This window comes from Eubalaena glacialis, chromosome 10 (assembly GCF_028564815.1).
Source record: "Eubalaena glacialis isolate mEubGla1 chromosome 10, mEubGla1.1.hap2.+ XY, whole genome shotgun sequence".
Classification (NCBI taxonomy): domain Eukaryota; kingdom Metazoa; phylum Chordata; class Mammalia; order Artiodactyla; family Balaenidae; genus Eubalaena; species Eubalaena glacialis.
In genome coordinates this window covers 14,427,720-14,540,029 of record NC_083725.1, presented here as the reverse complement: position 1 = coordinate 14,540,029, position 112,310 = coordinate 14,427,720, and the positions used below count along the sequence as shown (strand labels likewise).

Sequence of the window (112,310 nt, the reverse complement as noted above, 5' to 3'; positions counted from 1 at the left end):
GGGTTATAGAGGCTTAGGCATTTGCCAAGTTCTTTGAATGGTATATGCTTAAGTCTTGTGTGTTTCATTGTATGCAAATTTTATTTCAATGTATTCTTAAAAGGAATTATAAATGAATATTGAACTCTCATTAATGCTGAAGTATGTAGGAGGATGTGTCCTGATGTCTGAAACTGTAAAATGCATACAAAAAATAAGATATTAATGGATAGGTGGATAAAGGGATGAAAAGAGAAATGAATAGATATATGATATAAATCATGTATTAATATATAGTAAAATGTTAGCTGAAGAACCTAAGCAGGGAATATAGGTGTTCACTGTAAAATCCTTTCAATTTTTCTGCATGTTTGAAACTTTTCATAATAAAATGTTGACAAAAATCTGCTTCCTCATTTACCAAGTTTCCTTAGCATTAAGTAAATGACAACACCAAACTTAGAAATAAAATGTTTGAGAGTCATTATTTTACATCATTATAGTTTAGACATCATTCCTTAGAATATTGGTCAATTTTAACAAATAAAAATTACCATTAATTTTAAAATTACCATTTATCAAGGTGCCTACTATGTTCCCAGCACCACCACAGGCATGTCACAGATATTATGTCTGATCCTCATAATAGCAAGGTAAGCAGAGGTCTCCGTTTTATAGATGAGGAAATTGAGGCACAAAGAGACTCATTCATTCTAATACCTATCGAGCCCTTGTGGGTGGAGAGAAAAGGGGGAAAAGGAGAATGAATGACCAGAGATGAGGCTGAAAATCTAATCAGGGGCTAGACCCTAAAGGCCCTTGATAAGGGTTAAGGAGTTTGGACTTTATCTGGAGGGCAATGGGGAGACATTGAAAACTTTTCAGCAGAAAGTGATCTGATCAGATTTGTGTATTTAAAAGATCACGTGGGACTTCCCTGGTGGTCCAGTGGTTAAGAATCCACCTTCCAATGCAGGGGACACAGGTTCGATCCCTGGTCAGGAAACTAAGATCCCACATGCCACAGAGCAACTAAGCCCCCCACACCACAACAAAGAGCCTGTGCGCCGCAACAAAGACCCAGCACAGCCAAAATTTTTAAAATAAATCAATAAATAAAAAATAAAAAAATAAAAGATCATGCAACTACAATTTGGAGAGAGACAATGGAGAGGAACAAGACCGAAAGCAAGAAGCTGCCTCTGGGAACAGTAATCAACAGGCAGATGATTTGACAGGAACTGAAACAATTGCAGAGGGAATAGAGAGAAGTAGGGATTTGAGAGCTATGAAGGAGGCAGAGTGGATGGAGATTCGTACATGATTGGAAGTGGAAGTGAGGGAAAGTGTTGGAGGATAATTCTCAAATTTTTAGCATAGGTAACTTGGTGGACAGTGGCTGCCCTTCTCTGAAATGGAGAGGATGAGGAGCTGTCAAGTTTGATGTTCCTGTGGGACAGCCAAGCAGAGATGTTCAGTACAAAATGGGATAAATGGATCCGAGCTCCAAAGAGAGCTCTGGGCTAGAGATGCCAGTTTGAGGTCTCCAGCCCTTCCAGAAGGCAATTGTGGGGCCACTGTAGAGTGAGAAAGGATGCGGTCCTAGGACAGAATCTACAGGCTGAACATCACCTAAGGAACAAGAGACAAGGAGATCTCTGAAAAGAGTGGGTAAACGCAAGGGAGAGAGAAGAAAATAACTGGAGTGGTGTCCCAAAGCTAAAGGAAGAGGGGGGGTTCCAAACAAAAAAGGCATATATACAAAATATCAAATGCTGCTGAGAGTCAAGTAAAATAAGGACTGAAAGTATTCACTAGATCACCCAACTGGTGACCTTGGTGAAAGCACTTTCACCGGAAAAGTAGTAAAGGTGGAGGTCGTTTTGCAGTCGATGGAGGGGTAAATGGGAGTGAGGAAGGGGTTTACTTATGGTCAGAGCTTATGAAGGGGATCAGAAGAGGCGGTAGCTGGAAGGGAGTGTGGTAGAAAGAAGTTTTTTAGCTTTTGGCTCATTTGTTGGTTTTAAGAAAGGAAAGTATTAGCATGTTAAAATGCTTCCGGGAATGAGCCAGCAAACAGGAGGAAGTGTACCTCCCTCATTGTTAACAAGAGGTTAAGAATGTTCAGAGACCTCCCTGGTGGTTAAGAATCTGCCTGCCAATGCAGGGGACACGGGTTCAAGCCCTGGTCTGGGAAGATCCCACGTGCCTCGGAGCAACTAAGCCCGTGTGCCACAACTACTGAGCCTGCTCTCTAGGGCCCACGAGCCACAACTACTGAGCCCATGTGCCACAGCTACTGAAGCCCACGTGCCTAGAGCCCATGCTCTGCAACAAGAGAAGCCACCACAATGAGAAGCCCATGCATCACAACGAAGACTAGCCTCTGCTCGCTGCAACTAGAGAAAGCCTGCACACAACAATGGAGACCCAACGCAGCCAAAAAAAAGTAAAATTAAATAAATAAATAAATATTTTTTAAAAAAATGCTCAGGGGATGCTCAGGACAGTCCTGCTTTATACTTGTTGTCCTGCTGTAATGGTTAATAGTACCCCTTTCGGAGGACTTCCCTGGTGGTCCAGTGGTTAAGACTCCACACTTCCAATGCAGGGGACGCAGTTTCGATCCCTGGGTGGGAAACTAGGATCCCACATGCCGTGCAGGGTGGCCAAAAAATAAAAAATTAAAATTAAAAAATAGTACCCCTTTCACACTGTGACAGTGTGGAAGATAATTTATATGGTCAACCTAGATAAGGGGGAAGCCCAGGCTGCACACAGACTTGGCTAACTTTGAAAGTGAAAGTGTTGGGACCGAAAATTGAAGTTTTCATCCGTGTGTGTGAGTGTGTGTGTGTGTGTGTGTGTTTATAAAGATTTTTTCGCCTCCTGAGAGAATTCTCATCTAGTGGTTCCTACTTCATTTGTGTACTAGGGAAGAAAGGTCACTGTCCTAGGATGAGGCAAGGAGACGGAGGAGCAGAAGTCGGAAAGGGAGAGGAGGTCTGACACAGTTGGTGACAGGAATGAGAGGAGAAATTGGCCAAAGTCAAGCAGCATTCCCAAGGTCACCTACCTAGTGACATGGTCAGAATTCAAAACCAGGCCTGCCCAGCTCTCAAGTCAACTCCAGAGCCAATTTGAACTCTTCCTACAATACCAGTCTCCCCTTCTCATTACAATGTATCAAATGGGACTTCCCTGGCGGTCCAGAGGTTAGGACTCGGTGCTTCTACTGTCAAAACCCGGGTTCAATCCCTGGTTGGGGAACCAAGATCCTGCAAGCTGCACAGCAAGGCCAAAAAAAAAAAAAAGAATGTATCAAGCTTGTCTACAGTCAGCCCTCCATTGTATGTTCAGGCCACTCTCTGACCAGTGGTGCCTTCCTTCCCTCCCCATCACTACCACTGCCACCATTCTGGAAGACTTCTGAAGCACAAGTAAATGAAATAAACATTAGGCATCCTCTTCTCGGCATCTCTACTAAAAGAAAAGACTTGATGAGAGAATATTTAGAGATTTTGTCAAAAATGAGGTTTGGATTATGCCAAAATCTCACTATGTTGTTCCTTCTATGTCCCATTACTCATTTTTTGTGTGTGTTTTGTTTTTTGTTTTTTAATAGTTTTGAGCAACTACCAAGTATCAGGCACTGTCCTCAAGAATTCAAGGTATGGGACTTCCCTGGTGATCCAGTGGGTAAGACTCCACGCTCCCAATGCAGGGGGCCCAGGTTTGATCCCTGCTCGGGGAACTAGATCCCACATGCATGCCACAACTAAGAAGCCCGTATGCCGCAACTAAACAAGCCTCAATGAAGATCCCACGAGCCGCAACTAAGACCCGGCACAGCCAAAATAAATAAATAAATATTTTTTAAAAAATGAATTCAAGCGTAAAAAAAAAAGATAAGATCTTAGCCCTTAAGGCATGATCAGGCTAATAAAAACCAAAAAAGTAGTCACAATACAGGTTGATATGCAATATAAAAGTGCATACCAGTCACCAATGATAACACAAGAATACTGAAAGTCTTCCCGCTAAATTCAGGAACAAGACCAGGATGCCCACTCTCACCACTTCTATTCAACATAATATTGGAAGTCTTAACCACAGCAATCAGACAAGAAAAAGAAATTAAAGTTTTCCAAATTAGAAGGGAAGAGGTAAAACTGTCACTATCTGCAGATGACATGATACTCTATAAAGAGAACCCTAAAATCTCTACACAAAAACTATTAGAACTAATAAATGAATTCAGCAAGGTAGCAAGATACAAGATTAATATACAGAAATCTGTTGCATTTCTATACACTAGTAATGAAATATCAGAAAGAGAAAGTTTTAAAAATCCCATTTAAAATCACATTAAAAAAAAAAAAAAACTAGGAATAAACTTAACCAAGGAGGTGAAAGACTCATATGCTGAAAACTATAAAACATTGATAAAGGAAACTGAAGATGATTCAAAGAAATGAAAAGATACCCTGTGCTCCTGGACTGGAAGAATGAAAATTGTTAAAATGGCCATACTACCCAAAGTAACCTACAGATTTAATGATATCCCTATCAAATTACTCATGACATTTTTCACAGAATTAGAACAAATAATCCTAAAATTTATATGGAACCATAAAAGATCCAGAATTGCCAGAGCAATCCTGAGGAAAAAGAACAAAGTAGGAGGCATAACTCTCCCAGACTTCAGACAATACTACAAAGCTACAAAATACTATAGTATTGGCACAAAAACAGACAATACAGTTCAATGGAACAGAATAGAGAGCCCAGAAATAAACCTACACACCTACAGTCAATTAATCTTTGACAAAAGAGGCAAGAATATACAATGGAGAAGAGACAGTCTCTTCAGCAAATGGTTTTGGGAAAGCTGGACAGCCTCATGTAAACCAATGAAGTTAGAATACTCCCTTACACCATCCAGAAAAATAAACTCAGAATGGCTTAAAGACTTAAATGTAAGACATGACACCATAAAAATCCTCGAAGAGAGCATAAGCAAAACCTTCTCTAACATAAATTGTAGCAATCTTTTCTCAGATAAGTCTTCCAAGACAAAAGAAATAAAAGCAAAAATAGACAAATGGGACCTAATTAAACGTATAAGCTTTTGCACAGCAAAGGAAACCATCAACAAAACAAAAAGACAACCTATGGACTGGGAGAAAACATTTGCAAACAATGTGACCAACAGGGACTTAATTTCCAAAATATATTAACAGCTCATACAACTCAATATCAAATAAATAAATAAATAAATAAATAAATAAACAACCCACCCAATCAAAAAATGGGCAGAAGACTTAAATAGATAGTTCTCCAAAGACATACAGATGACCAACAGGCACATGAAAAGATGCTCAACATCACTAATTATTAGAGAAATGCAAAGCAAAAGCACAATGAGGTATCACCTCACACCAGACAGAACGGCCATCATCAAAAAGTCTACAAATAACAGGGCTTCCCTGGTGGCACAGTTGTTGGGAATCTGCCCGCCAATGCAGGGGACACGGGTTCGAGCCCTGGTCTGGGAGGATCCCACATGCCACGGAGCAGCTGGGCCCGTGAGCCACAACTGCTGAGTCTGCGCGTCTGGAGTCTGTTCTCCGCAACAAGAGAAGCCGCGGTGGTGGGAGGCCCGCGCACCACGATGAGGAGTGGCCCCCCGCTTGCCGCAACTGGAGAAAGCCCTCACACAGAAACAAAGACCCAACACAGCCAAAAATAAATAAATAAAAATAAAGAATTATTCTAAAAAAAAAGTCTACAAATAACAAATGCTGGAGAGGGTGTGGAGAAAAGGGAACCCTCTTGCACTGTTGGTGGGAATGTAAATTGGTGCAGCCACTATGGAGAAGAGTATAGAGGTTCCTTAAAAAACTACAAATAGAGTTATCAGATGATTCACCATCCCACTCCTGGGCATATATCTGGAAAAAACAAAAACTCTAATTCAAAAAGACACATGTACCCCAATGTTCATAGCAGCACTATTTACAATAGCCACTACTTCAAAGCAACCTAAGTGTCCGTCAATAGATGAATGGATAAAGATGTGGGGTACATATATATATATATATATATATATATATATATGAATATTACTCAACTATAAAAAAGTCAACTATTGCCATTTGCATCAACTTGGATGGACCTAGAGATTATCATACTAAGTGAAGTAACTCAGAGAAAGACAAGTATCATATGATATCACTTTTATGTGGAATCTAAAAGATAATACAAATGAATCTATATACAAAACAGAAACAGACTCACAGACATAGAAAACAAATTGATGGTTACCAAATGGGACACGGAGGTGGGGAGAGACAAATTAGGAGTATGGGATTAACAGATACAAACTACTATACATAAAATAGATAAGCAACAAGGATTTACTGTATAGAACAGGGAGTTATACCCAATATCTTAATAAGTTAATAATAACCTATAATGGAATATAATCTGCAAAAAACAAATCACTATGCTATACACCTAAAACTAAAACAATATTATAAATCAAATACACTACAACAAAAAAAAAAGTTTACCTGTTCCTTGGAAAAAATGCCCTGTCTCCAGATGTAGAGAACAGACATAGGGACACCAAGGGGGGAAAACTGCGGTGGGGTGGGGATGGTGGTGTGCTGAATTGGGCGATTGGGATTGACATGTATACACTGATGTGTATAAAATTGATGACTAATAAGAACCTGCAGTATAAACAAACAAACAAACAAAACAACTAATACTAAACTTTCATTGGGTTATTTGTATGGAAATATGTTAATATAAATGTTTCAGACATTACATGAAATTTCTAAAAATCTTATATGTTCTGGTATAATGTTATAAGTCATAATCCTAGTTATTACTTTAAAATGTATATCTCAGAAATAACTAATTTTCTTGTCAACTGCATTATTATGAACTTTCATCAAATCTTTAACCGTGGTCATTTTTAAGTCTTTTGTCATTTACAGACAGTTCTGGGTGTACTCTGCTGCTTTTGTAAATATGTTCCTATAAAAGGGTTTCATCTTCAGGAAATTCATGGAAAAGACTCTGACAAGTACAGGTTTCTGGTACCTGACTGTACTGCTGAACTGAATGAATAAGCATTTTCAAAACTCTAATGAAAAACTGATGAGCTCATAAAAGTGCTAACAAAAGATCAAGATGAAAAAAAAAAAATTAATTACGTGGGACTGAGTGAACTGATGAGGATGAGTATAATTTTTGTGACTTTCTTCTTGAATTTAAAAAAAGAAAAAATCCCACAAGGACTCAGAGGCAAAGAATATACAAATCAATTTTCACTGCAAAGTAAAGGAGCTGTTACAGTGGAGGATTACTGGACTGAATGTCAATATTATGACATAATATGAGTGTGTTTCATGTTTGGTAATTGCAATCATTGTTGCTTTTGTTGTGGTCATCCATGTACAATGCTTGGTGTCAGTCTATTTATCTCTTGTAAAAATAAAATACAGTGTGTGTGTGTGTGTGTGTGTGAAAAAACACACACACACACACACACACACAAAAAAGAATTAATGAATACAAGTATTTTCCTTGATAAACTTTGAAAAAAAAAAAAAAAAAAGAAAAAATGCCCTGTCTCATTGATCAGACACAGTACTTAGCACAGTGTAGGTGTTCAGTAAACAGTGGTGATTGAGTAAGCTGATCTCGGGTTAGCAGAAACAGTACTTTTTTTTTTTATTAAATTTATTGTTCATCTTAAAGCAAATCAAATACACAGTAACATGACAATTCCAACTTGTTCACAAAAAGTGATAACTGAGCTCTACTGAGAAATAAGTACTTTTAGGATAATGGGGAAAGCATAAGTTTTGACTAAAAATTCTTTCTTCTTCATAAAACCAAGGTCAACTCAAGGTGTTCTTTCACCAAAAAAAGTCTACCATTTTGAGTTTTTCCCCTAATCTAGTTTATTTCTTTGGTATTTTTATATGAATGATTTGTAGTAATTTGTTTGTAACAGCCAAACAGAATTTAACCATGGTACTGGTAATAAACGGCAGATTACCAAAACTTTAATATTTATTCCTCTCTATTTTATCTTGAGAAGCAAAACCTTTATGAAAGAAAATGTAATTTAGCAGAATCACTGAAAAAGAGTTCTGCCATAATAAGTTCATTCTTATTTTCATCTCTATACCTTTCTCAAACTGTTTCTTTCCTTTAACATTCTTTCTTTACTGCTCCCCACCTATTCACAGCCTTCCTTTTCTCTTAGGGTGGGGGTGGGTGACCATATAATTTACTGTCCAAACTGGAACAGTTGGTTTTTGTTTTTGTTTTTGTTTTTCATGGAAAGACATTTTATTTTAAATATAGCAGTATGTACAAGTCAATCCCAAACTCCCAATTTATCCCTCCCCCAGCCCTCCCCCCCATAACCATAAATTCATTCTCTAAGTCTGTGAGTCTGTTCCTGTTTTGTAAATTAAGTTCATTTGTATTTTTTTTTTTTAGATTCTGCATATAAGCAATAATATCATATGATATTTGTCTTTGTCTGACTTAGTTCACTGCAAACTGGAACTGTTTTGAGAGTGAAAGTGGCATTATTGATATTTACACTGGAAAAATAAAACAGGGCTTTCCCAGGGACACTGGGATGTAGGGTCACCCTACTTTAAACTCTCGGGTCCTCAGTTTCCACACTAATAAAGTGAGGGGGTTGGACAAACTGACTTCGAAGGACCCTTCTAGTCTTAACCATCGAAGATTTAACGTGCTTCATCCTCAAAATTCAGTCTTACTCAGAAAACCTCAGATGCCGCAAGGCCTCAGAACCACTCTTTTTCATCACAGGTCCATTGAATGCTGAGAAGCAGCAAAGGTGCTGAGTTAGCCAAGGCATTTCAGCCTCTCTGCGCTCCCCTCCATTTCCCATCGAGGCCTGTTGCCTGCAAGGGAACAAGCAGGTTGGACTTGTCGACTCAGAAGCATTTCTGGGTGGAAAGGGCAGCCCCGCTGCTTGTCCAGGCAAACAGGATGTGAGTCTTCCCTGGTGAGTCAGAGCCAGAGAGAGAAAGCACGCCTGCCCAGCCCCCTGGGGGGTTCCCCTCCCCCCTCCCCAGCTTCCAGCTTCTGAAAGGGGAAGACAGGGAAAAATTCTCGGCAACGTTGCTGTTTTCTTCCAGCCTGCCCCCGTGTTATACGCCCTCTGAGTGTCAGTGTCTGCTGGGCTACACTAGCAGTAAGCAGAGGAAATGAGGCTTTCAAAGACAGAGCAAAAAATGATCATTTAAAGCTGTCACCCTGAGTGCAAGCTCTTACTCTAATGATGCTGACATTATTCCAAACGTTTCTAGAATGACTCTTCTGGAACTGCCTTAGCAGCTTGAACCACAATTTTTTTTTTTTTGAGATCCTTAACAATGACAAATCTTCACGCTTTTGAGAGCTAGTTTGATTCTCCAACACATCTAAAAGTCACATAGATCAAATCTAAAAAGTGTGAGAAAGTGAGTAATCAAACGCCACTGATTATAAAATCAGGAGAATGAAGATCTTGTGTAGTGTGTACGCGCTCCCTGAGGAGCCTTTCAAAGACAAAAAACTAAAGAATTCTTTTGTGCGTAACTGTGTTGAGAGGATAATCCCTCCTAGAGCTTAAGATCGCTCCTGTGGTTACTGAGCTGGATATAGACACGAACAGGGGAGCTTCCCTGCAGGTCCAGTGGTTAAGGCTCCACCCTTTAAATGCAGGGGGTGTGGGTTTGATGCCTGATCTGGGAACTAGGATCCCACATGCCGAGTGGCACGGCCAAAAGAAAGAAGAAAACAAAAAACACTCAAGAGGCTCTTCTCTTTTCATGGAATAAGGCCCTTCATGATCCGGCCCCACCAACTATCCAGCCCCACTTCCACGTTTTCCAGACTCCTTGAAACTCACTCTTGGCCATGCCAAACTAACCACATGTGTGTTCTTACCTTCACGTATATATCTGTACACTCTATTCTGTCTACTTTGTCCATCTGATGAATTCTTATTTGCCTTTCAAAATTAAGCTCACATTCTATGAAGGCTTCCCTGAGCCCTGGAGCCAGAGTTAATAGTTCCTTACACCTTGTAACACCTTTATTATGGCCCTTGCTGCACTATGCCATCATTACTTGTTTACATGTCTGTCTCCACTCTAGATTGAGTCCTTTGGGGGCAGGGTCCAGGTCTTTTCGTCTCTGTATCCTCAGCACCTAAACGTGCTAGGCACATAGTAGAGGCTCAATGTACATTTGCTAAAGGAGTGACGGCATACCTACCAGATAAGCTCCTGTGGGCTCCATGCTGGGCTCCCACACCTCAGCGAAGCCATGAGGTATGGAGCGCCCTCTGGTGGAACCCAAAAAAGCTCCAAGGGTGAAGACCTAAAACCAAGTCCCAGCTTTAACTTTGCTTATTTTTATATCTCAGTAAAGATCCTCTCCATAATTGAAAAATCTACACTGAACAAGAGTTTTCCACCTTCCACTGTTTTCAGCCTAGTAGCCATCATGAAAGGAGGGGAGCAAATATAATCTATAATATATATAATAGATTCTATTTGAATATGTATAATGGAATGTATTAAATCATAATTGTCAGGATGTGTCTCCTACTTTTATTCATTTATTCTAGGTCTTAATTACTGAATGGATGATTCAACCTAGAGGTCTGAAACCTAGAATTTGGAATGTACTCATCCATTCATTTATTTAAAAAATAGTGATTTGATTGAATAAGAAAACTGAGGCTAAACACTTAAGGAGCAACTGATATATGCCCCACACTGTGCTGAAGAAATATTAGAAGATGCCATATTGGGCTTTAAGGAATTCACAGATACTTGATACTAGATGCTTCTATCTGCAAAGCTCTTTGCAAAGCATTTGAAGACATTATATCCTTTAATTATGACTATTCTTTTTTACAGATGAAGAAAATGAGGAGGAGGATGTGAAGCGATTTGCCCAGCTATCCAGCTCACTCTCACTACAAAATAAATGGAAGAACTAAGGCCCATTCTGCGGATTCTGTATTTAAAACCAAAGCTCTTCCCATGGGTTCTCACAAAGCCCCACAAAGTCAAAGGCAATTTTTTTTTACCATTTTACTATAGAGAATTTCAAACATATACAAAAGTATACAAAATGGTATAATGACCCCTAGGTACCTATCACTCAGCCCCGATTATCAGCAACTCACGGTCAACTTTTTTCCACTTATACCTTCACCTATCCATCCAATCTTATTTTGAACAAATGGAAAAAAATCATTTCGCCCATAAATATAACTTCAATGCCATTGTCACACCTAAAAAGAACTAACATTTCCTAAATATCAAATATCCAGTGTTAAAATTTCCACTTATCTCATACATGTTATGTTTTTTACAGTTTACATATTTGTGTTTTATTATTGTTTTATTTTTTTAATTGGAGTAAAGTTGCTTTACAATGTTGTGTTAGTTTCTGCTGTACAATGAAGTGAATCAGCTATATGTATACCTATATCCCCTCCCTCTTGGACCTCCCTCCCATCCCCCCATCCCACCCATCTAGGTCATCACAGAGCACTGAGCTGAGCTCCCTGTGCTAAACAGCAGGTTCCCACTAGCTATGTATTTTACACATGGTAGTGTATTTATGTCAAACCTAATCTCCCAATTCGTCCCACCCTCCTCTTCCCTCCCTGTGCCCACATGTCCGTTCTCTACGTCTACGTCTCTATTCCTGCCCTACAAATAGGTTCATCTGTACCATTTTCCTAGATTCCACATATATGTATTAATATACGATATTTGTTTTTCTCTTTCTGGCTTACTTCACTCTGTGTGACAGACTCTAGGCCCATCCACATCTCTACAAATTACCCAATTTCATTCCTTTTTTATGGCTGAGTAATATTCTGTTGTATATATGTACCACATCTTCTTTATCCATTCATCTATTGTTGGACATTTAGGTTGTTTCCATGTCTGGCTATTGTAAATAGTGCTGCAGTGCACATTGGGGTACATGTGTCCTGAGAAAACCATAATTCAAAAGGATACAGTTTACATATTTGAATTAGGGTCCAAATAAGGTGCAAAATTTGCAATTGGTTCATATGTTTCCTAAGTCTATTTTAATCTATAGCTTCCTCCTCATCACTTTTTCATTTCCTTGCAATTTACATTTAAAGAAACTGAGTCATTTGTCTCTGGATTTTTCCACAGTCTGGAATTTTTGCCTACATTATTATGTCGTGTAATATGTTCCTCTGTATTTCCTATAAATTGGATTTAGAACAATGGTTCTCAATCTTTAGCGGGCATCAGAGTCTCTTCTGAATGGTTTATTGAAACAGATTGCGGGGCCCCACCTTCAGAGTTTCTGTTTCTGGTCCGAGGCAAGTCCTGAAATTTTGTATTTCTAACAAGTTGTCAGGTGATGATTGACCACACCTGAAAGTCATGCTGTAGACTTGACTGAGCCTCAGTCAGAATCAGAGTTGATTTTTTGTGAGACTACCTCACATGTGGTATCGTATTCTTCCTTCAAGAGGTACATAATGTCATCTTTTTTGGTTCTGTTAGCAGTCTTCAATGCTCAGTGCCTAGAACCATTCATTCATTCATTAGGCATTATAAAACTATGATGTTCTAATTCTATCATTCCTGCTTCATTTACTAGCTAGGCTACTTCTAGGAAGAGAAACTCCCTGATCTGCTAAATGTTTACCCAGTGGGATAGTTCATACAGGAGAGACTAGTTTTGAACACAACAACCTGGTTCACTAGTATCGTCCAATTGTTACCATTTAAAGATTTTTCTGTACGTTTGTTTATTTGTAGTGTCGTTATAAACTCATGGCATTAAACATATTTGATGCATTGCAAACATTACAGATATTATACTTATTGATTCTCAAATTATCCCATCATTAGCTGGCGGGAGCCTTTTCAGATTGGCTCTTGAATCCTTGTAAGGTGTGTTTGCTATGTTATTTAGGAATATTCAGGTCTGGGAATTCCCTGGTGGCCCAGTGGTTAGGACTCGGTGCTTTCACTGTCTCACTGCCGGGGCCCAGCCCGGGTTCAATCCCTGATCGGAGAACTAGGCTTCCACAAGCTGCACGGTGCGGCCAAAAAAAAGAAAAAAGAATAGTCAGGTCTGCTATGGAAAATAAGAGAAGGAAACAAATAAGGAGGATAGAAGAAATTAAGTGTAGAAGTGAGTAGCTTGTGAGGTAGAGCAGGCCTTAATGAATAAAGCAGGTATCTGTTGATATAGGAAGCAATGGACAGACTAAGTAGGTGAATACTAATCTACAAGAGGCACATGAAACACCAGATACTTCTGAGACACTCAATATTTGTAAAATCTTAAATCAGTCATTTGCTGTGACACCTATTGTGGCACTCTGTGTACGCTGCCTGACACACGCAGGTAAAACCCATAACTGCCTAATCACAGTAATTGACAAGCTACAGCTGTAGCCTGGAATTGTTGCCCTTGTGTTCCTACAACAAGAGTATAGGAGAGGGGAAAGTTTTCCTTGACCCTCTTAGGGTCCCTGGCTGGGTCTGAAAATTAAACTGACAAAGATTAACAGGAGGAAAACCTACACATTGATTTAATGTAATTTTGCAGGACATGGGAGACTTCATAAGGAAATGAAGACTCAAAGAAACACACCTGAGTATTTTATGCTGGGTTTGCTGAAGAGTGGACCATTGTGGTGGAATAATAGTTTGAGGAGTATAAGGTCATTGTACTACACTGGGGGAAATTTAACAAGGACAGATTCTTCTCCGAGTTCCTCTGTCTTTGGAGATAAGAATGTTCCTTTCCTCCAGGCATAGGTAGGGCACCTATCACATGAGGATTTATGACCTACATGTTTCAGGGTAGAAGGGCAAGGGGGGAAGGAGAGAGTGAGCTTCCTGCTGCTGCTGTTTTCTCAAAGTCCTTCAGCTTAAAATATTCAATATGCCAAGGTGCCATCTTTTGGGGTAGTATGTCCTGAGCCCCTTGATGGGAGCAAGAGTGTTTGCAATCCAGCCACCATCATCTGCAGAGCCTCCCTGTTCATCCACAATCCCAGTCCTTGCAGCAGAGAGAAAGGTAGGGCTGATGAACATTATGTAGACAGGATTCACACCCAGTGGGTCTTCCACCGGTTTATACCCTACCCCAGAGGGATTAACCTTCCACATCTCTTTCCCATTGCTACTCACTAAATGTTTTTAATTGATTTAATAAACCAAATGAATCAAGGGTGTTAATTTTGTCTGTGAACCATTCTGCTCTGTGATCTCTGGGATTGTTTGTTATGTAGTATATTAAGAGGCCATCATAACATCAAGGTAATTTCTCACATGACAGTCTTTTTGACACATGTGACAAGATGTTGCAGCCTCATCTTGTCTACTTCTTGCCCCAGGTCTGAAATCATCCACAATTCTTCAGGTATCCATGATTACTTTTTTTTTAATAAATTTATTTATTTTTTATTTTTATTTTGGGCTGTGTTGGGTCTTTGTTGATGTGCGCGGGCTTTCTCTGGTTGCGGCGAGCGGGGGCTACTCTTCGTTGCAGTGTACGGACTTCTCATTGCGGTGGCTTCTCTTGTTGCGGAGCACAGGCTCTAGGCATGCGGGTTTCAGCAGTTGTGGCACACGGGCCCAGTAGTTGTGGCACGCAAGCTCTAGAGCGCAGGCTCAGTAGTTGTGGCACACGGGCTTAGTTGCTCCACGTCATGTGGGATCTTCCTGGGCCAGGACTCGAACCCATATCCCCTGCATTGGCAAGTGGATTCTTAACCACTGAGCCACCAGGGAAGCCCTCCTTGATTACTGTTAATGGGAAATAGTATTTGAGGCCTACTTATCTGGGCTTTGGGGGTGCTCATTGCTACTGAATTGGTAAATTATTTTTTCAACTATGTACTCTTTTATGTTATATAGGCTTCTTAGTTCTTCCATTAAAATGAATAATTTAAAGTTAAATATGCAAGCTCAGATCTGAATCTACTCTTTATACAATCAACTCTCAATTAGTCCAACTTTACAGATAAATGCATAAGTGGGAAAAGAAATAGAGATACCAGATTTGGTATGACAAACTGAACACACACATGTTATTTATCCCCTTTCACTCCTGAAACCCTACTAAAATGGCATATACCCATAAAAGACAAGGAGAATGTGAAGATAACAGCAGATAGGAAATAGAACAAAAGTTTAGAAGCTGAAAAACCAGTGAATGAGTGGCAAATGAAATGAAAAAAAAAGTTAAATTCTTCCAGAGTATTGAAGAAATAAAATACTACTTAACTCATTCATTGAGGTCAGCATAACACCAATGCAAAAATCAAAGCTACTGTAACAAAGAAATTTCAAGCCTATTTCACTAATGAAAATAGAGGGAAAAATCAGAAAGAAAGAAAGGAAGGAAGGAAGCAAGGAAAGAAGGAAGGAAGGAAGGAAGGGAGGAAGGAAAGAAAGGAGGGAGAAAGGAAGGAAGGAAGAAAGAAAATACGGAGGGAGGGAGGATGGAAGCGACCACTACCAAACAGGATTTATCCAGTTGTATGGTCAGGCCATTCAAGATGGTTGTTCTCTTGCTCTCTGTACATCTCCTGCTCAACCAGTCGCTGCTTCACTCACATTACTATCCAATTAATCATAGGGCTTAATTAGTCCCTGATAACTGAGCCCAACTGACATCAATTCCCACCACCACGCCCCCCAGAGCAAAAGCCGCTATGTCCTTCCAGGCCATCTGCCACACACAGTGGGGTGTCACTCCAGGACACTTTGTGGAAGATCCCCTGTCCGATAAACCATTGATGTCTCTGTCCCTGTCTCCAGGCTCTTTCTTCGGTCACTAACTGGGCAACTACAAAGTGTGCAGGCCTGCAGGGTGCAGCCCAACACCAGTTATACAACAATGGTTTAATATTAGAAAATCTACAAATGTAATTTACCACATAAACAGATTCAGAGAAAAACTACGTGAGCAACTCAATAGAAGCAGAAGAAGCATTGAATAAAATCCCATGCTTATTCAGGATAAAAATTCTTTGTAAATTGGAACTAGAAGGGAATTCTTTAACCTGATAAACAATAACTATTAAAATCCTTCAGCAAATATTATCCTAAATGGGGAAATAGCAGATTCATTTCCAAATTAAGAATTGAGAAGAGCGCCCAATGTCCCCACTTCTATTCCATGTTGTATCAGACAGAGCCCTGTCCAGTGCAGTACAATAAGGAAAACAGATTAGAGGATTACAGAACAAAAAAAGAGGAACTAAAACTGTAATTGTTGGCAGATGACATGATTTTTCACAATACCATAACAAAAGAATATAAACAAATGATTAGGAATAATAGGAGAATTTAACAATGAAACATATAAGATTAATATACATAATATTAATAAACATTTGTATCCCCAACAATTAACTAAAAACATAGCTTAAAAAAGACTTTAAATAGAGTATAATCTATAAAAATGTTGAATTACTATGTTGTACACCTGAAGCTAACATATTATTGAAAATCAAGTATACCTCAATTTAAAAAAAGATACCACCTAACATAGTATCAGAGTATATTCAACAAAAATCTAACCCCAATAAAATGTGACCTATATAGAGGAAATTATAAAACGCTGAGACATTTAAAAATAGATAAATGGAGAGCTGGGACTTCCCTGGTGGTCCAGTGGGTAAGAGTCCATGTTCCCAATGCAGGGGGCCTGGGTTGGATCCCTGATCGGGGAACTAGATCCCACATGCACGCCGCAACTAAGAGTCCAGATGCCACAACTAAAGATCCCGCATGCCACAACTAAGACCTGGCGCAGCCAAAATAAATAAATATTTTTTTAAAAAATGAATTCAAGAGACTATAGCCAATATTTTATTTTTTCTTTGTAAATTTATTTATTTATTTATTTATTTATTTATTTATTTATTTTTGGCTGAGTTGGGTCTTTGTTGCACGTGGGCTTTCTCTAGTTGCAGCAAACGGGGGCTACTCTTTGTTGCGGTGTGCAGGTTTCTCACTGTGGTGGCTTCTCTTGTTGCGGAGCACAGGCTCTAGGTGCGTGGGCTTCAGTAGTTGTGGCATGCAGGCTTCAGTAGTTGTGGAATATGGGCTTAGTTGCTCCGCACCATATGAGATCTTCCCAGACCAGGGCTCGAACCCGTTTCCCCTGCATTGGCAGGTGGATTCTTAACCACTGCGCCACCAGGGAAGCCCTAGCCAATATTTTATAATAACTATAAATGGAGTATAATCTTTAAAAATTGTGAATCACTATGTTGCACACCTGAAATTTATATAATATTGTAAATCAACTATACTTCAATTTTTACAAAGAGAGAAAAAAATAAAGATGATGTGGCATTGATGTAGGGATGGAAAAATTAACTGGTGAAACAATCATACCCCATTAGTTAGACCTTTACACATATGAAACTTTGGTATATAATACAGGGGGCGTGTCAGAAGAGTGAGGAAAGGAAAGACTATTAAAAATGTGGAGCTTGGAAAAAATGTCATATAGAAAAGTGAAATTGAATCTCTTGTTTACATCATACACAAAACCTCAAAAGAAGAGGGGGAGAAAGCCAGAGGAGAGGACCTAGGAACTGGCAGTTTACTGGGGAATCGATCCTATCAAGCCAAAATGAGGGAGCTGGGGGAGTAAGAGAGGGAAGGAGAGAGCCAGTGAAGAGTGCAGTGTTAGGTGAGTAACTGCTCTGGGCACCTGGGTCAATCTCTTTGGAGGCCCTCTGAGGAACCATGTAGAATGCATTTCAGAAATGAATCCTCTGACTGAAAGGCTGGGCCATGATCCACTAACTCCTCTCCCACTAGTAGAGGGCTGCCTCTGGGAGCATTCACTCCCTACCCTCTCCTACCTATTCAAAATTGTTCCCACCTGCAAACTGAGGCAGAAAAGGCTGCAGGTGTCATAGCAGCAGGCTTTTGATGTGGGATGTCATCAATGTGCATCAGAAGTGACCACACAGCTGCAGCTGAAGCCATAGATGGACCAAGGGGATGTGACATAAGATGACAACAGCATCTCCACAAAGGTTTCGTGCAGGAGAGTGGAAACATAACAGGCTGGAAAAGGCAGTGAGGAACAAGGAAAATATTCAAACTGTCTCTCTCTCTCTTTTTTAAAAATTATTTATTTATTTATTTGGCTGTGCCGGCTCTTAGTTGCAGCACACGGGATATTTAGTTGCGGCATGCAGGGTCTTTATTTGCAGCATGTGCAATCTAGTTCCCTGACCAGCGGTTGAACCGGGCCCCCTGCACTGGGAGCGTGGAGTCTTAGCCAATGGACCACAGGGAAGTCCCTCAAATTTTTTCTCTTGATTCTTATCCTATAAGGGGGTAGGGGTATTTGAAGAAAGAGCAAGAAAAACAGTGTCTTGAGAAGGGAGGGAGAAGAGGAGCCAAGCTTCCTGTGTGAGGAGGTAGAGGATTTCAAGCAATCTCTTTACTTTGGAATTTCAAATGGCACAGGGGAAAGGGCGAGAGAGGAACCATGGGGTAGGGCAGAAGGTAGAGCAGTTATGGGATAAGAGCATGAGGCCAGCTAAGTGGCCTAAGGAAAACTATAGAGCTAAGACTCTCGGACAGAATTGACAGGTCTCAAGGTTCCCAGTTTAGGCGTAAACTTACTTTGGGGCCAGAAATGTGTGATAAGCCCAGTCCCCTACAAGTGGTACTTTGTCATGAGTGGAATAAAATCTTCACCTCGGGGTGTGTCCAATGGTGAGAAGAAAGCAGCATCCAGCCTCCAGTTTGACTAATGTAACCAAGCAGGACCCAGGGGGGCCCTCCCAGGACAGAGTCTCCCATGTCCTCCACCCGCTTCTTGTTTGTAGAAAAACTTTAACCTCCCAGGCCTTCCCCAAGTTCCAAAGAATAAAATTAACTGGAGAAGTCAGAATATTTAGAAATAAAGGAAAATAGGAGATTGGTTCAAGATGTCAGAGTAGAAGGACGTGCGCTCACTCCCTCTTGTGAGAGCACCAGAATCACAACTAACTGCTGAACAATCATCGACAGGAAGACACTGGAACTCACCAAAAAAGATACCCCACATCCAAAGACAAAGGAGAAGCCGCAGTGAGACGGTAGGAGGGGCACAATCACAATAAAATCAAATCCCATAACTGCTGGGTGGGTGACTCACAAACTGGAGAACACTTATACCACAGAAGTCCACCCACTGGAGTGAAGGTTCTGAGCCCCACGTTAGGCTTCCCAACCTGGGGGTCTGGCAACGGAAGGAGGAATTCCCAGAGAATCAGACTTTGAAGGCTAGAAGGATGTGATTGCAGGACTTCAGCAGGACCTGGGGAAACAGAAACTCCACTTTTTTTTTTTTGAATACATTTTTTTTAATTTTATTTTATTTTTTATATATCAGGCTCTTATTAGTTATCTATTTTATACATATGAGTGTATATATGTCAATCCCAATTTCCCAATTCATCCCACCACCACCCTCCCCCCCACCACTTTCCCCCCTTGGTGTCCATACGTTTGTTCTCTACATCTGTGTCTCTATTTCTGCCCTGCAAACCTGTTCATCTGTACCATTTTTCTAGGTTCCACATATATGCATTAATATACGATATTTGTTTTTCTCTTTCTGACTTACTTCACTCTGTATGACAGTCTCTAGATCCATCCACACAGAGACTCCACTCTTGGAGAGCACACACAAAGTAGTGTGCACATCGGGACCCAGGGGAAGGAGCAGTGACCCCATAGGAGACTGAACCAGACCTACGTGCTAGTATTGGACGGTCTCCTGCAGAGGCGGGGGGTGGCTGTGCCTCACTGTGGGGACAAGGACACTGACAGCAGAAGTTCTGGGAAGTACTCCTTGGCGTGCGCCCTCCCAGAGTCTGCTATTAGCCCCACCAAAGAGCTGGGTAGGCTCCAGTGCTGGGTCGCCTCAGGCCAAACAACCAACAGGGAGGGAACCCAGCCCCACCCATCAGCAGACAAGTGGATTAAAGTTTTACTGAGCTCTGCCCACCAGAGCAACAGCCAGCTCTACCCACCACCAGTCCCTCCCATCAGGAAGCATGCACAAGCCTCTTAGATAGCCTCATCCATCAGAAGGCAGACAGCAGAAGCAAGAAGAACTACAATCCTGCAGCCTGTGGAAGGAAAACCACATTCACAGAAAGACAGAGAAAATGAAAAGGCAGAGGACTTTGCACCAGATGAAGGAACAAGATAAAGCCCCAGAAAAACAACTAAATGAAGTGGAGATAGGCAATCTTCCAGAAAAAGAATTCAGAATAATGATAGTGAAGATGATCCAGGACCTCAGAAAAAGAATGAAGGCAAAGATCAAGAAGATGCAAGAAATGTTTAACAAAGACCTAGAAGAATTAAAGAACAAACACCTAGAAGAATTAAAGCACAAACAAAGAGAGGTGAACAATACAATAACTGAAATGAAAAATACTCTAGAAGGAATCAATAGCAGAATAACTGGGGCAGAAGAATGGATAAGTGACCTGGAAGACAGAAGGGTGGGATTCACTGCCATGGAACAGAATAAAGAAAAAAGAATGAAAAGAAATGAAGACAGCCTAAGAGACCTCTGGGACAACATTAAACGCAACAACATTCGCATTATAGGGGTCCCAGAAGGAGAAGAGAGAGAGAAAGGACCAGAGAAAATATTTGAAGAGATTATAGTCGAAAACTTCCCCAACATGGGAAAGGAAATAGCCACCCAAGTCCAGGAAGCACAGAGAGTCCCAGGCAGGATAAACCCAAGGAGAAACATGCCGAGACTCATAGTAATCAAATTGACAAAAATTAAAGACAAAGAAAAATTATTGAAAGCAACAAGGGAAAAATGACAAATAACATACAAGGGAACTCCCATAAGGTTAACAGCTGATTTCTCAGCAGAAACTCTACAAGCCAGAAGGGAGTGGCATGATATATTTAAAGTGATGAAAGGGAAGAACCTACAACCAAGATTACTCTACCCAGCAAGGATCTCATTCAGATTTGATGGAGAAATCAAAAGCTTTACAGACAAGCAAAAGCTAAGAGAATTCAGCACCACCAAACCAGCTCTACAACAAATGCTAAAGGAAATTCTCTAACTGGGAAACACAAGAGAAGAAAAGGATCTACAAAAACAAACCCATAACAATTAAGAAAATGGTAATAGGAACATACATATCGATAATTACCTTAAACATGAATGGATTAAATGCTCCAACCAAAAGCCACAGGCTCGCTGAATGGACACAAGAACAAGATCCATGTATATGCTGTCTACAAGAGACCCACTTCAGACCTAGGGACACATACAGTCTGAAAGTGAGGGGAATGGAATAAGATATTCCATGCAAATGGAAATCAAAAGAAAGCTGGAGTAGCAGTACTCATATCAGATAAAATAGACTTTAAAATAAAGAATGTTACAAGAAACAAGGAAGGACACTACATAATGATCAAGAGATCAACCCAAGAAGAAGATATAACAATTATAAATATATATGCACCCAACATAGGAGCACTTCAATACATAAGGCAACTGCTAACAGCTATAAAAGAGGAAATCAACAGTAACACAATAATAGTGGGGGACTTTAACACCTCACTTACACCAATGGACAGATCATCCAGACAGAAAATTAATAAGGAAACACAAGCTTTAAATGACACAATAGACCAGACAGATTTAATTGATATTTATAGGACATTCCATCCAAAAACAGCAGATTACACTTTCTTCTCAAGTGCACATGGAACTTTCTCCAGGATAGATCACATCTTGGGTCACAAATCAAGCCTCAGGAAATTTAAGAAAATTGAAATCATATCAAGCATCTTTTCCTACCACAGTGTTATGAGATTAGAAATCAATTACAGGGGGAAAAACGTAAAAAACACAAACACATGGAGGCTAAACAATACGTTACTAAATAACCAAGAGATCACTGAAGAAACCAAAGAGGAATTCAAAAACTACCTAGAGACAAATTACAACAAAAACACGATGACCCAAAACCTATGGGATGCAGCAAAAACAGTTCTAAGATGGAAGTTTAGAGCAATACAAGCCTACCTCAAGAAACAAGAAAAATCTCAAATAAACGTTTTGGTGTAAGGTTAGATTACACCTAAAGGAACTAGAGAAAGAAAAACAAAACCCAAAGTTAGTAGAAGGAAAGAAATCATAAAGATCAGAGCAGAAATAAATGAAATAGAAACAAAGAAAACAATAGCAAAGATCAATAAAACTAAAAGCTGGTTCTTTGAGAAGATAAACAAAATTTATAAACCTTTAGCCAGACTCATCAAGAAAAAGAAGGAGAGGACTCAAATCAATAAAATTAGAAATGAAAAAAGAGAAGTTACAATGGACACTGCAGAAATACAAAGCATCATAAGAGACTACTACAAGCAACTCTATGTCAATAAAATGGACAACCTGGAAGAAATGGACAAATTCTTAGCAACGTATAACCTTCCAAGACTGAACCAGGAAGAAATAGAAAATATGAACAGACCAATCACAAGTAATGAAATTGAAACTGTGCTTAAAAATCTTCCAACAAACAAAAGTCCAGGACCAGATGGCTTCCCAGGTGAATTCTATCAAACATTTAGAGAAGAGCTAACACCCATCCTTCTCAAACTCTTCCAAAAAATGGCAGAGGAAGGAACACTCCCAAACTCATTCTATGAGGCCACCATCACCCTGATACCAAAACCAGACAAAGATACTACAAAAAAAGAAAATTACAGACCAATATCACTGATGAATATAGATGCAAAAATCCTCAACAAAATACTAGCAAACAGAATCCAGCAACACATTAAAAGGATCATACACCATGATCAAGTGGGATTTATCCCAGGGATGCAAGGATTCTTAAATATACACAAATCAATCAATGTGATACACCATATTAAAAAATTGAAGAATAAAAACCATATGATCATCTCAATAGATGCAGAAAAAGCTTTTGACAAAATTCAACACCAATTTATGATAAAAACTCTCCAGAACGTGGGCATAGAGGGAACCTACCTCAACATAATAAAGGCCATATACGACAAACCCACAGCAAATATCATTCTCAATGGTGAAAACCTGAAAGCATTTCCTCTAAGATCAGGAAGAAGACAAGGATGTCCAATCTCGCCACTATCATTCAACATAGTTTTGGAAGTCCTAGCCACAGCAATCAGAGAAGAAAAAGAAATAAGAGGAATACAAATTGGAAAAGAAGAAGTAACACTGTCACTGTTTGCAGATGACATGATACTATACATAGAGAATCCTAAAGATGCCACCAGAAAACTACTAGAGCTAATCAATGAATTTGGTAAAGTTGCAGGATACAAAATTAATGCACAGAAATCTCTTGCATTCCTATACACTAACAACAAAAGATCAGAAAGAGAAATTAAGGAAACAATCCCATTCGCCACTGCAACAAAAAGAATAAAATACCTAGGAATAAACCTACCTAAGGAGGTAAAAGACCTGTACTCAGAAAACTATAAGATGCTGATGAAAGAAATCAAAGATGACACAAACAGATGGAGAGATATACCACGTTCTTGGATTGGAAGAATCAGTATTGTGAAAATGACTATACTACCCAAAGCAATCTACAGATTCAATGCAATCCCTATCAAATTACCAATGGCATTTTTCACAGAACTAGAACAAAAAATCTTAAAATTTCTATGGAGACACAAAAAACTCTGAATAGCAAAAGCAGGCTTGAGGGAAAAAAACGGAGCTGGAGGAATCAAACTCCCTGACTTCAGACTATACTACAAAGCTACAGTAATCAAGACAATATGATACTGGCACAAAAACAGAAATATAGATCAATGAAACAGGATAGAAAACCCAGAGATAAACCCACACACCTATGGTCAACTAATCTATGACAAAGGAGGCAAGGATATACAATGGAGAAAAGACAGTCTCTTCAATAAGTGGTGCTGGGGAAACTGGACAGCTACATGTAAAAGAATGAAATTAGAACACTCCCTAACACCATACACAAAAATAAACTCAAAATGGATTAGAGACCTAAATGTAAGACCAGACAGTATAAAACTCTTAGAGGAAAACATAGGAAGAACAGTCTTTGACATAAATCACGGCAAGATTTTTTTTGATCCACCTCCTAGAGAAATGGAAATAAAATAAATAAATAAACAAATGGGACCTAATGAAACTTAAAAGCTTTTGCAAAGCAAAGGAAACTACAAAGAAGACGAAAAGACAACTCTCAGAGTGGGAGAAAATATTTGCAAATGAATCAACAGACAAAGGATTAATCTCCAAAATATATAAACAGCTCATGCAGCTCAATATTAAAAAAACAAACAACCGAATCAAAAAATGGGCAGAAGACCTAAATAGACGTTTCTCCAAAGAGGACATACAGATGGCCAAGAAGCACATGAAAAGCTGCTCAACATCACTAATTATTAGAGAAATGCAAATCAAAACTACAATGAGGTATCACCTCACACCAGTTAGAATGGACATCATCAGAAAATCTACAATCAACAAATGCTGGAGAGGGTGTGGAGAAAAGGGAACCCTCTTGCACTGTTGGTGGGAATGTAAATTGATACAGCCACTATGGAGAACAGTATGGAGGTTCCTTAAAAAACTAAAAATAGAATTACCATATGACCCAGCAATCCCACTACTGGGCATATACCCAGAGAAAACCATAATTCAAAAAGACACATGCACCCCAATGTTCAGTGCAGCACTATTTACAATAGCCAGGTCATGGAAGCAACCTAAATGTCCATCGACAGATGAATAGATAAAGAAGATGTGGTACATATATACAGCGGAATATTACTCAGCCATAAAAATGAATGAAACTGGGTCATTTGTAGAGACGTGGATGGATCTAGAAACTGTCATACAGAGTGAAGTAAGTCAGAAAGAGAAAAACAAATATTGTATATTAACGCATACATGTGGAACCTAGAAAAATTGTAGAGATGAACCAGTTTGCAGGGCAGAAATAGAGACACAGATGTAGAGAACAAACGTATAGACACCAAGGGGGGAAAGTGGGGGGGGGGGGCGTGGTGGTGGTGTGATGAATTGGGAGATTGGAATTGACATATATACACTAATACATATAAAATGGATAACTAATAAGAACCTGCTGTTTAAAAAAATAAATAAAATAAAATTCAAAATAAATAAAATAAAATTCAAAAATTCAAAAAAAAGGAAATAAAGGAAAGTAGTCAAGCAAGACAAAATAGTAATAATTTAGCCATTAAACCATGTCAAGGGCTTTTAGTTCCTCCTCAAGGGCTATAGATAATATTCTGAGCCATGTCCTTTGAGCTGTTTTGCAGATACTGAAACCCCCACCAGGTGGAAGAAGTTAACCGTATGCCACCCACAGCACGTAGACCATAGACTGGTTGTAACCAAAAGGTTGATGATGTTAACTCCTGCTTACCTCACCACAGCTAACCAGAAGAATATCCACGAGCTTATCACATACCCCACAATCTCCCTCCCTCACCCTGTCTTTTAAAACCTTTCCGTGAAAGTCATCAGGGAGTTCAGGTCTTTTAAGCACTAGCTGCCTGGATTCCTTGCTTGGTTCCGTGCAATGAACACTGCACTTTCTTGCACCACAACCCAGTGTCAGTAGATTGGCTTTACTGTGCATGGGCGAGTAGACCCATTTTGGTTCAGTAACACTAAGACCTTTGTTATACACAGCCACCTATGTATTCCTTCAGCAAAGTGTTGGTTGGAGAAACAATATTTTACAGGACACAGTGGTCTAGATGGGGGAAGACAAGTAAATGGCAGTTATAACAAGTTCTGTGTGGAGGAGTGTTGCCTAACCTAACTTTTTGTTTGGGGTTTAGGGCAGGCTTCCCAGAGGCTGATACATCTAGTTAAAACCTGAAGCCTTAGTATGAGTTGACTAGATGAGGGTGAATCTTCTAGGCAAAAAAACCAAGTGTTTCTTAGAAGTAAGAAAAAGAAAAAGCATGAAGTGGTTAGCCATCTACTAATAATTTAGTATAGCAGAAGCATGGGAGAGGGGGAGGAAGGAATATAAAGCTAGATAAATCTGGAAAGAGAATCAGGGACAAGACTCCTTCCCCACCCCCACCACCATCCCTGGGCTTTATAATCATCCTGAGGATGATGCGTGAGTGTTTTAAGCTTCAAGCAGTAGAGTGACAAAATCACATTTTTGGTGTGCTTTAAGTTCACTCTCACTGTCTTATGGAGAATGGATTGGTGGGACCAAGCATGGAGGTGAAAAGACCACCATTGCAATAGCTAAGTGTGACTCAAAGGATTAATCCAATCCTCCTCCTCCTCCTCCTCCTTCTCCTCCTCCTCCTCCTCCTCCTCCTCCTCCTCCTCCTCTTCCACAGCCTAAAGGGTTCTCTAGGCTGGCAATAAAATGGGACCACTGCATGACACCAAAAGTATAGGTAATAAAAGTAAAAAATAGATAAACTGGACTACATCAAAATTTAAAGCTGTGCATCAAGTTTCACAATCAACAGCATGAAAAGGCAACCTATGAAATGGGAGAAAATATTTGCAAATCATATATCTGATAAGGGGTTAATACCTGGAATATATAAAGTATGACAGCTTTAAAAAAAAAAAAGCCCAATTAAAAAATGAGCAAAGGACTTGAATGGACATTTCTCCCAATAAGATATAAAAGGGCCAACAAGCACATGAAAAGATACTTAACATCACTAATTATCAGGGAAATGTAAATCAAAACTACAATGAGATACCACATCACACCCATTAGGATGACTATTATCAAAAGACAGAAAAGTGTTGATAAAGATGTGGAGAAATCGGAAACTTGTGCACCGTTCGTGGGAATGTAAAATGGTGCGGCTGCTGTGGAAAATAGTGCACGAGTTCTTCAAAAAATTAAACACAGAATTACCATATGATCCAGCAATTCTACTTCCAGGTATATACACAAAGGAATTGAAGTGTATTGAAGAGATATGTGTACACCCATGTTCATAGCAGCATTATTCATAATACGCAAAAGGTGAAAGCAACCCAAGAGTCCATCAGCAGATGAATAGATAAACAAAATATGCTATATACATAGGATAAAATATTATTCAGTCTTAATCTTGAGGACACTATGCTAACGAAATAAGCTAGTTCCAAAAAGACAAATACCATATGATTCCACTTAAATGAGAGAGTCAAATTCATAGAGACAGAAAATAGAATGGTGGTTGCCAGGGGCTGAAGGGAGGGGGAAATGGGGAGTTGTTTTTCAATGAATATAGAGTTTCTGTTTTGCAAGATGACAAGACTTCTGGGGATTGGCTACACAATACAAATGTATTTAACACTACTCAACTGTATACTTAAAAATGGTTAAGATGGTAAATTTTGTTATGTGTATTTTACCACAATTTTTTTTTTTTAAATCGATCTTCAAAAAAAAAAAAATGACTCCACTGCTTGGGGACTGTAAGCTTGCTAGGAGCTGAGAGATGGGGACCATTTGGGAAGCCAGAGAGGAGAACATACCTAATAGACTCCCAGTGAACAGAGTGGGCTTCTGGGCTGGTCTAGTGGCTGTGGTGCAGGTTGAGTGAGGGCAAAGTTCAGAGGAGTAGAGACATTTCATACCAAGCATTTATGTGCCCATATTGCTGATTTCCTAGTCAGTTGTTGCTTCCTTCTGTTCATTTTGAGAGGGAAATGGAGGCTGGGTTCTATAAACCCAGGATGGAGGAAAGCTCTTGAATAGTAATTCTCAACTAAGATGGCACTGTTCTCTAGAGGGGTGTGGGGTTGTTTGTGTGGGATGCTAAAGGCCTATAGTCAACCAACTGCTGGCATCTTGCCGTGCACAGAATAGGTCAGCAACACAAAAAATTATCCTACACCCCATATGACTTTCAAATGGCCCAAGGGACATTTATGGACATAGCAGGTGGCAGAACCCTCCCTTCGCTTCCTCAACCTGTAAGAGCTGTTGTGTTAGGAAAAGCCAACAGAAGCCCTTGAAACTGTCCATGACTGCCAGCCAAGGTTATAAATAAAAAATAATATGGCACCGTAAAGGGAATGGTAGAGATTAGTGTCACTTTGAAAGACTTAAAGGATGCAGGAACAATGATTCTATCATATCCCCATTTAATTCACTAATTTGGCTTTTGCAAAAAATGAGGAATCATTGTACATGAGAGTGAATTACTGAAAACCAAATAGTAACCCCAATTGCAGCAGCTGTGCCAAATGTAATACCTTTGTTAGAGCATTCACACACAGGAAACAGACATAACAGACATATACTTTCCTGGTCTTGCCTGGGGCTACGTTAATTTGTCCAGTCTCTGTCATAACATAGTCTGAAGGGACTTGGATGATCTGGACATTCTTGGAGAACATTATAGCAGTCTACTATATCAATAAGATCAATGCTAGCCAAATCGAATAAGCAAGAAATGGCAAGTACTTTGAGGCTTTGGGTAATGGGAGATAAACCTTATGAAGATTCAGGGGACTGCCACCTAAGTGGTCTTTTTAGGAGTCCAGGGTCTTGGGCCAGCCAGGCCATGCCTTCCAATGTAGAAGACATGTTATTGCACCTTGCACTGATCCTAACTTTAAGAAGGAAACACAGCACCTCATGCTTTGGAGGAGCATACTCCACACTTGATTATTTACCATGTGACCTGGAACTCTTCCAGGTTTGAGTCGAGCCCAGAGCAGTAAAGGGCTCTGCAGCAAGTCCAGGGTACAGTGCAAGCAGTTCTGCAACCTGGGCCATATTTTGGCACACCTGATGGTAATTAGAAATATCTGCGGTGAGAAAAGTTGCCTTTTGAAGTTCATGGCAAGTTCTTTTTTTTTTTAATCTATTTATTTATTTTTGGCCACATTGCATGGCATGTGGGATCTTAGTTCCCTGACCAGGGATCAAACCCACACCCACTGCAGTGGAAGCCCGGAGTCTTAACCACTGAACCGCCAGGGAAGCCCTTAGGGCAAGTTCTAGTAGGAGGATCACAATGTTGACACATAGGGCTCTGGAGCAAGGCCATTCCATCTTCAGCAGAGAATTGTATACCATTGGAAAAAGAGCTCCAGGCAAGCTACTAGAACAGACACACTGGTAGAGTTGAGTGACTGACTATGGGACATCAATTGGCCATTAAATCAGAACTGCCCATTTTAAGTTAGGCACTTGTCAGATCCACCAAGTTGTAAAGTTGGGTGGATGTAGCAACAATCCATCATAATATGTAAGGAATAGAGTCTGGTTCAGGCATGAGTAGCTACAGAGGATACAAGCTGCAGGAGTACCTAGCCCATACTCCTATGTCCTCCACCACTGATAGTGGAGAATAAAGCCTGATCTTTGTTGACAGATGTCAGCTCAGTATGTGGATACAAGCCAAAATGGACTGCTGTAGCCCTGCAGGCCACTCAGAAGTGGACTTGAGGACTTCCCTGGTGGCGCAGTGGTTAAGAATCTGCCTGCCAATGCAGGGGACACGGGTTCAATCCCTGGTCAGGGAAGATACCACATGCTGCGGAGCAACTAAGTCCGTGCGCCACAACTACTGAGCCCGCACGCTGCAATTACTGAAGCCCGCAAGCCTAGAGCCTGTGCTCTGTAGCAAGAGAAGCCACCGCAATGAGAAGCCCGTGCATCTCAATGAAGAGTAGCCCCCACTCACTGCAACTAGAGAAAAGCCCATGCACAGCAACGAAGACCCAACGCAGCCAAAAAAATTAAAATAAAAAAAAAGAAGTAGCCTTGAAATCCAGTAGTGAGGGGACATCCTCCCAAAGGGCAGAGCTTCTGGCATCGTACCTGGTCATCCACTTTATGGATGTTTGAATATATAGAGATTCATGCACAGTAGTGGATGGCTTAATTTATTGATCAGGGGTTTTAAATAAGATTAGAAGATTGGGAGCAAGAAAGTATGGAGAAGAGGCATGTGTATGGACCAATGGGCATCATTATAAAGTGAGTAGGTCTTTGTGTCATGAGTTAACACCCACCAGAGAACATCCATCATGGAAGAGGCACTACAACACAAAGTAGAAGAAAATGACTTGGCCAGCTAATGTCAACCAGCCTCTGTCCTCAGCCATCCCAACACAGGGACAACGGGGTTATGAATGCAGTAACTATTGGTGGCAGTGATGGAGGCTATACCTGGGTACAATAGTGTGCACTTCCACTCACCAAGGCTGATCTAGCTACTGCTGCTCCCGAAACAGAGTCCAGTGCTGAGGCTGCAATTTGGGACCATCCTTGGGGGAAACCAACCAGCCACTTCCTGGCAAGATAATTACATTGGACCCTTCCAAACCAAACCTGGAAAGGACTCAATTCGTTTGATAGGAATTGATAGATATTCTGGGTACGGGTTTGACTTTCTCGCCTGTAATGCTTCAGCTAGTCCTATTATCCAAGAGTTCACATGCTGTCTGATCCATAAGCACTGGATCTTACATAGCATCACAACAGACCATGGGACCCACTTTATAACAAAGGTATATAGACGTATGACAATGGGATCCACTGGGCCTATCATATACCACACCGTCCTAAAGCTGCCAGCCAATGGACCAATGGAATAGCCTTTTGAAGACATAGCTAAGGTATCAACTTAAAGATGACACCCTGCAGCCTGGGGCACTATCCTTCAGGATGTGACATACATCTTAAATCAGTGACTATAGGGGCTTCCCTGGTGGCGCAGTGGTTGAGAATCTGCCTGCCAATGCAGGGGACACGGGTTCGAGCCCTGGTCTGGGAAGATCCCACAAGCCGCGGAGCAACTGGGTCCATGAGCCACAACTGCTGAGCCTGCGCGTCTGGAGCCTGTGCCCCACAACAAGAGAGGCCGCGATGGTGAGAGGCCCGCACACCGCGATGAAGAGTGGTCCCCGCTTGCCACAACTAGAGAAAGCCCTCGCACAGAAACGAAGACCCAACACAGCCAAAAATAAATAAATAAATTTATATTTTAAAAAATCAGTGACTATAATATGATACTGCATCCCCAAGACGTAGAATATATGCATCCAGGAAGCAAGGGTTGGAAGTAGGCGCATCCATATTTACCATCACTCCCAGTGAAGCATTTAGGAAATTTGTGTTTCCTGTCCCTGTAACTCTAGACTCTGAGTTTCTAGAGGCCATGGTTTCCAGAGGCAGAATGCTTCCACCATAATACACACCAAGAGTCCTATTAAACTAAGCTACACCTGCTGCCTCCCCTGCCAAGAGACCAGTAAGCAAAAAAATAATTCACTGTCCCAGCAGGGGACTTCCTTCCTGCAGTCATTCACAGGTGGGCCTGGTCAGGATGCTCCCTGTGAGCCAAACAAAGGTATTTTAGCTTAACGCTCATTACCTCGGAGGCAGGGTTCCCAGAGATGGGCCATTATGTATAATTTAAGCTTATAGGTAACATCACTTCAGTGATTAACTTGTAATAGAATACAAGGTTCTTCCCTATTATAATCCTAGCCTGGGAACTCCCCGCGGGATTGGCTGAGCTCTCGTTGTAATTCCCCTTCTCCCTCTGCCAATCCCGCTTCCTTCCCTGACAGGTGCTGTTCCTGTGCTTCCCTCCAAGAGCCACCTGCACACAAATCTCCATGGCAAAATTTGTTTCCCAGAGAACCCGAATGATGACAACGCACATTTAGAGATAAGAAGGTAACCACCAGAAAAAAAACAGTTTACAAAGTTGAAAGTGGTTTTCTCTAGGGAGAGGAATAGGGCTGAGTCGAGGTGGGTGAGAGACTGTTGTATGTACCCTTCTGTGCTCTTCTTTGTTTGTAACGTGCATGTATTACTTCCATAATTAATCTTTTCATTTAAAAATTTTAAAATGTTTAAAGAATTTGATGCTGTCATCCTCCTGTTTTAAACCCTTCCATCACTTCCCATTGCCCTTAAAATAATCCTTAGGAATCTTTAACAAGGCTTGCAAATCCCTCCCCATCTGGAACCTGCTGAGTTTCTGGTCCCATTTCTTACCTTCCTTCTCACTCTGTTACCTGCCTTTCTGAACTTCCAGTTTCTTGAATGCCTCTCTTCCTCATCTCCAGGCTCCAAACATGATGCTCCCTTTGTCTGGAATACTTTACCTGCTCTCCCGCCCCGCCCCGCACGTGGTTCACTCCTATTCCTCCATCAGGTTTCAGCTTAGATGTCACCCTGAGAAGGGTGAATTTCTCTACCCCCAGACTGTATTAGGCCCCCCTCTATCACTCCCACAGCCCCTGTATTTCCTCTTTCTCAGCATCAATCTCCTGAAATAATCAGTTTAATGATTATGATTTAATAATCACATTTCCTTTCATCCTCCACAAGGACTATCTTGTGCCTGCTCTATTACTAGCACCCAGCATAGTATACTATGTATACATAGTATACTACAGCATAGTAGATATCAAATATTTACTAAATCAATGAATTTCGCCAAAAGGTTTTCCAGGGTCCCAGCTCTGTAATCTGTGACAACTTAAATAACCTGTCTGAACCTCAGTTTACTCAAGTATAAAATGGGGATGAAAATAATACCTACCTTAGAGTGTTGTTTTGAGGATTAAGTGAGATCTGTTGGTAAAGCCCTTAGCACGGTGCCTGGCACCCGGTAAGCATTTGATTGATGCATGCTCAAAAATTAAGAAAGGCTGTATCCGTTTGCACTCACGTCAGCAGATTCTGAGACTGTCACTCTTTACTCTTTCCAACATTGAATATTGTGTTTTTAAATATTTTTGCAAATATTATAGGCAAAAAAGAATGGCATCTCATGGTTTTAAGTCAACATGTCCTTTCAAGCCAACAGTTTTGCTAGTAAAATGGCTGTGCCTTGCTGCCCCATGCCACATACGCCAGAAAGAAAGCAGCTCTTTGGTGCTCCTCTCTCTTCCTGTCACAGCTTGTTTGGCGGGCAGGGGTTTCTGAGGAGGGAGCCCCCGACATGGGGGTTACATTGTGCAAGGCCCAGACAACTAAACTGCAGGTATTTTTCACAGCACCTTCAGGTCTCGCTCGTCCAATGGGAGGACGTGGGGCCCAACTCTCCCCAGCCAACCCAGGTGGCTGCCTCTGCCTCGAACGTTTCCCAGTGACGTAGAACCCTGCAGGCCCAGAGGCCCCTCCACACTTCCTGTGTAGGGTTCAGAAACCCGCCTCCCCTCCCAGCCTTAGGTGCCTGCTTTGGAAAATGGTGAGTCTCCCTCTTACAAAGCCCCCTTCTTCATCCCAGCATTGGGAGCAATGGCCCCAGGGTCCTCATCTCCATCAGGGGTTTTGAAAAAGTCCTCTGGCTTCTTTTTCAGAAGTTATAAGCCAACTGGCCTCCGCCATCTTAGGTAGAGTGAGTGTCCGGTGAGGGAAGGATGCAGTCGGGGAATCTCTGGAGAGTTCTGGGACTCTGCCTCTTATCAGGTGAGTAGGATGGAATGAAAAGGGGGGTGTTTCTCCAGACCATAGAAGGCTCACAGCCTAACCTGGTGCTGCCCAGTGGTACCAAGGAACCTCATTTACTAGAAAATATAAAGTGTTTGTGCAATGTTAGCATAGGGAACCAGGGCTGGAGGCTAGTGTGTGCCCAGGAGACCTTTCAGAGAACAGCCAAAGGAAAGCAGTTGGGATGATCATATCTACTGAAAGCAAGGCAGTCTTTGTGCCTCTGAGAACAAGCTCATTCTGTCAATGAACAACCGAGCCCTTAAGAACTAACACAGAAGAGATTAGAAGAGTTAACCTTCACTTTTTGTTGTGAGGAGACTAGACAGTTGAACCCAAACTCTGCACAGGGTATACAGCAAGCTTAGTATCTGAGACAATGAAACACCTCATAATTTTCAGTCTTCTTCAGTTGATCAAGAGCTTTCAATTACTTTAGTCCTTTTTGAAGCAAGGTGGAATATAAATTGATAAATAACCAAGAGCATTTCCATATCTCATAACAGACAAAGAAGATTCTTTTAAAGGTTTCCGTTTATTGAGTGTCAGATACCGTGTTAAAAAAATCTTTACACGTGTTAACTAATTTAATCCTTACCTCCACCTTGGAAGGTAAACGTTATATGTATCCCCTATTTTACAGATGAAGAAACTAATACTCAAAGAAGCTCAATAACTTGTTTAGAACCACAGAGTTAGTAAGTGCTGAAGCTGATCTGGGAACTCAGGACTGCCTACAGGCCTGTGCTCTTAAAGATAGCATGACATGAGGCCAGACAGCTCACCAGGGTTTTATTTCAGAGACCTAGAAACTGCTATCACAGCTGGGGCTCCCATCTCAGAGCTACAGCCATGGCTTCTCTACTTCCTGCTTCATCTTGGGTTTCTCAAGCTTGAATGTGCACACAAATCACGGGGGGATCTTGTTAAATTGCAACTTCTGCTTCAGTGGGTCTGGAGTGGGACTGCGATTCTGCCTTTCTAATAAGCTCTCTGGCTTATTCGTCTGCTACTGGTCCAGGAAACACATTTGGAGTGTCAAGGGGCAGAGTGTGACTCCTTCAAGGAATTGGCTTAGAGGCCTATAGTATAAACTATGCTCTGCAGAGTGAGAGAGAGAGAGAGAGAGAATACCAAAGACCCAAGCACCTCTAGAGATTTGGCATCATGACAATATGCCCAGTCTGCTCTGGTTAGGCAGGTGCGGGCAGCAGGCAGTTGGGAGGGGTGTCTCACCCAGTATAGAGGCTGTTAATAAAAGAGGTACACATGAAACTTTAAGGCAGGACTTCCCTGGTGGTGCAGTGGTTAAGAATCCTCCTGCCAATGCAGGGGACATGGGTTCGATCCCTGGTCCGGGAGGATCCCACATTCAGCAGAGCAACTAAGTCCGTGTGCCACAGCTACTGAGTCTACGTGCCACAACTACTGAAGCCCGTGTACCTAGAGCCCGTGCTCCGCAACAAGAGAAGGCACCACAATGAGAAGCCCGCCCACCGCAACGAAGGGTAGCCCCCACTCGCCACAACTAGAGAACTCCCACGCGCAGCAACGAAGACCCAACGAAGCCAAAAATAAAATGAATTAATTTTTTTAAAAAAACAAAAACTTTAAGGCAATGTCAGGGAAACTGGTTTTTATAAAGAATCCAAATTACTGCTAAGTGCGGGGACTCTGGAGGGCCCAGTGGAAATATGATGGGACTCTTCAATGCACAGGCTCTAGTTGATGAATAATTGGTTTCAAATATTTCCATCTCTTTCTCAAGTAGGAAACAAATGGACAAACCGAACCATCAGACAAGCAGGAGTCAGAGATGGAACAAGAATCTCAGTCTTTGTACCTAACCCAGAGCTTGTTTTTCTTCCACAGTCAGAGATTTCTTTTCAAAATTGTGGCTGGGCTGCAAACTTCTTTTGCTGTTTCTCCAGTCTCCCCAGATGTACCCTCAACATTTCCTAACTTCTGTTTGCCAAGTGTTGTGTGTTCATGTTTAATGCTGGATGCTTTCTTCTTCTGTTTCATCCTGAATTGACCAGGAACCCGTGGTCAGTACGCAGCAGTCTTTGTCACTTATCTGGGTTATAGGAATAACTGTGATCCAGCAGTGAGTGGAAAGGACCTTAGATCTTCAGAAATGGGCAGACTAGGCCGTAGAACTTTTTCTGCTTGGAATCTCAGGCACTCACAACATTTACTAACTCTTTTTTTCTTATTTATTTTCTAGTTGGCGCTTGGGCAGAAGAAGGTGAGATATGCTTTCTTTCCTCGTTATGAAATCAGCCCAGTGTGTTTTGTATTTATGAGTGGAGTTTTCACTAGACCTCCCACAGAGCTCCCACAGATACCAATAAAAGAGGTTTCTATCATCTTCTCCTTTGCCTTTTCTTCATAAGTCTAGAGATAGTTCTAGCCAAGAAGAGGAATGCAAAAGAGATCATAGGAAATAATGAGTCTTAACTATTCAAAAGAAAAAAATTGAGACAACTAAAAAAGTGCAAACAGTTTTCATTTGTTTGCATTTCATATTTGATGGGAGATTTTTGTAGAGGGTTTGTGGCTTGAATGCCTGCATGGAGATGCACTGAATAAGCCTCTGGGGCGGCATTTGAGTGCACATTCAGAATTACATGTCCAAATACTTTGAATGTATGTGCATATGTGTTCATGTGTGCACATACATATAAGTGTGCCTGCCCTGGACTTACTTTCTCAGTCATTGCAGAGAGTCAAGAATGTCCCAATATTGGAAGGCTTTCTAGTCAGTCAGCTCCTCCAAATTGAGTGAACCAATTTTGTGTTTAAAGGCAGCCACTGGGCCAGTCTCCATTCCATTACACTGCCTAATTTGTAGTGTCCTTTGGATACTCTTTTTAATATATCATGGAGAATGTGTTAATGTTACATTATTGACAGATGGGATATGTCAAAAGCACTGATATGCTTCAGAATAACTCACCTCTTCCACATGTTATTGGCCATTTAGGGTTGATTTTGTTTATCATTTAATTTATGCCCAATACAGATCTTCTTCTTTCCCCAGCTTTATTGGAAGATAGTTGACATATAACATGGGGTGAGTTTAAGGCATACAATGTAATGATTTCATAAATATATTTTTTATATTTATATACCAAATATATATATTATATTCAAAATGATTACTTAGAACACTGTTTTATAAATAATTAGCTACCAGTTGTTTAATGTAGGATCCTAAACAGCTTTTCGTATACAGCCATGGGGAATTTGAATATCCATTGTTTTCTAAAGGTTGAGGGAAGAGTCCTAACCCATGGCAGCAGGGTCTGATCTTAGAAGCTGATAGGAGTATTGCTAATAGTTTCTTATCATTTCCTTTTCAGATTTTGAAGAAACTGGTAAGAGGATTTTCACTCTGTACAACTTCCTTTCAAATGTGGAACAAAATGGTCATAGAAGACAATCATAGTAATAAATACTAAGAACCAGAACTATTAGAGGGAAAATACAATTATCTTTCAATGAGATGTGCCTAGGTTTGTTGCTAACTGTCAAGTCTGATTATAGCTGAGAGTGATGTGTATCCCTGAGCATCCATTCAGGAAAGAATACACATGTGGGTGTTGGAGCCACCATAAGTTTTTGTGTAAATCATGAATTCATTGAAAGCAGAGATGGCGTCTTATTTACCTGGCCCAGTTCCTGGCACATAGTAGGTGCTCAATGAATATTTTTTGAATGAATAAATGATCATACACGTGAATGCATCACTAGTTCCTTCCCCTCAAGAAGCTGATGATCTTGGGAATTCCCTGGCAGTCCAGTGGTTAGGACTCCATGCTTTCACTGCGGAGGGCCCAGTTTCAATCCCTGGTTGGGGAACTAAGATCCCTCAAGACAGGTGGTATGGTCGTAAAAAAAAGCTGATGGTCTTATTTGAACGACAAATAATTGATAATATAGTCTATTGCATGTTATGGGTAGATACAGAATAAAATATAAAGAGAAGAGTGGTCAACTCTACAGAGGATGGTTGGGGAAAGCTCCCCAGAGGAGGTGATTCTTGAGCTGAGTTTTAAAGGGTGTGCTTATATTTTAAGGAAGAATATCTCAGGCAGAGGAGAAGGCCATGTAGTGTGAGGTTAAGAGTCTAACTCTGAATCTAGACAGTCATATCTGAATCCTGGCTCAACTTCTTATTTGCTGAGTGTCTTTGAATAATTTACTTAACTTCTCTGTGCCATAGCATCATTACATGGGAAATGGAGATAATAATGATACCTAGCTTGTAGGGTTGTTATGAGGACTGAATGAGTAATTTACTTAGAACATTATCTGACGTATAGAAAGCAGGGGGTGGATTTTATCATTATATGGGAAGTATGCAGACTAATTAATATGCATTAAAGTTTATTGAGCATGTGTGTTCTATGTACTGCCCTTAATATTTTACCTGAATTTCCTCATATAGTTCTCCTAACATCCCTATTCTACAGGTAAGAAAACCAAGGCTTAGAAAATAAATATATAGTCCAATCAGAGAGAGAAATATAAATGCAGATTTAGCTGATGCTGAAGCTCATCTTTTTAATCATTATGAATGTGTATAAAATTTTTGTGAGCATAGACATCTAGGCCCTTGTATGAGAATGTGTTGGTCTGATCTCTACTACTGCATTTGTGCCAAAAGGAGTTGTGAGCAATTTCCTTTACATTGCTTTTCCAAACAAACACACCAATCAGAGTGAAACTTCTATTTACTTCTAAATTATTTTATTTATGATTTCTAGTTTAATATTTCTAAGAAATATCAGGGCTGAAAAATTATTCCCAAATCAAAATATTATAGACCATCTATTGTCATTATACTCAACTCCTAATTATTAGCAGATAGATACACCTGGAGAATGACTTGTTTACATTCCGTATGATCTCAGCTGGAGGGCTGACTGAGCAACTGGGGCAGAACTCTGTTCTGTTCTCCATTAGCAGGACCCCCAGAAGGAAAGGAAGAAAGTAACTAACACTTTTCTTGAGCATCTGCTATGCACCATCCATTTTCACCTTCATAATCCATTTAATTCTCACGAATACCCTGTGAAGTGGATGTTTTATCTCCGTTTCCCAGATGAAGAAACTGAAGCTCAGAGAAGTTAAATGATTTTCCCTTGGTCACACAGCCTAAAGCAAATCTGGGATTCAAACACAGCGCTACTGACTCAGCCCAGTGCTCTGTCCCCAACAGCACACTGTAGCAAAACACCCCCAACAGAGAGAGGGCTGTCTCTGAGCACCACTCTCCACTCTTCCAGCTGTCATATACAGGCTCAAGCATAGCCTAGTGCCACCCAGTGTCCCAGCCACAAGTTTTCCAAGAAATGAAGGTGCTCCCCAGCCCACTTCCCAGGGCAAAATTGCCTACTGTGGGGAATTTGGCTGGATCCCCAAATTATACTAGTGGATTTCAGTTGTCCACACCAATAGTTCTAACAAAAATAATTGAGAGTTGATTGCACTCAGATATAATTTAAAATAAAGTCACATTTTATTAGAATAACTATTTCCTTAAAATGTGCATAGTGCTTCACATAATTTAAGGGCAATAACAGAAAAGTGGGATGGAATAAGAAGAAAGATATTTGATCTCTGCTACGAGAGTTTCTGTTAGTTATAAGTAAGAACTTCTGAATAACGAAAAACAGGTAAGCCCAAGAATCAGTGATTCAAACATATGAAGGTCTTTAGCTCTGAGAAGACCCTTTCATATCTATCTGGAATATGGTTCTTGCTAATGCAAGAGAATAAGCTTGAAGACGACTGGAATTTTTCAGCTTTAGGCTTTTAAGGCTTTCTGAGCTTTAGTGGATCTAAATCTAGAAGCACATGCTGGTATATTCTCAGTTTGATGTATCTGAGTTGTGTCTATGAGCATATCTCATAGGACAAATACATACCTCACCTTCAAGACTTGGAGCTCCCTAAAGAACGGGCCCTCTTTGGGAATTCTTGGGGATAGTATCTAGTTCCACTTGAAATTTTTCACCTACAATTTAAACTTAAACCAAGGTTATTTTCTTACCATTCCTTCCTTTTTTCATTTTCAGATGAAGTTACACAAACACAAACACTGAAATGTAAGTTTATCAGTCTTTTATATCTGCCCTATCTGATGATGCAAGTCAGTGGTTGGGAAGAAGGAACTGATTGAGAGAGATTAACCCCAAGAACTGAGGTCCTCCCAACCTCATATTTCTAACTCCCATTTTAGAAACATTACAAATAAGGACTGTTGTAGATTTTCTTTACTTCCAAGTCCCCATGTCCATGCCTAAACTCTGAAGTCACCTTCAAAAGGTTCTCTAGGGCCCCTTCTCCTACATATCTCCTCTTTCATACCCCCTAGCCAGCAGAGTTCCCTTTTGACAAGAAAATCTAAGATCCAGGATGTCAGAGCGCTTTCCGCATTTGGATGGTTCTTCTGCTACTAATTTGCCTTAAATATTACTGGGTTCTCCCCTTAATTTCCCTTCTCTTTTCTCCCATTCCCCAGCATATAAAGTCTCCATCTCTGGAAACAATGTAGAGCTGACATGCCCTGAGGATATTGCATCTGAGGAAGTAACTTGGAAAAAAGATGGTATAGAAATGCCCCATGTTTATGACAAACCACTGTTACTGCAGGATTTTTCAGAAATAGAGAACAGCGGTTATTATACCTGCTCAAAGGACGAGAATCATAAGCTCTACCTGAAAGCAAGAGGTAATATAGATCTTCAGAGCAAGCACTATTAGACTCTCTAGGGAGGACCATTTCTAAAGGGCATTCTCAATATTTCCCCTAACCCAACTCACAGTCTCTTGGCATCTTTGTGCTTCTCCGACACTCAATCCGGGACTGTCTGGGGCCACACAGCATCAGTGTTTTCTGAAATATAGATTAAACACCAATATGGGGCTGTCTGGGTAACCTCAGTCAGCTCTAGATCTAAAACTACAATGTCCCAAGAGACAAGATTGGGTCCTTTGCATTATATCATGTCCAGAATTACGGGACACCAATATTAGTTTATCTGATGCTTTATCCAGAGAGGAATTCTTCAGGATTTACAAAAAGGACTCAAAGCCACTCTACTAAAATGTCATAAACTAAGGCATAATAATAAGCAATAATGATAGCTAACAATCATTGAGTGCTTATTAAGTTTTAAGCACTATACCAAATACTTGCCAGGGCTTTTCACACAATCCTCTTAACCACCATATGGGTTGAGTGCTATCTTACTCCCATTTTATAGATGAGGAAACAGAGGTTTTGTGAGTTGAACACACATTTCACAACTTTCACAGCTAGTGAGTAGCATGGCTGGGACTTGAACCCAGGACTCTCTGACTGCAGAACCTCTACCCATACACACCACAGTTTGCTTGTTGTTATAAACGTGTTGAAAGGGGGCAGGGGGTGTCTGACCATGGCAGCCATGTGAGTATTAAAGGGAGAACGACCTTCATTTTTTCCTTCCTCATCTCCAGTGTCCTGTGTCTTCCTTTCTGGGTGATTTCTCTTCTTCTCTCCACACTCCCCGCCCCACAGTGTGTGAGAACTGCGTGGAGGCAGATCTGATGGTGGTGGCCACAATCATCGTAGTGGACGTCTGCGTCACTTTGGGCTTGCTGCTGCTGGTGTATTACTGGAGCAAGAGCAGAAAGGCCAAGGCCATGCCTGTGACGAGAGGAGCGGGTGCTGGCAGCAGGCCCAGGGGTAAGACCATGGAGGAGATTCCCGCCAAGGGGGGATGTCCAGCCCAGGCCAGGATGGGCTGGCAAGTCCAGGGCTAGGTCAAGACAGCTTCTCTAGAACATTCACCAGTGTGGCCAAGATCTTGACAGAGAGTGTCCCATTTCAGATCACTCCTGTCCTCTCCACCCTTGAAAAACGCAAAAACGTTTACTACCAGGATGGGCTTCTTCAAGTGCCTGTCAGTGTTCTGGAGTAATCAGACTGCACCCCTCAATCTTTGGGGAGACTTTGGAACATGAGTTCCTGCCTTTTCCTTGCCCTCCCGACTCCAACCTGTGGGAAAGGAAACAGTGGAAGGACCTTTAGCTGAGGTCACAAATGATAAGGACAGTGTGGGGTCATTAGAGATGGGATGAAAGAAAGCAAAGAGAAAGGGCAGCTGAAATAGAAAAAAGAAATAGAGGGGAGTTCGCCCTCCTTGATCTGGGTCTCATTCTCACAAGATTGGTGTTTCCTCATGGAAATGAATCCTTTTCCCTTCCCTCCTCTGCAGGACAAAACAGGCAGAGGCCACCACCTGTACCCAACCCAGACTATGAGGTAACAAGGGATAAAGTGGGGGGAGGGGTCTTTCTAGGAGAGAAGGGGACAGATGGGACTGTGCATCTGGCCCATCAGACACTTCAAATCCCCTCCCTCAGGGCTCCAGGACAACCCACCACGTGCCCGCCTCTGCATCCATCATGGTAGAATGGGGCCATCTCAAAGGCTGCAGGGTTTCCACAACCACAGGTGGTGGGGTTGAGGTGCTGCTCCTATTTCTCTGGCTTATTCATTAGCTGGGCGACAGCCATGGGGAATACCATACACCTAGACTCTAGCATGATAAACTCATGACTGATGTTCCACCGGCATGCACCTACCAGTTGTTAGAATATGAAAATATTTCACTGGTGAATAGCCCCAAGCTTCCACCATCCTCCATCCCCAGCACACACACTGCCAGACGTCACAGCCCCTCCCCCACTGGACCACCTCTAGATTGGGCAACTGAAGAGTTACTGCCTGGCATAGCAGAGAACCACCAGGATTGTTCTGATTGTTCGGTGTATGTGCACTACCAATTGTTAAATATTTTGAATATCACACCTGGACAAACTCAACAAATATTTATTGAGCACCAGTCAAGAGCGTGCTGTTCACTTTCGCAAGAGTGACTTCATTTAATTCTGAGAAAAGCCCCGAGAGTTGGGTCTTTAGTTTTCCATTTTTGAGATGGGAAAACTGAGGCTCACAGGAGGTGACCAGATCAAAGCTCTTACCAGTTGAGCCTGCCTCCTGACCCCTGGTCTAAGGTTCTTCAGAGGCCCTTCTTTCTCAGGAGTGACCTCCTCCCACCCTGCTGACCACCCCCTCTCTATTCCACCCCTAGCCCATCCGGAAAGGCCAGCGGGACCTGTATGCTGGCCTAAATCAGAGAGGCATCTGACAGCTCCTGAAGACACTGTCTCCCACTGACCCAGGTCTGGCTCCTCTCCAGGACTGCTACTCCCTGTTCCCTGGGCAAATCTTGGACACCACAGGAGAACTGTTCCTCTGCCTTGTGGGGGACTCACACTCTCAGCCTTGTCCCCAGCGGCCTCCTTCCTGCCTTCTCTCCTGGCCCCCATCCAAGGATATTGCTGCCTCATTATCCTTTGAAACATCATCACTACTCACCCCTCACACCTGGCCTGCCCTCTTATCAGGATATTTATTTCTGTTCTTCACACACCCCCATTCCTTCCTGCCCTGTTGGCTGTTAACTTCTCCCTTTGGCTCCCTCCTTCTCCTGCATAGAAGTTGCCCCATCCCTAACTATTCCATCTACATTTCCTTGTTTCTAGCTCTCTCTTTGGCGACCCTCTGTGGGAATGGACTGGGTAAATGCTGGCAGAGGTCCTGCCCTGTTCACAGACCCTGGCCCAGAGCTAGTCCTGTGCCCCTTTCCTCCCTGTCTCCACAGCAGGCCCCTAGACGGTCATTTGCAGCTCCATGAATGTGCTAGGCTCCTTTCCAGCTGAGAGAGAAAAGAAATAAAGTGTATTTGGCTGAAAGAGTTGCTGTCCCTCTTTTCTGGGAGGCCCTCAGAGGCTGCCTCGTTTCCTAAGACAATGCAGGTCCTCCCTTCCTCTGACTATATTCCCAGCTATGACCCCAAATGCCAGTACTACCTGTTTTCACAGCTGAAACAGGCATTATCTGAAGCTCTCTTTGGAAAGGGCATCAGGGAATAAATCAAAAGAGAGAGAGAGAGAGCGAAAGGGAGGGAGGGAGGGAGGGAAGGAGGGAGGAAGGAAAAGAAAGAAAGGAGAGAGAGAGAAAGAAAGAGAAAGAAAGAAAGAAAGAAAGAGAAAGAAAGAAAGAAAGAAATGATCTAACGTCGACTGGAGAAACGCCTAACGTCTTTTGGAGAAAAACATCAAGGATGGCAGAGAGTGCCTGATGGGTCCCTAATGGAGCTCAGAAAATGGGTGAGACAGAAACAGAGGCCTTAAAAGGTAGGTGAAGGCAGCAGACAGAAGAGAGGAGGTGAAGGGGAGGCAGCGGACACACATTTCCTTGCTGCCTCGAAAAGGAAGCGCCTCCACGGAGCTGGGGCTGGGGAGGGGAGGGGAGGGGAGGAGGTGCTGCTGGGCAGGCCCCTCTCCCTCCACTGTGAGAGGCAGCAGCCTGCAGCCCGAGGCGGGCTGTGGTTTAGCGGCCAGGATGTGGGCTGCACTCTGAGCGAGGGACGGGGTGCAGCGCAGCAGAGACTCGTGTTGTGGGAGGGTTTCTTTCCACTCTCCCAGGGCACACACTCAGCTTGCAGAGAGAAGACGCCAGAGCACTGAGGACCTCTCAGCCCAGCCCAAACCAGTGGGCTCTCCTTGCTCCCTCTCTGCACTCAGAAACCTCTCTGCTGACCCCAGGACTATTGAAGAGTGTGACCACGACTCAGAATAGCCCTTTGCGGTTAGCAGCCTCCACATACTGGACACACTCAGCCCTGGTCTTGTGGCTACAGTTTCTATTTGTTGGTCTCTGCTGAAGCTGCTGCTCTCCCTGTAAGCACTCAGCACTCAGGCTCAAAAGGAATCTCTGTGACGTTGACCATCGATAGCTGCTGATCAGCAGGCTGGCCCAGGGGTGGCAGTTCTGTCCCAGCTATATTTGATGCTGCCCAGGCAAGGGAGGTGTGGCTCAGCGTAATGAAAGCAATAATAGCTAACACTTAGGAAGCACTTACTCTGCTCTAGAAATTGTGTTTAGCACTTTACAAGCGTTATCTCATTTCATCCTATGATGACCGACCGACAAGGTAGATGTCCTTATTTTACAGATGAGAATAAGGGGCTCAAAGAGGTGAAGTCATTCACTCAAGGTGCACAGTTAGTCAGGGACAGAGCTGGAATTAGCAGCCAAGGCTGTCCAACTCCAATGCTCTGAACAGCTACCCAATGCTGACTGTGATCATTAGAAATGCTCTCCATTTTCCTGACTTTAAAACTCTGTATTGAATTGCTTAGGTATTCCTTCCATGAGTGCTTTTCTAATCACTCGTGTGACAGACCAGCACTGTGCTAAGTACTAAAAGGATACAAACAGTTCCTGTCTTCAAGGAGCTTACAATTATATGAGTGACCAAGTATGCAAAAAGTTAAACAGTGACAGAACCAATGTGAGTAAGCATAGACGTGCTATAGACGGTGTTGTCAGTGTTCCCAGGAGGAACTGGGAGAGCCGAGGTGGTCGGCAAAAGCTCCATGGAGGAGGAGAGACTTGATCTGGGCCCTGAAGGGAAGGATGGAGAGAATTTGAAGACAAAGGAGAAGGCACTCCACTCACTGAAGATGAACTAGATAACCAAAATAGCCCTTTAGCTATTAAATAAACTGAATTCAGAGTTGAAAACCTTTCCACAAAGAAAACTCCAGACCAAGATGGCTTCCTTGGTGAAATCTATCAAACATTTAAGGAAGAAATAACACCAATTCTATACAAACCCTTTCAGAAAATTGAAGAGAGACTACTTCCAACTCATTCTATGAAGACCAAACTTATCACGTGCAATGCTTAATATTATGTGTCAGATTGGCTGAGCCACAGTACCCAGATATTTGGTCAAACACATCTCATTGTGTTGTGAAGGTACTCTTTAGCTGAGATTAACATTTATATCAGTCGACTTTGAGTAAAGCAGATTACCTTCTATAATGTGGGAGAGCCTCATCCAATCAGTGAAGGCCTTAAGAAAAAGCAGACTGAGGTCCTCTGAGGAAGTCTCTAGACCATCTTTTGGGCTCAACGTGCAACATCAACTGCAACTCTGTTGCTCTGAAGAACCCTGACTAACATACCCTGATATCAAAACCAGACAAAGACATTACGAGAAAAGAAAGCTGCAGACCAATATCCCATATGAATAGATGCAGAAATGCTTCACGGGCTCCTCTGGTGGCGCAGTGGTTAAGAATCCACCTGCCAATGCAGGGGACACGGGTTCCAGCCCTGGTCCGGGAAGATCCCACATGCCGCGGAGCAACTAAGCCCGTGCGCCACAACTACTGAGTCTGCGCTCTAGAACCCGCGAGCCACAACTACTGAGCCCGCGTGCCTAGAACCCGTGCTCCGCAACAAGAGAAGGCACCGCAATGAGAAGCCCACGCACCACAACGAAGAGCAGCCCCCACTCGCCGCAACTAGAGAAAGCCCGCGCGCAGCAACGAAGACCCATCGCAGCCAAAAAAAAAAGCTTCACAAAATTTTAGCAAGTTTAATCTAATAATATACACACACAAAAAAAATACATGATGACCAAGTACAGTTTATTTCAGGAATGCAGGATTGGTTTAACAGATCATGCCATCAATGTAATTTACCATATTAACAGACAAAAAAAGTAAAACCATATAATCATCTCAATGGATACAGAAGAAGCACTTGACAATCCTCAACAACTATTTTTGTTTAAAATTCTCAGCAAACTGGAAAGAGAACGGAATGACCTCAACCTGTTAGAGGGCATCTAAGAAAAACGTACAGCCGACATCATATTTAATGATGAAAAACAGTGCTTTCCCCCTAAGATCACAAATAAGGCGGGACTTCCCTGGCGTCCAGTGGTTAAGACTCCGTGCTCCCAATGCAGGGGGCCTGGGTTCAATCCCTGGTCAGGGAACTAGATCCCACATGCCACAACTAAGAGTTCACATGCCGCAACTAAAGATCCCACGTGCTGCAACTAAGAGCCGGCACAGCAAAATAAATAAATATTTAGAATGGACCCAGAACTTAAAAACAAACAAACAAAAAAACCACAAATAAGGCAAGGCTATCCTCTCTCCACTTCTACTCAACATTGTACTGGAGGTTCTAGCAGTGCAATGAGCCAAGAAACAGAAGTAAAACAGATCCAGATTGGAAATGGAAAAGCTGGAAATAAAAAACTGTCTTTATTCACAAACAACATGATCAAATATATGGAATATCCAATGGGATCTACAAAAAAAAGCTACTAGAATTAATAAATGGGTTTAGGAAGTTTTCAGGATAGAAGATCAATATACAAAAAGTAATTGTATTCCTATACAATTTCAAGGAACTACTGGAAGTCAAAATTTTTTAAATAACAATATCATCAAAAATATAGTAAAACACGTAGGGATAAATCTGACAAAAGACGAGTTCATGGACTGGAAAACTCAATATCATTAGGATGTCAGTTCTCTCCAAACTGATCTATAAATTCAATGCAATCCTGATCAAAATCTCAGCAGGCATTTTGTAGTAACTGAGACGGCAATTCATATGGGACTGCAAAGAACCTAGAATAGCCAGACTACTTTCTTTAAAAGTTGTATCCTAGCCATTCCACTCCTGAGTATTTATCCAATAGAGATAAGAGTGTATGTCCTTGTATATGAGTGTATGACTTATATAATGATTTATGTATGAACGTTCATAGCAACTTAATTTGTAATAGCCAAAACCAGGAAACACTCAAAAGACAATCAAGGGGTGAATGGATAAACAACATGTGGTATATCCGTACAATGGAGTACTACTGAACATTAGAAAGGAATGAACTATTCATAGATGCAACAAGATGGATGAATCTCAAAACAATTATGCTAAGTGTAAGGAGCCAGACCAAAAAAGGGTACATATTGTATTATTTCACTTATTTAAAACTCTAGAGAAACGGAAACTAATCTATAATGACAGAAAGCCTATCAGTGGTTGCCTAGAGGATGAGAGGATAAGGAAGAGATTGCATGCAAAGGGGCACAAGGAAACTGTCCAGGGTATTGAGTAAGTTCATACTTATCAATCTTGGTGATGTTTCACAAGTGTATATATATGCCAAAACTTATCAAATTTTACACGTTAAATATATGCAGTTTATTCGTGTCAGTTTACTTCAGTAAAGCTGTGTTTTTTTGTTTGTTTGTTTTGTTTTTTAAATTTATTTATTTATTTATGGCTGTGTTGGGTCTTCGTTTCTGTGCGAGGGCTTTTTCTAGTTGTGGCAAGCGGGGGCCACTCTTCATCGCGGTGTGTGGGCCTCTCACTATCGCGGCCTCTCTTGTTGTGGAGTGCAGGCTCAGTAATTGTGGCTCATGGGCCCAGTTGCTCCGCGGCATGTGGGATCTTCCCAGACCAGGGCTCGAACCCGTGTCGCCTGCATTGGCAGGCAGATTCTCAACCACTGCGTCACCAGGGAAGCCCTAAAGCTGTGTTTTAAAAGCACAACAAAAAAAGAGAGAGCTGAAGGGACCCAAGTTTCCAGAAGGGCTCAGGTGAAGGTCAGTGTTTCTCATCCTTGACTTCACATTAGAATCACCTTAGGCAGTTTGAAAAGTCCTGATGTTCCAACCCAGTATAATCTGCTCTCTGGGGGTGTCACCCAGGCATCAGTACTTTGAAAGCTCCCCAGGAGATTCCAATGTGCAGTGAATTTTGAGAACTGGTGAGCTGTAGAGGGGGACATAAGGGTATATGAGGAGCACAGAGTCAAAGGAAGTGTGCAGGGCATGGGAAGGACACAAGTATTGGTGCAATGCAAGCCGTGGAAGAGTTGCCCAAGGTGGAGGGATCCAGTGTGAAGATGGGATCTAGGGCTAGGAGGACTGCAGCAGTAGGGTATAAAGGGTAGGAATGAATCACAACCATGAATGAAGCATGTGTAAATTGGAAGTTCATTCTGTCTCTAACAAAGTTAGGGTCTGTGTGTATCTTGAGGAGATAATGGGCAGAATCATCCAGATCTCTGGCTATGTGGTTGTTAATAATTTTCTCCTTTGGGAACGCTGGTCTAAGAAACTCCCATTCTTGGGGACTTCCCTGGTGGTCCAGTGGTTAAAACTTTGCTTTCCAATGCAGGGGGTGTGGGTTCGATCCCTGGTTGGGGAGCTAAGACCCCACATGCCTCGCAGCCAAAAAAACCAAAACATGAAACAGAAGCAATATTATAACAAATTCAATAAAGACTTTAAAAATGGTCCACATCAAAAAAATCTTTAAAAAGAAAACCTCCTATCTCTCATTAAACTGTTCTGAAGTTTATTGAATTACTCTTACACAGAGAAAAAAAAAAAAGGGTTCCCACACATGGTAGACAGGAATGGGCGTAAAGGACACAAAAAAGTAAGTGGCTTCAATTCTTCCTCTAAACCAGAGATTCTCTGAATTGAGGCTGCTTCAGAATCACCAGGGGACCCAAGAGTGTCCCCAAGTGTGTATTTTTTAAATAAATCCCAAAGTTTCAGAACCACCACTAACCCAATGGCTAAAGATGACATCTATTGAAAATGTCCTAATAATTCCCCACCCAGTCTCAGACTCCAGCTTTCCAAGTGGGTGGAGAAGGATAGTATGTTTTAATTGATGAAGAGTTTCTGATGCCAGTTTACTATGCAGAAGGCAGGGGTGGCGCAGGGAGAGGTTCTGAGAAAAGAAAATAGAATGGTACCTCCTATACAGGGGAAAAGGGTACTGAAGGGGCCTTGGCTGAGACCTCCTTGTAGGTAATGGTTACCACTCCACAGGGGTCATAAAGCCAAGGCCAGCCCCTTAGCAGAAATGGGACTTTGTCATACACACTCTCGGAGCCTTGATGAGAAGTGATCCTCAGGGCCTTTGATGTCTCTGCCACCTCCGCTCATGATGTCATGGAAACTTCTGAGTGGCTGTGTCCCTAAACACAGCAGCCCGCCCTCCACTGTGGTCAGGAAGTCAAAACTGTAGAAGGGTTGTAATAGGGGACTGGAGCCAAGAGAGTGTGGTGGGGCCGATCCTGCACCCAGGGAGCCCACCAGGACAGAAACACCAGTGGGTCAAGATATGGTGGGAGACTGCCCATCACACGGTCCGTGTGGGGCAGAGGAAGGAAGTGATGAATGAAGGACACAGATGGGCAAGGAGGGCAAGGGCCCAGTCAAGTCAGGGCCACTCCCATGCCTTGTCCCGGAGCCTTCAAAAGTCCAGGCACCTGCTTTGTGAAGGAGGACAGCTTTCTTGGCTGAGCAAGGAGAGAAGGTCCAGTCGATAACCAATGAGCCTAGAAGCCACCAGCCTCAGGTTCACTTGTTCCGAGCCCAGTTCTCACCAAGACGACTGTACTGAGCATCATTCCGATCTCGAAGGGGCTAAGAGATGAGAAGGAGAAACAGTGAGGCAGTGTCAGAACTCTCCCAGGGAGAACCCCAGCAGACCCCAGAGTTGAGAGCTCATTCCTGGCCTTTCCAGACTCCCCAGTGATGAATTCCCCACTAGGACCTTCACACACATACACATTAAACCTAGTATCAGGCTCTCCATCCCCACTCACTCCTCCCCCCATTCTCATCCTTTTCCCCTCAGGGCTCACCTGATAGAGCTGGTCATTCCCCAACAAAGCTTGAGTGTCAGCAGCTAGAAGAAACAGGAAAAGAGAGTCAACAAGGGCCTAGGAGATGGGACAGTGAGACCCCATGAATGCTGCAGGGGGACTGCAGCTGGTCACACCCTTGGAAGTCTGCATGAGCCATATGGGCACCTAAGTTCTGTCAGCAACCAGTTGTAGGAGTCCTTAGGAGACTGCAATAGTGACCCCCAGATGAGACACAACCCACCTCCAGCCCCATTCCTTAGCAGGTACACACTCATACCCACATTCACAGCCACAACACACACATGTTCTGTCCCTTCCACTTACCCCTGGAGAGCCTTCCAGTCTCGTGTCCAGCAAAGCAGTAGACTCCCAAAGCAAGGAGCACAGTGGCAATGATGTCGGTGATGACGATGCCTGCCAGGGTGGCTGAGTCCAGCTCCACACAGTTCTGGCACACTGTGGGGGAGGGGAGGCCGAAGGAGAGGTGGAGGGTCTTCAAGATCAGGGAACCATCTCTGCCTCTTAGGGCAGCCCCAGGATCTCTCATGCCAAGACCCAAACTTGGAAAAAGTCCTGCTGAGAGCCTTGCTACATCTACCTCTAACCTTCAACCCAAGAAATCCCTGAGGAGAGCCAAGAAGTTGTCTCAGCTTTGTAGGAACTTAAACAAGGCAGTAGGCCAACCACTCTCCCAACCAAGCCCCTACTGCTTGGGTCACAAGGTCCCGATTGTTCTTTTGCCATTAAGCTATTTCCCACTCAGGGCTCCAAAATCTGGCTCATACCATTACGAGAGCAACCCAGTTTGTTGAGAGCACAGACTGGTACAGCAGAGCTCCTACACCTAGAAAGTTCTCATATCCAGAGGCCCCATCCATTCCAACCCAAAGGGTCCTGGAAGCACATACTTCGATAGTATACTTGCAGAGTAGATGTTTTGCTGGTTTTTCCATCTGTCTCATTGCACACATACACTCCTCGTGGGTCCAGGTTGCGTTTTCCCAAGTCCATAGTTTTATTGCCTAAGGCCAGTTGTCCTACTGTTCCTTCTAGCCACGTGATACTGGTACTGCATCTCAAAAATACTCTGTCCTCAAGTTCCTCCACAGAGATATTGAAGGGGCTCACTAAGGGAAAAAATACCACGATTGGAGCCAGCTCTTTGGTCTGCACCAGACTCCTTGTTCTGCTGAGGCTCATACTTAAGAAGGACCACTTTCCAAGTCTAGAATAGTGCATGGTTTCTAGTGAGAGAGACGGAAGTCACAAGAGAAGTGCTTCAATAGGTCCCCCACAAACTGCAGGGACCAAGAAGGACATGAGGATACAATCCAAACAGAGGACAGGCCCTGATGGACATGGAGCAAAAGAGGAAAACATGGAGCTGGGTTGGTCCAAGAACCTTCCTGGAAATGTGTTCAGACCACTGATTAGAAGTAGGAGGGGAGCCCAGACTGCTAAAACACCCAAGAGATATGGAAAGGCAGAAGAATGGTACTCGATTGGAGATGTCCACATTTTTTTCTCCAAGAAACCTTCTAATTCTACTTCCCAGCTTCCTGCAACACTCCCACGTCAACGTCTCATCTTCTGCCTCCTCGCCCCACCCTTGCCCCAACCACTACCAAGGGAATGGTACTACTAAAGTCTTTCCTATGGCCAATGATGGCTGGGGGTAGGAGAGAAGATAATATGAATTACCAGCCCAGTGGACCAAAAGGGGACCTAGGGCAAATCCCATGTAAAGATTTTTAGTTGTTCCACCCTTGCTTAGGAGGAGAGGGACAGGAAAATACTTTTTATTGAATCTGTTCTTGGGGCTCCACACAGGTCAAGTCTTGTGGGGACTTTAAGGGTTGGAGGTATGAACAGCACCTTTCTAGATCCACTGAACTGCTGTGACTGAGAGCATCTCCACAGCCCACAGAGGCACTGGAATCTATATCTCCAATCCCAGGAAAAAGTAGAATCTACATTCTTCCTGAGATTCATAGTCAGTTACCAATTTGGATAGAAGAGCATCCTCTAGAAAACCCCCCAAAGAGCCATTTCTCTTGCCTCTGTAGCAGGTCAGGAGAAAATGCATGTATTCTCAGGGAGATACATGTACATCAGATGCTCCACATCGCATAGTCATGTATTCCTTGGGGATCCGTTTCCAATGGAAATCCTGGATGTCCCAAAGAAGCTGACTACTAGGGTAACCATTCATCCCAGTTTGCCTGGGATTGAGAGAATACCTGGGACATGAGAATATCAGTTTTAAAACCAGGCAAACGTGGATGAGTGGGTCATTCTACTACCCCAAACCTGCCCTCCCTCCTGCTCAGCCTCAATTTAACTTTTCTCTTAAAGCATTCCCCTGAGTGCTGGGCCATGGCCCCAGGTGGTGACATCATGATGGCCAAATGACCAAGAGTCCTGGATCCCAAAGGCTCTCTGCCCTAGAAGGAACAGTGCTCCCATTACCAGCCCTAGGCTAAGGCACACACATACTGCAACACTTCCTACAGATCTCTGGCCTAAGGTCTTCAGAGAGACATTCAAGGCCAAGATGCACCCCTAGCTGGAGTCAGTCAAAGCCAAGAGCCTGTGCTTCCCAGACCCTATGCTACATCCCAACATGGCCCTCCATGACAACGCTGCCTGGTGAATTGAAGCTAGCATTGAGAAGGACTTTCAAGTGGACCACATTCCAGGTGGTAATGTCCCTCTTAGGTCCCTTCTCCAAGATGCCCCCATCCACCCAGAGAAGCCTTACCTTGGGAGAGAAGGGCAGCCAGTATCAGGCCAGACAGAAAACTTCTGTGTTCCATCTTCCAGCAAAATTCATCCAGTAGACAGACCCAAGTCACAGAACTATCAGCCAAGGTGAAAGCCGCCTTCCCCCAACTGACTCATGTGTACCCGGAAAAAGTAAAGGGTGGTGGAGGCACTAGAAGACGCCTATTTCTCTGCTCTCCGCTGTTGGTGATGGGAGGCTGCCAGGGTAGAGGTAGGCTGGGGGTGGGGTAGGAAGGAAGCAGGTGCAAATCGCTCTTTCTCAGAGCATGGAGGGTGGGGGAGGGGTAGAAGGGGGAAGCAGACGATATGGAAAAGGTTGCCTGGACTTCTAGGAAGTAAAAGGAGATTCAGGGTGTCCTTTCTTGAGTCACTGATGAAAAACAAGAAATTCTGAGTTCCTGTCAGCAACATCACTACATTCACTCACCACCTAAAAACTGCCACCTCTCAAAACCCTTGAGACAAGCTGTGAACTCCATCCCATAAGCCATATCAGCTAGGTTCCTCCCTTTCCTGGTCTTTCTTGGGACCCTACCCGAGGTCCTCCTTGGGCCGCCTGGGACACCAGACTAAATAGCTTCTAAATACTAAATACTAAATACTGCCTGGGTCTGAACCAGTCACAGAATTCTTCAGAGCCTAATTCCCTCAGTATCATGAGAAGAATTCGAATGGAATGTTTCCATGGTGCCTGACACTTCATATGTTCTCAATAAGAGAGAGAGTTATTAATAACAATATGATTAACTCGCAGCACAATTGAGCCTCCCCAGGAGACAAATGGACTTTTTTCCTCTGGGCTATGGAAATCCCAAACTGTCTACACTGTCGCAGTTAGACTGTAATTTATCTGAGGGCAGAGAGTGTACATGTCTTGCTCACTTCTATATCACCAGCACCTGGCCTGTGCGTGGCACATGACAAGAGCTCCATACATTTTTGTCAATTCACTGGCTGACCGGCTGAGGGACCTGAGATCCTGGGAACGCAGCTGACCCTAGTCCTTGGAAATGTATGGTCTGTCTTGGTGGAATTGTCCTACCTATTCCTTTCCAGGCAGGCACCACTTTGATGATCGCATCTCAAGAGAGTAGTGAAAAAAATCCCTGGACTGAGGTGGCTTTCTGTTCAGAGTTTCAGCCCCAAGCACCTAAGAGTTCCCACCTAAATTCACTAGTTCTAACAACAACAGCTAGCAACAGGCAACAACTGGCTGAGATCCAAGTAACAAGTGGTGGCAGAAACGTTTATCTTCCCCTCATAAAAAGAAAGGGGCCCAGGCCACCTCCTGCCCAGCACCTAAGGTGGCTTTCTGTACAAGCTGAGTCTCTGAGATGGGAATCCAGCACTCCCTCCTGCTCCCTCCCCTCCACCACCCACGCTCCTCTCCTTAACTGAAAAGCCAGAGATATCTGCACCTGCAGCCCTCCTGAGCCCTGCCCGCACCCACTGCCCACACTTGAAGCAGAGGGTGGAGGCTCCGGGTTCTTGCCTTCTCACAGGGGCCCCAGCCCTAAGGATGCTGGGCGGAGCCAGGCTATATGCTAGCACAGGCTGGCTGGCTGGCTGCTAGGGGCTGCTCAGTGCTTCTGCGGGAGAAGAACAGAGGCTGCTATGGAGCAGGGGAAGCGTCTGGCTGGCCTCATCCTGGCTATCACTCTTCTTCAAGGTAAGGGCCCGCTAGGGGGTCTGACAGTCTGGAGAAGGGCTCAAGGGAAGAAGCCATCACCGGGGGGCAAGAATATTGGGATCCCCTAACCTTGAGCTGTCACCCTAAAGTTCAGAGAAGGAAGGGCAAAAATGAAGCTTCTTACTGCTCTCTGCTAAAGAGAAGCCGCGTTCCATGGGAAAGATGGAGTCCTTGTCTCTTAAGAAATCAAAACAGATGACTTTACTGGCTTGAGAGAGAATCCGGATGCCACCATCTTAGGTTTGAATGTAGCCCAAAGGGCACAGGCCAGGAATCTGAAGAGAAAAGTTATGTGTTCCTTAACTCAGAGCTGGGGTTAGAAGTAGAACTATGAAGCATTCACTCACTCTGTTGGTCAGCTGGTCAACAAATAGGTGTGAGATCCTATTACGTGTTAGGCTAGAAGGGTATAAAGGTGAATAAAAACCTTCTGCTCCAATTAGCTCATAGTCTAATTGAAGAGATAAGTTTCAACGTTGCCAGATTGAGTGTAAGGTACAATATAGGTTGCCTGAATGAATATTCAGTTGGAAATACAATAGGAAGTGGATGAACTGGGCTGATGCCTGGAATCTGGACTAGAGATGATTCTCTCCACATTGAAAGTTGTTGAAATCATGCAAGAACTATGAGAGATGTGAGGAAGAGGAGGCTGAGGATAGAACTGTGAGGATACCACATTTAAGGAATAGTTAGAGAACAAACATGTCAGTAAAGAGATAAAGGAATGATCCAAGAGCTGAAACAATCAGATGAGTGCTGTTCCATAGAAACCAAGGGAGTAGAGAGCTTCCAGAAGGAGAAAATCACCATGAGTATGAAATGCTAAAGAGACGTCCACTGATATAAGAATATATTTAAAAGTTTAAGTCTGTATATATACTACCAAATGTAAAATAGCTAGCTAGTGGGAAGCAGCCGCATAGCACAGGGATATCAGCTCGGTGCTTTGTGACCACCTAGATGGGTGGGATAGGGAGGGTGGGAGGGAGACGCAAGAGGGAGGAGATATGGGGAGTTTTGAATCAGAGTTAGAATGAGGGGACTCTTTGTTCCTCCCATGGTGATCAGGTGGATGGGGAGAAGAGCTAGTTAGAAATCTGCTTAACTCTTTGTCTTGCTTTTCTTTATCTTCATTTACTCATTTATTCACTCATACATTCATTCAAAATATATAAAACTCCTACCATGTTCCAGGCACTGTTCCAGGTGAACTATTCATAAACAGTTCACCCCTGTATGAAGTTCTAAGACTGTTGACTCCTTCCAACTGTTTCCATCACACTTTGATCTATGCCCCCATCTCTCCCCAAAACAAACTCTACCTCTAGCCAAACTACCTCTTTTGTCCTTTTCCAAGTCTGTATCTTTGTTCAGCTATTCTTTCTACCTGGAAACTCTTTCTCTGTCTGGTGAATTCTTACTCATTCTTCAAGGCAGAGCCAAATGCCATCTTCTCTGTCAAGCTTTCCCTGTCCCCTCACCCTTGGTCAAAATCAATAGTTTCTACCCCTTTCCATATGCATTTATACAAATACTAAATGATAATTTATAAGTACTATTACATTTATTACATTTGTGTTTATTTTTTTTCCACTTCATTGTAAACTCTTCAGAAGTGACAACTAGTTATTTGTATCACCACCCGTTTCTTCCACACTCGTTACTCATGTCAGGCATATAATAGTGGTAAGTGTCTGGATTAAATCCAATTGAACTGAACTCCAGTGTTGGTTCTCTATAGTATGTCTACCATGCAACTCTACTACTCTGAGTTTTGAGACAGATTTGAGGGCTATTTAATAGCTAACTCCTTTGGGACATTCAGGGTTTCCACAAAAAATGGATCACGAAGGCTGAAGATTTTAGAAGTAACTCAGCTCTAAAAGACTTTAGCTAGTGCACACCCAGTTTTTGCCAGGACTTTAGCTGCTAAAGGAGCAGAGCATTCCACACTGTACAGGCAATACCCTTACGTATACTGCAATACAGTTCTGCAATGCTAACCGTCCAGAGTTAGTGTCAGACCTCAAAGGTTAAGGGCTCACTCCCCAAAAAGACTGCCTTCACTTTAAAAGCTAGGCACAAGTTCAGGGATCCCCAGACTACCCACACTTCTAACGAACTGCCTACAAATCTGGAGGGTTCCCAAGAACCCCCTCAGAATTTGCTAGAACAACTCACAGAACTCCGGAAAGCCCTATACTTACTACTACAGTTTTATTATAAAAAATAAAATCAGATCTATCCAAATGAAGAGACACATAGGGTGAGGTCTGGGAGGGTCCTGAACACAGAGCTTCCATGCCCTCTCCTTCAGGAATTAAAATACATCACCCTCCTGGCACACTGATATATTCACCAACTAGGAAGTACGACTGAGTTTTTATTGCGGTTTCATTACATAGGCATGATTGATTGAATCATTGGTCATGTGACTGAACTCAATCTCCAGTCCTCCTCCCCCTCCTAGGGCTCAAAGCCCCAATTCTCCAATCACATGTTTGGTCTTGACCAGTCCCCTCCTGAGTCATCTCATTAGCATAAACTCATGTGTGATCCAAGGGCCCACGAAGAATCACAAAGGCAATCCTGTCATTCATGAAATTCCAAGGGTTGAGAAACTCCCTCCCAGCAACCCAGGAGAAAGACCAGACAAACTCTTTGCTATACAACACCCTAAATTCGGTTTGGTGATTTAGGCTACAATCCAAGGAAATAGGTATAGATACTGTCACTCACATGAATCAGGCTCTCGCTCTCCATGTTGGCCTCAAATGACTGTGGAAATGATACATCAGGGGATCTGAACGACTCCATGCCCAGCTGATCCACTGTCTCTCTTCTGTCTCTACAGGTAGTATGGCGCAGTTGAATGAAGGTAGGGGAAATGGCTTCTTTCTATCATCAACCTCTGAGGAAATTCATGGAAATATGGCTTCCCACAACAGTAGTCCTATAGGAGCAAGTGAAGCGCTAAGAAGGGATGGGATGATGAAGGATAGACAGCAAACCTCTCCAGTGTCAACCAAATCAGTGGCCAGTCTTGACCTCCCTGGCAACTTTCCTGTAGCTAAACAATTAATTTTCTGGTTCTTGGAGGAGAAACAGGACCCTAGCAGCTAGGCACTACTCAAAGCACAACCTATGAATCAACAGCATTGGCATCACCTGGGAGCATGTTAGAAATGCAGAATCTCAGTCCCTCCCCAGAACTACTGAATAAAACCTGAAATTCTAATTAGACCCCATGTGATTCATGTGCACATTAAAGCTTAAGAAGCACTACTGTCATGGTCTTCTCCTGATGCCCTGGGACAGGGAGAATTTCAGAGGCAAGATCTTAACAGACATTTCCTTTTTCAGTAAAAGTGGATGACAATCGAGAAGATGGTTCAGTACTTCTGACTTGTGACATGAATGAAAAAGATATCAGATGGTTTAAAGATCAGGTGGAAATAAGTCCTGTAAACACAAATAAAAAGACTTGGAATCTTGGAAGTAGTACCAAGGACCCTCGAGGGATATATTGGTGTCAAGGATCAAAGAACCGTTCAAAACCACTCCAAGTATATTATAGAAGTACGTATCCCCTTTGGTTTGCTTGTGTGAAATTAAGCAGTACTTGCTGTTCTGGTGAGCTTCTTGTCTGGGGTGAGTGTGGAAATAGATGCTAAACAGTGAAGTAAGAGCCAGTTTTCTTAATCTCAACGTACTTCTTTTTTTTTTTTTTTTTAATTTATTTATTTGGCTGCACCGGGTCTTAGTTGTGGCACGCGGGATCTTCATTGAGGCATGGGGGCTCTTTAGTTGCAGCATGTGGGATCTTTTAGTTGCGGCATGCAGGATCTTTTTAGTTGCAGCATGCAGCATCTAATTCCCTGACCAGGGATCAAACTCTGGCCCCCTGCATTGGGAGTGTGGAGACTTAACCACTGGACCACCAGGGAAGTCCCTCAACTTATTTCTTTTTGAATTTAACAAAGCAGTTCCCCCAAACTCTTGAAAAAGCATAGCCTGTGTTGTAAAGCCTGACTCACTTTCGGGTAGGCCCCACAGACTGGAGCAGTCAACAGTTTATATGAAGTGAGTTAGGGCAGGTAAGGGAGACAGGGGAGACTACAAGGTAAGCAACAGAAATGTAGAAGGCAGTTGAGCATGGAGAATGGGATCTGGTCTTCCTTATATTTCAATAGTTGCTGGTAGTAAGACTACATGGGCTTCCCCAGGACTCCTGGGGGACAGAGGAACATCAAAAAGCATTGAGTTCTCAGTCCAAGGATCTTCCCAGGCAATTCCCTTGCCATACCACCCACAGAGAGAGCAGTCTGCTGCCCTAGACAGAGGTATTATCTCAGGAGAAAAAAATCCAGAACAACTTTCACACCTCGAAGGAGACTTATCCTTCCCTTTCCCCACAGTGTGTCAGAATTGCATTGAGCTGAATTCAGCCACTGTGTCTGGCTTTATCTTCGCTGAAATCATCAGCATTTTCCTCCTTGCTGTTGGGGTCTACTACATTGCTGGACAGGAAGGAGTTCGCCAGTCAAGAGGTAAAAGAATGCTCTTAGATGAGAGGTGAGACCACCTGGGACCCTTAGCCTCCTTCCTACCAAAATAGAACCAATAGAAAAGACTGGGTTGGCACATGTCACTGATGAGCACGGCTGGGTGGGGCTCTGGTTCTGTAGGCAGGAGAAAAGGACACTTGGTGTTTTCACAGCATATTTGCCTATCTCAAGATCCAACTCTCTCTGATTTGTCCTCTGTGCTTTTTTAAAAACTCTTTCTTGAAGTAAAACCTACATACAGAAAAGTGCATGAATCACGTACACACAGCTCAAAACAATTTTCTAACAAAGCAAACACACACATGAATCCAGCGCCCAGTTTAAGAAAGAGAATTAACACTTGTGGTCACTTCCAGCCTCCACCTAGTCCCCAAAGCGACCACTATCCTGACTTCTAACAACATTTATTCATTTTGCCTGTTCTTGTTTCTTACGTAAATAGACTCACACAGTAAGTACTCTTGTGTGTGGCTTCTTTTACTCAACAATATGCTTGTGAGATCTATCCATAGTGTTATATGTAGATGTACTTCACTAATTCTTATTGCTATTCAGTACTCCATTGGGTGAATATATCCCAGTTTATTATTCATTCTATCTTGTGTATATGTACATTTTGTTTATTTTTTGTGCAGCTTCAGACAAGCAGACACTGTTGTCCAACGACCAGCTCTATCAGGTAAGGGAATGTGAAGTGAAAGAGACATTGCTAGTTAGTAGTGGTAAAATTTTGGAATGGGGGGGCAAGTTATTTGGAAGAAACTGCTTAGGACATACCAGACGATGGCATCGTTATCCCTTTGGGTAGAATGAATGAAATAAAGCGAAAGGTTGAGAGAGACTGAGGTCAGGGTCTAGTGAGAAAAAGTTGAAGAACACACAGAGAAACTAGATACAGAGCCTCCATTCTTGTCCTCTCCCACCCCCAGGACCATGAAGAAACCACTCCAAAGCCTTGAACATAAAAAGCACTCAATAAGTATGCATCAATAGAAAACAAACTTATGGTTACCAGGGGGTAAGGGCAGGGAGGGATAAATAGGGAGATAGGGATTGACATATACACACTACTATATATAGATAACTAATAAGAACCTGCTGTATAGCACAGGGAATTCTACTCAATACTCTGTAATGATCTATATGGGAAAAGAATCTTAAAAAAAGTTTTTTCTTTTAAAAAAGAGTGGATATATGTATATGTATAATAGATTCACTTTGCTGTATACCTGAAACTAACACAACATTGTAAATCAACTATACTCCAATAAAAATTTTTTAAAAGTATATATATATGAAGAAAGGTGAAAAAAATAAAGACATTTAGAGTGAAAGCTAAAAAAAATTTTTTAGTTAGAAAATAAATATGCATCAAATTAATTCATAGAGGATGATGGAAAATGAGTATGACTGTACTATCCTTTTTAGCCCCTTAAGGAACGGGAAGATGACCAATACAGCCACCTTCAAGGAAACCATTTGAGGAAGAATTGAGCCCAGGACTCAGAGTAGGTGTGTCTCTCTACACCAATTCTAAGAAAGTGCCTTTGCACTACGTGCCTTCCCAACTACTGCCAAGTTTATCTCCTTTCCCCAAGCAGCTATAAGGATGGGGGGGTGGGAGGATTGATTGATAATTCCTTGGGGGGAGGGGGATGACTCTCCTGTGCACTGTAGGATTTTTAGCAGCATCCCTCGCCTCTGTCCACCAGATGCCAGTAGTACTCCCCAGCTGTGACAACAAAAATATCTCCAGATATTGCAAGTATCCCCACGGGAGGCAAAGTCGCCCTTAGTTAAGAATCACTGAACCTATATTAACCTTGCAATCACCCAAGCAATCAATCAGAAGTTCTAATTCAATCAACCAGAAATTTCAATCAGGAAAACAGGGCCCAAGCATTATTTGGTTTTCTGAACCAGTTGCAATTTTTCTTTTTTTAATCCAGGTATTTTCCCTTCTATCCAGTTCTCAGAAACAGAGCAATACATTTTGGAGCAATCCTAGTAGAGATTTTCAACCCTAAATCTAGACTCAAGATTCCCAAAGGTGACAAATGGAGAAGAAAGGCCATCAGAGCAAATTCGGGTTTTTCTCAAAAAAAAAAAAAAAAAAAAAAAAAAAAGTAAGGTAAAACTTGTATGGTGTTTCAGGAGCGCCACCTATTGGAAGTAATTTTTCTGTAAAATAAAAACGAAAAGGTCAGATAACCTCCTTTATTTGAATAACATTTTTTTAAGTTTTAATTTTTATTTACTTTCTTTATAAGTCATAATTCACATGGTTCAAATATGCAGTGAAAGGTCTCCCTCCGCCTCCCTCTCCAGCCACCCAGTTGCCTTCTACAGAGACAAACAATAATACTAGTTTCTTATATAGCTTTACAAGATATTTAAAGTATTATATATCGGAGGTATTCTAGGCATACATAAGCAAATTCTTTTTTTTTTTATGGATGATAAATGCATCGTGATTTTTTGTTTTGTTTGGTTTTGGCTGCGTTGGGTCTTCATTGCTGCGCGTGGGCTTTCTCTAGTTGCAGCAAGTGGGAGCTACTCTTCACTTCAATGCGCTGGCTTCTCATTGCGATAGCTTCTCTTGTTGTGGAGCATGGGCTCTAGGTGCACGGGCTTCAGTAGTTGTGGCACATGGGCTCAGCAGTTGTGGCACACGGGCTTAGTTGCTCCACTGCATGTGGAATCTTCCCGGACCAGGGATGGAACCCATGTCCCTGCATTGGCAGGCAGATTCTTAACCACTGTGCCACCAGGTAAGTCCCCAAGCAAATTCTTAAGTACACATTTTTCTTCCTTCCCCTATTTTTCACACAAATGTTATCATACTATACATCTTGCACTTCTCACCTAATAAAACCTGAAGATTACTTCATACCAATATATAAAGGAGCTCCTTTTTTTTTTAATGCAGCCACTTTGTATAGATCCCCTATAATTTATTTAACTAGTCCTCTATTGATGGACATTTAAGTTTGTTCTTTTGCTCTTAAAATGCCACAATGACTGTATAAATGTCATTTTTTAAAATTGTATTGAGGTATAATTTACATAAAATTCACTCATTTTAAGCGATTTCACCTGTTCTCGGTAATTTTTAGCAAATTTACCCAGCTGTACAACCATCACCATAATCCAGATTTAGAATATTTCCATCAGTCTCTTAAGATCTCTTGTGCTCTTTGCAGCCACTCCTTGTTCTCACCCTCAACGCCAGGCAATCACTAATCTCTTTTCTATCTCTTTAGATTTGCCTTTTCTGGATAAATGGAGTCATACTATATGCTGCTCTGGACATCCTCGTACAAGTCTTCGTATGGACATATGTTTTCATTTGTCTGGGTTGATATCTAGGAGTGAAGAATTGCTGGGTTGTATGGTAAATTTATGTATAACATTTTAAGAAACTGCCAGTTTGCCAAACTGGCTGTTCCATTTTACATTCCCACCAGCAATGGATGAATGAGGTTCCTGTTTCTCCACATCCTCACAAATATTTGTTACCATCTTTTTTAGTATAGCCATTCTAGTAGATGTAAAATAGTATATAATTGTGGCTTTAATTTGCATTCCCTAATGACTAACGATGTTGAACATCTTTTCATGTGCTTATTAGCTATTCTTATCATATCTTTAGTGAAGCGTGTGTTCAAAACTTTTTTTTAAATTGAGTTGTTTTTCTTCTTACTATTGAATTGTGAAAGTTCTTATATATTTTTGAATACAAGTGTTTTATCAGCCACATGATTTGCAAATATATCTACCAGTCTGTGACTTGTCTTTTCATTTTCTTAATGGTGTCTTTTGAAGTGCAAGAGTTTTTAATTTTGCTGAAGCCTGTTTTATCCTTTTTTTTTTTTTAATGGATTGTGCTTTTGGTGTCATGTCTAACAAATCCTTGCCAAACCCAAGGTCACAAAGATTTCTCATATGTCTTGTTTTTACAGTTTTATTTCTAACAATAAATGTCATTTTGAACATTAAGACTATTTGTAACAAATACAAATAAATAGAATTGCAGGACCATAATGTATTTGCACCTGTAATTTAATTAAATATTGCTAAATTGCACTTCATAGAGGTTGGACCGATACATAATCCTAACAAGAGTGCCTACTGTTCCATACACAATCTAACAGTGTACTATTAAATTTTTTTTTTAAAGAAGTTTATTTATTTATTTATTTATTTATTTATATTTGGCTGTGTTGGGTCTTCGTTTCTGTGCGAGGGCTTTCTCTAGTTGCGGCGAGCGGGGGCCACTCTTCATTGTGGTGCGCGGGCCTGTCACTGTCGCGGCCTCTCTTGTTGCGGAGCACAAGCTCCAGACGCGCAGGCTCAGTAGTTGTGGCTCACAGGCCCAGTTGCTCCGCGGCATGTGGGATCTTCCCAGACCAGGGCTCAAACCCGTGTCCCCTGCATTGGCAGGCAGACTCTCAACCACTGCGCCACCAGGGAAGCCCTTAAATTTTTTGAACTTTGCCAACCTGATAAGTTAAAAATGGCATCTCAGCTTAATTTTAATCTGCATTTTTCTAACCATTTGTTTTTCCTTCTCATGAAATACAGGCTCATATCCTTTGATTTTGTTCTTTTTTTTTTTACTGTTACTCTTGGTGTTTAGAATATAACCCCTTCTCTTAGTGTTATTTATTTATTTATTGGCTGCGTTGGGTCTTTGTTGCTGCGCACGGGCTTTCTCTAGTTGCTCGAGCAGGGGCCACTCTTTGTTGCGGTAGACAGGCTTCTCATTGCAGTGGCTTCTCTTGTTGCGGAGCACGGGCTCTAGGTGCGCGGGCTTCAGTAGTTGCAGCACGCAGGCTCAGTAGTTGCGGCATGCGGGCCCTAGGGCATGTGGGCTTCAGTAGTTGTGGCGAGTGGACTCAGTAGTTGTGGCGCACAGGCTCTAGGGCGCACGGGCTTCAGTAGTTGTGGTGCACAGGCTCAGTAGTTGTGGCACACGGACTTAGTTGCTCCGTGGCATGTGGGATCTTCCCAGACCAGGGATTGAACCCAGGTCCCCTGCATTGGCAGGCGGATTCTTAACCACTGTGCCACCAGGGAAGCCCCTGATCTTCTTCTTACTGACTTGCAACAACCCTTTACTTATTTGGAAAAATAGATCTTTTGTTTGTGGCGTTAGTTGCAAATATTTTTCCAGTGTTGTTATTTAGATTTTGACTTTACTTATGGTTGGTTTTCTATACACATTTTACAAATATTTGACTGTAGAAGAATTCACTGTTCTTTTATGGCTTCTGGGTTGTTTCTTATTTAGAAAGGCCTTCTCCCATTCTTAGATTATTCTTTTACAAAACTTCTCCCATTAATTCCTCTAGCATTTTCCTGGTTTCACTTTATATATTTAAATCTTTGATCCATCTTGAATTAATTTTAGTGTAAAGGTCTAATATATTGACTAACGTTTAAATCCATAGCTACCCACTTATTCTGGAAGTATTTATTGAATAATCCACCTTGTGCACATTAATTTTAAATGCTACATTACCACTCCACTCTCACCAGATTGTAAGCTCCAGGAAAACTTGTATATTTTTCCACTACTGTAGCTTCAGGAGCTAGAACAATGCTGGAACATAATAGGCACTCTAAGATTGGTCAACATTTGGTGTGTGTGTCTGTGTATGTTACAGTATACTATTCAGTGGCATTAAGTACATTCACAATGTTGTGCAACCATCACCACTCTCATTTTCAGAATTTTTTATTATCCTGAAGAAACACTCTACCCATTAAACAATAACTCCCCATTCCTCCCTCACCCCAGCCCCTGGTAACCTCTATTTTACTTTCTGTCTCTATGAATTTGCCTACTCTGGTACCACATATAAGTGGAGTCATACAATATTTGTCCTTTTGTGTCTGGCTTATTTCACTTGGCATAATGTTCTCAAGGTTCATAGCAAGTATCAAAATTTCCTTCCTTTTTAAGGCTTAATAATCATGTGTATGTATATGCCACATTTTGTTTGTCCATTTACCCGTCAATGGACATTCTGGGTTGTTTCCACCTTTCACCTATTACAAACGATACTGTTATGAACAGTGGTGTACAAGTATCTGTTTGAGTCCCTGCTTTCAATTCTTTGGAGTATTTACCCAGAAGTGGAATTGCTGCATCATATGATAATTCCATTTAACTTTTTGAGGAACCACCATACTGTTTTCCCAAAGTGCTCCACTATTTTACTTTCCCATCAGCAATGCACAAGGGTTCCTATCTCTCCACATCCTCACCAAGACTTATCTTCTATTTTTTTTTCATAATCACCTTCCTAATGGGTATGAGGTGGTATTTCATTGTGGTCTTAATTTGCACTTCCCTAATGATTAGTGGCATTGAGCTTCTTTTCATGTGCTTATTGGCCATTTGTATATCTTCTATAGAGAAATGCTTATTCAAGCCCATTGTCCATTCTTTAATCAAGTTGTTTGGGTTTTTTGTTGTTGAGTTATAGGCTTTTTTATCTAACTGGATATTAATTTTTTATCAGATATGTGATTTACAAATATTTTCTGTCACTCTATGAATAGTCTTTTCACTTGCGTGCTTGAAAAGTATGCTGCTTCCTTTGCCTTTGTGTACCTCAAAGTAACCTTTAGGATGTACTCGTCTTCACTTTACAAATAAGAAAACTGCACTCCAATCAAAGCATATCTTAACACATTTCCGGGTACGTAATAACAGCTCACAAGTTTCAGTTATTGTTAATGCTACTGTTATTGCTTCATAGATAATAATTATCTATGAAGAGTTACAGAAGCTGTTTCAAAAAGGCCTAAGATCGGTGGGACAATTAGCGTAAGTCCACAGAGGCCTTAGCAGTGCCGGGGTTCACCAAGTCATATCTGCTGCTGATACATAAGTTTCCGAGGGCCGCATATCCCATTGAGCTCCACCACAATCCACTCCCAACTCAACCTGACCCGCCCCCAATTCAACCCCAAATCCACTTCCGGCCACTTCCGCCCCGCCCAAGCCAGTTGGCGCATGCGCAGTGGGGATGTTTGCGCGCCCGCTTCCAGCGCAGGGCGACACACCCAGCTTCCGGCGCCCAGATGAGATTCCACAAGGCCCGGCGCCTTGTCATGACGTTAGCTCCGGTTGCCGTGCTGAGTCGGAAGTGGGACCCCTTCGGCCCCTGAGACTCAGTCGTGTCGTCGCTGCTGGCCCTCAGGCTCTGGTAAGAGAGGATATAGCTGGAGGGGAGGGGATCGTTGAGTCTACAATGGGATTTTTTTTCTCCTAGTCGAATGCCAGTCCAAACCTCTGCACTGTTACCTCCTCCAAATGCCTTCTCCTGTGCTTTCCTAAACACTGTCTCTCTCCTTCATGAACTTCGACCCTGTCTGCTTTGGGAACCCCTTACAGTGCTCCAGCTTCTGGTATCTCTGCCCCTCTTTGCCATTTCCCTCCTGGAAAAGGCCGATTCCTGGCCTTGCATTATCTTTGGTTTCCTTTCTCTAGAACGTGCGCCGAGTGGGTGGGTCTCCCTCCGTCCCGCAAATCCCTTATGGAACCTGGAGGGATAAAATATAAAGAGTAGACAACAAATAGCTAGGTGCCAAAGAAGAGAAAATTAAGCACGAGTCGCAGTAGTCAAACCAGCCGAATCCGTATGGCAAGGTGTTGATATTTCTTAAGGCAAGTGATCAGTTCACCACTCAGAACTCTCCTAGCACTCTACTTCTTGCTCCCTCAGCAGTTGGGTTTAGAAGACATTTCTAAAATTGAGTAACCAGAGCTCAGGAGCTTATACTTGATGGGTCTTCTCTTTGGATTGAGTTTTTCACTCCCAGAACAAGGATATGTTTAGCCTCACTGCCTTGGTCTGTTTTGGTCTCACATGGGAGCCGTCCTGAGATAAAATGGGACCCAGGAAGGAATGCTGTGTGCGTTGCGACTTGATGAGATCCTTCTAGCTTGCTGATGTGATGGAAGGATCTGTTGCCACAACAAAGGCCTGAACGTGTAACAATGAAAACATTTTTTAAATTCCTTTTTTGGTTTGATCTATGTATTACTCACCAGGAAAGAGACCTTATGGAGTATAATTTAATAAAGCTTGATTTTTTAAATAGATTTATTTATTTCATTTTTGGCTGCATTGGGTCCTCGTTGCTGCACGTGGGCTTCCTCTAGTTGTGGCGAGTGGTGGCTACTCTTCGCTGCAGTGCATGGGCCTCTCACTGCAGTGGCCTCGCCTGTTGTGGAGCACGGGCTCTAGGGGCACGGGCTCAGTAGTTGTGGCTCGTGGGCTCTAGAGTACAAACTCAGTAGTTGTAGCGCATGGGCTTAGTTGCTCCACGACATGTGGGATCCTCCCAGACCAGGGCTCGAACCCGTGTCCCCTGCATTGACAGGCAGATTCTCAACCACTGCGCCACCAGGGAAACCCTAAAGCTTGATTTTGACAATCCTAGTTTTGTGAAGTATTCCAAGTATTTCTGTTTAAAAGCAATACCAAGTCTGATGTTAAAACATTTATGTGCTCACCTCTTTAAAAGCTGACAGTGCCCCTTAAGGGATTAGCAGTACTCTTTATAAACAAAAGATTGAATCAGGGGAGGGTGAGAGGATTTTGTAGGACTGGAGATAGACAGCTTTTATAAATGTAGAGTCTTGCAGCATGTATATGAGAGGGAAACGTGGGCTTCCCTGGTGGCGCAGTGGTTGAGAGTCTGCCTGCCAATGCAGGGGACACGGGTTCGAGCCCTGGTCTGGGAAGATCCCACATGCCGCGGAGCAGCTGGGCCTGTGAGCCACAATTACTGAGCCTGCGTGTCTGGAGCCTGTGCTCCGCAACAAGAGAGGCCGCGATAGTGAGAGGCCCGTGCACCGCGATGAAGAGTGGCCCCCGCTCGCCGCAACTAGAGAAAGCCCTCGCACAGAAACAAAGACCCAACACCGCCAAAAATAAATAAATAAACAAATAAATTTATTTTTTAAAAAAAAAGAGGGAAACGTGTTTTTAAAGGGGACATATTTGGGGAATTCCCTGGCGGTCCAGTGGTTAGGACTACGGCACTTTCACTGCGGAGGGCTCAGGTTCAATCCCTGGTCGGGGAACTAAGATCCTGCAAGCCGTGCAGCCAAAAGTAAATAAATAAATAAAGAGGACGTCTTTTAAAAATCAAATCCAAAAACATCTAAGGATTGGTGGTTATATTGATTGGTTATTTGCCAAAGGCTGACAACAGGGTAGTACTTTAACTTTGTATGGCAGTTGAAAGTAGGAGATTATAAATTCCTGATGACATTGAATACTAAACAAAATATCAAGTTTCCATTTTATCAGACCTTTCTTTTGGAGTGGGTACTCTTTTTACATTTGTGTGATCATTGAACAAATCTAAACTGACATCTCCACAAAGGTTCCCATCAAGTGATCAGTCCTCCCTTTTCCTGTAAAATTTTCCTGGTTGCACAGTGTTAGCTATTTTTCTATGAAAATAGTTTTTGCACTATTACTTCAAATAGATTTGAAGTACATATGAGAAAGTTGAGCTTAGTGAGGTAGGCAAAGCCCTTTTTGTTTTTCAAAAAGACAGATAGCATAGATGACAACAGAGATTTATTTCCATTCTCTATTCTACACGTTCTGAGATATCAAAGAGCCACAAGTGTCTGACCCAATAGTTTGACCTTCCACTGCAACCCAGGACAAACAGTAAAACCCTTACCTTGAAGTAGGATTATGGGTGCTGCTATTGATTACAAGAAGGTCAGGAGTAATTACATGTAAGATTGAATCATTCAATACATGTTTATTTGGGATTTTGTGATTACGGAATATGCCAGGTACAGAAGAAAAAAATAATCAGATATGAACCTGTGTTCAAATTGCTTACCTTCTAGTAAGATAGAAGATCTACATTAGGAATACAGTGTAGAAAGTTATAAATCCTGTTAATATAGGTAAAATGTAGTGGGAAGCTAGCTTTATATACTGCAACAGTATATTATTGAAAGGAGGAAATAATGCCATTTGTGATGATAAATCCTCTTTATCTCTCTTGATAGTCTTAAGAGCCTGTGTCCTATGTTCTGATTCTTAGCTTTCAACTCACTTCCTTTCTGCATAGATGGTGCAGGTGATGCATTTCCTTTGTACTAATCTGAACTCTTTTCAGTTGTATTGGCTTCCACAATGTAGGGAAATCTACTGGCTTTTTTATAACTGAGAAAACTCTTTCCATCTCACATCTCTTTTCCTACATGTTGGCTTAGTTTTAGGCTAGGCCTTCTCTAGATGGTAGAAAGATGGCAACTCCAGTTTCCTATCTTACTAGACTAACAACCCAAGCAGGAAAAAAGAGTCCCCTTTTCTGTAGATTTAGCCAAAGGCCTGTAGCTGGTGTTCATTGTTTCTGTTAGGCCTTGCTAGGGTCTTGTGCCCACTCCTGAATCAGTCACTTTGGCCAGAGAATACTGTATTCTCTTTGGCCAGGCCAGATTCATATGCCCATTTCTAGAGCTAATGGGTAAGGTCATCCCCCTTCTGTACACATGGACCGGGAATGGCTTAGATCCCCAAAGGAAAAGTGTGGGTGTCATGTTGAAAAAAGAGGTTGATATTTTGCAGACAGAAAAGTAACGAGCGCTCACTACACTTTTTGCATTCCTCTGGGTACCTCAGAATAGAGGTAGGGTGGTGGTCAGCTAACAGTGACACAATTCTTGGTGCCTCTACATGAATTAGGGGTAATAATTAAGCTTATGCAATGTTTAAATGGGAGGAAAGACCTCTCAAGGATTGTTAATTCCAACACTAAATATGCTGTCTTTCTTTTCTGCATTATTAAGCTCAACTAAACTATACATAGTAAAAAGTAAAATACATAGAGCAACATCTAACAGTTCAGTTCCTTGAAGCAGTAAAGCCCAGCACCATGCTGAGACGAGACTAGACTGTCTGCCTGAGTCATTACAGCTCAGTAGCCATTAGCTCTAATGCAGAAAGCACGACAGAGGAGCATGAAGCAACTGGTAGAGATGCCTCAGAAGTGTCAAAAAGTGTTAGTCTCTCTTCCTCCAAAAAATAAGGGTAACTTTTCCGACTTGCATTAGCTTTTGTTAATAGGATTGTGTAAGGAGTCTTAACTCAACTAATTAAAGGTAGACCGAACGTTCTTTTTTTTCTCCCACATTTGTGTCCCTGACCCTACTCCTTCGAAGGCCTCTGTCCTTGTAGCAGTTCAGCATCCTTGTAAGCAGAATATTCATACCCTTTGTCTCTTCTCACCCTTTTCAGGGTTGTATTTCTATGCTGTGGCCTTAAAATTTCAGAAAGGGGAGAAAGCCTTTCAGGGAGCTCTGCTCATCCCGTTGTGCCACTGAGTCCCCTTGGCGCTTGGATGAGGAAGTGTAATCAGAAGAGTGCAAATGCAGGCTCAGTCAGCTCCTTTAAATACCTTTGAGGTATATATCTATTTCATATTATACGTTAGGAATTTGTGTTTCTTCAGTATTGTAAAAAGTCAGATAAATAGGGAAAGTTAAGTATAGAATTAAGCAAAGACCATTTAGTTTTTAGAGGAAAAAATATCTGTGGTCATAAGCCTAGAAGTAGAGATAGATTGCTTAATATAGATTTAAAACCCACGATATGCTGCTAATCTGATTCCTGTCCTGGTTTGCAATTCCACGTCTGACATACAGACTTATATTCAGCTTCTGTGTAGCTGAGGAATTCCCAGCTCCAACTCTTAAGTCGCAGAAGCCTGTGCAAGCATCACCTTATGCTCATGGTGAGTGAGAACTAGTCGACCAGCCTAGGGATTTATGGGAAATCCATAGTTTTTGTCCTATTACTTTTAACTGCCACATTGTTGTTACAATTAGTAGCTGAGTTTCCTCTTTGACCTCAATAATTCTTTGTATTTAATCTATTTTTTAAAGGTATAGTAAATAGAAACATGTCAACAGATAAATGCATTCCAGCTGAACATTTTTTAAGCTTTTTGGTTTTAGCCACCCCCAAATCAAGCCAACTTGTCCAGTTGGTAGGTTTGTAACCATTTTGCCAAAAATTGTCTTGAATCTTGGAATAGGAGTTGGCAAGTCTTACCCAAACCCTTTTAAAATGTATTCAAGAAATGGGAGAAGAAACAACTATGATAATATTATAACTGTTGTGTTATCTGCCCTTCGGCGTCTAATACCTGTCCTTTCTATAGCCCCTCCCCCTAGGTCTGGATGGAGGATACTTTAAAGTGAAATGACAGACCAGGAGAATAACAACAACATCTCAAGTAACCCCTTTGCTGCTCTTTTTGGCTCCCTGGCTGATGCCAAGCAGTTTGCAGCAATCCAAAAAGAGCAGCTGAAGCAGCAATCTGGTAAGTGGACGAGCCAGTAGCAGCAGATGAGATGACCGAGAATGGGGTCTTCCCAAATTAAGTATTCTTTGGGTCCTTAATTGCAACTAGAATTTAAGTTTAGGGCAGAAGTGTTTTTTTTGTTCGTATTTGTTGTTTGTTTTGTTTTGGGTTCTTCTCCCTGTCCTATCCCCTGCATAAAAAAGAGACCAGATAACAGGTGGTTCCAGAGTAACAGATGCCAGTCATCATCCCAAAGCTGTCAAGCTCTTTTATTTTAAAAATCACCTAGTGAAAGATATTTAACAAAGATACTAATTTTTTTTCACATAGGAATCTGAGGTTATAGGCGTAGGTGTGGAAAGCAAGTCACATGCAGCTGTAGAAAGCAGATGTGTTGAAGGAAGAATTTTAAAAGCTTTTTGGCCTGTAGAGAAATAAATGAGATTTGCTCTTAAGCCAAGTGCTTCAGAGTCTATCTCAAGCAGAACACTTCTTTCCCTCCGTAGAGTGGCCACTTTCATAACTTACTGCTTTCAGAACAGACATCTAGGAAAATCTGATCCTTAACCTTAATGTGAAAAAAATTAGGATAATATCTTACTAATCAGAACAATGATTTTCCTCATCTGGGACCAAAATTAAGATCCAGTCCAGCTCCCTCCTATAAGGTAACATATGGACTAGAAGTGGGATGCTGTTTCTCGAATGTATTCGTCTTCTGAGGGTTTTCACGATCTTTCAAGCCAGAAATCGCTCCCCTTCTCCCTCCTCCAAAAAGAAGAATAGTGTGATTGTTTTTAGGAAAGGAGAAATGTTTATATTTTCCCTTTATTTTGCTTATTTCAGAAGTATTCAGATACGTAGCTAAGTTGTGGCCTTACTCTCTGATTAGGATTGAATAAAAAGGAGGTCAGGGGACTTCCCTGGTGGCACAGTGGTTAAGAATCCACCTGCCAATGCAGGGGACACAGGTTCAAGCCCTGGTCCAGGAAGATCCCACGTGCCGCGGAGCAGCTAAGCCCGTGCGCCACAACTACTGAGCCTGTGCTCTAGAGTCTGTGAGCCACAACTACTGAGCCCACATGCTGCAACTACTGAAACCTGCACGCCTAGAGCCCATGCTGTGCAACAAGAGAAGCCACCGCAATGAGAAACCCGCGCACCACAACGAAGAGTAGCCCCTGCTCACTACAGGTAGAGAAAGCCCACGCACAGCAATGAAGACCCAACACAGCCAAAAATAAATTTTAAAAATTTTTTAAAAAAAGAAAAAGGAGGTCAGGGGAAGACACATGAGTAGTAGACAAAGTGATGGATGAAACAAGGGAGAAAAACATCTAATGCTGACTTTTTTCACGTGATAGAAAGAGGCAGCTCTGAGTCTCCGCCTCTGAAAACTTTCCCAGATTTCTAAAATATAGGATCAGAATGGGAAACCCTGGATTAAGAGATTGTAGGAGAGAATGGAGAGTGAGGAGTTAGAAAAATAAGGAAATGAGAAAATAAAGTTTTTAAGTATGTGGTTGAGGGAAATTTTGCTAATCAGCACCTATTACTCTTGGAATTCAGAAGGGAATAGAGTGGTATAGGAATAGAGTGACAGAACGCTCATCCTTCTAGCTATAAACAGACGTAAGGCTGGCTAGAGTTGGGAGCACTGCAGGCACCAGGCAGTGGGGACAAATCAGGTGCATGCCCTTTTGTTACTATTTTGGCACCTCATCGTCTTAGTTTGTTTACAGTGAGTTTGTCAGGCCACCTGATCTAACCTGTTTTCCACCAGCAGTTAGTACTCTACCAAAACCTTTGGCCTCCTTTATTGAGCTTCACTTTTACTAAAGTCACCACAGTGAAGCAACTCTTGCTTCTTTTGTTTTTTAAGATTTTTTTTTTTTTTTTTTTTTTTTTTTAAATAATTTATTTGGCTGCGTCGGGTCTTAGTTGCGGCATACAGGATCTTCATTGCGGTGTGAGGGCTTCTCTCTAGTTGTGGTACACAGGCTCCAGAGCGTGCAGACTCAGTAGTTGCGGCACACAGGCTCTCTAGTTGTGGGGCACGGGCTCTAGAGCACGGGCTTAGTTGCCCCACAGCATGTGGGATCTTAGTTCCCCGAACAGGGATCGAACCCATGTCCCCTGCATTCAAAGGAGGATTCTTTTTTTTTTTTTTTTTTTAATAAATTTATTTATTTTATTTATTTATTTTTGGCTGCATTGGGTCTTCGTTGCTGCACACAGTCTTTCTCTAGTTGCGGCGAGTGGGGGCTACTCTTCATTGTGGTGCGTGGGCTTCTCATCGCAGTGGCTTCCCTTGTTACAGAGCATGGGCTCTAGGCGCGTGAGCTTTAGTAGTTGCAGCTCAGTAGTTGTGGCTCACGGACTCTAGAGCACAGGCTCAGTAGTTGTGGCTCACGGGCTTAGTTGCTCCACGGCATGTGGGATCTTCCCGGACCAAGACTCGAACCCGTGTCCCCTTCATTGGCAGGCAGATTCTCAACCACTGCGCCACCAGGGAAGCCCCCCGAAGGCATATTCTTAACCACTGGACCACCAGGGAAGTCCCACAACTCTTGCTTCTGCGAGTTTTGCCTGGACTTTTAGAGTTAACTGTTTTGTCAGTAGAGGAAAAAAGCAGATGCAGACTTGTGTGTAGCTTTTAATGAACAACCTACTTATATACCCCTTTAGCGTGAGTGCCATTCTGAGAAGCTCTTGTAAGTTGCTTTATAACAAATAAAAGGATACAATCAATAAGAAAAAAGTAACTCATTGGAAAAACAACAAAAGTTAGGAACAGGGACTTCCCTAGTGGTCCAGTGGTTAAGACTCCGCATGCTCCCAATGCAGGGGGCATGGGTTCAATGCCTGGTTGGGGAGCTAAGATCCCGCATGCCATGCCACACAGTGCGGGGAAAAAAAGTTAGAAATGATTTATATATGATAATCAAGTTACTTTAAAAATCCAGTCTCGGGCTTCTCAGGTGGTACAGTGGTTAAGAATCCGCCTGCCAATGCAGGGGACACAGGTTCGAGCCCTGGTCTGGGAAGATCCCACATGCTGCAGAGCAGCTAAGCCCGTGCGCCACAACTACTGAGCCTGTGCTCTAGAGCCCTTGAGCCACAACTACTAAAGCCCATGCGCCTAGAGCCCGTGCTCCACAACAAGAGACGCCACCACAGTAAGAAGCCTGCGCACCGCAACGAAGAGTAGCCCCTGCTCGCCTCAACTAGAGAAAAGCCCGCGTGCAGCAACAAAGACCCAGTGCAGCCAAAAAAAAAAAAATCCAGTCTCACTAATAATTAGAGAAATGCCCATTAAAAGAACAATTAGGATAGTTTTTAGTCTATGAAGTTTTGTTTTTTGTTTTTTTGGTTTCATTTATTTATTTATTTATTTATTTATGGCTGCGTTGGGTCTTCTTCGTTGCTGTGCGCAGGCTTTCTTTAGTTGCGGTGAGTGGGGACTACTCTTCATTGCAGTGCACAGGCTTCTCATTACGGTGGCTTCTCTTGTTGTAGAGCACGGGCTCTAGGCGCGCAGGCTTCAGTAGCTGTGGCACACAGGCTCAGTAGTTGTGGCTTGTGGGCTCTAGAGCGCAGGCTCAGTAGTTGTGGCGCACGGGCTTAGTTGCTCCGCGGCACGTGGGATCTTCCCGGACCAGGGCTCGAACCCGTGTCCCCTGCATTGGCAGGTGGATTCTTAACCACTGCGCCACCAGGGAAGCCCCAAGCCATATTTAATATAATTAAAGGCATACTGATCTATTGGGTAATTCTTTGCCCAGTAGGATTCTGTAGGGAAGATAGTGTTGCTACTATTGGCATTTTAGAATACAATTAATTATGAGTACAAAGAATAAAACTTTTGGTTTTTAAAATGTGGTAGATTTTATAACCAGGGATTTCAGAATTCTGTATTTAAAATGTTCCCTGATACAACTCAATAGCAAAAAAAACAAACAGTCCAATTTAAAAATGGGCACAGGATCTGAATAAACATTTTTCCAAAGATGACATACAGATGGCCAACAGGTACATTAAAAGGTGCTCAACATCACTAATCGATGAAAAAAAAAAACATCACTAATTGGGCAAATGTAAGTCAAAACCACCTCACACCTCTTAGAATGGCTATTATCAAAAAGACAAGAAATAACAAGTGTTGGCAAGGATGTGGAGAAAAGGGAATTCTTGTGCACTGTTGCTGGGATTGTAAATTGGTGCAGGCACTATGGAAAATAGAATGGAGGTTCCTAAAAAAAAAATAAATATAGAACTACCATATGATCCAGCAATTCCACTTCTGGGTATTTATCCAAAGAAAACAAAAACACTAATTCAAGAAGATATATGCACCCCCATGTTCATTGCATCAGTATACAATAACCAAGATGTGAAAACATCTTAAATGTCCATCCACGGATGAATAAAGAAAACGATGTAATTACACACACGCACACACACACGCACACACACACGAATATTATTCAGCCATAAATAAGAAAGAAATCTTGCCATTTGCAACAACAGGTGGACAGTGGTTGGACCTTGAGGGCGTTCTGCTGAGGGATATAAGTCAGAAAGACGAATACCATATGATCTCACTTATGTGGAATATTTAAAAAAAAAAAAAAACAAGCTGATAAATACTGAGAATAGATTGGTGGTTGCCAGAGGCTGGGCGGGGGGGGATGGGCAAAATAGGTGAAGGGTTTCAAAAGGTACAAATTTCCAGTTATAAAATAAAGAATCCATGGGGATGCAATGAACAGCATGGGGACTGTAGTTAACAATACTGTATTGTGTATTTCAAAGTTGTTAAAGTCGATCTTAATAATTCTTACCACAAGAAAAAAATTTGTAGCTATGTATGGTGACAGACGTTAACTAGATTTATTGTAGTGATCATTTAACAATATATATAAATGTCGAATCATTATGTTGTGCACCTGAAACTAATATGTCAATGATACCTTAATTTAAAAAAAAAAAGATGTTGCCTGACTTGAGATGTTCACTAATTAGATAGTTAACTTGTTTAACACTCAAAATTATCCTCCTCTTGGTTACATTTATCATGTGTACTTGGTTTTCTCTTAAAGAGAGCATTGTAACTGTTAATGACTTACATTTTCTGGCAGATGAACTCCCAGCCAGCCCAGATGACTCAGATAATAGTGTGTCAGAGAGCCTGGATGAATTTGATTACTCTGTGGCTGAGATTAGCCGCTCATTCCGTTCACAGCAGGAAATATGTGAGCAACTCAACATCAATCACATGATCCAAAGGATCTTCCTCATCACTCTGGACAACAGTGAGTTACGTATTTGCAGCCAGTGTGTTTATTACTCTGCCCTTCCTGCTTGGGCTAGGGACTTGCTCCTAGAAACTTATTGTATCTGATGGTTAAACAAACCCATCATACTCCCTGGAACACAGGGTTTATATTTCAAGGAAGCTTTTAATGTGACCTAAAGCAGAATTTTGACACAGATACAACTTTCATTTTTATTTTGATACTGACTGGGCCATGTAGCTACTGCCTTTACTACCTTAAAAGGGAAATGGGAAAGGTAGCTAAATCCATTTTCTTCTCAGAGGTGACCTAAACATTTAGATGAAAGTCCCAAGAAGGGTCAGATAGTGTTTCCCCTCTGTGCCCTATCTGTAGTTAAACCCCAGAATTAGTGCTGATGTCTGGGATTTACTCTTTAAATGTCATGGTGTTAGGTTTATAACAAAGCACATACTCTTGAGGGGTAAAAAAGATTTAAATCTTTAGATACTGCTCTGTGTGTCAAGATCATTCTGATATTACCTGAGTCAAACTTGGGGTTCAAGAGAAATGCCATCAAGATCAGTTGTCTGTATAAGACAGAAGCATTATCCTTAACCTACCAGATTAAAACCATTTCCCAGGTGACCCAAGCCTGAAAAGTGGGAATGGCATCCCCAGCCGTTGTGTGTATTTGGAAGAAATGGCAGTAGACCTGGAAGATCAAGACTGGCTTGATATGAACAACGTAGAGCAGGTACCATTCTTAACATTCCTTACATGTGCCTTCAGCAAAAATTAGCCTTGCAGCTGAACTCTGCTTACCTTTCTCCAACCATGGCTTTGCTTAGCTCCATCTCTTACATTGTTTGTGGTGTTCCTCTTTTGGAATCTTCTCATCTACCGTGGTCCCATGTCCAAATCTACCCATCCTTTAAGACCTAGTTAAAATGCCATCCTGTTTACAAAGTTTTGCCAAGTAGGAGTTATTTTCTCCTCTGGGCTCCGGCAGTAATCTCCATGCATCTCTTATGGGAATTGTCTCTTTCTGTCTCATTTCTTAGCTTCTTTATGAACCTGTCTTCTCTCTCCCGTAGACACTAATTTATCAAGGCCAAGGTCCATCTCTTTTTTTATATCTTTTCCAAAATCAAAACAATGCATTTTACCTTACAGGTGCCTAATTAACATTAAAGGAATAAAAGTTTGATAGGGAAGACTTGACAACTTGTAGTTTAACTTTATAATTGGGTTGGCCAAAAAGTTCGTTCGGGTTTTTCCGTACGATGGTATGGGAAAACCCAAACGAACTTTTTGGCCAACCCAGTACATTTAAACTGTGTTTATATAAGTCTGAGTGAGGTCAGCAGTGATGCAGAGTAGTAGATTTCACATACGAGTTTAATCTCCAATTCTCCACACCATTCAACAAATATTCTTTTAATGCTTACTCTGTGCTAGGGGCTATGCTAGACACTTAAGCTTGCTTTAGGATAACTACATAAACAACTAGATTTGTATATGTAATACTTTCTAAAGTAATGATTCACTGAGCCCTTTTTTCCCCATTTGTTCTGTGTTCTGTGATTCTCATAATAACCTGTGTCAAAATTATCTTTTATATCTTGATGTTCTAAAATAAACTTTGCAGTGGTCAGGGGAGATAAATTAGGAGTTTGGGATTAAGAGATACACACTACTACATATAAAATAGATAAACAACAGGGACCAACTATATAGCACAGGGAACTATATTCAATATCTTATAATAACCTATAATGGAAAAGAATCTGAAAAAGAATAGCTATATATGTGTGTGTAACTGAATCACTTTGCTGAACACTTGAAACTAACACAACATTGTAAATCAACTATACTTCAATAAAAAATACATCAAAAAAATTTAAAAATAAATTAACTTTGCAATGATTTAGTATTTTTGTTTATTTGTTTTTCTTAATAGGCCGTCTTCACTCGCTTATTACTTCAAGATCCAGGCAACCACTTGATTAACATGACCTCTTCTACAACGTTGAATCTCTCTGCTGATCGAGATGCAGGGGAGAGGCACATTTTTTGTTACCTTTATTCCTGTTTCCAAAGAGCCAAGGAAGAGGTAAAAGAATAATCCCTATTGAGTACTCCATTGTCCTCTTGGGTATGACTTTAACACATAAGCCAGAGAGTTGGATCAATGTCTTTTTTTTTTTTTTTGGCTGTGCCATGCAGTATGCGGGATCTTCCCCCAACCAAGGATCGAACCCATACCCCCTGCAGTGGAAGCACAGAGTCTTAACCACTGGATCACCAGGGAAGTCCCAAGATCAGTGTCTATTATATCAATTTATATACATCATATTATATGTGGAACTGGATATCAGAGGCACTGTTAGTTTATCTTCTAAAGTTTTAGTCTCTCCTTTCTGTGGCTTGGGGTCTACCCCTTTCCCCAATTAACAAGTGCCTCCTATTATTCTCTCTACAAACGTCTTAATATATCACACCCTTATTAAAAAACGGTCTGATAAATTCATTTCCACTAAGGTGTATATAACAGAGTAGACTAAGCTTGATCACTTCCAGCATTAGAATTTCTAACAGGTGATCCTTAAACCAAAGAATGAACTCTCATGGCTTTTCAAGCACCCACAGGAAAGCACTACTGTTTTGGGACACAGTGTCTTTTCCCTTCTATTTGCTATATCTGTCCTTGTGCCAGGTCACAGAGCTAGCCTCTTCCCTCTGTTCATTGCTGTTTCCAGATTACCAAAGTTCCAGAGAATCTGCTACCCTTTGCAGTGCAGTGCAGGAACCTCACTGTGTCCAATACCCGAACAGTTCTCCTCACCCCAGAGATCTATGTTGACCAAAACATCCACGAGCAACTGGTAGATTTGATGTTGGAAGCCATCCTAGGAGGCCGTGAGTACATAAGCAACATCTGTGAGCTTCTACATTTGATTTCCAAGTGTAACATTCCTCTGATAGCATTAGAAAGCCTCAGAGCCACTATGGTTCCAGCGTAAATTAAGGAAGAGAGCTCACACCTTGACCTTTGAGGTTGAATACCAATAAAATTATCAAAAGTATCAGAAGAGTAAAGAGCTGTGTGTAAAGGCGTCTAAAAATTCTTATGGCCTCCTCTCTCTCTCTTTTGTCTTCTGTCAGATTTTGAAGGTGTAGCTGAGTTTCTGGATGAGGTCATCGAAGCCTTGATACTGGATGAGGAAGTTCGAACATTTCCAGAAGTCATGATTCCAGTGTTTGATATTTTATTGGGCCGAATAAAAGATCTAGAACTCTGCCAGATCCTGTTGTACGCATATCTGGACATTCTTCTGTATTTCACTAGGCAAAAGGATATGGCAAAGGTAGGTCTGAAAGCTCATATGTATTCAGTTGAGTTGGAAGCTTAATACTCTACGCTTCCCTATCCTGAGGGCAGTGTAATATTGCCTATGGAATAAGAGAAAGATACATTGGTTGTTGTATAGTCTTAACTCTTTGAGGCCCCCTCATCCCATCATTTATCTCATCATACAGACAAATAACTAGGCTTGTCTTCTCCTACAGGTTTTTGTAGAATACATTCAGCCCAAGGATCCTAGTAATGGGCAGATGTACCAGAAGACCTTGCTGGGAGTAATCCTGAATATCTCCTGCTTATTAAAGACTCCGGGTGTAGTAGAAAATCATGGCTACTTCCTGAATCCATCTCGTTCCAGTCCCCAGGAGATCAAAGTACAAGAGGCCAACATTCATCAGGTGGAGCTGTTTGCCGGTGTATCCCAGCCCCCTGATCTTAGATTAAGTATCGTTTCCTCAGAAAGCAGATGCAGATAAGGCTGCTTGAGCCTCTTTGGGAAAGCAGATCAATCTGGTTGGCTCTCTACCGTAATCATGTCCAGAAATGGCCCTCTTTTTAGCAGGCGCTAAGAGCAGGGGACAAACCTTTGTGTGGTTGAAGAGTAAGCTGCTGCTCTTCTTTGCCCTGTGCGGTAGCACAGCTACCTGCTCTCAATCCTCGTTTTTCTCACCAAGCTATTTCTTATAACTTTAGCTCCTAAAATCTTCTGACTGAACTCCAGCTTAAAAGCCAAATTGTTTTCCCTTTCCTCCTTCTACTTATGTCCTCTCTTTTTGGGCTTCTTAGCATAAATTATGGTAGAAGTCTGGCCAACATATGGCAGTAAATGGTTGAATTGGGGGCAGTTTAAATCTCCCGTCATCACAACTTTCTAAAGCAGGGGTTGGCAAATTATACCAGTGGCCAAATCCAGCCTGCCGCCCGTTTTTGTAAATAGTTTTATTGAACCCAGCCATGCCCCTGTGTATATGTATTGTTTATGGCTTGATTTCATGCCACAGTGGTAGAGTTGAATAGTTGCTACAGAGACCATATGGCATGCAAAGCCAAAAATATTTATCATCTGGCCCTCTGCAGAAGAAGTTTACCACCCCCTACTCTAAAGCTGTGTAAATGCTACTTGCAGTTGGACAGCTCATCAGGAAATCTCTTAAAAGTTCCCAGAAAAAAAAAAATTTTTTTTTTAATCAGAAATGGTGGCGTAAGGCACAGGGAGAGTGAGGGAGAAGATTAGGGTTCGTGTATTTTTGGAAATTGCCAGTGGCTAAGATTTGAGAGTAACAAATATTAGGATTGTGAAACTGGAATGTTCTGTGGTTGTGTTTTCTGGTTAAACAGTTCATGGCTCGGTTCCATGAAAAGATCTACCAGATGTTGAAGAACTTACTCCAGCTCTCTCCAGAAACCAAACACTGTATCTTGTCCTGGCTTGGAAACTGTTTGCATGCAAATGCAGGCCGCACCAAGATTTGGGCCAATCAGATGCCAGAAATCTTCTTCCAAATGTATGCCTCGGATGCCTTCTTTCTGAATCTGGGTGCTGCTCTCCTGAAGTTGTGCCAGCCATTTTGCAAACCCAGATCCTCTCGGCTCCTCACCTTTAATCCCACTTACTGTGCCCTGAAGGAGTTGAATGATGAAGAACGAAAAATAAAAAATGTACACATGAGAGGTAAGGGGGAGCTGGTCTTCTCAAAACTGTGTGTGCGTAACATCTAAGCCATTCACTTCTATATCCTTTTTCACAGAGGTCCCTCTTTATCAAAGAAGATGAGGCAAAAAGAAAAGCTATTACGAGTTTTAAAAAGACAAACTTTTTAAAACTTATTTTTTAGATGTTGTCCTTTAATGAGACCTTCTGTCTGAATTTGGCAGACTTGGATATTCGCTCATTCATTCATTCTTTATGAAAATGAATAAAGTACAGTCCCTGCCCTTTTTGAACTCAGAGTCTCCACGGGAAGGCAGATATGTTAACAGATCATCATAATATGGTCTAGGGCTAATCTACAGGAGCACAGAGGAGGGAGTAAATGATTAATTCTACAGAAGCTGGAGGTCTTCATAGCTGAGTCCTGAAAAATGAGTTGGGTTTATCAAGCAAAGGAGCAAAGGAGGCCCTTTATATAGAGGGAAAAACAAGTATGAAGGTACACAGCTGTGTAATGTCTTAACTAAGGAACAGTGAGAAGCTCAATGTGGCTGGAACAAGGGGTAGGTGGGGCAAGGGGTATGGGAATTGGCAGGAAATATTAGCCTAGGGAGGAAGAATATTGGGGAAAACTCAAACAATACAGAGAAGTGAAAAGAAGAAGGTAAATCACTCTTAATTCTACCACTCAAAATGAATCACTCAATCTTGATGTATTTCCTCCCAGTTTTATAACTCTTCTAATTATAAAAGTAACACATGCTCAAAAGCAAATAATCTTAAATACAGAAAAGCACAGAATAGATACAAATGATCTATTATCTATCCCCTGGAAAAATCTACAGTGCTATCATTCCTTTTAATTGTTGGTGATTTCATGATCAAACTAAAGAGATTTAACTGCATTTCTATAAACTGAGAAGCCAAATTACATTTTTAGACAAGAGAGTAGGAATGTGAGAAGATTTGTTTTTAAGAAGGTATTACTTAATTCACTGATAGCAGGATGGAAGTTGAACTAGAATAAGGGGACACTGGACCCAAGATAGATGTCTATGGCAAGCCATTTACTCTTCCTTTTAATTTCTTCGAGGTTTGGACAAAGAAACCTGTTTGATCCCAGCTGTGCGGGAGCCAGAGTTTCCCCAGAACTACAACCTTGTAACAGAAAACCTTGTCCTGACAGAGTACACCTTGTACTTGGGATTTCACAGGTAAGTCCTCTGATGTCATTAAGAAAGAACTGCTTGGTTGTGTTGATAACCAGAAGGTTGAAAGTGCGTCTTACAGATAACAATCTCAGTTTATTCTGAAGGCTGACATTAGGATCTAGTAGGAAAAGGGCATTATATGCATTTATTTGTGTCTACATGAAGTGGCTTTATCCATATAACTTGAATTTATTTTTAATTTTTGACCTGTTAAACTTTTTAAAATTAAAGATACACTAGTATTTTTCTCTAAACTTGCGAATTTTTAAATCACCATCTTCCTTTTGTCATCTGCTAAAGTGGAATTGTTTTAACATTTCACATTCTGCTCTTGAATTTTCATTACTTATTACTCCTGATGAAAAAAGAGAAAGCTTTTACGCTATGGTATAGAGACAAAATTGACAAAATTAAATGTTTATAAGGTATTTCAATAAGATCAGTAGGAACATAAAAATCTATGTTTCAAAGATAAGGAGGATTCTGGAAGTGTGAAGATTTGCGAGCTAAAGTGTATGACTTCCAAAAATGGTCTGGTTCTGGCTAACCGTATGTTATTCTATGATTTTTTTTTCCCTCTGATTTAGCTGATTGTGACAAGTATAAATAAGGGGAGAAAATAGCTACTCACTCACAGTCTATAGGAAGGTATATTGAGGACAGCAATTTTTAATGCCTTTTCGGCATACTTAAACTGACACAGCATTTTTCAAAACTCAGCAAATTTTTGGAAAAATGAAATTATATCTTTATTAGAGACATTTTCTATCCCTATCATTGACATTTTAAGTGAGACAATAGATAACAATTTAGCATGTGTTTAACCTGTTCAACCACCTAGATTCAAACACAAAAATGAATGTCATCTAGTTTCCCAGTATTGACTAGCTAACCCTAGACGTTATCCACAAGGCCAAGGATGACTTTGGACTGTACACATAGACACAACTATCTATAACATTGAATTATGGGTCTTCCTTTCATTAGAGAACACTTGGCTGACCCTTCGGGAAGAATCATTTAATTTTATATTGAGCATCAGAGGACTGGAAGCTGCTCTTAGGCTGCATCATAGGTGGCTGCTGGTTGATATGTGGTCATTAGTAATCTAGACTCCTTTCTCACCAGCTTTAGTTCTCTACTAACCATGGAAAGACTGTCCATATAACCACATCCAGGTACAATCATTGCACTTGTGTGGTGTCAAACTCTCCTGCTGGGCTTCTTGTACTTTGCCTGATCATTATACATTGTACATAATAAAAGCCCAATCTACACCCTGCTCAACCGAGCCATTCTATGGATGGTGCATTTCAGCCGAAGACAATCTATGTAATTAGATTCAATTCTTGAATACTTGGTAACGTTTTCCCGGTGCTATGCCCCCACCTCTGTCCTGTCAATAACTTCTGTGATTGCCTTCTGTGTCATCACAACTGCAGCTCCCTACATCCTAAAAGGGAATAATAGAATAAATAAGTGAGGATTTGGTTTTCAAAAATGGTCTGTAAGGGAGGATGGGAGGGAGGTGCAAGAGGGAGGGGATATGGGGATATATGTATACGTATAGCTGATTCACTTTGCTATACAGCAGAAATTAACATTGTAAAGCAATTATACTCCAATAAAGATGTTAAAATTTAAAAAAAAAAATGGTCTGTACTCAACTGTCCCTCTATGAGCCTCCTGACCCAGTGTTTTCTGCTTTCTTGGGGGCAGGTTGCATGATCAGATGGTAAAAATCAACCAAAATCTGCATCGGCTGCAGGTAGCCTGGCGGGATGCTCAGCAAAGTTCTAGCCCTGCTGCTGACAACCTCCGTGAGCAGTTTGAACGACTGATGACCATCTATCTTTCTACTAAGACTGCCATGACTGAGCCGCAAATGCTGCAAAACTGCCTAAATTTGCAGGTGTCCATGGCTGTTCTCCTAGTTCAACTGGCCATAGGCAATGAGGGCTCACAGCCGATAGAGCTAACTTTTCCTTTGCCAGATGGCTACAGTTCTTTGGCTTACGTGCCAGGTAAGCAGGCTCTCCCTTGGGAGCTTCCTATTTATAGCCATCTAAGTTTAACTGGGTCACGTTGGAAGTTTAATCCTCAAAATATCCTTCCTTAGTTATCATTCAGCTGTTTTTGGAGAAACAGCTCAAACTTGTAGGTAGTGTCTGTTGGTTGAAGCCTGGGGGAACTGACAGCTTGTTCCTCAGCATTGTGTCGCCACTGCTGTGCAGATAAGAAAATAGTCTTCAAAGGATGAAGTGCGGTCAGGGTTTTCAGAGCTGTTAGTTTCTATCATTACTATTGTTTGTCGTTCAACTTACAAATTTATCTGTCTAACCCACCCCCCTGTGCTATTCTTTCGAAAAAAGAAATCATCTCCTCTCGGTTAACCCAGAAGTGAGATTGTGTATGTATGTATGTTGGTGAGGGGTCGGCAGAAACTGTCCGTCAAAATCAGGTTACATGTTCTTGATCACTGTACCGGTCATCTATTGCTGAGTCACAGATCACCCCAAAACATAGCAACTTAACACAACAAACATTATCACACACAGTTTCCACGGGTCAGTGATCCAGGAGTAGCTTAGCTGCAAGGTTCTGACTCTGGCCTCTCGCGAGGTTGCAGCCAGGCTGCCCACCAGTGCCATGGGGATCTGAAGACTCCACCAGAGCTGGAGGATCTGCTTACGAGCCTAGTCGTGTGGTTGTTGGCAAACCTCAGTTGCTTCCTGGCTTCTTTTCCAGGCCACCCAGGACTCTCCTTAGTACTGCTAATGGTATGGCAGGTGGCTTCCCTCAGAGCAGGGAACCAAAATGGAAGCTGTAGGCTTTTATAACCTAATTACGGAAATGACATGCCATCACTTGTGTGTGCCCCATAGTGTGTCTTCTACCCTGGAATAGTGTAGGAGGAGGTATACAAGGGCATAAATACTAGAAGGCAAGGACCAGTGGAGGACCCCAGAGAGTGAAGACCATAGTCATCTAACGTATTCATTTCTATTCAAGATTCTTTTTCATCTCAAGGGTTATTTTAACGCACAGTTAACCTTGAGTGTGGAAGTATATGTCTATCAGTATACTTTCTTAAACTGCACTGGTGTGTTAACATTTTATGTCTCTACTATTCTGTTTACTTGGATAAAAATAAAAATTGACTTACATTCAAAGGAGATTCTATATTAATTTATCGTCATTTCTAGTACCTACAAGACATTTGGGGTTTTTTTAACCTTCACTAAGTAGAGTAAAAGGGAGGAATTTAAATATTGCATAATACAGAGAGTCAGATGTTTGGCTAATTCCAGTGAATATTTTCTTTCTCAGAATTTTTTGCAGATAACTTGGGTGATTTCCTCATTTTTCTCCGCCGCTTTGCCGATGACATCTTGGAGACATCAGCAGATTCCCTGGAACATGTCCTTCATTTTATCACCATTTTCACTGGAAGCATAGAAAGGTGAAGTGCTGAAAGCGTGGCTCTGTCACAGTTTAGAGCTGCAAAACATTCAGAAGACTTCTAAACCAAGAAATAAACAAGCCTGAATCATAAGGGGTTGCCTTCAGAAGTTGTGTTAACATTAATGAATCACCTGACTATCCTTATGGGTAGCCCAAAATCCCACACTTGAGAGGCATAATAAACAAAGGACTTTGCCCACAGAGAATTTGAACCTGCATATAAGGTACCTGATGGGAATTTCATTGCTAGTCCCTGGTTAAAATAGTTACCTTAATGCCAGAGACCTTGCCAGGTGCTAATGATCTTCTAGTGTATGATAGCAAAGTTTGCTCTTAAAATTCTGAGTTGGATGAGCAGTAAACTTGGGTAAATGCTCTCTGATCTCAAGTCTTACCATTCATAGCTTCTAGTCCTCCTTCCCAAAGGAAGATGCTCACTGACCTGTGGAGTTGCTTCTCTGATTTTTTGGTGGTAGGCCAAAGGAAACAGTACGTACGTAAGTGAGAATTTGCTGCACAAAGAAGAGATCCACAATCCCCTGAGCCGTGTCAGTGAGACATAGGTAGAAGCCAGTCCTTCACTGAACTGAGCAGACCTAATGAAAAATCATAAGTCAACAAGTATTAGGCACACATGGTATGCATTATAAGTAACGTGGAATAATAATATCCTGGCCCTTAGCCTCAGAAAGCTTGGAAAGGCAAGTTTATCCCAGATGAAGCTGTCAGAGAATAGTAAATAGTAAGTCATGCATTGTTATAGAGAAGTAAACAGAATGGCGGAGCATTAAATAGAAACTTAAGTACTCACCCTCGTAACTGGTAAGCTGTGATCTTAAAGAGCTGAATGGTACACTCTGCATATCCCCCAGAAATTGACCGACTTAAAACTGCGGAGTCGTGTTTTCTCCTGTAACTCTCTGTACAGATGATATATGATGTTTTGACTCCTCGTATGGAGAGAATAGTTATAAGTTTGGGAGTCAAATTTTCTGCCTGCTCAGTTTGCTTTCTGCCCTATTCATAGGATGAAGAATCCCCACCTAAGGGCCAAACTCGCTGAGGTGCTGGAAGCAGTGATGCCCCACATGGATCAGACCCCAAATCCCTTGGTATCCAGTGTGTTCCACCGGAAACGTGTGTTCTGCAACTTTCCCTATGCATCCCACCTTGCAGAAGCTCTAATCAAGGTCTTTGTGGACATTGAGTTTACAGGTAAAGCAGTCTAGAACCAAGAAACTGATACATCACTGATCAGTTTTTAAATGTCAGGAAAATATCATAAGTCATCATTTATTGAATACCTACCATGTGCTACCCTTGATGCTAAGTGCTTTCTTCACATTGTTTACTTAATCTGTTGCCATCTGGAAAGTTTTACTCTATTATCCCCATTTACCTATGAAGACATGGATGCTCAAAAAGATTAAATTATTTGTTTATGTCATACACTAAGTGGTAGAATCAGGTCTCTCTCACCTTAAAAAAGAAAAACGCATACTGTTAACAACTTTACTATAATTTTTGATAGAATCATACTCAAATAAATTAGTCTGTCCAGTTAAAACCCCGGGTCTTTATTTTTCTCTGCCTCAAAATTACAGAATGGTGGATAATGAGACAATGTGCTGATTGAGATATTCTTTTGTCTTATCCAGACGGTCTAACTCTCGTACAGTTTAATTGTTAGATTAAGAATAACAGCAGGCAGCATTCCCTTTCTCTCATGCCCTTTTGAGCTGTAACCCTGAGATGCTATGTCTGAGTAAACAGTACCCGCTCTCAACGAGTAAACAAGATATGCAAAGCAGTTACTTAAGACCCCTTTTAAAGGGGATGTCCTACCAGCCAGTGATAAATACAGTTAACATTAAAGAGACATTTAACACTTTACTGACTGTTTTTCCATATTTGAATTTTGACTTTGTTACTTGCTTACCTCCGAGACTTAGTTTCCTCATTTGTAAAAGGGGTTGAAGTGATGGTTGAGGCAGTGTATGTAAATCTTTATAATATATAAGAAGTTGCACAATAAATCATTGCAGTTATCTCATTATACAGCCACTACGACCCTTTGGTTGTAATAATAGAGGGTGTATTATAATTCCTGTTTTATTTTCTGAGGAAGTGGGAGTTGAGAAAGAGTAAGAGACTTGCATTAAGTGGAGCCAGAAGGAAAACCTAAGTCTCCTGACTCCAAATCCCATGCCCCTCCTTTATTATATGACCCAACCTGTAGCGCTCTGGTGGTACTTCTGGCATGTCAAAAGCAGTATAAGCCTCAGATTTTTAGCTCCTGGCCTGATTTTTCAGAGTAATCAAGAACCAGTTGGCCCCACAGTTGGGATGTTATCCATGAAGAATGTGGGGATTACATTTAGTAGCCCATTCTGCACATGGCTGGCACTGCCACAATGGCCAGCTCAGAGGCCTCATTCAAAGTCTGATAAGTAGTCTACGTTTGGATATGGAAGCATTTGTTTCCCTTGGCTTTTATTTTGCAGCTCAGTCCTCGTCCTTTTCTGAGTACTGTATCGTTTATATGTCTCCCTCTTGTTCTGTCGGTAAGGAGATAAGCAAACACTTGGTTATGACTCTAGGCCTTCATAAACTCCCACGGCAGGTCTTGCCGGTAGCCTTGACACATTCAGAATTTTTATAAAATGGCTACACATAAACATAAGCTCTTGCCTTTTCTCTAATAGCACCACCTTTGCTGATGTTTTGCTCTTACCTTACTGCAGGAGACCCCCATCAGTTTGAGCAGAAGTTTAATTACCGCCGCCCCATGTATCCCATCCTCAGGTACATGTGGGGGACAGATGCCTATCGAGAGAGCATTAAGGTGAGAATGTTTTTGGTGAAACCAAAGTTGAGTTATCTGAGTGTTGCTCCACATAAGCCCCAATGGGTTGTGATTCGGTACTAAAATGGTTTTTTCTTGGGCTGGGACTTACAGGATTTGGCTGACTATGCCTCTAAGAATTTAGAAGCCATGAATCCCCCACTTTTCCTCCGCTTTCTTAACCTGCTAATGAACGATGCCATCTTCCTTTTGGATGAAGCCATACAGGTAAACAAACAAACAAACAAACAAACAGATTTAACTGCCTTTATACTGTCATACATACTTTTTACCTCTTAGTCATAATAGAGCAATCCTTATGCTAGCAACCCCCTAGTACCAGTCTTGGACACCAAAAATTTGCAAGTAGTAATGTACCACCAACCTTGCCCTTGTAGAGTCTGATAGGTATTGTTCCATTAGAGACCAAGACCAAGGGCCTTATGAGCTAGGATGATATTTTGGCAGGGAGTGGGAAAGAAAGTGTGAAAGGCCAAACTAAGGTACACTGGCAGAACTAATCAGTCTAGCACTACAGAAAGAAATCACAGGATCTTCATTCAGTTAGTGACTTTCAACTTTCTTCCATCCCAAGACATTAGTAACAGTGACTGACCAAGGCAATGATTCTTAGCCCTCTTTCCTAAAACCTTCTGACTTTTATACCACTATTTGAAAAAAAATCTCTGGTTTGGGTTATTTTTTCACATAAAGACTCCAAGTCATCAGTACTCTTCATCTGTCCACTGCCTCGCAAATCTTTAGCTATATCTGAAACATGAGTTTTACAAAGTATACACCTGGGGGCCTCTCAGTTCCTTCAGCTTAACCATCCCTTGTGGAGCTGCTTATTGCTCCTATAAAAACTTCCCTTGGGGCTTCCCTGGTGGCGCAGTGGTTGAGAGTCTGCCTGCCAATGCAGGGGACATGGGTTCGAGCCCTGGTCTGGGAAGATCCCACATGCCACGGAGCAACTAGGCCCGTGAGCCACAATTACTGAGCCTGCGCGTCTGGAGCTTGTGCTCCGCAACAAGAGAGGCCGCAATAGTGAGAGGCCGGCGCACCGCGATGAAGAGTGGCCCCCACTTGCCGTAACTAGAGAAAGCCCTCGCACAGAAACGAAGACCCAACACAGCCATAGATAGATAGATAAGATAGATAGATAGATAGATAGATAGCTCGATCATCACATTTAAAAAAAAAAAAAACTTCCCTTATCTGCGATAGGTGTAAGATAGGGCAGTGACCCAAAGGGAGACAAAGCAGGTAAATCATGAGGGTAGCCTGTTGGATAGCCCACACACTCCTCGTATTGATTAGCAATCTTCCAGTAGCTTGTATTTAATTTGTGAGAAAATGTTCCTGCTTTGTTCATAATCCCATACTTGAAGATTTTAGATCTGTTGCCTTAGAAAACAAGTCCTGTAATAAATAGACCTTTCTAAGCAAGGGCTATGTGACAGAATGACACAGACGGCGTTTTCATGGGACTGTAAGTTTAACATGCTTGCTACAACAGCAAGAATGGTGAGAGGTAGAGGGTTTTAAATATTTATGGTTCTCCTTCCAGACATTTTTGCATATTTGATAGAGCTTTGTTTTTTGATAAGCAGTTTTGGGGGGTGGTTTTTTTTTTTCCATCTTTCACCATTTTTTTCCCTATAGCCTGATTGCTTTTACCAATATTTCATATACTATTTATCCTCGTTTCTATTTCATAGACTATAGTATTTCCAGGGGAATTACCCATAAGTCTACCCAGGCTGAAACAATTTTTCCCACAATTTCTTTTTTATCTTTTTTTGTCTTTTTTTTCGTCTTTTTTTTAAGTCTGTGCCTTGCGGCATGCAGGATTCTTAGTTCCCCGACCAGGGATCGAACCCATGTCCCCTGCATTGAGAGCGTGGAGTCTTAGCCACTGGACCGCCAGGAAGTCTCCCCGCAATTTCTTTTTAAACTTCAGCCCTGTGCTGAGAAATAAAGCCTCATGTCTCTTAGATAGTCTGTGGTTTTCCCAGCTTAGTGGACTAGATTTTAAATAGGACCTCTTAAATATCATCTTCCCTTCAATACACTTTGTTCTCTGATACCTTCCACCTCTGGTTTCTGTAGTATTTGAGCAAGATAAAAATTCAACAAATTGAGAAGGACCGAGGTGAATGGGACAGTCTGACTCCAGAAGCCCGCCGAGAGAAGGAGGCTGGCCTACAGATGTTTGGACAGCTGGCACGTTTCCATAACATCATGTCCAATGAAACAATTGGTACCCTTGCGTTTCTGACATCAGGTAAGGATACAACACACTGCTTTCCCAAAACATGCAGTGGTTAAGATCTGCTTCATTTGAGGGATCAGCCCACTGAGGCTCTGGTGACAGTATCCTCCTCCACAGTCTGAGAGGAAGTGAATCACTAGAGAAGCTTCAAAAAGAATGATGTTGTCCATTGTTGACATGGGAATGAGGAAATGGTCGTCCTCACACAGCTGCCAGAAAGCATAAGTTAGTATCATTTTTCTTGAGGACAACTTAGCCATATCAGTATATCTGGGGGTGTTTGTGTTACCTGAAAAAAATATTCTTGAACTCTGGTTAAATGTGGTAGATCAAACAGAGATATTTATCTCTACTCCTTCTAGAGCTGCACTGTCCAGTTCAGTAGTCACTCGCCACATGTGGCTCTCAAGCATTTAAACTTTGGCTAGTCGGAATTGAGATGTGACATAAGTAGAAAATACACACTGCAAGACTTTGTATTTACAAACAAAGTAAAACCTTTCATTAATAATTTTTATATTGATTATATATGAAATGACAACCAAGGATCACCAGACATTTGAGGAAATCCTCTAATGTGAAACACAGATAACACATGAAAACTCTTTAAAACAGGGGTCCCCAACCCCCAGGCCACGGACCAGTATCGGTCCACAGCCTGTTAGGAACAGGGCCGCACAGCAGGAGGTGAACGGCGGGTGAGCGAGCGAAGCTTCATCTGCCGCTCCCCATCGCGCCCCATCACTCGCATTACCGCCTGAACCATCACCCCACCCCCACCCCCGCTCCGTGGAAAAATTGTCTTACACGAAACCGGTCCCTAGTGCCAAAAAGGTTGGGGACTGCTGCTTTAAAATATCTTTATAATCTCAGACGTATGAGAGAAGATGCAGCATACATAAAACAGAAACAAAGAGGCAATACAAGGGATTATGCAAAGAACAAGAAGGAGCTCTTGGATATTGAAAATATAACTTCAGAAATTTTGAAAAGTCAGTAGAAGGGTTAGAAGATAAATTCAAGGAACTCTTCCATGAAAGTAGAACAGAAAAAGAGATGGAAATTAGAAGAGAAAACAAGAAAATTAAGGATCAATCTAGGACGTGTCAAAAGAGAAAAATGAAAGGGAGGACGTTATCAAAGAAATAATACCCCCCAAATTCCCCAAAACTAAGAGAGTCTAAATTAAAAGGAGCCACCAAGTACCCAGCGCAGGGAATTTTTAAACCCCCGCACTAAGGTATATCATTGTGGCATTTCAGAAAATCAGGGTAAAGAGAGCATCCTAAAAGGTTCCAGAGAAAAGTCAGGTCATGTACAATGGTTTAAGCATCAAAACATCTTTGAATTTCACAGCACTGACGTTTAAAGCTGGAACACAGTCCTGATGGAAAATATCTTTTCAGCCTAGAATCTTATAGCCAACCAAACAGTTTTACCCTGTTTGAAGGTAAAATGTAAGGACATCGTCAGATGTGAAGGTGTCAGATTTACTTCCGGTGTACCCTTTTTTGACAAGCTACAAAAGGATAAATATACTCCATCAAAATGAAGGAGGAAAGTGGAATCCTGTAAGAGAGATGCAAAGGAAGTTCCCAGGCTGATGATAGAGGTAGCTTGTATGACCACCACACCATAGGCCTATAAAACAAGGAGTCCAGATTGGAGTGATGAATGGAAGCTTCCAGAAAGAACATCTCCAAAAACTATTTTTGAGAGTTTTACATTTCTGGTGGAGAGTTTAGAAAGATTTAATGATAGGTACTCTGCAAATAAGCGGGGGAAAAAAGGTATTAAAAAGTATTGGGACTTTCCTGGCGGCACAGTGGTTAAGAATCTGCCTGCCAATGCAGGGGACACGGGTTCACGCCCTGGTCAGGGAAGATCCCACATGCTGTGGAGCAGCTAAGCCCGTGCGCCACAACTACTAAGCCTGCACTCTAGAGCCCGCAAGCCACAACTACTGAGCTCGCGTGCCACAACTACTGAAGCCCACACACCTAGAGCCCATGCTCCGCAGCAAGAGAAGCCACTGCAATAAGAAGCCCGTGCATCACAACGAAGAGTAGCCCCTGCTTGCTGCAACTAGAGAAAGCCCGTGTGCAGCAACAAAGACCCATGCAGCCAAAAATAGTAATAAATAAAACAATTTTTTTAATTAAAAAATATTTTTTTAAAAAATAAAAATAAAAAGTATATATATAATCATTAGAATACTATGTGGCTCTGCTGTATATGATATTTACATAATCTTAATGACAAAATCTAAATTATTTCACCAAAGATTTGTTTATATATTAGGGGAATTTGTATTTGGGGAAGAGGGACAGCAATGAGAGCTAAACTCTCATCAGTAGTAGAGTCAACAGATAATGACTAAAATTGAAAAATTAAGAGCCAGCAGTACTAAGCAAGCCTTATACTACTTGGCTTGTTGCACTTGGTATTTATTTATTTATTTATTCATTCATTCATTCGTTCATTCATTCATGCTGTGACCTAGCAGTTCCTTACAAAGTTGTTGTAGGAAGTAATGTCTACAAGATATGTACACAGTGAAGTTCATCAATTAGTGAAACGCTTATAATAGGAAAAAATTGAAAACAGTCATAATGTCCAGCAATAAACATAGAGTAAATAAATAACTCATGGTACAGTCGCACATTGGAAAACTATGTGGCCATTAAAAAGGGTATGAATCGTCACTATCCTATAGAACTTTATGTGATGGAAATGTTCTATAAATCTGGACTGTCCAATACTATAGATACTAGCCACATGTGGCCATTGAACACTTGAAATGTGGCTAGTGTATCTGAAAAACTGAATTTTTAATTTAACTTTAATTAATTTAAATAGTCACATGTGGCCAGCGGCTACCATGTTGGACAGCACAAGAACCAATATTTACTGAAATGGTAAGGTATTTACGATATCATTAATGAAAAAAGTAAGTTACAGAATATGTACAATATGATAATCATTTTGTTTTATAAATGTATATGTATGTAAATATGGACAGAAAAACTAGAAGGATATATTAGCAAAATGTTAACAGTGTTTACATCTGAGTAGTAGTTTTTATATTTTGTTTGTTTGCTTTTCCTTGTCTAATATTTTCTAATATTACTGCAATGAAAATGTATTTTAAAAAACAGCAGTCCCCAGAGGTCTCCAAGTAAAACTCTAAGACATTGTAAATTGAAGATTGCTAATGGCTTGAGTTTTCACAGACTTTGGCTTTTTTTCCAGAGATCAAATCTCTCTTTGTGCATCCTTTCCTGGCTGAGCGCATCATCTCCATGCTGAACTACTTCCTGCAGCACCTGGTTGGCCCCAAGATGGGGGCCTTAAAAGTCAAGGACTTCAGTGAATTTGACTTCAAACCCCAGCAGCTCGTTTCAGATATCTGCACCATCTACTTAAATCTTGGGTACCTGAGATTTAAATTGGGCAGGCCAGAGGCCTTGCTCATGTTTTAACTGGGGGTTTTGACAATGGAATGACTAGCTGGTAATTATGTGGAAATAGAAAGGAAATGGTTTGTTTCTAGTTGGCTGATGAAGGAATCTTCTATAGTTTTAAATAATGAGATTTTGTATGACCTGTGGGACGTTATTTGGAATTTCCAACATTCTGCCTTGATCTGTGCAAAGATAAACTTTACTGATTGTTCCATTGTTTGGAAAAGCAGTATATTTTTAAGGCCATGGGATACTTGGTAAGACTTCCTTCCTAAAAATTAGAAGAAATCATTCTATATCAAAAGAACATTCATGGTATATAAGTGATGGGGAACTTTGTTCCTCAGCCCATCCGTTATTGCCCTCTTTGACGAATCCTCTGATGCTCAGTTTCTTTCTGATGCTGACCTTCTAGGGATGAGGAGAATTTCTGTGCCACTGTGCCCAAGGATGGACGTTCCTATTCCCCAACTCTCTTTGCACAGACAGTCCGAGTCCTGAAGAAAATAAATAAGCCTGGGAATATGATTGTGGCTTTCAGCAACTTAGCAGAGAGAATCAAGGTAAGGAGGAGGATAATTTGCTTATTAACATGTTCAATAAAAATCATGTCAACTCAGCTGTTCTGCTTTTTTACCCAATTTGAGGGGGGGAAAGAGTACTGCATTGAGAAAATACATATAGCTGATTCTTCCTGATTAGTCAATAGCTAAACTACCATATTCTTTAATAGTACTACTCTTTTCAATATGAGGGTGAGAACAGAAAAATAAGAAGCTTCTACTAAAAGAAAAGAATTTACAGATTTTAATAGGCTGTTTTTATGAAAACTTCTCTGTACAGTGTTACCAATAGATTTGAAAATCTACAATATTAATGCAGAACTTTTCAGAATACAATTCAAGATTAGTATCTTTTAGTCATTGATTTTTATTGATTTTTCTCTGTTCTCTCTATTTGTAGTTGGTAGTTGGCTTATATAGGAATGGCCATACATTTTAAAGATTAAAATACTGTATTGTACTCAGCTAATCCCTTTCGTTGGAGCAGCTTCATTTGCATTTATGAAGAAGGAAAAATTATGGCACGGAGTCTAATGGAGAACCTTCCTAATTGATAACAGTCTTCCCTTCATTGAGTTACTTATTTACTGAACTGGGCTTCATCTTTGCCTAGAGCTTAGGCAGATGGATCGCTGAGGAACTAAAGTTCAATCAGATGTTGAAGCCACTTTTAAATTCCCATACCTGTTTGTACCTAAAACCGGAAACTGCTTTTCATACACAGACTGCATGAGTAACTCTGTAATTATACAAATAATAACCCCCTCCAACCCCCACCCCTTACAGCCGGGCTGTTGTCAGAAGGATGGATGTTGTGCGTGGTGTGGTTTTTTTTCCCCTGTTAACATTTAAATCCATGGCTGCTAGCAGCTGAGCCAAACTGAAGATTCAGAGTTGGGGCTGAATGTTAAATTTGCTCCTATAGTATCCATATTGGCTTGTTTCGAACATAAAGCTGAGAATTGTTACTGTCGCCGTAAAGCGTTACTAACAATAACCCTTGAAGATTAAGGTATAGTCATTGAGCATTTTGAGTTCAGCTGCTTCTGTGATTTCCCCGTAACTACCTGGTATTTGTGCTCAGTCTCTAGCAGACCTCCAACAACAGGAAGAGGAAACCTATGCAGATGCCTGTGATGAGTTTCTGGATCCCATCATGAGCACACTGATGTCTGACCCTGTGGTGCTGCCGTCTTCCAGAGTCACTGTGGATAGATCCACCATTGCCAGACATTTGCTCAGGTAAGCCAGCCCCCAAAAGCAGCCTCAAGAGTACAGGTGTACATTTGTCTGCTATCATCTTTTTCTCCCAGTACAGTACTGTGCACCCAGTAGGTACTCCACATTGTTGATTTATTAACGTATTGTGTTGAGGAGGCATTTTGGTAGAAGTATATCACTTGATTGTTAAGGATTTCAACATCCAAAACAAGACACCTGTTGAGAAATGCTGGAGCTAACCTTACCTCTTCCTTCCTCAAGGAAATATTTCTATCAATTATAAAATATGTCAACCTGGAGTATAAGTTGACATGAAATTGTTTTAATTTTACTTTAGTTGTAAAAATATAAAAGACAGATTTAAAAAAAAAAATTCAGGTTTTACACTCATCGTATGGGTTTACCCACGTTCTGCTGCAGCTGTTGGACTCAGCCATGGTGACTACAAGTTTTCCCCAGCTTGCCTACTCTAAGTGCAGCATTAGAAAGAAATGGGTACTGAGAGACTCTGCCTATTTAAAATGAAGTTATATAAGTTGACCCAGATCTAGGGAAATAATGTTTTTTAAATATTGGAAAAAAGGATGTTCTACTTGATGGTATTTGGTATTAAGCACTCGCTCTATGCATGATGCTGTGCTGGGTAGTATGTCTTTTCCAAAGTGTCAGTGAGAATTTATATTTTTATCGTGGCTTCAGAATACAGAGAGAAGGTATATCATCTTACCTATGAGGAAGCCATAATCTGCATTTACTTGAAGAGCAATCAGCTAGCTAAATCCAGTGTCAACCTACAAAGCTTTATCCCTTAACACCTTATACTGTTTCAAGAGTCTGTCACTAAACCTACAAACAGCTCTTTATGCTGACATGATTGTTATAGGGTCTCTGTCTTGGGGAAATGGAATCAAATACCATCTGAAGAGCAATGCTGAGATAAAGTTTGTTAAGCAGAGAGACAAAGTAGCTAAAAAATCTGCAAAAAAACCAAAAAACCTCCCAAATCACTCTCTCTCATCCCATTCTTTCTAACCTCAAGTCAGCACTTGATTCAGAATCATAATACACTCTAGCTTCAGTCTCAAGGTGAGATGCCTAGGTATTCTCTTTTTGGCTGAAGATGTTAGAACTTACGGAAATAACCCCATTTCTCTTTTTCTCTTTGTCTTAGTGACCAAACAGATCCCTTTAACCGTAGTCCCCTCACCATGGACCAGATCCGGCCAAACACAGAACTAAAAGAAAAAATCCAACGGTGGCTCGCAGAGAGGAAACAACGACAAAAGGAGCAACTTGAATAAATACTGTGACCTAAACAAACCGAAAACCAACCCCAGAGTGTAGATAAACAATTGTTTGTGGTTTCTCTCTTTCTGGTTCTGTTCCTTTCCTTTTTCTTGCTTTCTTTCTTTTTTTTTCTTCACTCTTTACTAGATTAGAGAACTGTGCTTTCTCAAATTATGATAATTAAAATTCCTAAGAACTTTACAGTGCTGGCTTGCAGGAAATTATACTTACAGCATCACCACGTTTGGAAATCATCACTAATTTTTACCCTTTGTTATATCTCTTCCTGTTCTTTCTTCTTCCTTTTCTTACCTTAAATTACATTAACTTCAACTACTAAAACCTCCTGCCACCTTACTATTTCTCTTCCGAGAACTGCTCAAACATCTTTGGTGAGCACTGCTTTTAAGTATATGATGTCACATATTTCAGTGACAGCTGATATCAGAAAGTCCTGTGTTATCAAGGTATTTGCTAGACTTTGTGACCCAGACTTCAGCCCTTTTCCTTGTTACAGCTCTGCAATGTTACAGAATAACATTTTGTATAAAAGCAGATACCTTGATGTTTGAGTAGATTTTTGAATAAGATGAAAGATGACATGAAAAAAGGAATCTTATGCAACTTCAGTTGGTAGCTCTTAGTTTTGTGTTATCTTGTAACTCAGAGATACCTTGGAGGCCAAACACTCCCCCATGGAGTTGTCATTACCACAGAAAATTTAGCCCTATAATATTTTTAGGAGGATTGGTAGAACAAATTTGCAGTTTTGACACTTTATTCAGAAAATTCCGAGGTGAAAAAAGAAGGCTGTTGGGCCCTTTTCATCTACTGGAAATCAAGGACTAGGCTTGAGTAGAAAAGTTAGGCAACAAACATTGTAACTATGAAAAATGTCATTTTAAGACACTAATAGCAGCAGTATATCTCAGTATATATATATACACACCTACATACACACACCATGTACATTTTTATATTGGTCTAGTGTAAACAGTACCACTTTATATTGTCTCTTCCATGGTAAGATGTATGCAGTGTGTGGCCATGTTTACTAACACTTATTCTAGACAAAATTCTGAGACTGTAAAATGTATATAGTTAACGTTTGTTTGGGCTTATGACCTGACTTCTAAGAGCTGCTTCTAACTCAGCCTTAGGTCATCAATTAACAGAGCAGGAATTTGAGCACAACCTTGTCCACAAACCATTTTAAATACCCACTTAGCCCTGTGTAGTTAGTAGATGGATGGGCCCCACTTTTACAAGTTGAGCTTGAGTTCCCTACTCAGTTGTGCAGCTTAACATGCTGAGTGAGGCACATTCCCTTATGGACTGTCTATATCACTATCCCTCTAAGCCCGAAAATATAACTAACAAGAAAAGTGGTATGATCTAGAAACAGGGGTCATTGCTTCATTTAGAGGATATTATTGTTAACCACGGCCTCTTTCAAATAAGATGGTAGTTTTATGGTAATCCAACACAAGTTGTTATAAGCAGTCCTTGATGTGTTTTTGATGGTATCAGCTGGAAACCCTCAAGTCAGAGGGCATCCCACACTAGATATAAAGTAGATGTTGCCTATTGCTGTGCTTATAAATGAAAAAGGCAGTCTAGGACTCTCGCAAATGCCAGAATGTAAGATAGTAATTCAGTATGCTCCCTGGGCCTTTAAGGCATGGGTTGACAGGATTTGTTTATTTTCTTAAAATGAGCTTCATTTCATATTTATTATCCTCCTTTACTTCTCTGAGAATGAACTGTATAAAATAAGCTTCAATTTACTTGCATTTATCTTCCAAACCCAATGTAGTAGGATATTTTCATTTTTAAAAGAAGTGGGGAAAAGACCAGAGTTTTATAGGAGAAAATTGGAGGAAAAAACGGGCACAAAACCTCAGAAGGCAGCTGTTCCCAGCAGCTTTCTAGTTAACAACCTCTATGCTGCCTCTTGTATCTGTGTCTGTATTCTACTTCTGTATTAAGTCTTCAGATTGTAAGCCTTTTCTGGCAAGGTTTTTTGTTTTGTTTTGTTTTTAAAAAAAAAAAAAAAAATCTCTTTTCCTGAAACTTTTTATGAATGGCTATGGCACCATTAATGCTGCTGAATATCTATAAACTCATCACAAAGGCAAGTGCATAGCTTAAGGCCACTATTGGTAAGGAAACCAAGTGTCCTCTGTGCCTTTTTCCTTTCCTTGAAGTAATTTAAGACATCCCAAAAATGAGACTAAAAAATTATGATCGTGGTACAACATGGTGCATATGTGCACTCGGAAGCTTAAAGAGGGCTTGTGTTTTCTGGAACTCGGAAGCAAGCTCTAAATCTATTAGAGCAGACTTTCTGACATACCTAGTTTTATGTGTTGGTTGTGCTAGCGTATGATAGGAAAGTGAAGACTCTTTAATCAGCTCTAGTATTGCTTACTAAGAGGGTAGTACTAAACTTGGAAAATTAAGTAGGTTTTATCAAGCAATCTGGGTTTGTTTGTTTTTAATATAGTTTTTAATGGATATGTGAAAACTGAAAGAAATGTCAGAGGTTTTTTAATGGTGCAGGTGAAGGTGCCAGTTGCTATTTGGTATCACACTCTACAACAGCTTCATTACTTTATTTGATGCTGGTTACTAAGCAGCCATTGCACAGAGCATAAGTCTACTGGGTGCCTTTACAAGCCAGAGGCTGATGCTGCACTGTTGATGTCATGTGAGGAAATAATGCACATGCTCTAACTGCTTGGAAAAGAAAAAGAACCTAGAAACAAAGAAAATGAAGAACAAAACAAAAAGTTTGATTGAAATAAAACTTGATCAACGTAACTGTATTTTGGAACATTCCAGGAAGGTTACTTCTTGTCATACTTGCCTGGGGGTGTTTGCTCAAAGCTTGTATTTAATAAATGAACATCTGACTTAACAACCTTTGTTATCACTGCCTTTATTACAGTATCAAAAGCTAGTGGCAGTTCCAGAAATCCCTCTGAAAACTTAGAGGGCTCTGAACTTTACTTTTTTTTAAAGGTCATATCAAATGTGTGGCCTGGCTGACCTAACCTGCCTTACCAGGCTTCTGGACCCTGGAGTTATCTTCAGATGAGTCTCAGGGCATGTTTCTTCCTAAGCAGTTCACTTTGGGGCTTCACTTTTCTCCATCTGGCCTAAACCCCAGGTCTTTCATTTTAATCATTCACTATCAAGTTCCCCTTTCTTGCCCCTTGTTTCTGCACCTCTGCTATGCAAAACCTCAGCCCAGATTAACCCAACCATTTCCCTCTGCTCCAATATCCCAGCTGCAGGTTACTGTTGGAGAAAAATGACACAAACTTTAGAGTGGTGCAACCAACAAGCCTTCTGTGTGTCCTTAACTTCAACAGCTATTCCAAACTTTAACTTCTTTCCTTAGATTTTTCCCACCCTCCCACTTAACCCTCACACTCAGATGACCTTGCCTTCTACTTCATAGATTTCAGAATTTCCACTTTCAAACTTCTCTTCCATCATCCCATCTGTGGAAAAGGCCCCACAGTTTCAAGGCTAATCCCTCCAACCTTATTTCCAGCCTTATTTTCAGGAATCTTGTCAATCCTGCTTCTTGATCTTCAATCTCTCCCTTGAGTTTCATAGCTCATATTTGGTTTTCTGGCTGGTACTCCTTCATAGCCATATTTCTTCACTCATTCACTCTGGCTTCTATCCTAATTGAAACTGCTCTAGCTAATGTTTCTATATTGCTCCATTAACTTCCTCATCCTTAATTTTACTTCTCTGGAGTATCAGGCAACTGAATCACTCCTTCACTGAAGCGCTGTTCTTGACTCCTTGATATCACTCCTAATTTTTCATTCCACCTCTAGCCATTCCATCAATCAGAGTTTTACTTCTACTCAGCTTCCCCGAGTCCATTACTTATTGTGTTTTTCTCATCAAATGCCACATCCCTACGTATATCTTTCCTTCCAGTCATATTAACTATAAAGTTCAACTCGGTAGGACACAGCTGTTCTGTTATACATCAACCCAAGGATCTCCTTCTCTAGGAAGTCTTCCCAGATCAGCACCACGCCTAATCCGATACTAATGCCTCTTCTCTGTTTACATTGCAACCTCATCAGATCCCAACTCTGCCACTCACTAGCTACTGTGGCCATTTACCAATGCCAGTCTTAAATGGGCACACTACCTAACACACAGGCTTTCTTTAAATTGCAAAATGCCTGACAGACTGGAGGCCCTCAGTAAATGTGGTTTTGTTCCTTACATCCCCATAGTTCCTTGCGGCTGGTTAGGGAATTAGGGGAATTGGATTCCAATCCTAATACAGGATGCGGGGAAGACCAGGATTACAAAAGATCAACTAAAGGCAATGGGCTAAGTCAGCTGACAGGGTGTGTGGCGCCTGCTCCGCCCCTAACTTTCCGTGTTTGGCCTAGGACCCTCTCTGCCTTTGTAAGACGATCATGTTGGCCTAGAAAAATCGCAACGGTGCCTTCCAGCCCTAACTTGCCTCGTTCTCTCTGAAAAGCTGCAAAAGCACCCTGCGCAAAAAAAAAGTGGAGGCCGGCGCCACCGCAGGGCGCATGCGCCTTCCCTCCTCACGCCGGCCTTTCGGACTTCCCTGAGCGGCTGCCCCAAGAAATGCCTGTTCCTCTGCGGAATTCCGTTGCTTTTTACGTGCTCTCTGGTCTCATCTTCTCGTACCCACTTTCTCATCTGTGACTGAAGAAAATGAATTGGCCCACTGAATTCCGGAAAAATACTAGGACACCTAAATATCTTGGACCGGCGCGGAAAGGGGAGGCCTGACCTTGGAAGCGGAACGGGGTCCTGCGGCAGGTCCTTCCGGGAGGGTGACATTCAGCCGGCCAGTCGGGGGGACGGGCTTTCTGTCCTAGAACCATAGAACCATGGCCCAGTTTGTCCGTAACCTCGCGGAGAAGGCCCCGGCGCTGGTCAGCGGTGAGCGCGGCATCAGCCCGCCGACGTGGGTACCCGGGCGGGCGGAGAGGCCTGCGAGGGCCCGAGGGGAGGACGCGGCCGGCGGTCACCCGAGCGGCCGGCGGGGGCCGCGGCGGGCACGGCCTGAACGGGGGTGGGGGGTGGGGGGCAGGAGGCGGATTGGCGGCTCTTGTCTAGCTTTCCGCTGGCCAGACCTGCGGCTGCGGCTTGGGTTCTGTCTACAACCTAGAAATTCTGAATTCTGACCGCGACAGCGAGCGGAGGGAGTGTGCAGGCAGCCGGGGTCGCCCAGCAGCCGCCGCCATGACGCCCTTCGACCTCCACGAGGAGGACTAGAGAGGGGATGGCTCAGTTAGGAGAGCGTGGGAGACGGCAGGCAGAGACACTTGAAAGCACAGAAATGCGACCGCGTCAGCTTGTCTGCTTCTCAGTGGAGTATGTGGAAGTCTGCAGAATTTTTAAGGATGGGTGACCTTTGGAACGTTGCCTTTGCATTTTGTCCTGGCCAGATTCTGAGATACTTCGCCTTTCATCTAGGGGAATTTTTAGGTGAAATTGAGCTTTACGAACGAATATTCCTGCCCCGGTAAGCATAGGGAAGGGATATTTGTAAGCAGCAATGTTTGTTACCATAGGTTAGCGTTCGTGGGGGGTTTCTGTTTGCAAAAGCTGGATGCAGCCTTACTGGTAGAACGCTGTATTTCAGAACAACCCTGAGTAGTCACAGCCCAGGGTAGTAGTCTTACGTCAGTAAATACTTCATTTGTCTGCTGGGTAGCAAGCTATTCATTTTATCCCCATAGTGAGATCAGTTAAGTAGACGGAAGCTTCTTCGCTAGATGTGCTATATTCTAGTAAGTGGTTGAAGCGCAGATCTCTGAACGGCTTTCGCTCAAATTGTCTTCGTTGTCTCCTCCCTTTTCTCCATCAGCAGTCGAACACTGAGTTACTGAATGCCTGATAGTGTCAGATACTATAAATACTTGATCCGCTTCTACGGAACCCCACAGTCCACTACTATTATCCGTTTACACACTTCACCAAAGAACTTAAGTTTACAACTTGACTAAGATAAAGCTCTACATTTTTACATAATACAAGGAGAAGGAATAGTGGCTTGATTATTTGGACCTTGTGGATGGTTTGAGGCAAATTTTTTTTAATTTCAAGTGGATTTTTCTTCTCCTCCCAGGGCTTTCACATCTTTTCGGTGGTGCATCTTGGGGAATTGCAAACTAATCTTAATGATAATTTACAAAAAGAAAAGTAATATGAAAATAATTATGAACTATATCAACCATTTCCTCTATTACCATGAATAATTGAAAGATATAGGTTGTCATTCTTCCAGAAGTACTCAGAAAGGAGAACTCAACTGGGGCCAGAATGTTAAAGTGGAGCTGTATTGTGCTTCGTAACTTAGTGTATTAAGTGTTAATGTTAAATATCTAAAATGTTGCTAACTGTATCTCTTAATTCTCCTGGCGGACAAAGAAGCTTACAGAAATAAGTAATTTTTATTCATCAAACTTCCCCGGAAAGGTCATAGAGTCTGGGGTTTTTTTTTTTTGTTTTTTTTTTTTTCCTATTAACTAAACTTGAGACTTTATTTGGATTTCACCAGCTTTTACAGTTAATCTCTTTCTGTTCCAGCAACCAGTCCAGGGTACCACAGTGCAATGAGTTGTCTATCTCTCTAGTCTCCTGTGTGACAGTTTCCCAACCTTTCCTTACCTTTCATGACCTTGACAGTCTCAGGATGTCTGTGTAGGTATCTGTCTAGGTATCCTTTAAAGATGTTCCCCATTTTGAATTTGTCTGGTGTCTTTGTCATGATTAGTCTGGAGCTATGGGGCTGTTGTTGTTTTTTTCTTTTTCTTTTTTTTTTTCTTTGGCCACACCTTGAGGCATGTGGGTTTGAACCCGCGCCCCCTGCAGTGCAAGTGCAGGGTCTTAACCGCTGGACCGCCAGGGAAGTCCCTGGAGCTGTGGATTTTGAGAAAGAATACCACAAAAATGAAGTCCCCTAATCACATATCATGATGTAAGTGATATCCATATAACATCACTAGTGAAGTTAGCTTTCATCACTTGGTTAAGGTAGTTTCACTAGGTTTCTCCTAAAGTTACTGTTTTTTCCTTTCCATACTGTATTCTTTAGAAGCAAGTAACTAAATTAGGGGAGGCAGGGGCAGGATTCTATCTCCTCTAAGAGGGAATATTTACACATATTTAAATAGAATTCTTCTGTGAGAAAGATTTGTCTCTTCTTCCCCATTTTTTTATTCAGTCATTTATTGTATGGACTCACGTACATTTATTTCAAACTTTGTACCTCCAGTAGTACAGTAGTATGTTATTTATTTTGTTGCTCACATTGTTCTAGCTTTGGTCATTGAGAACTGTCACTTTGGCACCTCTGTCCCTTCGACATTCCCCTTTACTTTCTGGTACTACAAGATGCTTCAGACTTTTTTTTTTTTCTTCCCCTGCCATGCCACATGGCTTGCAGGATCTTAGTTCCCTGACCAGCGATTGAACCCGGGCCCCGGCAGTGAATACGCTGAGTCCTAACCACTGGACCGCCAGGGAATTCCCCAGATTCATCTTATGTATCCCCTGCCCCAGCCTTAGAATTAGCCATTTCTCCAAGGAACCCTAGTTCCTTTTATTGGACAATTGTATTTTGAAACTAAGATCTAGGTACTGGATATGTTCCTTGCCACTAGACTATGCTAGTCACCCCTTATTCATGGAACGTAAGTTCCAAGACCTCCAGTGGATGCCTGAAACCACAGATAGTACTGAATCCTATATATGCTGTTTTTTCCTATACATACATACCTATGATAAAGTTTAATCTATAAATTAGGCACAGTAAAAGATTAACAACAATAACTAATAACACAGAACAATTAAAATACTGCAATAAAAGTTATGTGAGGGGAGCTGTCTCTCAGAATATCTTATTGTACTGTACTCACCCTTCTGATGAGTGAGATGTTATAATGCCTACATGATAGGATGAGATGGGGCAGATGATGTAGGCGTTGTGACACAGCATTAGGATGGAACAGGGACAGCATGAAATTTCATCACACTACTCAGAAAGGCACACAATTTAAAACTTATGGATTGTTTATTTCTGGAATTTTCCATTTAATATTTTCGGACAGTGGTTGACTGCAGGTAACTGAAACTATGGAAAGCAAAATCACAGATATGGGGGGACTGTTGTACTAGAATATCATTGCCTCTAGGCCCTCTCAGTGGACGAGGAGGTGTGTGCGTATAGGTATTCCTCTACTTAGAATAAAATTACGTACCAGTAAACCTATCACAAGTTGAGAATATTGTAAGTCGAAAATGCATTTATTACACCTAACCTACCATACATCATAACTTAGCCTAGCCTACCTTAATCGTGCTCAGAATACTTACATTAGCCTACGGTTGGGCAGAATCACCTACCACAAAGCCTATTTTATAAAACAGTGTTGAATATCTCACGTAATTTATTGAGTACTGTACTGAAAGTGAAAAACAGAATGGTTGTGTGTTGGTTGTTTACCCTCATATCACATGATAGACTAACTGCAGCTTGCCACCACTGCCCAGCATTACAAAAAAGTATGGTACCCACTATCGCTAGCCTGGGAAAAGATCAAAATTCAAAGTATCATTTTTACTGAATGTATATCACTTTCACACTGTAAAGTTGAAAAATTATAAGTTGAACCATCAAAAATTGGGGACCATCTGTATACTCACCCATGGGTGTGTGTACACACACACACACACACACACACACACACACGACCATTGAACAATGTGGGGATTAGGGACGCTGACCCCCATGCAGTTGAAAATCCGAGTATAACTTTACAGTTGGCCCTCCATATCCACAGTTCCACATCCATGCATTCAACCAACCTCGTATCGTGAAGTACAGTAGTACATATTTATTGAAAAACATCCGCATATAAGTGGACCTGTGCAGTTCAAAGGTCAACTATAGTTGTTTCTTATTGATCAATCTGTATATAAAACTAAACATAGGTTCATAATGAATGTCTCCAACTCTAATCCAGTACGGCAAGGTTTGTTCTTTTCTTCCACATCTATAACTTCCCTCTCTTACAGTGAGAAACCTGGCTCCCATCATCCACCATTAATTTACTTACATTTTGTTCATCCCTTGTATACATGTAAAGCAGTTTCAAACTTTTTAACCTAAACTCCCTGAGAAACAAATTTACCAACTAAAGTACAGTGTTTGTGTACATTGTACTGATTTGTTTGTTTGTAAAGAATATATCTGTATGTTGAAGATAATTTTAAAAACTGTTGACTGTTAAACAAGACTTTGTTCTCTTTAATAGCGCCGGCGTTGGCAGTTCTATTTAGAACTATCTGTTAGAGCTTTGGGTCCGCTTAAAGATTTACTCATGGCCCTAAGCCAGAGGATGACGGAGATAGTAACTTTAAGAGTAGTGAAATACCTAAATACAGGCAGTTAATAATAGGGAAAGTACCAGGAGCTTTGGGTTATCTATCTTTAAACAGTAGACACTTTATGGATGTTCATGTATTTGTGCTATTTTTGTCATGCTGTCTTGTAATTTTTTATATAAAATACCTTTTCTTTTGCTGAAATCACTACCACAGTCTCACATCTACGCTGGTTGTTAAAAATCTTTTTTCCTGAAATAGTAAATACCTTGAGGAATTTCACCTTAATAACAGAGTTAAGTTTTGGCTGCTCTTAACATTGCATGTAGGCTTTATTTTTATTATTTGTGGTATTTTGAAGGAGGAGCAGCTGTGCCTTTGTTAATCCAGCACATATTGATGAGGATACCAAAAATGGGTACTAATTGGTATAATTCCATCTGGATTTGTGGCCAGTATAGTGACAAGTTTTAATCTTATTCTTAAGGATGCCATTCTACAGAGCTCCTTCCCTCCCCTTCTGCACCTCTTCCCTCCAAATTTTTTGGTCTCTACAAGACAATATGGTTACATTGCTGCTGTTTTCTTGTTTTTGAACACAACTTCTAGTAACTTTATAGTTAACTAGATTTGCCATTCATAAATGAAGTACTAGTGCTCTGGTACTGGCCACTAGTGAAGTCATGGCATAATTGAATGTGCTTATAGCTTCCTGCCTGATTGAACTGCCCTGTGACACAGGTGTTCTGCATCTTTAAAAGCCTCTGGTTTCCAGGGAGCAGCTTTGACTTTTCACACCGGGTGCACATTTGGTACAAGCATTGAATGAATGTGATGCATGAATAAATATTTGTGTCCAGCCCACACATCTGCTTCTTTCGGTCTCTAGTGAGTTCATCCTGGTTTTTTGTTTTGTTTTGTTTTCCAGCTGCTGTGACTTACTCGAAGCCTCGATTGGCCACATTTTGGCACTATGCCAAGGTTGAGCTGGTTCCTCCAACCCCTGCTGAGATCCCTACAGCTATTCAGAGCTTGAAAAAAATTATCAGTAGTGCTCAAACTGGTAGCTTCAAACAGCTCACAGTTAAGGTAACTATGGGCTAAATGAAAACGTATGTGCATAAAAGAAAATGTCTCCCCTTGGGATTTTTCTGATTGTTTTGATTGATATATGTATTTTTCAGTGAGGCTGAAACCAACATAATGAGAGATAATCTCTTTTTTGACTGCGGAGAAAGATACTTACCTTTGTAATTTTGTCATCTGGGTTGAAATAATTGGGCTGTTCTATGTCTTAGTTTCCTATTAATCTTATAACAAAGAAGTGATCATTTTTACTGGGCAGCTTTTTTTTTTTCCTTTCCTATTTGTTTAGTATACTAAATAGAATGGCTTGCTTTGCTGATTCGGTACTTTTTTTGTCTGTAGTCCTAAAACTATCCCCAATTTGGCCAAAAGATCTCTTGGTCTATATCACAGTCAAGCAGCTAACACTCATGGAGGGTAAAAATACCAAAACCTAGAAGCATATAATATAATATGAAGGGTGGAGATAAAATCTAAAGACTTAAGAATTCTAAAGAATTGGAACTTGAGGACTTCCCTGGCGGTCCAGTGGTTAAGACTCCTCTGTGCTCCCAGTGCAGGGGGCACAGGTTCTATCCCTGGTCAGGGAACTAAGATCCCACATGCTGCTCAGCACAGCCAAAAGAAAAAAAGAAAAAAGAATTGGAACAAATTCACTTCCAGGTGCTGAAAGGAAAAGGCCCAATTTTGTTGTGGAAAGGTATTTTTTTCAACTGGAGTTTCAAGATCCATATTTGTGCTTGTGTGAACCGCTGTTTTCTGGAACTGTGTGTGTGTACTTTTTCTCTTTAGGGCAATAAAACATTGATCTGGGAAACTACTGAGTACTTGGAAAGAATTAAACCAAATAATAAATGAATAAAAATTATGTCTAAAGGGGAAGATAGAGCCCTTCATCTTTCAACAGATTTTCTTTGGCGAGACAGAAATGTCTGTTCAGAGACTTGCCTTCCTATAGCCATCCTTTCATATGAATGCCCTGTCTAAATGTGGCAGCTATTTCCAGGATGTGGGTTGTTTTAGGGCTCATAAAGTGTCTCATAAACTAATAATGAAAGGGTTAAGTCAGTTCAGGTCTTTAAAGAATGCTTTGAAAGAATTTATAAGCTCTGGCCTACTTACCTTACATAATTGAAAGTTCAGGGGTTCTCAGCAGTTAAAGTTAACATCAGTAATTCTTGACTTTGACTAAAACTGCCCTTTAATTTGAATAGCATCCTTATATTCTCTGTCACTTAATCCTGGAAAAGAATAGTTTTAAATATATAAGAAAAAAATGTACATTAAAATTTGTGCTTCTTTTTTCAGGAAGCTCTACTGAATGGTTTGGTGGCCACTGAGGTGTGGATGTGGTTTTATGTTGGCGAGATCATAGGCAAGCGTGGCATCATTGGCTATAATGTTTGAAGACCAATCTTTGCTTTGTTATTCGGGTGTTCTTGGACCATGTGTGAGCAGACCGCTATTTGAATAAAATAAGACAATGTGTCAAAATCAGTGTTTCTCTGTCAAGCGCTACATGGAAGGTCACAATTTCTCTTGATATTAAGTTGGGTTGTCTTTTGGTTTAATACATTAATACAGCTCTAAATGCATGTCTTTGCTTAGCCTGCAATTGGAAAGGATAGATATGAATATACCAACCTGGTGCGTGTATATATGAGGATAGCATTTTACTTTGAAGGCTTGAAATAAATGATATTTAAGCTTAATTTTAGAAAAGTTGGGGAAAGGCTTTGAGAAAACAAGAACTTGTTCCAGTAGGAGAAAAATAATACCATGTGCCAAACATGGTATATACTAGTTAAATCACCTAGTATAAAGAATACAGTTTGGACTGTTTTTCTTTGCTAAAATCAGAGAAAGACCCCTTTGACAACAGCTGTGTCTGTAAATGTAGGGGTACTTTTTGTCAACTTGAATATAGCTTCCCCAAAAGAGACCAGCCGGGTGATATTCTGTGTGTCTTTGTAACATCTTTAACACTAGGACAGAGAATGAAAGCAATGACGTATGTTTTTAATCTCATTTTGATATGTTATTAATCTGTCTTTTTTTTTTTTTTTAAGGACCTATCTTTACAAAAATAAAATATCCTGTAGATACTTAACAGGATTATAGTTTAGTATCGTCCATGGGTCAAAATAGTATATTATGTCCTGAAATAAATACAAGTGATTGGTATCAGTCTGTCATCTTGAGCCACTTTATTGAGGATTTGGGAGCGACTTAATCATTCATTGGCTTTTCCTGGGGTTCTTACCATCTATGAATGTCTCGTTGGTATGTTTCTAAATCTGTTGTAACTCTCTTTGCAGCCACTGCACAACATGGAATACCAGCTGATGATAAGCAAAAGATGATTGCATATTGGAAAAGCATCATGGCTCACAATATAGTATTAATCCTTTAATAGTATTGAACCTTTATCCGGTCAATCCCAAATTTACCAGCTGGTTTTGAACACTGCTGCTTTAGCCAATAAAGGGCACAGCTTTTCTTTGTGATAGGCAAGAACTCTCCAAGGAGAGACTGCTCTCTGAACTGTGAAGTAATGCCTAACTTACTGCAGGTGGTCAAAACTGAAACTACCTCTTTTCAAAAAGCATTCAGTAACTTAAAATATGCATAGCAACAGACAGAAAAGACACTACTACAATAATGGTGATTTTCATGAATTTTTCTATTGCATATGTGAGTGAGCAGTGCAGTTAATTTTTTAAAAATTTAAAGGTGTGAGATCAGCTAGCACTAGTAAGAACCTACAGAGGCCAAGTTGATTCATGATATGTAATGTGATTTTATTTTAACTACATGGTCACACCAGAAAGTCCTCAAAATAAATGTTTACTACTCACTCCACTGCTACTTCCTCCTCCTTTGCCATATGGCACACCTCTGGTGTAGGGTGGCTAATAGTGTATGTACAGAATTTTCTTGGGTTAAAATAGCAGTGGACTCTGAATTGGCCACTTGACTTCTGCAGGCCTGTTACTTTTTGTCCTCCTAAACCCCAAATGTCTTGCCTTCTAGCACAGAACTGTTCAGACTGTCTTTCACTGAATTTTTGTGTGCCAAGTGTTTGCCACTGGCAACTTAAGTTTGAAGTCAGATATTTTTGGTGCACCTCCTAAATCCAGGTATGCTAAATGGTAGAAACATTGATGAACAAGACTGTTACCTGTTTCACAGAGCTTGATCTGGTGAGACGGGTAACTAAGCATGCAGTTAGAGTACCTTGTGGCTTGTGAACGGAAACCCATTGAAGGACTTAGACAAGGCACAATCCCTGCCTTCACTTTGTATAGTCTAGCAGCAGCGGGCAATTTCAAATCCATTAACAAAAGCTAGGGTAGAAATATGCATGGGGTGCATATGGTCTTAAAGTTATTAAACATAAATTGTCAATAAACAGCAAAGCCTGCCTGAGGCTTGCATTTCAAGACCACGTTGAATGTGATTCTGTCCACATTGCATACTTAATCCTCTGTTCTATACGCCTCAGCATTACTCTCGTTGGATAAGCTTCTTTTTTCTTTTCCACTTATCTTTTATACACCTAAGTACATATTCTGCCCTGATTTCTAAGGATGGCT

The 112,310-nt window shown here is 41.5% G+C and overlaps 5 protein-coding genes across 6 annotated transcripts; 4 read left to right on the top strand and 1 right to left on the bottom strand.

Annotated features, from left to right (window-relative positions):
• The first annotated feature begins 33,504 nt into the window (after nt 1-33,504).
• LOC133099151 (T-cell surface glycoprotein CD3 epsilon chain) lies at nt 33,505-42,814 on the top strand. The gene is made up of 8 exons (XM_061202633.1): nt 33,505-33,553; nt 35,802-35,822; nt 36,940-36,954; nt 39,661-39,690; nt 40,107-40,316; nt 41,148-41,315; nt 41,848-41,894; nt 42,727-42,814. Exons 1-8 carry the CDS (start codon nt 33,505-33,507, stop codon nt 42,781-42,783), a joined length of 597 nt encoding a protein of 198 aa, XP_061058616.1. The 3' UTR covers nt 42,784-42,814.
• A 7,083-nt stretch (nt 42,815-49,897) lies between these two features.
• On the bottom strand, nt 49,898-53,003 carry LOC133099127 (T-cell surface glycoprotein CD3 delta chain). Of its 2 annotated transcripts, XM_061202594.1 has the most exons (5): nt 52,949-53,003; nt 51,096-51,314; nt 50,512-50,643; nt 50,185-50,228; nt 49,898-49,963 (listed from the first exon to the last, which is right to left on the bottom strand). In XM_061202594.1, the coding sequence occupies exons 1-5, from the start codon at nt 53,001-53,003 to the stop codon at nt 49,898-49,900; spliced, it is 516 nt and encodes a 171-aa protein (XP_061058577.1). The 2 variants fall into 2 exon arrangements, with proteins under 2 accessions (XP_061058577.1, XP_061058578.1); XM_061202595.1 differs by lacking the exon at nt 50,512-50,643.
• A 1,582-nt stretch (nt 53,004-54,585) lies between these two features.
• Nucleotides 54,586-60,726, top strand: LOC133099146 (T-cell surface glycoprotein CD3 gamma chain). The gene is made up of 6 exons (XM_061202623.1): nt 54,586-54,640; nt 57,519-57,554; nt 58,028-58,243; nt 59,083-59,214; nt 59,868-59,911; nt 60,661-60,726. Exons 1-6 carry the CDS (start codon nt 54,586-54,588, stop codon nt 60,724-60,726), a joined length of 549 nt encoding a protein of 182 aa, XP_061058606.1.
• A 5,631-nt stretch (nt 60,727-66,357) lies between these two features.
• On the top strand, nt 66,358-101,134 carry UBE4A (ubiquitination factor E4A). The gene is made up of 20 exons (XM_061203519.1): nt 66,358-66,452; nt 71,449-71,610; nt 76,734-76,907; nt 77,513-77,625; nt 78,832-78,984; nt 79,631-79,790; nt 80,037-80,239; nt 80,442-80,633; nt 81,574-81,907; nt 82,980-83,100; nt 84,817-85,121; nt 86,428-86,560; nt 87,590-87,777; nt 89,307-89,407; nt 89,522-89,635; nt 91,520-91,694; nt 94,935-95,115; nt 95,562-95,709; nt 96,794-96,951; nt 98,102-101,134. Exons 2-20 carry the CDS (start codon nt 71,490-71,492, stop codon nt 98,229-98,231), a joined length of 3,204 nt encoding a protein of 1,067 aa, XP_061059502.1. The 5' UTR covers nt 66,358-66,452; nt 71,449-71,489; the 3' UTR covers nt 98,232-101,134.
• A 1,884-nt stretch (nt 101,135-103,018) lies between these two features.
• ATP5MG (ATP synthase membrane subunit g) lies at nt 103,019-110,880 on the top strand. The gene is made up of 3 exons (XM_061202490.1): nt 103,019-103,176; nt 108,557-108,717; nt 110,023-110,880. The coding sequence occupies exons 1-3, from the start codon at nt 103,125-103,127 to the stop codon at nt 110,119-110,121; spliced, it is 312 nt and encodes a 103-aa protein (XP_061058473.1). The 5' UTR covers nt 103,019-103,124; the 3' UTR covers nt 110,122-110,880.
• The last annotated feature ends 1,430 nt before the right edge of the window (nt 110,881-112,310 follow it).

Bases quoted from the DNA above. Each gene is read 5' to 3' on its own strand.
- ATP5MG (XM_061202490.1), top strand. From the start codon at position 103,125: ATGGCCCAGTTTGTCCGTAACCTCGCGGAGAAGGCCCCGGCGCTGGTC. The intron at 103,177-108,556 runs GTGAGCGCGGCA...TTTGTTTTCCAG, and splicing joins GGCCCCGGCGCTGGTCAGCG to CTGCTGTGACTTACTCGAAG. The intron at 108,718-110,022 runs GTAACTATGGGC...TTCTTTTTTCAG, and splicing joins TCAAACAGCTCACAGTTAAG to GAAGCTCTACTGAATGGTTT.
- LOC133099151 (XM_061202633.1), top strand. From the start codon at position 33,505: ATGCAGTCGGGGAATCTCTGGAGAGTTCTGGGACTCTGCCTCTTATCA. The intron at 33,554-35,801 runs GTGAGTAGGATG...TTTATTTTCTAG, and splicing joins GGGACTCTGCCTCTTATCAG to TTGGCGCTTGGGCAGAAGAA. The intron at 41,316-41,847 runs GTAAGACCATGG...CCTCCTCTGCAG, and splicing joins TGCTGGCAGCAGGCCCAGGG to GACAAAACAGGCAGAGGCCA.
- LOC133099146 (XM_061202623.1), top strand. From the start codon at position 54,586: ATGGAGCAGGGGAAGCGTCTGGCTGGCCTCATCCTGGCTATCACTCTT. The intron at 57,555-58,027 runs GCTTCTTTCTAT...TTCCTTTTTCAG, and splicing joins GAATGAAGGTAGGGGAAATG to TAAAAGTGGATGACAATCGA. The intron at 58,244-59,082 runs GTACGTATCCCC...CTTTCCCCACAG, and splicing joins ACTCCAAGTATATTATAGAA to TGTGTCAGAATTGCATTGAG.
- LOC133099127 (XM_061202594.1), bottom strand. From the start codon at position 53,003: ATGGAACACAGAAGTTTTCTGTCTGGCCTGATACTGGCTGCCCTTCTC. The intron at 50,229-50,511 runs GTAAGTGGAAGG...TGTTTCTTCTAG, and splicing joins GACTGGAAGGCTCTCCAGGG to CTGCTGACACTCAAGCTTTG. The intron at 49,964-50,184 runs GTGAGCCCTGAG...CTCATCTCTTAG, and splicing joins GGAATGACCAGCTCTATCAG to CCCCTTCGAGATCGGAATGA.
- UBE4A (XM_061203519.1), top strand. From the start codon at position 71,490: ATGACAGACCAGGAGAATAACAACAACATCTCAAGTAACCCCTTTGCT. The intron at 87,778-89,306 runs GTAAAGCAGTCT...ACCTTACTGCAG, and splicing joins TGTGGACATTGAGTTTACAG to GAGACCCCCATCAGTTTGAG. The intron at 91,695-94,934 runs GTAAGGATACAA...CTTTTTTTCCAG, and splicing joins CCTTGCGTTTCTGACATCAG to AGATCAAATCTCTCTTTGTG.